This window comes from Carcharodon carcharias, chromosome 6 (assembly GCF_017639515.1).
Source record: "Carcharodon carcharias isolate sCarCar2 chromosome 6, sCarCar2.pri, whole genome shotgun sequence".
Taxonomy (NCBI): Eukaryota; Metazoa; Chordata; class Chondrichthyes; order Lamniformes; family Lamnidae; genus Carcharodon; species Carcharodon carcharias.
The window spans coordinates 34,579,583-34,707,208 of NC_054472.1; the positions used below are offsets into that span (position 1 = coordinate 34,579,583).

A 127,626-nucleotide genomic window follows, 5' to 3' on the forward strand; every position below is an offset into this window, starting at 1 on the left:
TGGGGACCAGGGCTATGCTGGGTTTAAGAGAGATGATGAGCCACTGGAGTCATCAATTAGGCAGCAAATGCAAGATATCCAGCGGGATGTGTGGGACAATCTGGTGGAGATCCATGAGCGCCTGTGTGCCATGGTCTCCGTTGTGGAGGAGTCCATGTGGAGCATGAGTACTGAATTGACCCTCATGGCTGAGCGCATTGCCTCCCCCATTGTGAGAATGGTGACTCTCATGGAGAGGCAGCTCCAGGGACAGAATCAGGGGTTCCCTGGGTTGGGCTCGAACCTGCAAGCCCTCACACAGGCACTGAGATCAGGTGGTCAGTGTCTGTGTGGGAGATGGATGAGGCACCCAGTATCCCAGCTAGGTGCCCATCCATCAATGGCGAGCAGGGAGGTCCAGAGTGACCTCACATTGGCACACGAACTGCTTGCCATCTCTACGAGCTCCTCTCAGGGTGTTCCGGATGGCAGCAGCAGCTCCTCTGCCCTTCCGCCAGTTTCCGCAGCATCTGATGAGGCTGCGGTGACTGGGACGATGCCAGCCGTGGTACTGGCCACTCCCTCCCAAGCAGGACCAGCACAGGTTTCATTAGTCAGAGGACAACTGCTAAGGTCATCAAGGCCAACAAGACAGCAGACTCAGCAGGCTGCGCTCAATGCCAGCAAGAGAGGAACACCAAGATGTAGCACTCTCAAACGTAAGTTTAATGCATCATGAACGCTAGAGGGGCTGTTCACAGGTGATCTTCTGTTCAATTATGTTTGATTTATATTTCTGATGATGTGGGCATCAACACCAGTGATGTTCATGTCAATGTGATTTCAATGTGACAATAACATTAAATTTGCTTTGTTTTGATGGCCTGATTATAATTCACCTTTTATTTTTGGTGCATGGTATGCCAGTATGTAATGAATAGCTCTAAACTTCATTGCACAGGCACTGAGTGGACTTTAGGTTCACATGACAGGAGCATCTGATATCGTGGATGGAGATGGCAGCCCTGTCATGAGGTGGGAGTGGTTATTTGGCAGCCTAGCTACAGGAGCATTGGATCAAGGTGTCCCTGGTGTCCCTGCCTCCCTGAAGGATACAGAAGTCTGCCACTACACCCTCAGCATTCTCCTCACCATGCTCCTCTTCTGACACACTACTGGATTCATCCTCTGTGGCCTGTGGAGCTGTGTCAAGATCCTCTTCCTGCAGTGAGTGCCCCCTTGCCAGTGCCAGATTGTGGAGAGTGCAACATGCAACACTCTTGGTGGGGTATTGTACTGCTGCCCCTGAACAGTCCAGGCATCAGAAGCTCATCTTCAGGAGACCTATTGTTCTCTCTACCACTACCTTTCTGGAAGCATGACTCGCAATGTAATGCTGCTCTGCCTCTTTTCTTGGGTGGTAGAGAGGCAACATAAGCAACCTCTTCAAGGGATAGCCCTCGTCACCCAGCAGCCATCCATCCAGTCGGGCTGGAATGCTGAAGAGCCTCAGCGCCTGGGAGTGTCTCAGAACGTAAGTGTCATGCGAACAGCCAGGATACCTTGCACAGCAGACTCAGCAGGCTGCCTCCAATGCCATTGCCAGCGAATCCCTTTCTGTTTACGAAGGCACCCAGCTGACCCGCTGGTACCTTGATGGCCACATGTGTGCTGACCCGCTGGTACCTTGATGGCACCCTAGATGCGGGTGAACCCAGCAATTGCAGCAAAGCCTCTGGTTCACTCAACCAGCCTGGCCTCGTCGGTACGGAAATTAATAAATGTCATTACCCACCTGAACAGAACTTCTGTCACCAGCTTGATGCAACTATGGACAGCTGATTGGGAGACTCATAGAGTCATAGAGTTATATAACACAGAAACAGGCCCTTCGGCCCATTGTGTGCATGTTGGCCATCAAGCACCTATCCATTCTAACTCCATTTTCCAGCACTTGGCCTGTAGCCCTGTATGCTATGGCGTTTCAAATGCTCATCTAAATGCTTCTTAAATGTTGTGAGGGTTCCTGCCTCTACCACCAGATTTCAACCACTTTCTGTGTTAAAAGATTTCCCTCAAATCCCCTCTAACCTTCCTGCTCCTTACCTTAAATCTATGCCCCCTGGTTATTGACACCTCCGCTAAGGGGAAAAGTTTCTTCCTATCTACCCTATCTATGCCCCTCATAATTTTTGTATACATCTATCAGGTCCCCCCTCAGCCTTCTCTGCTCCAAGGAAAACAACCCTAGCCTACCTAGTCTCTCTCTTCATAACTGAAATACTCCAGCCCAGGCAACACCCTGGTGAACCTCCTCTGCACCCTCTCCCGTTCAATCCCATCCTTCCTATGGGGTGGCAACCAGAACTGCACACAGTTCTCCAGCTGTGGCCTAACCAGCATTTTATACAGCTCCAACCTAACTTCCCTGCTCTTATATCCTGCACCTTGGCTAATAAAGGCAAGTATCCCATATGCCTTCTTAATCACCTTATCTACCTGTGCTGCTGCCTTCAGGGATCCATGGACATGTACATCAAGGTCCCTCTAATCCTCTGTACTTCCTAGGGTCCTACCATTCATTGTGTATTCCCTTGCCATGTTAGTCCTTCCAAAATGCATCACCTCACACTTCTCAGGATTAAATACCATTTGCCATTGCTCTGCCCATCTTACCAGCCCATCTATAACGTCCTGTAATCTAATGCTTTCCTCCTCATTATTTACGGTACCACCAATTTTCATGTCATCTGAAAACTTACTGATCATACCACCTATATACACATTTAAATCATTAATGTGTACCACAAACAGCAAGGGTCCCAGCACTGAGCCCTGCGGTACACCATTCGTCACAGGCTTCCAATCGCAAAAACAATCTTTGACCATCTCCCTCTGCCTCCTGCCACTAAGCCAATTTTGAATCCAATTTGCCAAATCGCCCGGGATCCCAATGGCTCTTACCTTCTTGACCATTCTCTCATGCGGGACCTTGTCAAAAGCCTCATTGAAGTCCATGTAGACTATATCAACTGCACTACCCTCATCTACACAACTAGTGACCTCCTCAAAAAATGCAGTCAAATTTGTTAGACATTATCTCCACCTGACAAAGCCATGCTGACCATCCCTGATTAATCCCTGCCTCTGCAAGTGGAAATTAATCCTATTGTTCAGAATCTTTTCCACTAGTTTCCCTACCACTGATGTTAGACTCACTGGCCTGTAATTTTCTGGTTATCCCTACTACTTTTCTTGAATAATGGTACCACATTCTCTGTCCTCCAGTCCTCTGGCACTTCTCCTGTGACCAGAGAGGATTTGAAAATTAGTGTCAGAGCCCCTGCAATCACCTCTATTGCCTCACACAGCAGCCTGGGATACATCTCATCTGGGCCTGGAGATTAATCCACTTTTAAGCCTGCTAAAAACAGTAATACCTCCTCCCTTTCAATGCTAATTTGTTCAAGTATATCAGAGTTCCCGTCCCTGATTTCTGCACCTACATCATCCTTCTCCATAGTGAATACAGCTGCAAAGTAATCATTTAAAACCCCATCCATATCCTCCGGCTCCACGCACAGATTGCCACTTTGGTCCCTAATGGGCCCGACTCTTTTCCTGGTTATCCTCTTGGCCTTAATATATTTATAAAATGCCTTGGGGTTTTCCTTTATCTTGCCTGCCAGTGTGTTTTCATGCCCTCTCTTTGCTCTCCTCATTACTTTTTTAAGTGCTCCCCTACACCTTCTATACTCCGCTGGGACTCCTGCTGTTTTCAGCCCTCTGTGTCTGCCATAAGCCTCCTTTATTTTCCTTATCCAATCCTCTATATCCCTTGACATCCAGGGTTCCCAGGATTTGTTGGTCCTACCTTTACGGGAACATGTTAGCCCTGAAGTCTCACTATTTCCTTTTTGAATTGTTTTGGATTGGGGAGAGTGGATTTTAGTAAAATAAGGCAGGATCTGGACAAGGTAGATTGGGAACAGCTACTTGTGGGGAAATCTTCAGAGGAGCAATGGGGAGGAAAAAAGAAAATGGGGAGGGTAAAGGCTCAACATGTTCCCTCTAGGGTGATAGGAAGGAGTAACAAGCCCAGAGAACCATGGATGACTAGAGATATTCAGGATACGATGAGAAGGAAAAGAGAGGCTTTTAGCAGATACAAGGGGAGCAAATCAGCAGAGGCATTAGTGGAGTACAGAAAGTTCAGGGTGGAACTTAAGAAAGCAATTAGGAGAGCAAAGAGGAGATATGAGAAAGCTCTGGCTGGTAAAAGTAGGGAAAATCCCAAAATATTCTATAAGAGTATCAATGGGAAGAGGATAACCAGGGAAGGAGTAGGGCCCATAAGGGACCAAGGGGGTAATCTATGGGTGGAGTCAGAGAACATCGCCAGAGTGTTGAATGAATACTTTGCATCCGTCTTCACCCAAGAGAATGAGGATGAAGGTATTGAACTCGGGGAGAGAGACTGCGAGGTTCTTAAGCAAATTGATATAGGGAGTGACAAGGTATTGGAGGTGTTGGCAGGCTTAAAAGTGGACAAATCTCCAGGTCCAGATGATTTGTGTCCCAAACTGCTGAGGGAGGCAAGGAAGGAGATCGCAGGGACTCTGACCCAAATTTTTAATTCCTCTCTGGCCATGGGGGAGGTGCCAGAGGACTGGAGAACAGCTAATGCGGTTCCGCTATTTAAGAAGGGTTGTAGAAATAAACCAGGGAACTAGTGAGTCTCACGTCAGTGGTAGGGAAACCATTGGAGAAAATTCTGAAGGAGAGAATCTTTCTCCACTTGGAGAGGCAAGGTTTGATCAGGGATAGTCAGCATGGCTTTGTCAGAGGGAGGTCATGCCTAACAAATTTGATTGAATTTTTTGAGGAGGTGACCAGGTGTGTAGATGAGGGTAGTGTAGTTGATGTAGTTTATATGGATTTCAGCAAAGCCTTTGACATGGTCCCACATGGGAGACTTATAAAGAAGGCAAATGCACATGGGCTACATGGCAATTTAATAAGGTGGATTCAAAATTGGCTTAGTTGTAGGAGACAGAGGCTGATGACAGAAGGATGCTTTAGCGTCTGGAAGCCAGTGTACAGTGGCGTACCACAAGGATCTGTGCTGGGTCCCCTATTATTCGTCGTTTATATAAACGACATAAATGACTATGTGGGGAGTATGATTAGTAAGTTTGTGGATGACGCAAAGTTTGGCCGGGTGGTTAACAGTGAGATTGAGTCTCTTGGGCTACAGGAAGATATAAACGGGATGGTCAAATGGACAGATAAGTGACAGATGGAATTTAATGCTGAAAAGTGTGAGGTGATACACTTTGGAAGGAGTAATTTGACAAGGAAGTATTCAATGAACGGCATGACAGTAGGAAGTTCTGAAGAACAAAGAGTCTTGGCGTGTGTGCCCATAGATCTCTGAAGGCGGAGGGGCATGTTAGTGGGATGGTGAAAAAGGTATATGGGACACTTGCCTTTATCAATCGAGGCATAGATTACAAAAGTAGGGAGATCATGTTGGAGTTGTATAGAACCTTGGTAAGGCCACAACTAGAGTACTGTGTGCAGTTCTGATCGACACATTATAGGAAGGATGTGATTGCACTGGAGGGGGTGCAGAGGAGAGTCACCAGGATATAGCCTGGGATGAAACATTTAAGTCATGAAGAGAGGTTGGATAGAATTGGGTTGTTTTCGTTGGAGCAGCGAAGACTGAGGGGCAAACTGATTGAGGTGTACAAGATTATGAGGGGCATGGACAGGGTGGATAGGGAGCAGCTGTTCCCCTTATTTGAAGGATCAGTCACGAGGGGAACATAAGTTCAAGGTGAGGTGCAGGAGGTTTAGGGGTTTTGTGAGGAAACACCTTTTTCTACCCAGAGTGTGGTGATGGTCTGGAATGCACTGCCTGGGAGGGTGGTGGAGGCAGGTTGCCTCACATCCTTTAAAAAGTACCTGGATGAGCACATCATAAAATTCAAGCCTATGGGCCAAGTGCTGGTAAATGGGATTTGGTGGGACAGGTGTTTCTCATGTGTAGGTGCAGACTCGATAGGCCGAAGGGCCTCTTCTGCACTCTGTGATTCTGTGAATGACTCCCACTGGTTTGATGAAGACTTTCCTACAAGTCACTGCTCCCAGTCCACTTTGGCCAGATTCTGTCTTGTCATATTGAAATCAGCCTTCCCCCAATTCGGGACCTTTACTTCCGGTCCATCTGTCCTTTTTCATAACTAACTTAAATCTTACAGAGTCATGGTCACTATCCCTGAAATGCTCCCCCACTGACACTTCTATCACGTGCCTGGCTTCATTCCCTAAGATTAGGTCCAGTACCACCTCTTCTCTTGTAGAACTTTCTACATGCTGGCTCAAAAACTCTCCTGGATGCTCTTTAAGAATTCCACCGCCTCTAAACCTTTCACAATAAGACTAACCCAGTTCATATTGGGGAAATCGCCTTCTATTATTACCCTATTATTTTTAAACTTCTCTGAGATTTGCCAACATGTCTGCTCTTCTATCTCCCCCTGACTGGTTGGAGGCCTATAGTACACCGAGCAAAGTGATTGCCCCCTTTATTGTTTTTAAGTACTACCCATATTGCCTCATTTGAGGAACCTGCTAAGATACCATCACTCCTTACTGCAGTAATTGACTCCTTGATCAATAGTGCAATGCCACCTCCTCTTTTACACAAACCCCTCCGTCACACTTGAAGATTCTACGTCCTAGAATATTGAGCTGCTAGTCCTGCCCTTCCCTCAACCTTGTCTCTGTGATAGCAACAATATCATATTCCCATGTGTTTATCAATGGCCTCAATTCATCTGCCTCACTTGTAAGACTCCTAGCAAACCTCTCCACAAGAACGTTGGTCCCATTCTGGTTCAGGTGCAACCCGCCCGACTTGTATAGGCCTCACCTTCACCAGAAGCAGACCCAGTGACCCAGGAAACTAAAGTCTCCCTCCTGCACCATCTCTTCAGCCAGACATTCATCCTCTCTATCCCCCTATTCCTGTATGTACAAGCACGTGGCACAGGGAGTAACCCAGAGATTACAAACTTTGAGGTCCTGCTTTTTAATCTGCTAATTAGCTCCCTAAATTCTTGTTGCAGGACCTCATCCCTCTTATGTCGTTGGTATCAATGTGAACCATGACCTCTGACTGTTCACCCTTCCCCTTCAGAATGCTCTGCAGCCATTCTATGGCATCCTTGACCCTGGCACCAGGGAGGCAACACACCATCCTGGAGTCACATCTATGGCTGCAGGAGCGCCTGTCTACACCCCTCACTATTCTGTCTCCTACCACTATTGCTCTGCACTCTTACTCTTCCAACTTGTGCAGCTGAGCCACCCACAGTGCCGTGAACTTGGGTCTGGCTGCAGTCTCCAGAGGAACCTTCACCCTCACTGTTTTCTAAAACAGAAAAATGGTTCTTGAGTGAGATGCACTCTGGAGCTTTCCTGACTACCTGCCTGCCTTCCTTCTGATTGGTGGTCACCCAATCCCTCTTTGGCTGCACTTCCTTAAGCTGCAGAGTGACCACATCCAAAAACATGCTATCCATGTAACCCTCAGCCTTGCAGATGCACCTCTGTGTCTCCAACTAAAGCTCAAGCTCTGGAACATGTTGCTCAAACTGGTCAAGCCAGTGGCACTTCCTGCACATGTGGTCATCCAGACTGCAAGGAGTGTCTAAGAATTCCCACATGCTGTAGGCCGTACAACACACGGGACTGAGCTCCCTTGCCATACTTTTTGTTTGTTTTTAATTAAAAGAATATTCCTTAAATTTCCATAAAACTCCACACAGGTCCCCCACTGACCCCTGCAAAGAGCCAGAGACATAGAGGTTGAGGGCCACTGTGACTTTCAGAGCCACTGGCAAGGGGTGTCCACCCACACAGTCGGAAATAATCTCAGGCCCAATCATCTGACAAATGGAGGTCACTATCTCCCTTGAGAGGCAAAGCCTTCTTCAGCATTGCACCTTGGACATATTGAGGTAACAGCATCACCTCTTGTAAACCCTGGCAGCAGGATAGTGACATCTTCTGTGGCCCCTAATGCCTTGGACTATCTACTAGCCCCGTGCTCTATGTACCTGCACCTCTCCTCCCACAGGTTGCTCCTCTGGAATCTGCATTGGGACACCTGGCCTCCTCTCCCTTCTGCCCCTCTTTTCCTCCTCAGAGGAAGGGCCACTAAGGTCACAGAAGGCTGCCTGATACCTCGAAGGGTCCACATGGTCTGAATCCTCCGGGCCCCTTGGAGACACCAATTAGTCCTGCAATGAAGCCCCTAACAGAGATGAAGCTGCCAAGTACCAATAAGCAACCAGCAGCAAACTATCTCCAAAACTCCTCACTACTCACACTGGCAAAGTTGCTGATCCTTTTTAATCCCACCCTTGGATGAGGTTTTTCAAATTGTCGGCTACTCGCCTGCCTGTTTTGCCTGTGCGATGAGTGCAAAATTGCACGGGCAACGTGAAATCTTGGTTGATTGCCTTTTTAATTGCCTTAACTAGCCCCTTAATTGATGGCAGGCACGGCTCAGACACCCATGTGCACCCACCGACTGAAATATTGCACAAGCCCGGGATGATCTCCGCCCAGTCAGCGAAAACGTCTGCCCCATGTCTGGGAACCCCTCCCTCAGTCAGATTCCAATTGTCCAAGTGGTTATGTCTAATGGTTTATCTCCACCCAGTTGAGTACCCAGATGAAATCCTTCCAACACATGCCAATAGCAGGTGAAAGAGCAGGCAAGGTTCCTGCTCAGGCATGTGATAGAGGGAACTTTGGAGCCTCCACCATCACTATCTATAGCTCCAATTACAATATGCATGTAAAAGTGCATGTTGACACAACAACTCAGACTCCCTGAGTGAACTGTAACATGTCATCACACAGTACTACTGGATGGAAATACAAGACAGTGCTCGGGGAAATCTGGTGCTGGGGAAACAAAAAAATTCATGAGCTGGAACTTGAAGAAAGGATGAAAAAAAATCTCAAATAGCTGAACTGCCAGGGCAATCTGGCAGTGATACTGTGAGAAAAAATGACTGAAAGCAAGATTGCTGGAGTTGTCACCAGTGTTGCAGAGGAGCCAGATAAAGCAAGAAACAACAGGCATGGGAAGCAATGGCTTGAGCTGGCTGAGTCTTCGGTTGTCAACTTCCGTACTGTTAATGGAGGGTGAGAAAAAGAATGGAATGATAAGTAGCTCTCACCATGACAACTCAAGAGGCTTAACAGACATCACACAATTTCTGCCCATTGGTGACATCCAAGGCATGGCTTCCTGGCAGAGTTGTGAAATTGGGAATTAAGTAGTTTCAGGTGTTCCACCCACTGATCAACAGATTCGAGCCTTTGGCAACTGAGTGGCCCCACTGTACAGCTTTAACACACCATCTAACAGCACAGCAGCTCTCTGTATACAAACCACAATGAAAAAGGCAAAGGGTAAATAAGATTAGAGAGTGCATTGATGTGGGCAGAACTGGTTTTGATTCTTGGGGCACTTGACACCAGTACTGGGGACAGTAGGAGCTATACCGTTGGGATGGTCTTCACCTGAACTATGCTGGGACCAGTGTTCTGACAAGTTGCATAACTTGGGCTGTAGAGAGAGCTTTAAACTAAACAATGGTGGTGAGGGATCAGGCAAGGAAAGATTTGATTAATTAAAGGGAAAGGACAAGGCAATAGAGCAAGATAACAAGAGAGTAATGATAATAAGAGCATGACAAGAAGGGACAAAGTTAAGAGTGTGTCAGCAGATGAGGCTAGAGTTTGCAAAAATAGTAAAAATACAGAACTAAAGGCTCTGTACCTGAATGTATGTAACATTCATAACAAAATAGGTCAATCATCAGCACAAATAGAAATAAGCATGTATGACATGATAGCCATTACAAAGAAGTGGCTGCAAGGTTACCAAGGCTGGGATCTGAACATTGTCATGCCGACGGAAAATTGTGACTGAGTTCTCAACCAACAATTTCACCAGCTAACCAAAAACATACCGAACTGTTTAAAAGATACAATTTTTTTAAAGGCAAGGGAAAAAAAGCACTGAGTAAAGATGGCTGCCACAAATCACCTGACTTTTGGAATTGCAAGTTGGCTTTTTCTGGAAGGTTGCTATATGGATTGTACAGCAAACATGACAAGACGTGTTGCTTATGGAATTTCACATCTGGAGGTGTCAAGGTCTACTTCAAAAAGGGCTATTGAAAGGAATGGACATGTCATTTGCATCTTTGTGACCTTACCACTCCAGCAGAGACTGAGAGTCCACCAAGACAATGGGGAATGGACAGCCAACCAGAGGTTCCAACCAATAGACACTCAAACACTTCTATGGAAGACAAAAGAACCCTGTCTCCTGTTGGTTTCCACTGTCTTGAAATGTGTCAAAGGTTTCTGAAATGAAATATTGAAATCTGATTACTTGGTTCTATAATAATGACTATAGCAGACACAGTAATCGAATTCCTTTGCAATATACAGCGAGCAGGACTTTAAGAATTCAATTTGTCAAGCAGAGGCAGAGGAATCTGGAGAAGCTGCTAACAGAGCAGTAATGAATCTCTCTCTCTCTTTCTTAAGTAAATCCATATCCCCACAGTTTAAAAATATAGCACAAGAAAGAGTGAATGTCCATTAGAAAAAACCTCAGAAGAAACTCATCTATTTCTGGAAGATGGATTACTAAAGAAAAAGGAAATTTTCTCCAGCAAATGCAATTACATGGACTTCAATTCAACATTGGGATTTTAAAGGAGTGCCTAACTTGAAACGGCCACAATGTTCAACAATCTACACCTCAAAGATAAGCAAAGGGCTTCCAATCGTACATTCTTTAAACTTTTATTTGGACTCTAACTTTTCTTAATTCTGATTCCTGTGTGTGTGTAATTATTTTTTTTCCCCTTGCGTTTAGTAGCTAACAAATTTGTTCTTTCTTAGACTCCTTGTGATTGGTTCCTTATTCGCTGCATACATTGTAAAAAATACACTTGGGATTTAGAAAAGGCATCCATGGGGAAAATAAATTTAAAAACCTTTGTTGCAACCAACCATGAAGGCTGAATGGAGGAGAGCCAGTTCAGTCCTCCTCACCTGGTTGTAACGATATTCAAGGGTACTTGACATTTTTGAAGGACAGGAAGCTAGGAAAAGGTGGTGGGGTAGTTCTGTTGATTAAGGATGACATTAGTATAATAGTGAGAGATGACTTTAGTTCTAAGGATCAAGATGTAGAATTAGTTTAGGTAGAGGTAAGAAATAGCAATGGTAAGGAGTCACTTGTGGGACTAGTTTATAGCTCCCCTAACAGGAGCTACACTGTAGGACAGAGTATGCAGGAAGAAATAATGGGGGCTTGTGAGAAAGGTACTGCAATAATAATGGATGATTATAATCTACATTTAGATTGGACAAATCAGATTGGCAAAGGTAGCTTGGAAGAAGAGTTCATTAAGTACAATCAGAACAATTTCTCAGGGAAACCAGAGAGCAAGCTATTCTAGACCTGATAATGTGCAAGGATTAATGAAATGACCTCACAATAAAGGACCATCAAGGTAGTATTGAATGTAACATGACCAAATTTCGCATTGTGTTTGAGGGTGAGAAATGTGGATCTAAGACTGGTGTTATAAATAAATAAAGACCATGTTACAACTGCTGAGGACTTGCCCCTTCTTTCCCTCTCCTTGATTGATCATAACAGGGTTTGATGTAATTTAGGTCTTAATTCAATATCTGTGCTTAATCATTTACATAATGTTGCAAAGTCTGACAGGCTTTCTTGAAATTAAAACACAAAGGGGTTAGTTTTTATTGAGCTAAAAAAACCCAGGTAAAAATATTTAAAAGGTTCCAACATTCACAAGGCACACACATACATACATACACACACACACACATACACATACAGCATGCAAAATAACAAGTCATACAGTAGGAGATTACTTTTTAGCCAAATTGATTTAAAAAAATACAGATTTCACTGTTTATGAATCCTTCGCTAGTATTTGTGGTGGAGGCAGAATTTTTCCATGTAGTCTTGAAATTCCAGTGGAGTTGAAGCCGATATAAACTGCAATTTCTGAAGACAGTCTCTTTTTTTTAAACATAATCCATAATTTCCAAAAGTCAATGCTTTTTGCACCTGATGTTCCTTTCATTTGAAAATTCCCAATCTCTGTAATAGACTTCAAACTTAGGGTCATGAGCTTAAGAGAAGGGAGAGTGAAAGCTGATGTTATGGCTTCCTTGGCAGATATCTTCCAGGGTCACGTTTTAGTAGTTTGGATGTTGTACTAAAAGACATTTCAAAAATTATTTTGGTCACATGACCTCTCTCCCCATAGTGGATTCAGAAGGTAATTGATTCGGTTACATCTGGACGGACCTTGGTTATCGTTATGGCTTAGGTGATTAGTTTATTTAATGTCCCAGCCATTAACTCCTGAATGATCCATCCTCCATTTTGATATAATAGGAAGAGCATATTCTATATATCCATTGTCCTGGTAGATTGTGTCTCCGCTTGAAAGGTAGCTTTACAGAAATACAAAAGGTGAGATGCTGTACAGTTTCAATTCATCTTTTTAAGTAGTTCCTGACATCAGTAGGTGTGAATCACACAATCACAGAATTGTTACGGTGCAGAAGGAGGCCATTCAGCCCATCATGTCTGCACTGGCTCTCCGAATGAGCATTATGACCTAGTGCCATTATCCTGCCTTTCTCTCATAATCTGCACATTGTTTCTATTTAAGTAATCATCTAACGTCCTCTTGAATGCCTTGATTGAACCTGCCTCCACCACACTCCCAGGCAGTGTATTCCAGTCCTGAACCACTCGCTGTGTGAAAATGTTTTTTTCTCACATCACATTTGTTCCTTTTGCAAATCACTTTAAATCTGTGCCCTCTGATCCTCGATCATTTTACAAGTGGGAATGGTTTCTCCCTATCCACTCTCTCCAGCCCCCTCATGATTTTGAACATCTCTATCAAATCTCCTCTTAGCCTTCTCCTCTCCAAGGAGAAGAGTCCCAACCTCTCCAATCTATTTTCATAACTGAAGTTTCCCCTCCCTGGAACCATTTTTGTAAAGTTCTTCTGCATTCTCTCTAATGCGTTCACTTCTTAAGTGTGGCACCCAGAACTGTACACAATACTCCAGCTGAGGTCTAACTAGTGTCCTATACAAGTTCAGCTCTTGTTCTGCCTTGCTTTTGTACTCTGTGTCCCTATTAATAAATCCTAGGATACTGTATGCTTTACTAACTGCTCTCTCCACCCATCCTGCCACCTTTAATGACTTATGCACATTTACACCCAGATCTCTCTGCTCCTGCACACCCTTTAGAGTTGTCCCCCTTATTTTATATTATCTCTCCATGTTCTTCCTACCAAAATGAATTATCTCACACTTCCCTATATTGAACTTCATCTTCCACATATCTGCCCACTCCTCCAACTTGTCTGTGTTCTTTTGAAGACCAACACTGTCCTCCTCAGAGTTTACAATGCTTCCAAGTTTTGTATCATCTGCAAACTTTGAAATTGTCCCCTGCACACCAGGATCTAGATTATTAATAAGCAAGGGCCCAAATATTGACCCCTGGAGAACTCCACTACTAACATTCCACCAGCCTGAAATATATCCATTCACTATTACTCACTATTTCCTATTACTCAGCCAATTTTGTATTCACGTTGCTACTGTCCCTTTTATTCCATGACCTATATATTTTTTGAACGTCTGTTATACGGCACCTCATCAATAGTATTACCCTCATAAACCCTCTCTGTTATCTTTTCAAAAAACTCCACCAAGTTAGTTAATCACAATTTTTTGTTAAGAAATCCATGATGGCTCTTCTTAATCAATCCACATTTTCCCATGTTACTATTAATTCCATCCTGAGTAATTGTTTCTGGAAGCTTCCCCACCGCTAAAGTTAAACTGACTGGTCTATAATTGCTGGGTTTATCCTTACAACATTTTTTGAACAAGGGAGTAATGGTTGCAATTCTCCAGTCCTCTAGCATCTCCCCTGAGTCTAGGGAAGACTGAAAGATTATGGCCAGTGCCCCTGCAATTTCCACTTTCACCTCCTTCAATATCCTTCAATGCATCTCAAACAGTCCCAGTGGCTTGTCAACTTTAAGTGCCAACAGTTTATCCAACACTTCCTCCTTATCAGTTTTGAACCCTTCTAATGACAGAGTTTCTTCTCTGTCACCGTAGCTTAGGTAGCATCTGCTTCCTTAGGAAAGACAGGTGCAAAGTATTCATTTAGCACCTCAGCCATGCCTCTTGCCTCTATGGGTAAATCCCCTTTTTGGTTCCTCATCAGCCTTACTCCTTCTTTTGCCACCCTTTTACTATTTATATGTCTATAGAAGACTTTGGGATTCCTCTTTATGTTGGCTGCTAGTCTTTTCTCGTAATCCCTAGATGACTAGGTCACCAGTAGTGTCCCCGACTTCTCACATATTACAGGACACAAATTCCACTCAAATGAGCTGCCCTGCCATGTCATAACTTCACTTTCCTTACATTAACTTTATTTTATTTTGGTTTAGTTATATTACTTAATGTCAGTGGCCCGGCCTCCCCTTATTCCTGGTGTTTCTTACTCAAATCCAAGTAGCTGCTTCTCTAAAAATAATACACTTTTCTAATTTACAGCTATTTAAAGATACTCCCTGACAGCAATTTCTTACCAACCAATGAACTTATTGTTTTACTGTGGTATCTCTGTTTAATTTTTTTCAAAATCAGCTCCAAAGTTAAGGTTTACACCCAGGTCCATTCCTGCCCTGCTGCTCCCATTCATGACTTAGAATAATTCCTATGTAAATAGTAATTTGGTAGTACAGAGCTTGAGTACTGCTGAAAAAAGACAAATGTCTAAGCTTTTCCCTCTGTATACCACACCTCTTTCCCCTGTGCACCAAATTCCTAGGTGAGCTAATTCGCTATTCACTCAGTCTCCGTCTCACTCCAGCATAGTTGCCTGTCTGCTCGTAAGCCCTTTACTGACTGTACGGTTTGAAAAGCCTGTCTCTTCTCTAGACCCTCTGATGAGTCACTAATTAGTTTAGCTTCCTGCTACGGTAATTAACACCACTTGAACCAATTGCTCTCAGGTGATTGACAGATAACTGCCACTCCAGGTGAATCTCTAATTAGCAAGCTAACCTAAATAACTCATGTCAGATCTTGATTCTTAATCTATAGTTAATCTAATAGTTAAACCTAAAAATGATTTACCAGATTTTACCACGAGCCTAATTTGCTATTCACTCAGTCTCCATTTCCATCTCATCCCGACATAGCCTCCTGTCTCCTTGTGTGCCCCTTACAGACTGTGCAGTTTGAACAGCCTGTCTCTTTTATAGACTCTCTGATGAGTCACTAGCTAGTTTAGCTTCTTGCTGCAGTAATTAACACCAATTGAACCAACTGCATTCAGGTGACTGACAGGTCACAATATCACAGTATCTTTACAATGCAGAATGAGTCCATCTGGCCCATGGAGTCTGCACTGGCTCTCTGAAAGAGCATTCCACCTCGTCCCACTCCCCTGTCTTATCCATGTATTGTTGCACATTCTCTCTTTTCAGGTAGCAATCCAATTTCTTTTTGAATACCTTGATTGAACCTACCTCCACCACTCTTTCAGAAAATTTGTTTCAGACTCCAAACATCTGGCTGAAAAAAAATTCCTCACATCACATTTACTCCTTTTGTCAATTATTTCGAATCTGTGTCCTCTAATTCTTGATATTCTCTTGAGTGGGAGCAGTTTCTTATTATTTGCCCTCTCCATACCTCTCAGGATCTTGAATACCTCTATCAATCCTCCTCTTAGCCCTCTTTTCTCCAGCGAATAGAGTCTTAAGCTCTCCAATCTACCCCGATAGCAACAGTTCTTTATCAGTGGAATCATTCTTGTGAATCTCCTCTGTACTCTCTCCAATGCCTTCACATCCTTCCTCAGGCATGGTGCTCAGAATTGGATGTTGCTGAGGCCTAACTAGTGTCTTAATGGATGCATACTTGATAGGAGAAATTTGCAGGGCTATGGGTAAAAAGCTGAGTAGCTAACTGGATGAGCTCTTTCAAAGTGCTGACACAGGCAAAGAAGGCCGAATGGCCTCCATCTGTGTTCTATGATTCAATGATACCTTGTAAGAAACAATTTATTCTTCTGGCGACTTGTTTCAGCAACATCAGGAATGTGGAATAGAGAAAGATTATTCAGCCCACTGGATCAGCTTTTTCTAATGAATCATGTGGAATTTGCATTCTCCAGGCTTCTCACTAAGACATTTAATCTCCTGAGGGAAGCAAATAACCATAAGTAAACCTTTCCAGAAGAGTAAACTCTGAGCATTTTCTTTGACACCCACCTTAAGGCAATCAAGTAAAATCTCCGTGGTATCAACCAAATATTCTATTATGTATTAGTCAATGCTGACATTTCCACAGTCTCAATAGGCCTGCAATCATAATGTTCCACAAACTATTTGATCACCTATGTTTATCCCTATAACCTTCAATCACTTTCAGAAGCAAACATGGTATCCTTGCATTTTTAAAGCCAAAGTAATTGAAACTGTTCTGCTGAGTTCGAATGAAGTGGCCCATCCATAATAGTAACCTGTCTTTCTCTTTCAAGTGCTCACTGATGTGGTGTGCAATACCAGTATCTCTTATTTTTGTTTTCAACTTTTCTGAAATTGATACTGATGCCACTTTGGTCAGGTAAAGGCAACAATGAGCATTGTTCATCATTCTATTAAGATTGGAGAGCACTTGGATGATCTTTATTAAAACACTCATATTAACTTATTCCAATTCATTTGTAGCAATATCATAAACTGAAATAGGAAATGCTTGAGGACCAGAACCTTGGATGGTCATTTTCTTTAGTAGTTCTTCTTAATGGCTAGAGTTTTATGCAAGGCAGAGGGTTGACATCGGTAGAAGCAGAATGCTCAGTGCGCTCACCCAATTCATTGGTCCTGCCGCAAGGAAGCACTAGCCAGCCAATTAGTGGTCAACTAGCGGGACTGTTGGCAGATCAATGGCCCAGGGTGGGTAGTCAGGCAGCCATGGGGATAGGTAGTATGGAGCAGCTCCGTCAGGCAGGTTAAAGGGCCAAGGGCAGTGTACATCAGGGCAACAGAGGGATTGTATCAGGAAGACAGTGTGTAGTGCAGTGCAGGGGAAGTCAGTAAAAACCTGCTGCAGGCAGAGAGTCTACAGCCATCCTTGACAGCCCCAGTCCTTCTGAGGCACTCACCATGAACGTTGACTGTTTCCAGATCTTCACCCACTGGTAATAATTTGTAATTAGCCATAGTCCACAAAGACATTAGGCATCTCCCTCGAGGGAGACAACACCACTGAACAAGCAAGGTGAGGCGTAGGCCCTCCATGAGCTACCACCGCTGTATGGGGATTGAACCCGTGTTGTTGGCATCATTCTACATCATATTCTAGCCAACTGCCTAAACCAGCACCCTCCCCCATACTGTTTGAGAAAAAGCAATATGACCGCCTACCTTGCGCAATGGCAACAGTAGGATCTCGGGTGTCCCCATGGTTTGATGCTTACATGCTTTGTGCCCTCCTCCAGGCGAGGACAGAACAGTGAGAGGCTCTCCTCCTATGGGAGGGGAAGAGGTGACATCCCTGCCTGACCAAGCAAGCCTGGCTGGAGCTGGCAGAGGATATCAGTAGCTAGAATATGGTCCATAGGACCTGGCTACAGCTTGGCAAAAGAGTAAATGACCTTCTCCGAGCTGCAGGGGTTGACCGAGGATCCGAACTCTCGATGCAGGCAAACATCCATGGAGGGTAAAATGTGTTGTGTAGGGAGGTGTTAACCAGGAGTATGAATGAATGAACTCCACGTGCCCAGAATGCCAACTCAAGGAGCCTCACCGCCTTGCCAGGCTTTCAGGGGCTAAGATGTAAGGGTGAGAAAGGTTAAATGGCATGGAAGGAGTGCCATAGCATGGAGGAGAGAAGCACTAAAGTATGTGGGAACCACCCTGAAGGCTTAATCCTTCCAAATATGGAACTCATCATTACCCTATGGTCTCCTCAGGAGAAGAGGGCCCAAAATGCAACGGAGAGGAAAAGGACAAGTAAGGGAGTGCCTACAATTTTTGGATTAGTTTTACAAAAAGGATAAGTTATTGGAAGCATATGAAGCTTGGACGATCTTTGATAGATTTAGGAAATCAGATGATCAGCCCATGAAAGAATATCAAATAGATTTTGATAAATGGTACAGGAGACTGCAGAGGTTTGAACTTGAAATTCTGGAATCGGTATTGGCATTTAAGTTATTGGACTGTGCTCGCATTTCCCACATTGATAGTCTTTTAGTACTAACGGGGTTCAATTCCAGTGGAAAAATCTCTCCTAGAGCAAATGGCTGCTGCCCTAAAAAAAATTCTGGGGAAACAGTCATTCCCTGCCACTTTCATAGCAAATATGAACAATTACACCGTGAAACAAAGGATGGAGGATCCTATAGTGGCCGAATTTCGAGGTCGGCGAAATAATAGACAAAGATTTCAATACAAAGACGGGCTTAATGACAAGAAGCCTGAAAACGTGCGTAACCTTAGCCAATTTGAGAGTCTGGACAAAATACACATCTGGGATAGTGACCTTAAGCGTTTGAATCCAAAAAATGCATGGGGAATGGTTAATCGGTGTTTTCGGTGTGATTCCCAGTATCATTATGTGATGAACTGCCCACAGCAAAAGAATCGCATTTTGAAATTACACATGAGACGGATTTTTCTGAGACTGAAAATGATGATGGTGACTGCCATGATGGAATTATATTGGTCATTTAAAGTTTGAATTCAGTGATGAGGATCATGTGGTCGATTCCTTCAACTGTGCTGTTCTGGACAGTGGTCGCAATTCTACTGTGTGTGGCATGGACTGGCTTAACTGCTATCTGAGGTCTCTTGAAGAGGTAGACCAGTGTGGAAGGTCAAAGAGTATGAAAGCTCTACCTGTTTCAGGTTCGGAGATGACAATACATTAACATCCTCCAAAAGGGTGGTTTTCCTTTGTAAGGTGACAGGGATCAGCCTGTTCATCAGTCATTGATGTGCTTTCCAGCAAGATACCACTATCATTAAATTAATCTGCAATGAAAAAGGCTCAGATGACGCTAGACATGAAGAATGATACAGCGGTCGTGTTCAGAAAAAATGTGGGTCTCCATTTTACTCGGTCAGGTCATTACTGCCCGCCACCAAGGAAGCCAGAGATTTTTCATCAAAAAGTTCATGACGTTTTGTTAGCTGCTGGGAATAAGATTTTGGTGGACAAAAAGAAGATCATTTAGAAATTACACAAACAGTTTGCACATCCGGTGCCACAGAAACTGAAGACTCTACTTCAAGATATGGGAGTGGTCAATAAAGGATATGATGACCTTACTGAGCAAATCACTGCTCAGTGTGAAATTTGCCTTAAATATAAAGCAAAATACCTCCGCATCCTGCTGTGAACTTGCAACTAGCCAGGGAGTTTAACAATACAGTAGCAATGGACTCAAATGTTTGGGACAAGGATAGGGGTATTTTTTTCACGACATTTCATAGATACAGCAACCAGATTTAGCCTATCTACTTTAATATATAGTGAAGGCACAAGGACCATTGTCGATAAGGTTATGGAGAAATGAGTGGGAACAGGATTAAGAACATCATTGAAGTTCCTGACAGATAATGGTGGGGAATTCGCTGATGAGGAATTTCGAGACATGCGAAAATTTGAACATCATGCTTACGCACACTGCAGCTGAGAGCCCATTTAGCGATGGTCTTTGTGAAAGAAACCACGTGGTAATGGATGACATGTTACATAAAATATTGGGTGATCAACCAGATTGCAAATTGCAAATGGCACAAGCATGGGCAGTGTATGCAAAGAACTCTTTGCAAATCATTGTGGGGGCGGGGGTGGGGAGGGAGGGGTACATTCCATACCAGTTGATCTACAGAAGAAATCCAAAGTTGCCTTCAGTGTTATCAGGTGCTCCCCCTGCCCTAGAAGAGTGGAGGGGACTTGGCAAGTTAATAGGGAGTGATGAAAAGTAGTAAATGTGCAACACAGCAATCAAACTGTTAGGGTAAATTCTTTGTGGTTAATTGGTACTGACTATCTTTTACAGGTTCTGAACAGGACATAGAAAGTAATGATGCACCATGCACTTCATATACACACATTGGGCAGTAATGAGGAGCAGACTATGGCAGACACAGGGTTGACTGACGATGAACAAAATAACGCTGAGTTACAAGGTAAGGCTATTCGTCTGAAAGGGCAACTACCCAAAGTAAGAACAAAAGTAACATACATGCCTGAAGAGGCCAGTGTGTGGAGGGGTGCCACCATCATAGGGAGAGCAGGAAAGGCCACTAGTAAATACAAACATTGGCTAAATGTGCAAGATGACGGACAGGAAACAAGACCTGTGGATTAGCAAACCGAGGTAAAGATGTGGAAACCCAGAAAGTGCAGTATGAGTTCAGAAAGTGGTCGTGACTCCAGAAAAAAATCATAGACTTACGAATGGGGTTCTACTCGCATGGGGGAAAGATCATATAGAAGTAGTCCAGAAATGGAGAGGAATGTGAGTAGACGCCATAGCTTAACAAGAATGAGGTCTAGAGAGCAAGCTAAGAATGTCTATAGAAGTGGAAATCCTTATGACTGAGAGATTTTAGTAGCTGCTAATAAATTGGAAAATAGGCTAATAAAGGAAGCCAAACAGAAAGAGTTGGAAAGTTGGAAGGAATTTGGGGTATATACTGAAACGCCTGATGGGGACAGCCAGCTTTACCTCACAGATGGATCTGTACAGAAAAGGTGCTCCCAGACGGCACGTATAAGGCTAAAGTGAGATTAGTAATCTGAGGCTTTGAAGAGAGACTAGGAGATCAGGATGTCAGAGTGGACTCACCTACTGCAGGGAAAGTGAGTTTGAAGATTTTTTTTTTTACCTATTTTGGCATCCTATTCCTGGGAGTGTAAATTGATTGGCAGAAAGGCTGTGTTTTTACAGGGGGAGGAGTTTCAAAGGGAAGCTTTTTTGAAACTGCCCAAAGAAGCTGGTGATGTAGAAGGGAAACTGTGGAAATTGAACAAGTGTGTTTATGGATTGATGATGCGTCAAGAGTATGGTACTTTGTTGTGAGGCCTGTCCTGTTGAAAACAGGTTGCAGCTAGTTAAAGGTAGCCCTTGCAATGTTCTACCGGTATCATAAGGAGAAACTAGCTGGAATCTTTATCATGCATATTGATGATGTCCTGTGGGGAGGCTCTGTAGAATTTCAGCAATGGGTAATCGAGAAAATAACGAAGGAATTCCAGATCGGAAGTCAGGCTTTGAAAGCGTAAGTTTAGACATTAAGCAGAGCAAGTCAGGAGTGACACTGAATCAACAATATTATCTAGAAAATGTTAATCATATCCTAATAAGTCAGGTTAGAACCTCACAAAAAGAGAATTCTGCTTCCAAGGAAGAAACAGAACAATTGTGATGTTTGATTGGGCAGTTGAACTGGTTGTGCACTTAGACTAAACCTATGCTAGTTAAGATGTGTTGGAGCTGATTACTATGATGAAACATGCTACAGTCGAGGAAGAATTGAGAGCAAATAAAACATTAAAGAAATTAAATTCAGAAAGATGCACACTCAAGTTTCCAGTCTTGGGTGGACCAGAAAACATGAGGTTGGCCATTTTTTGTGATGCTTAACATGCTAATCTTCCAGATGGGTACTAGCACTGCAGGGTTTATCATATTCTTGGTAGGGAAGAATGATAAATGTTGCCCACTGGCTTGGGAGGCCAAGAAAATAAAAAAGGGAGTGAAAAGCACCTTAACAGCTTAAACGCTAGCATTAGTATAAGCAATAGATATGTGGGTGCACCTATCCAATATATTGACAGAAATATTATATAAGGGACGATGTGAGAAAAGTTCGCTCTTAGAATGTTATGTTGACAACCAGTCTCTTTGGGATAATGTTGATTCGACGAAAAGTGTTACTGAAAAAAGATAAGAATAGACCTAGCCAGCATGAAAGAAATGTTAGAGAGAAGAGAGATCTCTAGGGTACAATGGGTTGACACAAGTCACCAACTATCAGACTGTCTTACTAAAAGAAGTGCCTACTCTAAGAAATTATTAAAGGTATTGGAAGAGTCTTATGTTACAATGATGAAATGAAAAAAAATATTTTTTTTGCTTTATAATTGCTTATATATAAATTTGGTATAGGAAATGTGGGATCTATAAATGTGAAAATATGTGACTTTATTTCCTTCTGTTTGTTTCGAAAGAAGGATCTTTAATTTTTCAAAAGCTTTAATTAAAAAAGATGAGGTGAATCTGTCAATGTATCAGTAATCACACTGAGTAGCAAGTATTTTGTTAAAAACAATTGCTAGCTAAAAGAGGTGATGGGTATTGGTTCTCCCATCTACACAGTATAAATAGATACAGCTGGAACACTCTGGATGGAAGCTACTCAGACGTCTGTAGCACTGAGGAGCTGTATCGAGAATAAACCAGCTTGATGCAAAATAGAACAGTTTTGGATCCATTCTTCCACCACAAACACTTATTGTGAGTAACAAGAGGAGGGGAACTCCAAGGGTGCACCATCACATCCTCGCTCTGTTCCTTCCACCAGCTCAGATACTTGCACCTCGGTGGGTATGAACCTGTTGGCTGAAAGGTGGCACCAATGGGTTTGAGCACCGCACAAGTGCCAGACCAGCTGCTGGAGATGGTGATGGTCCAGGCCTCTGACTCTTGGAGGAATGTGAAAGACCAGGAAGATGTGGAGGCCTGGGCAAATGACAAACCTCTGGGGTTTGAGATGGCAGATGTTGGATGTGCAGCAGGAGGTGGTTGAAGATCTAGCAGAGATTGTAGAGGGAATGCATGCCCTAGCAAGGACAATGGAGGACTCCATCCAAGGCATGAGTTCTGCAGTCTCCCTCTTGCCTACATGTGGGACTTCCTTCATTGAGAGGTTGGCAACTCTCAAAGAGAGCCAGCATTGGCAGCACATTCAGGATATATGGGTATATGTGTAGATCTGCAAGCCATCGCATTGGCACTGAGCTCAAGGAGATGGTGCCAATGAGAGAGAGGAGGGATGAGATACTAGGAATCCTTGCCCCTCTCAAGTAAGCAGAGAGGACCAATTAGATCTCACAATGGCAGATAAGCAACAGCTGTCTGCATCTGGGGACCACTCTTAGTTTGCTTCTGATGGTGAAAGCTGCTCTTCTGCCCCTCTGCCAGTTACACCAGTGTTAAAGAGTGTCACGCTGACAAAGGCGAGTTCTGCAACAAGACAGGACTCTCTGCTGGGACCTTCATGGCCTCAGGTGACTAAAGGACACAAACCAATGTCATTCAAACCAGTGGGGCATGGAGGTTAGCAACATACCTCCAGCACAGCTGCCAGTGAAGGGGGAGCACCATGGCATAGCACACGCAAACAAATAAAGAAATCAGTTTAGGTGTACATGGGTCATCAAGGGTGTTTGTCCAATGTGTTCAGCTGGGTGTAATGTTATTGTGATACACTTTATTAAATGATTCTGTCATCTTTTTGTGGGGTCTCAAGGCTGCATGATAGTGATAAAGGCAGCAAGCCCATGACCAATTCCAATGGACCTCGGAGACTCACTCAAAGAGGGATATGATGATACCAGTCTTTGATATGTTTTGAGTATCTTGTCAATTGCAGTTGACAGATGGAAGATAGTGATTCATCATTGCTGGTGGGGATAGACTTGCAGATCTTTAAGTGAATCTCATCATTATCAGGTTCTCAACATCTCCCTGGCACTGATCCTCTGCTGACTCTCATGGTGTGGCATACTGGTTTGGATCCTGATATTCCTCATCTGTGTTATTATTTGATTCCTCATCTGAGGATACTGGCCAATCTACAATGTCCTCATCTGCCAGTTCTTCTCCCACCCGCCACCCTCTGCAGGGCTGTAGAGCCAAGTTGTGCAGTGTGCAGCAAACAAGAATTACAAGAAAGACCCAAGCTGGAACATAATGCAGGCACCAGCAGATCGATCCAGGCATTGGAATCTCACTTTAGAAGGTCAGTGGTCCTCTCAATCGTCACCCTGGTGGAAGCATGGCTCACATTGTATCAGTCCTCTACTTCAGAATGTAGACGTCTGAACAGCCTCATGAGCCACCTTTTTAATGGGTAGCCCTGGTTTCCGAGTATCCAGCCGTCCAGTTGCACAGGTGGCATAAAGAGATGTGGGACCTGGGAGTGCCTGAGGATGTAAGCTTCATGTCTGCTAGCAGGCGCCTTGACAGGATCCTCAGGCAGTGGTCTCATAGAAACTGCTTATTAAGGGAGTGGAATCCGTTTTGGTTGACAAATGCCTCTGGTTGTCCTGCGGGTGCCTGAATGGCCACATGCATGCAATCGATTGCCCATTTGCACTTTAGGGAATCCTATAATTGCCCCAAAAGCCTCTTGCTCCCTCGGCCTGCCTGTCCTCAGCAGTGATGAACTTGACGAAGTTATCCACCCTCTTGAGCAATGCACCAGTAACAAGCCCGATGCAATGATGCGCTGTGGATTGTGATATGCTACAGAGATCTCCTGCTGATCCTTGAAAGGATCCATTGGATAGAAATTGAATGCAACCGTCATCTTCAGTGCCCCAGGCATCGGGCGGCCATCCCCACAATTGGAGTTTATTTCCCCAGCAAACAAGTTACACACAGATGTGACGACCTCCCTGGAGAGACACAGCCCCCTAAGGTACTGGCTCTCAGACTTGTGGAGGTAATCTGTGCACTGCCTGTACATTCTTCCTTCAGGGTAAGCTCTGTATTTTGTGCGGAGCTGCCCATGGTCCTCTCTGCCTCTTTCTGCATAACCATTCCCTGCAAGTGGCTGGCCAGCAGGTTGCTACTGCCTCTGGCCAGCTGCCTTCATCTCCCTGCTTCTCGTCGCTTGAGGAGCCTTCACTGAAGTGAACTATTCCCATGCCCACTATTACCTGTGATTACTTTGTGCTCTTGTTGTAGGGTGGCTGAGTTATACTGTTAATGATAGAATTGATCTACAGACACTTCGTGGGTGGAAATATTATGTTTATTTACAATGTACTCAGTAGTAACCACAGGTGTGCTTTCAACGCCAACTGTAACTCTACACTGCCTGATGAGGTAGCTCATTCTACACTCCTATTGCTTACTACAGATCATGTGATCTTCCTTAACAAGTATTATTCTTAAAGATACATTACATTCTAAATAAAACCATAATTACTACAGTTCTCCTTCTCTGTAAGGATCCCTCCATTGCTGCAGCTCCTCTTCAAGCTTACTCCTTTCCAGATGAAACCTTCAGTGGCTCTCCTTCAAAAGTATACACAAAGTGACCTGAGAAAAATTCCCTCACCTCTCATGAGGTTTTATCCACAGCCCCCAACTATTCACTGTCCTCTTCTCATCGGCCCTTATATCGTGCCTTTGTGCTGCTGAGTTTCTACTGTAAAGAGTTAATGGAGTAGATATGCTAATAAGTGAATAGACTATGATGCACCTGTGACATCAGCAGCCATGTGCAAGAGACTCTGTACAGCGGATGGGCAACTCTTAGATGAGGTGTGCCTTCTCAGTAATCCATATTGTGCAGATTGTACAAAGTGTAAATGCACTAATCTTAAGTAAATACCCAAGTCTGGCTACAGTTCCTCTTCACAAGACATCAGGCCCAGCACATTCCTCAGGGTTGATCCTGCTGTGATTCCCTACCCCCACCATGCAGCCCATGTGACCAGTGTAAAATAGCACAGGTTGTGAAAAATCAAAGACAAGTGGCAACTTAATTGCCTCAAATATCTCTTAATTGATCTTTACAGGAAGACAGGTCAGTTTCTGACTGTCGATAAAAGCAAAATAGTGCGGATGCTGGAAATCTGAAAAAAAAATAAAAAATAGCTGGAAAAACTCAGCAGGTCTGACAGCATCTGCGGAAAGGAATACAGTTAATGTTTCGAGTCTGTATGACTCTTCATCAGAACTGAGGGAATATAGAAATGAGGTGGAATATAAGCTGGTGGAGGGGGGGTCGTACAGGTAGCGCTGGGTAGAGGGCCAGTGATAGGTGGAGGCAAAGGAAAGATTGCCAAAGATGTCATAGACAAAAGGACAAAGGAGTGTTAAAGGTGGTGATATTAGCTAAGAAATGTGCTAATAGGTGACATTAAGGGTGGAAACCAGGACGAGCAAGTATCAGATAGCCCTAGTGGGGGTGGGGTGGGGGGAAGGGATCGAAATAGGCTAAAAGGTAGAGATAAAACAATGGATGGAAATACATTTAAAAATAATGGAAATAGGTGGGAAAAGAAAAATATAAAATATAAAAAAAAAATCCTGCTTTCTACCCTTAATGTCACCATTAGCACATTCCTTGGCTAATATCACCACTGTCAACACCCCTTTGTCCTTTTGTCTATGACATCTTTGGCAATCTCTCCTTTGCCTCCACCTTTCACTGGCCCTCTACCCAGCACTACCTGTACCACCCCCCCTCAACCAGCTTATATTCCACCTCATTTCTATATTCCCTCAGTTCTGATGAAGAGCCATACAGACTCGAAATGTTAACTGTATTCCTCTCCGCAGATGCTGTCAGACCTGCTGTTTTTCCAGCTATTTTTATTTTTGTTTCGGTTACCGACTGTGCCTCGCTTGCCTTCTGTATTACTGCAGTCAGGTAATGACGCCAGGGGCTGGACCTGATGTTATGACGCCCAATTTTACAGATGAGCAGGAGGGAGAGCCATCCAAAGGGCAAATGTGAAATTCTGCCCAACAACGCTTTGCACTTTTAAAATTGGATTGGCTCACCCAGTGAAAAGTGACTTACTTTTGAAATCACTTATCCTTTGTTAAGCTCTTAATGGGAACCATTGTTTACTTATTGTTGGTGACTCAACTAACAGCTTAGATAGCGAGGCATGATGATTCAGTATATATTATGATGTTGTCTTTATATTAGTATAAGTTATGATGTGAATTTTATTTTTATAGAATTCCCCTGACATGGAAATGATCTCTAAGTACTGTATATTACTTACCGTCAAGCACCACTAACAGGTCTGCAGCGATATTGGCATTATTGGCTTGCATCATTATTGTAATATATTTTCTGATGGAATGAAGGGCAGGATACATGGATAAGGCTATCTTACTGAACGGAATCCAGCAACAAGACGAGAAATTTTTCTGCAGACATTGAAACAATCCTTCAAAACTCCATCACTGGGCAGACTTATTCTTTGCGCAACATTGAAACTGTAGAAAACAATGCCACCTTCCTTAAGAAGCCTGACACTTATATCAACTTTTCTTGTTATCTTTATAGCTGGTGAGATTAGCAAACCAAGAAAGAAAATGGATGAAGACGGTCTAACCCAGATGTGCTACTGAAGAAAGTGTGACACCCTGAGCTTGATCAAACCATATGACAGTCACTATCTGCAACAAGAAGAATAGATAGTATCACATGCTGACTATCTGTAGTAATTAGTCAGTCACTGTTTGAATTTTAGATCAGTTGTTAAGCATTCTGTACTTTGATATTAGCAACAATATTAGCATCACTTTTGACAGCATTTAATAACCAACAGGTTTGTGAAAGGCAGACAATAACCAACTTATTTATTTGAGAACAGAATATCTTTTTGATGACATAACAAAATAGGTAATATTCCACTCTTTTCTGGCACCCCTCACATTAGAACACTCAGAGCAAGTGAGGTGAGAAACATTAAGGAGGGAATTAATTTTGTGTTTGAACACATTTTTAGCAGTTATAAAGGGAGAGAGATTGTAAGGGAATAGTTTGAGAATTGGCAGAGCATGATAAGAGAGTCACGGCAAGGGGTGGAAATTTAGGCTGGGTCTAAAACAGCTGAATGGAGGCATCTAGAGTTGGAAAAGTGTTGTGCAAATACAGTTGGAGGAGGTTGTAAAGATAAACTGATATGAGAGAAAATTAATGTGAATTTAATACTTTTGTAAACAGTGAGCTATCTTCATAATTACTTACACTTCCAGGTGCAGATTTGAACATATGCGAGCACACCGGTGAACAAATTTTCCCTCCATGTGATTTCCAGTCCACTTGGAGACCAGGCCTCATTGAGATAGGGCTGGCTGGTTGCAGACAGGAAAAGGGTGATCTAGGGTGAACAGCCATCATAATGACAGATGGTCTGGTCAGCCTGTGAGTTTGGAAAAGATAATCCCAGAGTGGAAGGGCAGTCCTTTCTCAAGACCCAGTCCATTCTCAGAACTCAGGCCAGGAGGGGAAGGACAGTCCATTCTTGGAACACAGTTCTGGAGGGGGAAGTGTAATCAATCCTCAAGACCAGTTTGAGAGGGGAAAATATGTCTATTCTCGGAACACATGATTCCAGGATGGAAGGGTGGTCCATTCTTGGAAGCTAGTCCCAGAGGAACTTCTCAGGATCCAGTTCCAGAGTGTAAGGATAGTGCACTTTTGGGAGGCAGATCTGGAGAGGAAGAACGGTCTGTTCTCGGTGTAGTTTTTGATGGTTTAATAGATCTGTGTTTGATTATGTTAGTCTGTTCACTGATCTATTTTCACTGAGCTTTGAGAGTTTATCAACTGACGTCACACAGAAACTTGCAGAAAGAACTAGGCTCAGGGCTGAGACCATGTGTGTAGAAATCTTGTAATTGTACAAATATTTTAAAAGTACTGTAAATAAACCTGTTGTAGACTTAGAACTAGTGTAATTTCTGCATTGCTCTGGGATAAGTCAGATAGATAAGATATACAGCAAACTGGCAAATACATAACACTCAGAATCAACTTAGGGAGTTGCTGCCCAGGATGAAGTTATGAAGTCCAGAGGAACATTTCAGTTGCTTTAGGCCCCTTAAACATAAATTAAAACATAACTTTTGAGCTCCCCTTCACACACGTTGCCCAAATAAGTCATAAATCTCAGTTGTGGTCCTCTGTACATCATACTTCCACATTTAAATAGCCAACATCCTAATTTGGACAGGTACAAAAGCAAAATATTGCAGATGCTCAGTATCAGAAATAAAAAAAAACAGAAGTGCTTGTAATACTCAGCAGGTTAGGTCACATTTATGGGCAGAGAAATAGAGTTAATTTTCCAGGTCAAGTACTTTGCATCATCTGTTGTCAGGCTTGCTAGGTATTTCTGGCATATAACTTAGGAGGTGCTCCGGCTTCCCATTTGTAGGCCCTTCAGAAGACCACAGTGGCTACATTATCAGCAGGAATGGGTTAGTCACTCCTTACCATTTTCAGGATAATATTGCCTTATTTCTGCCCAATGGGGCCATTTCCACATTTCCATTCCAGCAGTCAGCTGTAGCTTCCTTCCAGCCTGTGCAGCTCCCATTTAAGAGGGGTATGATGCCTTTAAAAGCTTGAGGCTTGCTACAACATATGCTAGCCTTGCACGTTGTTAGGCCCCCTGTTGAGCTTTCAGTCAGCAACACTTGGCTGAATGCTACAATCAGGCAAACGAGAAGGCAGCACAAAGGTTATGTGCTGCCTGACTCAATGGGACTGGGGTGCAGGTAGAACGTGCACCATGAGCCCCACATCCGAAAACAAATGCAGATTAATTTTTGGACCTTATCACAAACATAACATTCGAAGGTGCTGTCGAAGGAGCCTTTGCAAGTTGCTGCAATGCATCTTGTATATAGTATACACTGCTGCCATTGTGTATTGGTGGCAGATGGATTGAATGTTTAAGTTGGTGGATGAGGTGATCAAGCAGACTGCTTTGTCCAGAATTGTCCAGTATTCCATCACATTCCTGACGTGCAAATGGTGAACACGCTTTGGGGAGTCAGGAGGCGAGTTACGCGCCGCAGAATTCCCAGCCTCTGTCCTGCTCTTGCATCAACAGTAATTATATGGCTGATCCCTTTAACTTTCTGGAAAATGGGAACCGCCAAGATGTTAATGGTGAGAGATTCTGCAATAGCAATGCCTTTGATTGTCATGGGGAGATGGTCGGATTCTCTCTTGTCGGAGGTGGTCATTGTCTGACACTTGTATGGCATAAATATTATTTGCCCCTTATCAGTCCAAGCCTGAATTTCATCCAGGTTTTGCTGCAGCCAAGCACAAACTGCTTCAGTACGTGAGGAGTTGCAAATAGTACTGAACACAGTGCAAACGTCAGCGAACATCCCCTCTTCTGACTTTATGATGGAAGGAAGATCATTGATGAAGCAGCTGAAGATGGTTGGGCCGAGGACACCACTGCAAGGAACACCTGGGGGAATAATGTCCTGGGGCTGAGATGCTTAATCTCCAACAACCACAGCCATCCTAATATAAAAGCAAAATACTGCGGATGCTGGAAATCTGAAACAAAAATGGGAAATGCTGGAAAACCTCAGCAGGTCGAACAGCATCTGTGGAGAGAGAAACAGAGGGCTGAATCTTCCGGTCGGCATGCAGGGGCGGGTCCAACACAACCATGTGTAAAATGACACACGATGACATCAGGCATGTGTCCCGACGTCATCTCGATATTTTGTTCGGCGGGCACGTGCCAGAAGCGGCTGCACGCCCACTGAAATGTCAACAGCCTATTAAGGCCATTAAAAAAGTAATTAAAATAGTTACGAACTCTGCCCGTCCAACCTTAAGGTTGGCGGGCAGGCGAAGAGGCCAAGCGGCCTTCACAGTCTTCAGGGAACCTCATCCATGGGCGGGATGAGGTTTCCTGAGCTTTTATAAAATAAATAAATAAATTTTTCAAGGTTCACAAACATGTCCCAGCCCATGTGACACTGTAAGATGAGGGGAGATGATTAAATAAATTTTTACTTTATTTATCAAAAGGTTTTATAATCCACTCAATCTCTCTGAGGCATGCTCTTCTGCGCACATGCGCAATAGCGCGCAGGCCCCGACTCTCCCTCCTCCCCTTGCCCACACAGGTAGCGCTGAGCACCACGGGCCACGCATCACGTTGGGCAGGCCTTAATTGGCCCACCCGCATAAAATGGCAGCTGATCGCAGGCATCAATCAGCCTCACTCCCGCCCAGCCTGCCCGCCATAGGAAAAATTCTCCCCAGAGTTAACGTTTTGAGTCTGTATGACTCTTCTTCAGTTTTGAAGAGCCATACGGATTCGAAATATTAACTCTGTTTTTCTCTCCACAGATCCTGTTAGACCTGCTGAGTTTTTCCAGAATTTTCTGTTTTTGTTACCACAACCATCTTCCTTTGTACTAGGTATGACTCCAACCAGTGGTGAGTTTTCCTCCTGATTCCCATTGACTTAAATTTAGGTAGGGATTCTTGATGCCACAGTCAAATGCTGCCAGGCTGTCAAGGGCACTTTCACCTCACCTTTGAATTCAGCTCTTTTGTCCATGTTTTGACCAAGGCTATAATGGGGTCTGGAGCTGAGTGCCCCTTAAGGAACCCAAACTGAATGACAGTGAGCAAGCTATTGCTATGTAAGCTTGATAGCACTGTTGACAACACCTTCCATCATTTTGCTGATCAAAAGTAGATTGATGGGCAGTAGTTGGCCGAATTGGACTTGTCCTGCTTTTGGGAATGGGACATATGTGAGCAATTATTCACGTTGTTGGGTAGCTGCCAGTGTTGTAGCTGTACTGAAACAGCTTGGCTAGGGGGCATGGCTAGTTCTGGAACACAAGTCTTCACTACTACTAGCGGGTTATTGTTATTGGTTAGTGTCCACAGCCTTTGTAGCATCCAGTACCTTCAGTCGTTTCTTGATTTCAAGTGGAGCAAATCAGATTGGCTGAAGACTGACATCTGTGATGCTGGGGACCTCATCCACTCAGCACTTCCACCTGAAGATTATAACAAATGCTTCAGCCTTTTCTTTTGTACTGATGTGCTGGGCTGCCTCATCATCAAGTGTGGGGATATTTCTGGAGCCTCCTCCTCTGGTTAGTTGTTTAATTTTCCACCACCATTCATGAATGGGTGTGGTAGGATTGCAGAGCTTTGATCTGATCCATTTGTTGTGGATTGCTTAGCTTTGTCTATTTCTTGCTACCTTCGTTGTTTAACATGCAAGTAGCCCTGTGTTGTAGCTTCACCGGGTTGGCACCTCATTTTTAGGTATGCCTGGTGTTGCTGCTGGCATGTCCTCCTGCACTCTTCATTGAATCAGGGTTGATCCCCCAGTTTGATGGTAAAGGTAGAGTGGGGGATACGCCAGGCCATGAGGTCAAAGATTGTGGTTGTACACAATTCTGCTGCTGCTGATGGCCCACAAAATGGATGCCCAGTTTTAAGTTGTTAGATCTGTTCAAAGTCTATCCCATTTAGCACTGTGGTAGTGCCACACAACACAAAGGAGGGTTATCCTCAATCTGAGGACTGTACAATGGTCACTCCTACCAATACAGTCACAAACAGGTGCAACTGCGACAGGTAGATTTGTGAGGATGAGATCAAGTATGTTTTTCCCTCTTGTTGGTTCCCTCACCACCTGCTGCAGGCCCAGTCTAGCAGCTATGTCCTTTAGGACTCCACCAGCTTGGTCAGTAGTGGTGCTACTGAGCCACTCCTGATGATGGACATTGAAGTCCCCCACCCAGAGAACATTCTGCACCCTTGCTGCCCTCAGTGCTTCTTCCAAGTGGTGTTCAAAATGGAGGATCATTGCTTCATCAGCTGAGGGAGGGTGGTAGCTGGTAATCAGTAAATTTCCTTGCCTGTGTTTGACAATGCCTGCCATCTCCCTCCTGACTGTGTACCATTGTGCCACTACCTCTAGAGGGTCTGTCCTTCTGGTGGGACAGGACAAAGCCAGGGATGGTGATGGATGAGTCTGGGACATTGGCTATAAGTTATGATTTGGCAAGTGTGACTATGTCAGGATCTTACTTGCTTAGTCTGTGGGACACCTCTCCCAATTTCGGCACAACTCCCTATATGTTAGCGAGGAGAACTTTGTGGGGTCGACTGGGCAGATGTGTCTTTGTTCTGCCTAGTTAATGATGGGTTGTCCATCTGGTTATGTTTCTTTTTGATCTTTATGAAGCAGTTTGGTGCAACTGAATGACTTGCTCGGCCATTTTAGAGGGCAGTTAGGAATCAACCATATTTCTGAGGGTCTGGAGACCAGATGAGGATGGTAGGTTTCATTCCATGAAGAACATTAGTGAACCAGATGGGTTTTTAATGACTATCCGATAATTTAATTGTCAACATTACTGAGATTCTTTCTTAATTCCAGATTTTTTAATTAATTGAATTTAAATTCCATCAGTGGCTGTGATGGGACCTGAACTCTTATCCCTAGCGTATCAGTCCAGCAACATTATCACGACAATATAGCCCCCTTGATATAAAAAATGTTTGATATAAAGATATTGGTGCACTTTGAATTTCTAAACTAGTTCAAATAACATTCATGGCTAATTAGTATATTACCTACTGAAGGCAATGCATTGTTGCTGTTGTTACGATGGCCTAGAGACTGATAACTTTTAAAAAAAGATATAAAATTCCCATTGGCCGACGGAAAATACCCACAGACTAAGCAAGTAAGAACCAGACTTTTACTGTAACAAACAAGTTAAAATCAACCTCAACTAATCATTGGGCTGTAACTTCTTCGGAGAGGCAATCAGCATCGGAGTGCCAGTCCGTGCCCAATAACTTGTGTGATTTTTCTTCTGATCCACACTCGCCTGACCTTCCGGCTCAGGCCAGGCAAGATCCAAGCCGTGCAGCTTGTTCCCAAGGCACAGTGTCAAAGGTCAACTCCGCTGAAGTGAAGGAGGACATGCCCTCCTAAGTGTCTGAGGTAAGTGAATAGGATTTGGGGGAATGGGGGGAAACAGAGGTGGGGAGTTCAGGGATCAGAGCTTGGGTGGGGGTGAGGCCGCGGGTGGGGTGGGAGTGGAGATAGAGGTATCGGAGCTCAGGGGGTGGGTGGTTTGGGCCTCAGGCAAGTGTGAGGGTGAGAATCAGGCCCAGGGTGGAGTGGTGGTGGTGGTGGTGGGTGGTGGTGGGTGGTGGTGGGGGGGGGCGGTGGGTAGAGGTGGAGGGGGGTAATCCCATGGGAAGGTCGGTCTGGATCTTTACAATAGTTACCCAGAAGTTAGAAGAAGTTTTAATTCTTCTTTTTCTGGGTAACTATTGGTGTAACCCTGCCAGAACCATCTGAAGTTTGCAATTTAAATCGCATTTTCAGATGGTTCCCAGTGCAGGGCAATTGCCCAGAGCAAGTTTGTACTTCTGAGCAATTGATGTGCAAACCTCACCTGTGAACCTCCAAAGGGGAATCCCCAGCGCATTTTTGGGGTATCCCCCCAATCCGATGCTGGGGACCTAAAAAGTTACAGCCCATTACTTAATAGGCAAATAATACACTAAACTACAGAAATAGTACTTTCACCATTAATTAATTAACACACCCAAAAACCTAATGCCACATTTATTTGTTATGGCACTCTCAGTGGATATGTAAAGTCCCAAACTCCTACCAGCATTTTAACAGAATCCCTTCCCTCTGCCACACCAGGGTGAATCTTCTCAGTATCCCTTTAAAAGTCCCTTCACTCAATCCCTTGAGTACCATTGAACAGACTTCCAACAGCACGACACCCTCTGGCAACTCCTTGGCCTTTAAATCTCTACAGGTCTCATCTTTTCAAGCCGGGAATCCATTCTCAGCAGCTTGGTGGTTAACACAAAAACGGTCTTTCCCTCTGCTTGGTGCAGCAGCGGTTTTAATCTTCTCCAGGTCTCTCTCTCTCTCTCTCTCTATGTCTGGGTCTGAGAGCCTAAGTCCAGTAAGATCAGCAGCCTGTCTTTTGTGTCAAGCCGTAAAACCTGGCATTTGAGTTTCTATGAGTTTCACCTGGGTCTCTGCCCCCATGACAACCAAATCATTTAGGCCTGTCTCTGGCCAGAGGCAAGATGACCACCATGCCCCATTCCAGGACATTGTTTTACCTTAAAAGAGACAGTTTGAAACATAACCATTTTATAAAGTCACATATTCATAACATATATTTTTCAGAATGACCTTTCAGATAAGATTCCTTGCAGCTTAGACTAGCTTTTCAACATAATCTTCAAGAGGAACAAACTGTTCGATAAAAGATAGGCGTAAAGGCAAATTTAATGAAAGTGAAGCAATATTCAATATGAATATTTGCCTAGCTGCATGGACCGAAGGAATTTCAATTTTGAAAAGCTAAGGCTAATTATGATCAAGGTACCCGTTGATCTCCTGCTGTCTCTAATGGCAACTGCACAATATCAGTTGGAATAAACATAGATCTGACTGAAGAGAAAACCAAGGCAACCAAACCAGTGATTTAAAACAAGAATGATGCATCAGGTTTTGGAACCAATTATTTTTTCTCAAAAACAATTTTTAATTGCCCTTTTGCAGAATAAAAATACTGTATCAAATCTCTCAGCCTATTATCACATAAAATCATATCACTCTAGGAATATGGGAATATTCAGTGTTCAGCACTGCAGCATACCACTTACCCTTTCCTAATGCCAACAGATAGCTTCTGCACTCTTAATGAAACTACCGTGCCCTTGACAGTTGTGTGACTGCCCATTAGTGGATAAGGAAATTGCAGGGGCTATGGGGGGTGGTGGAGGGATTGGGGAGTAAAGAGATTGTTCGAGGACCAAGTGGGAGATGCCACAATCAACAAAGATTACAAGTGAGGAGGATAAATCCAAGCAGCAGTATAAGACTTTAGGTTGGGGCAGCCTGCAAAGCAGCCATTCTCTGGTCAAACTGAGGAAGGGTGGTTTATGAAAAAATATCAGCAATGTTAAATCAGAAGTGAGGTAATTTTTTTATACTCCAATAAATTATCTTCATTGTCTAGGAAAAGCACACTGGCCAACCAGGCATCTGAGAATAAAGTTTGATAAATAACGATAATAGAAAGAAAACAGCTGAGAATTATACTGTGAAAAATGTGTCAATACAAAGAGAGATGACCATTAGTCCAAAATACTGTGGTAATCGGTGATTCTTTAAAAAATATTACATTCCACATAACTTCAGTAATGCAGCACAAGAAGCCAGGAAAATATGAATGGTGCCATTTCTTTTAAGACTTTTTCAAACAAGGTTGAGCATGTCCCTAATGTCTCCCAGGTTATATACCTGCTGCCATATTCAATTTTTTGGAAGCATATTCTCAAGGTCTATAAGGAAATATGCAAACTGAGTCCTTTGAGGTTTACCATAAACTTCAAAATTCGTGACCTCATACAAATTTCCTTAGGTTAGGGAGCATTTTTTGATTAGATATTAAGCTGAACACACATTCTCAAAAGTTCATTCAAAATGTGTGTATTTTTGGACGACATTTCTCGCTGCAATTACTGAATCAGAGAGTCAGTCTTGACATTTTCATTTAACTCCCTACATTAGTTTCTTCCGTAGAAAACACTTTTTCTGTATATTAATATTGATTGTTTAGCGCACTTTTGTAGAGTACTGGGGCAAGCTGCTGCATCTACAACAATGCACAATACACTTCTCTCTCCAACCAATCATATTCACCCTTCTAGGTCATAGCGGCCTACCACCAGATTAAATATAAACACTCACCACTGATATAGTCAACCTTCTCTGGCTAATAGAAAATCTTTTAAAATCAATGGTCTCTCACTCAAGAAAGTATCCCCTCAGAAATAAGCTATTGTAATGATAAACATATATTATTATAATTAAGTCTACGCTACGCTTCTCCAATAGCTATCATAAATGCTCCACACATGTTTCTCTTTGTCCGTGTCTCAGTTTGAAATGCTTTCTGAAGTAAACAAAAATGTATGGCTGTTATTTAGGTTTTTTTTGAAAACCTATTGAAATTCATTGTATCCAAGTCATTTGGAAAGAATGCAAATATTATTACACAATTGACCTATCTCAGAGGATAAAATAAACACAAAAATAAGACCTGCCAGAAGAGTATAATCAGTAATATCCTTTTCACTTTTGAAGTGGGTATTTGATTTTTTTCCCCTTCTCTCTCTCTCTCTGACATACAGGCTTTTTAAAATTTAAATTGTGATATAAAGTTTACTTGAAACAAATCTTTTAAAATGTTCTGTGCAGATTTTTTCCACAGGTTTTCTCCGCAACAACCAGATACTGTTAGAAGTAGAGAAAGGCATTGTTCCCCTCGAACTGGCAAAATGTTCCTGAAACATCCAGAGGAAAAGCACACACTGCACATACTCAGACTTCAGACTCGGCCTGTGTCAAGACTCTAGGCAAAAATATTCTCAACAGGTGGGATTTTGAGAATCATTGAGGCCTTCAAGTAAAAGTATTAATGAAGATGCCTAAAATGTGTACATTTGAAATGTTTTTATTGTGCTCAAAACCCCATCTTGAACTGACAAAATTGATGGATGACATTTTTTCCATTTGGATATTTAGTTCATTCACTTTCTCCCTTCATTTTATTAGTAAGTTCTTGACAGGTCATTCATCAATAGCAACTTGCATTTATATGGCAATTTTAACACAGGGAAACATCCTGAGGAATTTCACACAAGCATGAAACAAAATGCCAAAGAGGGAGAGGTTAGGAGGGAGACCAAAGGTTTGGTCACAAAGATGGGTTTCAAGGATAGTCTTAAAGGAGGAGGGGCTGGAGAGATGGGGTCCTGAACATCCAGAACTGATAACTAGAGCATTGATTGATGAGCAAGAGTCCAAAGAGCAAAAAATTCAAAGTGAGGGCAGGGTGACTGCAAACAGCTATGTAGCAGCAGACCAGTGAGGGCACAGGGTCAGTGATGCCAGATAAGAAGAGGGAGCAGCATCAGTACAGGACAGGTGAGGGGACGTATTAACAGATTGGGTCTGGGAGTGACTTGGCAGAGTGGTCGAGTGGTGGGAGGTGGGGAGAAAGAGAGGGATTTGTGACAGTGAAAAGGAGCTTGAAAATCAGGTAGCCACAGCAATGACTGCAACACAATGAAGTTAATTTTTAAGGTTTTTAAAATTAATATTTAAGAAATTACTCGATATACAAACTCCATTTACTAAAACTGCTTTCCTGCCTCTGAAAGATTTGCTCCATACTGCCACCCAGTGGCTGCAGCTTGCAACTATAGGAGATTTTTTTTTTAAATTTGTAACATTACAGTCACATTAATGGGAAAATCCTATTACAAACTTGATTGGGTTGGCAGTTGTAGGTGTGGAGATAATTTACAAGGAAAAGGCCACAGGGGTTTGTGAAGTCGGACTTAAATGGAAAGATGAAAGGAAATGTCATTTTTAATAATATTCAGATTCAAATGATGGTAACTCTGAAATGGAGGTATTTATTTTTCTAAGCACACAATGGAGGACTCGAGATAGGCTGCATGAATATGTAGATTCTTCTGATCAAGAATTAGTTAAGATATAATCTTTGTTTGATCCAGAATGATGAGAAAAGTTATGTATAAATGCACATTTGTGGATTAAGGCATCAGCAGCTGAGCAGACACTGGCCTGGAAATGGGCTCACGCAATGCTGGAGCTGGATAAAATCATTCCACCATGAATATTACTGGCCGGCTGCAGGCACTAGTTAGGACCCTAGAGCCAGCTCAGTCTTTTGTAACAGTAAATTCTATTGGCTGGAATGTCAGTGCAGATCCTAAGTTGATTTCGAGAGCGGCAACCTGAAACTGCCGACCAGTGGCCTGGTGTTTCCAACTTGGAGCAGCAGGCGCACTCCTGTGTCGCCTGGCTCCACATTCAATCAAGTTAAAAAAACAATATGCCTACCTTTTGAATGGCAGCACCCAATGTTGCTGCAAGGACCACTGGTTTGTTTTCTCTGCACCACAAGAAAACAAACCAAAATATGGGCTGCTACCAATCGCAAATGAGTTTCAAGAAAGGGTTTGAATCACGTGTTAGGCTGCCAAGCTGCATGACCCTGTATCAGGCAAGCGCCCTGAATGACTACAGAGTATCCTAACCGTCCAGCAGTGCCCATATACCACCCGAAAAGCAAATGTTGCACAATCGAAAAGTCTACCGTAAATTAGATCGAAAGGTTTTCTTCAAACACCCAGAGTAATTGGTCCTTATATCTCAATTTCATTGCATGTGCCTGCATTTTTTTCATAGAGCAAAAAAGGGTTGTTCATTTTGCTATTCAATTTATTGGACCTGACAGGCATTTTCACATTCAAAAGCTCACCAGTTCAGCAATTACTTTTCTCATTCATAAGGAGCAACTCTTTAAATAAGGCTATATTCCATACATTTTCACAAAAAGTGGCACTGCACTTAATTGCATTGTTTGTGTTAGGTAGTATAGCAAATTCTGTGAGGAAGGAAAGCTGTTTAAGCAGACAAATGCTTTAATGGAGCCTGTATATTGTATGAATAATAACATTTTCTTGTGCTTACAGCATTGCCTACTTAAAAATTCAATGCATTTAACTTAGGTCTAAATATATAATGCAGCTATTTTATCCTGTGAAGGTCACGTTCTGATCTGTTGTTTCCATATTTGAATTGATACCAGATGTAGTGAAAGTAGTTTACAATGTTGCTGCAAAATAGCATAATCGTTGAAGATGGACAGCATAAAATAACAGTTTTCCAGTGCTGACACAGTATGACCAGAACCACACAACCTTTCCAATTGCCTGAATTCAATGTTCCAGGGCAACCTGATAGATGGAGTTGTGTGCACAAGAAAGTCAGCTAATTCTACTTTTATTGCTGCAATATGACAAGCTTTCACAAACCTTTTCACTGCTTACCATGCATAGCGGTATTCCAACAGAGCACAAACTGAGCTGTTAGAACTCCCAGTAATACTCAGCAGAAGTCACTTCTCTTCCTGCAGGACCCAGAAGGAACATTAAGATTAGGTTCTAGAGCACACATCTCATGCACTATCAACCAAGGGGAATTACTGCTTATACACTCATTACTTGCAGGTTATTAAATTTGTGTCTGCTTTGTCGGAACAAAGATCAGTGTTTTCTTCTGATACTGCAGCACAAGAACTTTGATCAAAGAGTGAGTATGCAAGACAGTGCAAATAATGTTAGAGCACAATATTGGTGAAAATATATTTGGCCAATGTGAACAACACTGTGAAGCAGGTGACTCAGTAACTCAAAGTGTAGTGCTTGTCTCAACAAACCTGCTACATGATCCTTGTTGACTGCAAAGTTAATGTCATAGAAATATCTTCAGGATCAGTAAGGCTTCTGACTGCAGGTGGGGGTTACCTCTTCTCCACAGATTTCAGGTTTTTTTCATTCTTTTGTGGGATGTGAGCATCACTGGCTAAGCCAGCATTTGTTGTCCATCCCTAAATGCCCTTGAGAAGGTGGGGGTGAGCTGCCTTCTTGAACTGCTGCAGTCCATGTGGTGTAGGTACACCCACAGTGCTGTTAGGAAGGGAGTTCCAGGATTTTGACCTAGCAACAGTGAAGGAATGGCGATATATTTCAAAGTCAGGGTGCTATGTGACTTGGAGGGGAACTTGCAGGTGGTGGTGTTCCCATGCACCTGCTGCCCTTGTCCTTCTAAGTGGTAGAGGTCGCAAGTTTGGAAGGTGTTGTCGAAGGAGGTTTGGCAGGTTACTGCAGTGTATCTTGTAGATGGTACAGGCTGCTGCTACTATGCACAGTGGTGGAGGGAGTGAATGTTTAAGGTGGTGGATGGGATGATTTGTACCTGTGAGTTACTCACTGCAGAATTCCCAGTGTCAGACCAACTCTTGTAGCCACAGTATTTATACTGTTGGCCCAGTTCTGTTTGTGGAAAATAGTAACCCCCACGTCCCACCCCAAGCTATTGATATTGAGGTATTTAGCAATGTTAATGTCATTCGACATAAAGTGGAGATGGTTAGATTCTCTCATGTCAGGAAAAGACCTTCTGCAACTTGTGTAGCCTGAAACAAAAACAGAAAATGCTGGTAAAACTCAGCAGGTCTAACAGGAGAGAAGGCAGAGTTAATGTTTTGAGTCCGTATGACTCTTCTTCAGGGCTGAATGTTAGCCTGAATGTTACTTGCCACTTATCAGCTCAAACCTAAATGTTGTCCAGGTCTTGCTGCATATGGACATGGACTGAAGGCGCCGCGAATGGTACTGAATATTGATGACCGCGCAGTGAACATCCCCACTTCTGACCTTATGATGGAGGGAAGGTTATTGATGAAGCAACTGAAGATAGTTGGGCCTAGGACTCTATCCTGAGGAAATCCTGCAATGTCCTGGGAGAGAGATGATTGATCTCCAACAACCACAAACATCTTCCTTTGTGCTGGGTATGACTCCAATCAGTGAAGAATTTTCCCCCGATTCCTATTGAACTTCAGTTTTGTTAGGGCTCCTTGATGCCACACTTGGTCAAATGCTGCCTTGATGTCAAGGGCAATCACTCTCACTTCACCTCTTGTGTTCAGCTCTTTTGTCTATATTTTGGACCAAGGCTGTGATGAGGTCAGGGGCTGAGTGGCCCTGGTAGAACCCAAACTGAGCATCAATGAGCAGATTATTGATGAGTAAGTGACGCTGGATAGCACTGTCAATGACACTTTCCATCACTTTACTGATGATCAAAAGTAGACAGATGGGGCGGTAACTGGCCGGGTTAGATTTGTGGACAGGATGTACCTGGGCAATTTTCCATATTGTCAGGTAGATTTCTATTAATTCTTTTGTAGGGTGTAGGTGTCGTTACCAAAGCCAGCATTTGTTGCCCATCCCTAATTGTCCTTGAACTGAATGGCTTGTTAGGCTACTCAGAGCACAATTAAAAGTCAACCACATTTGATCTGGAGTCACATGTAGGCCAGACCAGATAAGAATGGCAGATTTCCTTCCCTAAAGGACATTAGTAAACCAGTTACCAGGGCCTGAATTTTACGGCCCTGTGGTGGTAGGGATGGGACTGTAAAATGCGGCATGGCATTCTAAACTCCATTGACTTCGACGGGAATGTAAAATCCCAGAGCCATAAAATTTCGCCCCGGGTGTTGTAGCTGTACTGGAATAGCTTGGCTAGGGGCATGGCTAGTTCTGGAGCATGAGTCTTCAGTGCTACTGCCAGAATGTTGAGAGGGCCATAGCCTTTGTGGCATTCAGTGTGTTAAGTCATTTGTTATGTTTATCAGCATGCAAAAGACAATGATAAACTTGGAAGACTCTACAGAGTTGCAGTGCAACAAACCACTTAGTCTAAGCATTTGAAGTGTTTCTTTGAGATGCTCAATAATGATTCTGTGCCCAATAAATGACTTGTACTTTCACTCAGTTGCTTATGGCAGTTATCACAATCGCATCACGAGTCTGGGTTTTAGAGGGCATCTCCTTGGAGCCACCTTTCCCCTCTGCTTTCTTTCAATAGCGTTGACACAGAGGCTAGTCTCAAATTGAAGGAATAATAACATTCACTGTTGCCGTTCATCATTGCCAAGCTATATTTGATATGACAAAAACATGGTAGTTTTGTGAGCTCCTTGGAAGGCCATGTGTGGACCATCAGCAACATACTTCAATTAGGAAAACTTATAGAACTCTCACATTCTGGTGTTGGTTCTCTGTGGGGGAAATTACGAAGGCATTTCCCTGACTGAATTACTTGATGCTTGTGTACACTGATGTTGTCAACAACTCTCGGGGTATAAGACTTTGAGGGCAGAGGTGACCTTGGCTACCGCTGGGTAAATGCTGCCTGCAGCACACTTAGCTCTATCCCCACCTCCCTGCTAAAGCAGATGGTGAGGAAACAGTTTTCCTCTGACATTCCCAGATAGGTATACAACACTACAAGGATAAAGGCAGTGTACTTTGGGTCTTAAAATGCATCCGCTTTGCAAGTGTCCTTTCATCCTCCTCCAAAAAAAGTGGAATGCTCAAATAAGTTCCCCTCTCCAGATTCTTAAATCCAAACTTGCTACAAAAGATAACAAATTTAAATAGAACAGCAGCAACAAAAAGAAAAATAACCTCACAAAAAAGTTGAAATTACACTATATAAACAGCAGACCTCACTTTAAGAAGACATGATAAAAGCCAACATTAGTTGTAGTGGTAAAAACAAAAAATTGTGGATGCTGGAAATCCAAAACAAAAACAGAATTACCTGGAAAAACTCAGCAGGTCTGGCATCATCGGCAGAGAAGAAAAGAGTTGACGTTTCGAATCTTCATGACCCTTCCACAGAACTGGGTGAATATTAGGAGAGGGGTGAAATATAAGCTGGTTTAAGGTGGGGGGGGGGGTGGGGGGGGGCGGTGGGTGGGGGGAAGAGAAGTGGGGGGGGGTGTGGTTGTAGGGACAAGCAAGCAGTGATAGGAACAGATAATCAAAAGATGTCACAGACAAAAGAACAAAGAGGTGTTGAACGTGGTGATGTTATCTAAACGAATGTGCTAATTAAGAATGGATGGCAGGACACACAAGGTACAGCTCTAGTGGAGGTGGGGTGGAATAAGACTAACAGTGCATAAAAGGTATAGATTTAAAAATAATGGAAATAGGTGGGAAAAGAAAAATCTATATAAATTATTGGAAAAAACAAAAAGGAGGGGGAAGAAATGGAAATGGTGGGGATGGAGGAGGGAGTTCAAGATCTAAAGTTGTTGAATTCAATATTCAGGTCGGAAGGCTGTAAAGTGCCTAGTCGGAAGAGGAGGTGCTGTTCCTCCAGTTTGCGTTGAGCTTCACTGGAACAATGCAGTAAGCCAAGGACAGACATGTGGGCAAGAGTGCAGAGTGGAGTGTTAAAATGGCAAGCGACAGGGAAGTTTGGGTCATTCTTGCGGACAGATCGCAGGTGTTCTGCAAAGTGATCGCCCAGTTTGCGTTTGGTCTCTCCAATGTAGAGGAGACTGCATTGGGAGCAATGAATGCAGTAGACTAAGTTGGGGGAAATGCAAGTGAAATGCTGCTTCACTTGAAAGGAGTGTTTGGGTCCTTGGACGGTGAGGAGAGAGGAAGTAAAGGGGCAGGTGTTGCATCTTTTGCGTATGCATGTGGAGGTGCCGTAAGTGGGGGTTGAGGAGTAGCGGGGTGATGGAGGAGTGGACCAGGGTGTCCCGGAGGGAACGATCCCTACGGAATGCTGACAGGGGGGGTGAGGGGAAGATGTGTTTGGTGGTGGCATCATGCTGGAGTTGGCGGAAATGGCGGAGGATGATCCTTTGAATGCGGAGGCTGGTGGGGTGATAAGTGAGGACAAGGGGGACCCTTTCATGTTTTTGGGAGGGAGGAGAAGGCATGAGGGCCGATGCGCGGGAGATGGTCCGGACACGGTTGAGGGCCCTGTCAACGATCGCGGGTGGAAAACCTCGATTAAGGAAGAAGGAGGACATGTCAGAGGAACTGTTTTTGAAGGTAGCGTCATCAGAACAGATGCGACGGAGTTGAAGGAACTGAGAGAATGGGATGGAGTCCTTACAGGAAGCGGGGTGTGAAGAGCTGTAGTCGAGGTAGCTGTGGGAGGCAGTAGGCTTGTAATAGATATTGGTGGACAGTCTATCACCAGAAGTTGAGACAGAGAGATCAAGGAAGGGAAGGGAAGTGTCAGAGATGGACCATGTGAAAATGGTGGAGATTGGAAGCAAAATTAATAAATTTTTCCAGGTCCCGACGAGAGCATGAAGCAGCACCGAAGTAATCATCGATGTACTGGAGATAGAGTTGTGGGAGGGGGCCGGAGTAGGACTGGAACAAGGAATGTTCCACATCCACATAAAGAGATAGGCATAGCTGGGGCCCATGCAGGTACCCATAGCCACACCTTTTATTTGGAGGAAGTGAGAGGAGTTAAAGGAGAAATTGTTCAGTTTGAGAACAAGTTCAGCCAGACGGAGGAGAGTAGTAGTGGATGGGGATTGTTCGGGCCTCTGTTCGAGGAAGAAGCTAAGGGCCCTCAGACCATCCTGGTGGGATTGGAGGTATAGAGGGATTGGACATCCATGGTGAAGAGGAAGCGGTTGGGGCAGTGGAACTAGAAACTGTTGATGTGACGTAAGGTGTCAGAGGAATCATGGATATAGGTAGGAAGGGACTGGACAAAGGGAGAGAGAAGGGAGTCAAGATAATGAGAAATGAGTTCCGTGGGGCAGGAGCAGGCTGACACGATCGGTCTACCGGGAGAGTGCTGTTTGTGGATTTTGGGTAGGAGGTAGAAGCAGACCATCCGAGGTTGGGCGACTATCAGGCTGGAAGCTGTGGAAGGAAGATCTCCAGAGGAGATGAAGTCAGTGACAGTCCTGGAAACAATGGCTTGATGTTCAGTGGTGGGGTCATGGTCCAGGGAGAGGTAGGAGGAAGTGTCTGTGAGTTGATGCTCAGCCTCAGCAAGGTAGAGGTCAGTGCACCAGACAACAACAGCACCACCCTTGTCATTGGGTTTGATGACAATGTTGGGGTTGGACCTGAGAGAATGGAGTGCAGTAAGTTCAGAGAGAGACAGATTAGAATGGGTGAGAGGAGCAGAGAAATTGAGACCACTAATGTCACGCCGACAGTTCTCAATGAAAATATCAAGAGAAGGTAAGAATCCAGAGGGAGGGGTCCAAGTGGAGGGAGAATATTGGAGGTGGGTAAAAGGATCCATTGTACAGGGAGAGGACTCCTGCCCAAAGAAGTGAGCACGGAGACGAAGGCGGCGGAAGAAGAGTTCAGCATCGTGCCAAGCCTGAAATTCATTAAGGTGAGGGCATAAGGTTTGAAACTAAGTTCTTTGCTGAGCACTGAACATTCAGCATCTGAGAGGGGAAGGTCAGGGGGTATAGTGAATACACGGCCGGGGCTGGGATTGGAAGATAGGGTGGGGACGGAGGGACAGGCAGGGGTAGAGGGTCCTAGATGGGTGTTGGTGTCGATGAGTTGTTGGAGCTTGTGTTCCTTAGCACTTGAGAGAAAGAGAAAAAGTTTCTTGTTGAGGCGACGGATGAGACGAAGAATAAAGTGAAACTGGGGGCACGCGCAGCTTTGAAAAAGGGTGCGGCAGTGCTGCTGGAGGGAGAGGTCGAGTGTGTTCATATGGCGACGCATGGCACTGAGTGTGGATCTCAGAATGCGACGGGAACAGCAGTCCGAGAAACATTTTATGTCCCGGAGATATCTGTAATCCTGGGTGGGTTCGAAACATGAGGGATGGAATTTCAGTTGAAATCCACGTGGGGTAAGTTGGAGACGGAGACAGTCACTGAGAAAGGAGATATGGCTGTGAAAGCGAGTTTTAGTAAACACCTTGTCAGACACCAGGAGAGAAATGGAAAGCAATGAAGATGAACAAGGCAAAAGAGAGATACGGAAATTCTGTCGGAGAGAGGAGCAGTACTTCTTCTAGTTAGGCATTTCTTGAAGAGAAGTGGCAGTCAATTAAACACAGAGATAAAAACAAAAAACTGCAGACACTGGAAATCCAAAACAAAAACAGAATTACCTGGAAAAGCTCAGCAGGTCTGGCAGCATTGGCGGAGAAGAAAAAAGTTGACGTTTCAAGTCCTCATGACCCTTCCACAGAACTGGGTGAATATTAGGAGAGGGGTGAAATATAAGCTGGTTTAAGGTGGGGGGTGGTGAGGGGAGAGAGGTGGGGGGGGGGTCATTGTAGGGACAAGCAAGCAGTGATAGGAGCAGATAATCAAAAGATGTCACAGACAAAAGAACAAAGAGGTGTTGAAGTTGGTGATATTATCTAAACGAATGTGCTAATTAAGAATGGATGGCAGGACACACAAGGTACAGCTCTAGTGGGGGTGGGGTGGAAAGACTAGCAGGGCATAAAAGTTGTAGTTGAACGCTTTAAGAATATCAGGTGGACACTTCACACTATTACGCATTAACATTTGGTTTCTATTGATTTTAGCATTCATATGCACATTTTGTGGAAGGATATCGTAGGCTATTCTATAAAATAATTTTGAATGAAGATAATGTCCATACCCAACTTCCCAAGTCCTAGTCAAACATCCTGTTGGGAATATTCCCTATCCTTGCTCTCAAGAATTGTCTTCTATAGCCAATAAAAGAGAAAGTGGTAAAAAGCATAAACTGTAACAATGGTTATGTTTTCTTTACTAGACAGCATCATTTACTCAAAATCTTTTTCCTGTTATTTTAGTAGAACAATTAGCTCATTTATTTTCCTTAAATGGAATACCACTGTAGCAGAAAAACATATTAATGGCCTAATTTCAAAGTTGCAGTAATAAAAGCCAATGTTTTTCATCCATTATTTGGTCTTTAACCCAAAATGTTATATATAACTGTCCATTCTGTATAAATTAATATTTCCCTTCACAATTTGGTGATGGAAAGGGTGATTATACTAAATTCTCCTGAGCAGAATGCTTGTTTCTATAATCTGTCCCTGGGCTCAGGTCTTTTCATTGGGCCTTAACTTCCAACTAGCATCAGAAAGAGATGGCCTGCAGGAATTAGAAGAAATGAATACCTACTTACCTGCCCTTGGAAATTATGCTCACCCTTCTCTTAGCAGGAGCTGCTTGGGGCCTGCATTGAAAGGCTCCTCGCACGCCCCAGTGAACTGCAGCTCCAGCAGATTCAAGGAGGCCCCCCAACCCCCTTTGTATGGCACTAGCTGCTGTAAAGCAGGTAAGTTGAAAGGGCCAGTGAAACTGACAGGCCAGGGAGAAGGTGTGTCTAAGGTAAGTCGATAGGATTTGAGGACTGGGGGGGTTTGGAATCAGAGGACGGGGGGGTTTGAGTGGTAGGAAAGGTGGGGGTATCGAAGTTCCGGGGGGTGGGGAGGGTCGGAGTTCCAGGGGGTGGGAGGGGTCAGAGGTCTGGAGGGGGTGGGTGGGGGGAAAATGAGGGGTTAGGATGGGTGACCATAATTTGGTCAAAGACATGGGTTTTGATATGTTTAATTGGAGGGGCAAATGGAGAAGCAAAAGAGCTCAGGGAGGAATTCGAAGTTATAGGATCCAAGTAACAGAAGACCGTACTGCTCATGAGAGGTAATCTTATTGAAATGTAGGATTCTGGAGGGAGCTTGACAGGGTAGATGCCGAAAAAATGATTTCCCTCGTGGAGGAATCTAGAACTTGAGGGTACAGTGTAAAAACAAGTGAAGACGGCATTCCATAGAGCTCCGCCACACTGTGTTAATTCAACATTATTACAATTACACAGCTCTTCCTTGAGGCTTTTCCCAGTCTAGTTGATGCTCTGTAACTATAAAGCAGGAAGAAAATTATGAGCTTCATCTCACTGAGGAGGCTTCAGCCTAATCCAACAACCTGTTGTGAAATCTCTGCTCACATTTTGACAACTGCAAAAAGTCCACCACAACAGCTGAGACAATCAACAACATTCTAAATCAAACTACCCAAAACATTCTTAAAAGAAAAATGTCAATTCACCCTATCTCCCAATGTTGACAAATGGATCCTTAAAAAAATTCCAATATCTGGATCTAAATCTTCACCAAAAACTGATCAGTCCTCCTTGAACCATACCCTATCTGTGTACCAAGTTTCGTTGAAATCTGTCAATTAGTTTTTGAGATGTAGAGCGGGATTTTTTGGTCCTGCCAGCAGCAGGCGTCATGAGGGATGGTATAGGAAAATTTGGCGGTCACCCAAAAATTAATTTCCTGCCGGCATAAAAATAGATCACAATTGTCCACTTCCAACTTTCATGGCAGGTCGAGTGGGCCACTGCGCCATATTGGGATTGAATTTACATGTGTTAACATGTCATTAAAAAGCCAGCTTGCCAGAATCATGCCCCCACTGCAGATCAAAAGGCCACACTGGCGTCTAATTAGACTGCATGATTCACAACCAGATATAAGTGACGTACACCTGGCGACCTGCACTTCACTCATGACTTCAGGGTACGTTCGCTCACCTTTCTAAGTGTTGCTCTTGCACCAGCCCCGTGCCAGGTTGCGCAGGCACGTCCAGTGGGAGCTTAAGGGGAATTCAGAGCCAAGACTCTCCATTCTAGTCCAGCCATAAGGTGGCAGGGTAGGGGCTGAAAGGCAAAGGCTTCACTTGGGGGATGTTGAGTGAGACAGGAGAGAGGCAATGGGAAATGGCAGAGGAGTTGAATAAATACTTTGCATCAGTCTTCATGGTAGAAAACACTAACAGCATTCCAATAAAACTAAATAATCACGGGGCAAAAAGGGGGGAGGAAATAAGTACAATAACTATCACTAGAGAAAAAGTACTAGGGAAACTAATGGAGCTAAAGGCCAATAAGTCACCTGGACCTGATGGGTTGCATCCTAAGATACTAAAGGGAATAGCTGCAGAGATAATGGATGCATTGGTAGTAATCTTCTAAGAGTCCTTAAATTCTGGAAAAGTCCCAGAGGATTGGAAAACTGCCAATGTAACACACTTATTCAAAAAGGGATGGAGACAAAAAGAAAATAGGTAACTATAGGCCAGTTAGTTTAACATCTGACATTGGGAAAATGTTGGCGTCAATTATAAAGGATGTAATCGCAGAGTATTTAGAAATACATAATATAATTAACCTGAGTCAGCATGAAGGGGAAATCATGCCTGACAAATTTATTAGAATTCTTTGAGGGGGTAACAAGCAGGATTGATAAAGGGGAACCAGTAGATGTAATATATTTGGATTTCCAAAAGGCCTTCAAGTAAGGTACCACACACAAGGCTACTTAATAAGATAAGAGTCCATGGTGTTGAGGGTAGTATATTAACATGAATAGAGGATTGGCTAACCAATAGACGAAAGAAAGTTGGGATGCTGGGAGGCATTTTCAAGATGGCAACCTATAGCTAGTGTAGTGCCACAGGGATCAGTGCAGGGGCCACAATTATTTGCAATATATATTGACTTGGATGAGGGAAATGAATGTACTATCACCAAGTTTGCAGATGACACAAAAATAGGTGGGAAGGCAAGTGGTGAGGATAACACAAAGAGTCTACAGAGGGATATAGGCAAGTTAAGTGAGTGGGCCAAAATGTGGCAGATGGAATATAATGTGGGAAAGTGTGAACTTATGCATTTTGGCTGGAAGAATAGAGGCGCTGAATATTATTTAAATGGAGAAAAACTAACGAAAGCTGCAACACAGAGGGATTTGGGGGTCCTCGTGCATGAATCCCAAAAAGCTAGCATACAAGTTCCGCAGGTAATAGGTAAAGCAAATAGAATGTTGGCCTTTACTTCAAAGGGAATGAAGTATAAAAATTTGTAAGTCTTGCTAAAACTATACAAGGCAGTAGTTAGACCACACCTAGAATAATATGAAGAGTTTTGGTCCCCTTATCTAAGGAATGATATACTGGCATTGGAGGCAGTCCAGAGAAGGTTCACTAGGTTGATCCCGGGGATGGAGGGATTTTCTTATGAGGAGAGGTTGAGTAGGTTGGGCCTGTTTAGAAGTTCAGATGAATGAGAGGTGACCTTATTGAAAGATATAAAATTCTTAGTGGGCTTGACAGGGTAGGTGTTGAGAGGTTGTTTCCCCTTGTGGGAGAGTCTAGGACCAGAGGGCATAATCTCAGAGTAAGGGGGTGCCCATTTAAGATGGAGATGAGGAGAAATTTCTTCTCTCAGAGGGTCGTCAATCTGTGGAATTCTTTACCGCTGAGGGTTGTAGAGGCTGGGTCATTAAGTATACTCAAGGCTGAGATAGACAGATTTTTAATCAGTATGGAGATCAAGGGTTATGGGGAAAAGGCAGGAAAGTGAAGTTGAGGATTATCAGATCAGCCATGATCTTGTTGAATGGCAGAGCAGACTCGATGGGCCGAATGGCCTATTTCTGCTCCTATGTCATATGGTCTTAAGGGGAGTTGCTGGAGGGCAAATGCTTCACTGGGGCAGGGGTGTGACAAAGACAGAGGCACATGAAGGGGCTGGAAGGCAAAGGCCTCACTGGGGAGGGAATGTGACACAAAACAGAGGCAAGGGAAGGAGCTGGTGGGTAAAGGCTTGACTGGGGAAGAAGGGGCAGAGACTTGGGAAGGGTGCCACAAGCACATGAATGGGGTGGGGGGCAATGGAATTATTTGGGGTTCATTAACCAGAGACAGTCCTGGGTCAGAGCACAAGAGGTAGCTGGGGCCACAATGCATAAAAAGTGCTATGGATCAGCACCACAATTTAGAAGCTGTGCTCGGAATGACTGTCCTTGTCCCAGACCAGGGACGGGGGGGGGAGCTTGTCAGCCTATATCAGTCCTGCCCAGCATGGTGCATGCAGGGCATGCTCAGTCATTCACACACATTGATCCTGATGGTTTCCAGCTTCATACTGGGCCACAGGTCGCACAGTCTGCAGCCTGTAGATGGGAAAGAGGTAGTGTAGGAGCAGGCATTCGATGGTCTCATGGCAGGGGGTGGGGGGCTCTCTGCAGGTCATAGGGCAATAGGCCTCAGATGGGGAGGGGCCAGGACTACATGGGGCATCGGGACCAACATCAAAGCATTCAGCAGGTAAGATAGGGCTATCCACGACTATCACAATTGGATCAAGGATTAGAGAAGGAGGAAGGAGCACGATTGGAGTGAGGGAAACCTGAACATGATACTCCTCCAGCACGATGGGAGGGGTTTCCATAGTCACAGGGGAAGGGTTGAAGCTGGTCTGGTAGTAGAACCTCAGCATCACCATTTTCCAAGCTGAATCAATGATGCAGTTGCCAGGGGAGGGCTCTTAGGGCTTGTGGGAGGAGTCCACCACTGCACTTATGGGCCAGCTGAAGGGGCACCCTGATGAATTCTGATTTTCGTAATAGAGAGGGAGGCAAAGCTGAGACGTGAGGAGCAGTCAAATGCCAAATTAGGGAATTTGGCACCTTAACTCTTATAGCTCATTCATGCAAGAGCATAATACCAATTGGGGCCATTGGTACGATTGCCTTGCAAAGACCCTTTATCCCACACATGGGAAATCCAAGTATCAGAAGGAGCCAATAGAAAAAGACCCACAGGTCAAAATGCAAATGCCTATTTGCCATAAGATCCCCAAGCCCTGAAGTTGCATGTTCACATATGGGAACTCCCATCCTCCCCCCTCCAGCAAACTCTCATTACATCACTGCAATTGGAGCTGCTGTGTAAACTAAAGGGTACTGTCTGAAAATGTCCTGCCTGAGGCTTCTAGTGCCTGGAAGAACTCTTTCAGATCCAAGTCCCTGTGTCAAAGCACTATCATCGGAGTTGCGATTGCTGGGAGTTGGGGGGCGGTTTGGTGTGGTAGTTGCACTTCAGGTGATCCTGAAGTTTGGTATAGCTGCAAAGGGACCAAGTGGGGATATAGTGGCTGGGATGAAAGTAACCCAGCGGCTCTACAGTCACTTCTGAGTAAGCGACAGGAAGATGACCTTTGCAGGTTTATCTCAATCATGTTTCTGTTCAATGTTCCTGCAGAGATGAGCATAAGGGAAACGTGGATGAAGCAGCCAACATTGCATTCATCCTGGCAATCAGGCAACTAAAAAGGAGAAGGGCCCATTGCCACAAGGTTGGGCAAAGGGAAGAGCCTCACCCTGATGAACAAGGGGCTGTGGGCCCCCTCAAATCCCAGAACCTAAGGCTGACAGAGCAATTGAGTGGGGGCATCTGGCAAAACCAAGGGTGTACGGAAGAAAACTCTCATACCTCCAGATGAGCAAGAGACAGTGCCGTTGATGTCTTTGCATGTCTAGGGATGTGGTGGCTCACACCTGCCATGTTCTCCAAGAGTTGAAGTTGCAGGGACCGGGAGGCCATCCATTGCCAATGGCTCTCAAAGTCACCACCACTCTGAACATTTTCACGAGTGGCTCGTCCCAGGGCTCCACTAGAGACCTCTGTGGGATTTACTCACAAATGCATACGGAAGGTCACAGATACCCTCTTTAGCAAGGCTCACGATTACCTGTAGTTTTCTTTAGATGAGGCCAGCCAGGCTGCCAGAGCACTGGGCTTTGCTGCTATGTCCGGATTCCCACAGTGCAGGGTGCCATCGATTGCACTCACATGGCTTTAAGAGCTCCCTGCAACAGCCACTTCAATTCATCAACAGGAAAGAGTTTCACTCTCTCAATCTGCAGCTAGTCTGCAATCACCAGAAGCAGATAATGCAGATATGTGCAAGATACCCTGGAAGGTCCTGCGACTCGCACATCTTGAGTCACTTGCGGGTGCCACAGATCTTCGAGGGTCCTCAGCTCATGCAGGGTTGGCTCCTCAGTGACAAAAGCTACCCATAAAAGACATGGCTGATGACACCCATTCGGTGGCAAGAAAGTGCCTCAGGGGAGAGGTATAATGCTGTTTATGCCACAACATGCTCATTGATAGAGCAGACCACTGGCATCTTGAATATGCATTTTAGATGTCTGAACAGGTCAGGCAGTGCTCTTCAGAACACTTCCCAGAAGGTCTCACGCATCATCATAGCTTGTTGTACCCTACACAACCTGACGGTCCAGAGGGGGGATGTCTTGTCAGATGCCAAGATGGAAGACATATGTGTATCCTCCGATGATGAGGACAACGAGGGTGAGGAAGCTGAGGGTTCACAGGAGGAGGCCACAGCACAGGTCAGATGAGGCAGGTGTGCATGTGAGAAGCTAATAGCCACCAAGTTCCAGAAGGAAGATGATGCCTTGCTATGGCGATCCTCTTTCACCAGTGCCCGCCAGGCTGGATCCACCTTACCACCTATTTTGCTATCCTCCTCATCTCAATGCACCACTTCAATCTCTGAATGAGTGGTCACACTCTAGCATCATGATGCCCTCACCCTTGGAAAGTAAGGTAGCCTTGGGGGAATTTGGCCTTTCTGTAATGTGATAATAACTGGGATGTGGTGTTTTGTGACCACAGGTGAGATGATGTAGCCTCTTCAAGCATCTCGCCAACACTCCACTGCCTATGGCAGCCTACAAGAGGCTGGAGCAGCACCACAAACCCCAGTGCACTCATGGCAGTATGCTTGCATTGTGACAAGGCATCTTACGGAGGTCAATCTTCATCCACTGGATTTCGCTGTCATGTGTGAGGTAGATTCTGATACCGCATTTTTTTTTCCACACAATCATTCATGCAAGACAAGTGTGGATGTCTCTTCACAATACTCAGTCCTCAGCATCACATACATCCTCAGGACACAGTGGCCTGTAATTCTCAGTGAAGGTTGCGAGGCTGCAGTTCAGCTTACCTTTCAACGGGCCCTGAAAACTTCACGAGCAGTATATTCTGAAATCTGCCTGCCACTCATGAACTTGCCTCCGTTTGGAGTCTCCCAATTTCCCCTGATGCCTAGCCGTGGAATTTGTGCTTCCAAAAGTACTGACTCTCCATCTAGCCCTTAAGGACCCAAATCATTAATAATAAAGAGCAAACTTCAGACATATTGCAGCCTCGCCTTGGTCCCATTTCAGGACTAAAGCTTTTCATCCCAAAAATCTGACGTATGCAAACAGAAACCAGGAATACCAATGCCATTGTTAGTTGCACAGAACCATTTCAAGTGACCATCTGAGAGCTGGCAGAGGGTTAATGTCAGGAGATGCTAGCCAGACCTTGTGGCCCAGCGCAACATCCTCCCATGTCCAAGTCAACCAAATAGGGCCTCTGCACACAACTCCTAGGTTGTACATTTTTAACCATCTAGCAGGAAATGCAAGGACCAACATGTGTCAGTGAGCTCAAAAGCTTGAAAACATGGAGGTGGGCACTAATCTCGGAATAATGTACATACAGATATGAGAGAACACTGCTGGTAGACAGCAAGTGCATAAGAACTCAAAGTTTGGGATCAAGGGTAAAACACACTCAAGGCTGATGAAAAATGCATGCAGGACAATGAAAGATGCCCCATCTCCAAATGCTTCCACATTTCATCATCGCGGACACACATTGAGCACTCTACAATGCAAAAGCACTGGGCGACTAAAGCAGCCTCCAGGTTCCACACTCATGACACAACATCAGATGAAGCTCTGATTGCTCAGAGATGCCTTGGCCAACCACAAAGCTCTTTGAGGCTGATGTTTCACCCATGTCAGTACTGAGCACAGAATGGACAGAGACTGTCGTGAGATGGTTCTACATGGCATAGAGTTGGGACAACTGCGAGGGGTACGGGGGTAAAAATCTGTGACACAAATGACTATAAGGAATATCGTCAGATAGAAGATGCATACATTACATAAGAAGTGGAATGAGTAGAAATCTATTTATCTTTGTGCAAAATCCATACAGATTGTGAACACCCATGCAACCTTTGTGCTCCTAGTATTTCTTAATTTTTCTAACCCCACCGCTACATCTTGGTGTATGCCCAACATCCACAGCAGAGGTGGAGGCAACCTGCGAATGGCTATGCCCTGTTGTTTGTGATGACTTTGGTAGGTGTCCTCTGAAAGGCCGAGACCTGGATGGCCCCAGCTTGCTTTGGGCCTCCTCCTGTGGAGCAACTGCACCCTCCTCGGCCTGTGGAGATGCTGCTGATGGTGTCATAGGCATAGGGGATTGAGATCAGCTGGACACTTCTGGGGTCACCTGGGTGGATGGCCCTGGGGTGTCCAGCTGCTGGTCCTCATCACTATGGGTGACCAAGGGTCCCAGGCTGACTCCTTGAGGAGAAGGTGCATGTGGAGAGAGATCAAGGTGCCCTGTTGCCCCTCTTTTTTGACCACTGATGGATCCCGCCTCTGCCTACAGCCAGAATGCATTTTCTTTTTTTTTATTCATTCACGGGATGTGGGCTTCACTGGCTGGGCCAGCATTTATTGCCCATCCCTCGTTGCCCTTGAGAAGGTGGTGGTGAGCTGCCTTCTAGAACCACTGCATTACATGTGGTACAGGTACACCCACAGTGCTATTAGGAAGGGAGTTCCAGGATTTTCACCCAGTGACAGTGAAGGAATGGCAATATATTTCCTAGTCAGGATGGTGAGTGACTTGGAGGGGAACCTATAGGTGGTGGTTTTCCCATCTATCTGCTGCCCTTGTCCTTCTAGATGTAGTAGTCGTGGGTCTGGAAGGTGCTGTCGTAGGAACCTTGCTGAATTCCTGCAGTGCATCTAGTAGATGGTACACATGGCTGGTGCACATCAGGCCCTATGTCCTGGACCAAGGTTTCCATGGCAGTTGCCATCCTACCAATGTTGACCTTTGTGCACTGGCATGTCAGTGTTATGACCTCAGACTGAATGCAGATGGACTTCTCCATCATCCGTTGCAATCTGTTGACCGCATCTGACAACCCTGCCTGATAGTCCTGTGTCTGTAATTGCTGCTCCAACATCTGTGTTATAGCCCAGGGGTTGGTCATCTGACTAGGACTCAGCAGAATCTTGGCATCCAGCAGTCCTCTGAATGCCAGTGATTTTGGATGTCTCTGCTTCCACCTGCTGTGTACTAGAATCTGTGCTGTGCTCACCAGATTGTGACCCCAAGCCTGCTCTAGAACTAGGTCTCACCAACGTGTGTCTCTCTGTGCTGGTTGAGAGTATGAGTGAACACTGCGATAGCTCCACATCTAGTGGGTCCTTGGGATCCTCATCTGAAGCGATCTGGGGATTGGAGCTGAGGGGCTGGCTGCCAGTGGGCTTCATCTGTTTCCCATTGTTGCCCATCAGAGAGAAGAGATCATTAGTGATTTCCTGCTGAGTAACCAACATTACAAAGCACTCACGGTTTCATTGGGTGAACAATGAACTGATGATGGGTCCTTACTTGCTTTGGAGACACCAGTCTCACCCTCAGCACAGGCTTGGTCCTGGTCCTCGACGGCCAGACCTACCACAAGCTCTTCAAACTGAGTGAGGGGCCTGACCTCAGGCAACCCCCACTCCAGTCCGGGATCTCTTCCTTTGTTGTGGGCGAGATTCTCCTGCATGAAGACAGATGGACAGGCTGTGAGCAGGACAGATGCCAAGACAGATGATAAGGATACCTGCCTTCTGTGTGTGCAGAACGGACCTGTGTAAGAGCTGAGGACGCAAGCTGCACAGGATGTGGGAAGAGATGATGTCAAAGTGTGAGAGAGAGTCAGTGGTGAGGTCCCTTGTGCTGGAAGTGTGCAAAATCCCTGTGGAATGTGAGCCTGTGAATGTCTGATGGGCTTGTGAGTGAAAGTTGAGTGAGGAGAAGGTTGATTTATCCTGGCTGGCAAATGAAGTCATCCATCCTTCTACAATGGATGGTGGACATCTTATGAGCTAAGTTGGCACTGACCATGCTGGCCACCTCCTCCCAAGTCAGGGTAGTGAGGCTGGTGGGCTGCCTTCTTCTATCGCTGGAGTGTGCCTCCACCACATCCAGCAGTTGCATCAGCGCATTGTCACTGAACTTGGAACCACTCTGCTTCTTCCCTTTGGGCCCGTCACTCTCTTTAACCAGTCCTGGGCTACAGACAGTGAATGATGTGTGCGGGTATGGTTTAAACATGGCACCTGGAAAGATGTTCCAATGAGGTCACAACAGGGTGGGACGAATCCCTGCCGACCCGCCACGAGATCAGATATGCTTCTAGCACACGTATATTTAGTAAGCTGAAAATCGGACAATCCGGCCTGGAAAGCTGCCATTCCAGCCGACGGGAAACAATGCTTTTGCCACCCGCCACCGCACTTAGTCTCCTGGAGCAGAAAATGCTACCTATATTGTTTATAAACAGAATAACAGGGGCCAAAGCATTACCTTCGCATTCCTTCAGTGGTGGAAGTAATAAGGAGTCTCTCATTGAATATGGAAACGTGGGGGAATATCTTCTCTCAGGAGGGTCATTAGTGTTTGGAATTCTCTTTCACAGAGAGCAATGGAGTCATTGAATATATTTGAGGCTGAGTTAGACAGATTCTTGACCTACAAGGGAGTCAAGGATTAGGAGGGCAGGAAAGTGAAGTTAAGGCCACAATCAGTTTGGCCATGATCTTATTGAATGGCGGAGCAGGTTCAACAGGCCTAATGGCATACTCCTACTCCTATTTCTTATGATCTAATGGTGAGGTGAGTGGATTGACAGAGTTGGGTGGGGAAACAGGGAGATGAAGAGAGGAGGAAAGAAAAGGGAAGTTCTCTTCGTCTCTGTACTTGTTTAAAACCTATTTCATTTCTAACTTCTAAGCTCTGATGAAAAGCCTTTGCCCTGAATGTTAACTCTGTTTCCCCCTACACAGATGCTACCTGACTTGCTGAGCAGTTCTAGCATTTTCTTCTTTTATGTCAGATTTCCTGCATAAGCAATATTTAGCTTCAGTAAAAATCATGTGTCTTTTTACAGACTATGCCATCACAAATACCAAACACAAGTTTCACCGAGGAAAATGATCAAATCTATAATAATAATGCAAAAGGCTCGAAAATGAGAAACTAGATTTCAACTATACCTTAATAGAATAAAATGTCTATTGCCAGGTAAACAGCCGTCTTTGATTGGCAGAGAAGGCGAAGAGCTGGAGAAATAATTTCATTGCCCTGCCAACTCATTCTGCCATTAGGGTCAGCTTGGTTCAGCCGGTCACTCTTGATTTCAGTCAGAAGATTGTGGGATTTGAGGATGTAATCTGACACTTTAGTGCAGCCCTAACGGAGTGCTACGTTGGGCTGTAACTTCCCACCACTGTCAGAACAAGTTTGATTGACAGAATTGAAAGAAATAAATGCACACCTACCTGCACCAGAAATTTGCCCTTATCCTTCCAATCCCAGGAAGTCCCTGGGCCTGCATTGAAGGAATCCACGCAGGCCCCAGCGAGGTGTAAGGTTGTCAAAGCTATGCCACTGCAGCCCCTCCCCAACACATGACATAAATGGGCCTGTGGCTGCCCATGTGGGTGCCTACGCCACATGTACTGCAGCGGTTCAAGAAGGCAGCTCACCACCACCTTCTCAAGGCTAATTAGGGATGGGCAATAAATGCTGGCCTAGGCAGCAATGCTCACATGATAGAATTTTTAAAGAATTGTTAATCAAAGTGAATTTAGTTTTTACGTATTTCAAATCTGTAATGTCATTAAATGACTAAGTGTGGCATGCTGAAAAGTACTCATATTTTTGCATGTAGAAGATGGCAACAAGGGAGATTGTGGTGAAGAAAAGAAGTCAAAACTTCTCAGTTGAGGAGTCGAATATCCTCCAAAATGTCTACCACCTCCTTTCACTGCTGTTGGACCAAGAGTGAAAAGGTGTACAGAACACCATGTAAATACTTTTGTAATTTAAGGGCATCCAGTCGATGTTTGCACTGACATATCTAAATTGATGCCCTTTAAAATATCATTCACAGCTGGACAGTGCAAAATCTCGGTTAGGAAGTTTGAATGTAGTGTGAATTTATCACGCATGTGCATTCGTTGGTTCTTCCACAGTGCTATCCCCCAGGAGACTTATGATTGAGGCCCCATCTACTTGTTTAGGTGAATGTTTAAAGATCTACTTGCACCAAAGAGCCCTCCAAGGCAAAAATTACTTCTCAAGCATAAAAAAAACTGTTTATTTGTCTTATTTGTATCAAAACAACTGTTACTGAACTGGAAAGTAATTCATTGTATGAAGCATTTGGGATGTGATAAGATGCTACATAAATGCAAATCTTTGCAATAAAAATCTCAAAAATAAGAAAAAAGATCTGAAAACAAATTGCAAATATCAACATAATGAGTATTTTTCTTGTTTATCTTTCAAAGCTCAGGTAATTTTAGTAATTGTAAGGTTTTACTATTAGCAATAAGGTTTATTAACAGTAGTAAAGCTTATTAGATTGGCTGGTGAGTATTTCCTATTTATCTTAACCAGGGAATTTCAATTGTGTTAAGTAGACCATTCATTGAAATAATAAGAATATAAACACAGACAGGACAAGAGACACTAACTACTTAATTATTTTACTGATTAAGTTTTAAGTAAACGCTATAAAGATGGCAGGGCGGGTGAGTGTGGCAGCTACAGAATGTGGGAGCTCATGGGCACCAGAATATCCATGGCAAACACATCTGCAGTAAGTGTCTGCAACTGAAGGAATTCTAGCTCAGAGTAATTGAGCTAGAGGCCGAGCTGCAGACGCTGTGACACATCAGGGAGAGGAAGCGTTGCCTGACGCTTTGTTCTAGGAGGAAATCATGTGCCACAGGTTAGAGTCATCTGATTTGTTCCATGATCATGGACAGGAGAACGTGTCTGTGAGTGATAAAAGCAAAAGAACTGCGGATGCTGGAAATCCAAAACAAAAAACAAAAACAGAAATACCTGGAAAAACTCAGCAGGTCAGGCAGCATCAGTGCAGAAGAGCACAATTGATGTTTTGAGTCCTCATGACCCTTCAACAGAACTAAGTAAAAATAGGAAAGGGGTGAAATATAAGCTGGTTTAAGGGGGATGGGGGGTGTTGGGACAAGAAGAGTTAGGTAAAGGGCCAGTGATAGGTGGAGATAACCGAAAGGTGTCACAGCCAAAAGGACAAAGAGATGTTGAAGGTGGTGATATTTTCTAAAGGAATGTGCTAATTAAGGGTAGAAAGCAGGACAAACAAGGTACATATAGCTCTAGTGTGGGTAGGGTGAGGTGAAGGAATACTAAAAAGGCTGAAAGGTAGAGATAAAACAATGGGTGGAAATACATTTAAAAATAATGGAAATAGGTGGGAAAAGAAAAATCTATATAAATTATTGGAAAAAAACAAAGAGGGGGAAAACAGAAAGGGGGTGGGGATGGAGGAGAGAGCTCATGATCTAAAATTGTTGAATTCAATATTCAGCCCGGACGGCTGGAAAGTGCCTAGTCGGAAGATGAGGTGCTGTTCCTCCAGTTTGCGTTGAGCTTCACTGGAACAATGCAACAAGCCAAGGACGGACATGTGGGCATGAGAGCAGGGTCGAGTGTTGAAATGGCAAGCGACAGGGAGGTCTGGGTCATGCTTGTGGACAGACCGAAGGTGTTCTGCAAAGCGGTCGCCCAGTCTGCGTTTGGTCTCTCCAATGTAGAGGAAACCGCATCGGGAGCAACGAATACAGTAGACTAAGTTGAGGGAAGTGCAAGTGAAATGCTGCTTCACTTGAAAGGAGTGTTTGGGCCCTTGGACAGTGAGGAGTTGGGAAGTGAAGGGGCAGGTGTAGCATCTTTTGCGGTTGCATGGGAAGGTGCCGTTGGAGGGGGTTGAGGAGTAGGGGGTGATGGAGGAGTGGACCAGGGTGTCACAGAGGGAATGATCCCTACGGAATGCCACTGGGGGGGTGAAGGGAAGATGTGTTTGTTGGTGGCATCATGCTGGAGTTGGCGGAAATGGCGGAGAATGATCCTTTGAATGCGGAGGCTGGTGGGGTGATAAGTGAGGACAAGGGGGACCCTATCATGTTTCTGGGTGGGAGGAGAAGGTGTGAGGGTGGATGCACGGGAGATGGGCCGGACACGTTTGAAAGCCCTGTCAACAACCGTGGATGGAAAACCTCGGTTAAGGAAGAAGGAGGACATGTCAGAGGAACTGTTTTTGAAAGTGGCATCATCAAAACAGATGCGATGGAGGTGAAGGAAATGAGAGAATGGGATGGAGGCCTTACAGGAAGCAGGGTGTGTGGAGCTGTAGTCGAGGTAGCTGTGGGAGTCGGTAGGCTTGTAATGGATATTGGTGGACAGTCTATCGCCAGAAATTGAGACAGAGAGGTCAAGGAAGGGAAGGGAAGTGTCAGAGATGGACCATGTGAAAATGATGGAGGGGTGGAAATTGGAAGCATGAAGCAGCACAGAAGTAATCATTGATGTACCGGAGAAAGAGTTGTGGGAGGGGTCCGGAGTAGGACTGGAACAAGGAATGTTCCACATGCCCCATAAAGAGACAGGCAAAGCTAGGGCCCATGCGGGTACCCATAGCCACACCTTTTATTTGGAGGAAGTGAGAGGAGTTAAAGGAGAAATTGTTTAGTGTGAGAACAAGTTCAGCCAGACAGAGGAGAGTAGTGGTGGATGGGGATTGTTCTGGCCTCTGTTCGAGGAAGAAGCGGAGAGCCACCAGACCAGCCTGGTGGGGGATGGAGGTGTAGAGGGATTGGATGTCCATGGTGAAGAAGAAGCAGTTGGGGCCAGGATATCACTGTTAATAAAGGATGAGATCAGTACATTAGTGAGAAAGGGTCTTAGATCAGAAGATCAAGATATAGAATCAGTTTGGGTGGTGCCAAGAAACCAGGGGCAACGAACATTGGTAGTAGCAATTCGTAGGCCACCAAAAGTAGTGGTAATGTAGGACATGGTATAAGTCAGGAAATTAGAGGTGCATGTAACAAGGGTAATACAATCATCATGGAGGCTTCAAGCTACATATAGACTGGGTAAACCTAATTAGCACTAATATTGAAGATGAATTCCTAGAATGTACACCAGGTGTTTTTATAGAAAAGTATGTTGAGAAACCAACTAGAAAATGGACTATTTTAGATCTAGTATTGCAATAATGAAGGGCTAATTTATAATCTCATTGTAAATGAGCCTCTAGGGAAGAGTGACCATAATATGATAGAATTTCCCACTAAAAGTAGTGTAGTTCAATCCAAAACAAGGGTCTTTAATTTAAACAAAGGAACCTATGAAGGTATGAGGTGAAAATTGACTGTTGTGGTTTGGGAAGCTATGCTAAAAGTTATGGCGGTAGAATTAATACATGGTTTACAACAAATTTATGTTGCTTTGAGGCACAAAAACCCAGCAAGAAAGATGAGCCAACCGAGGCTAACAAGCGAAATTAGGATTGAAATAGATCAAAGGAATAGGCTTATACAGTTGTCAAAAAGTAGTAAGCCTGAGGATTGGGAGCATTTTAGAATTCAGCAGAGGGCCAAGAAACTGATAAAGAAAGAGAAAATAGAATATGAAAGTAAACTAGCGGGAAATATAAAAATAGACTGCAAAAGCTTCTATAGGTGTGAAAAGATTAACAAAGACAAATGTGGGCCCACTATGAGCAGAAACAGGAGAATTTATAATGGGGAGTAAGGAAATAGCAGAGAAACTAAACAAATACTTTGGGTCTGTCTTCATAGGGGAAGATACAAAACCCTCTCAGGAACACCAGAGAATTAAGTGATTTGCAAGAATGAGGAACTGAAAGAAATTGCTATTAGTTTTTTAAAAAAGTACTAGTGAAAGTAATGAGAGTGAAAGTTGACAAATCCCCTGGACCTGATGATTTACAGCTGAAGAATGTTGAAACAAGTGGCTGTAAAGATACTGGATGTGTTGGTGGGCTCTTCCAAAATCCTATGGATTCTGGAATGGTGCCTGCAGATTGGAAGGTAGTAAATGTAAACCCACTATTGAAGAAAGGAGGGAAGGGAGAAAATGGGGAACTACTGACCTGTTAGCCTGACATCAGTAGTAGGGAAAATGCTAAAATCTATTATAAAGGATGTGATAACTGGATATTTAGAAAATAATGGCAGGATTGGGCAGAGTCAATATGGATTTATGAAAAGGGAAATCAGGCTTGACAAACTTTTTAGTGTTTTTTGAGGAGCTAACTAGCAGAATAGATAAGGGAGAACCAATAGATGTGGTGCATTTGGATTTTCAGAAGGTTTTCAATAAGATCCACACGGGTAAGTAAGCAAAATGAGAGCACATGGGATTGGGTGTAATGTACTGGCATAGATTAAGAATTGGTTAACAGACAGAAAGCAGAGTAGAACTAAATGGGTCATTGTCAGGTCAGCAGCATGTGACCAGTGGGTTACCACAGGGATCAGCGCTTGGGCGCCAGCTATTCACAATCTATATCAATGATTTGTATGTAGGGACCAAATTTAATATTTCCATGTTTGCTGATGACACAGAAGTAGATGGGAACGTATGCTGCAAGGAGGATGCAAAGAGGCTTCAAGGGGATTTAGATAGGCTAACAAGGGATTGGGAAGCCAAAGACCAACAGAGGATGACTAAAAAAGAAATAAGGAGGGAGAAGATTAAATATGAGGGTAAACTAGCCAGTAATATAAAAGAATATTGCAAGAGTTTTTTTAGATATATAAAGGGTAAGAGAGATGCAAAAGTGGACATTGGGCTGCTGGAAAATGACGCTGGAGAAGTAGTAGTGGGGAACAAAGAAATGGCAGAGGAACTGAATAAGTACTTTAGTCAGTCTTCACAGTGGAAGACACGAGTGACATCAACAAAGTTCAAGAGAGATGGGGGGCAGAGGTAAGTATGGTAGCCATTACCAAGGAGAAGGTGCTAGGCAAACTGAACGGTCTGAAGGTGGATAAATCACCTGGACCAGATGGATTACACCCTAGAGTTCTGAAAGAGATAGCTGAAGAGATAGTGGAGGCGTTAGTGATGATCTTTCAGGAATCACTGGAGTCAGGGAGGGTCCCAGAGGACTGGAAAACGCCCTGTTTAAGAAGGGAGTGAGACAAAAGACGGGAAATTACAGGCCAATTAGCCTGACCTCGGTCGTTGGTAAGATTTTAGAGTCCATTATTAAGGATGAGATTTCAGAATACTTGGAAGTACATGGTAAATCAGGGTAAAGTCAGCATGGTTTCATCAAGGGGAGGTCAAGCATAACAAATCTGTTAGAATTCTTTGAGGAGGGTAACGAGTAGGTTAGACAAAGGAGAGCCAATGGATGTGATCTACTTGGACTTCCAGAAGGCCTTTGAAAAGGTGCCGCACAGGAGGCTGCTCAGTAAGATAAGAGCCCATGGTGTTAGAGGCAAGGTACTAGCATGGATAGAAGATTGGCTGTCTGGCAGGAGGCAGAGAGTGGGGATAAGGGGGTCCTTCTCAGGATGGCAGCCGGTGACTAGTGGAGTTCCGCAGGGGTCAGTGTTGGACCACAACTTTTCACTTTATACATTAATGATCTAGATGAAGGAACTGAGGGCATTCTGGCTAAGTTTGCAGATGATACAAAGATAGGTGGAGGGACAGGTAGTATTGAGGAGGTGGGGAGGCTGCAGAAGGATTTGGACAGGTTAGGAGAATGGGCAAAGAAGTGGCAGATGGAATACAATGTCGCTAAGTGTGAGGTCATGCACTTTGGTAGGAAGAATAGAGGCATAGACTATTTTCTAAATGGGGAGAGAATTCAGAAGTCTGGAGTGCAAAGGGACTTGGGAGTCCTAGTCCAGGATTCTCTTAAGGTTAACTTGCAGGTTGACGCGGTAGTTAGGAAGACGAATGCACTGTTGGCATTTATTTCGAGAGGCCTAGAATATAAAAGCAGGGATGTGCTGCTGAGGCTTTATAAGGCTCTGGTCAGACCACAGTTAGAATATTATGAGCAATTTTAGGCCCCGTATCTCAGGAAGGATATGCTGGCCCTGGAGAGGGTCCAGAGGAGGTTCACGAGAATGATCCCAGGAATGAAAGGCTTAACATATGAGAAATATTTGAGGACTCTGGGTCTATACTCAATGGAGTTTAGAAGGATGAAACTTACAGAATACTGAAAGGCCTGGATAGAATGGATGTGGGGAAGATGTTTCCATTAGTAGGAGAGACTAGGACCTGAGGGCACAGCCTCAGAGTAAAGGGAAGACCTTTTAGAACAGAGATGAGGAGAAACTTCTTTAGCCAGAAAGTGGTGAATCTATGGAATTCATTGCCCCAGAAGGCTGTGGAGGCCAGGTCATTGAGTGTTTTTAAGACGGAGAGAGACACGTTCTTGATTGGTAAGGGGATCAAAGGTTATGGGGAGAAGGTGGGAGAATGGGGTTGAGAAACTTATCAGCCATGATTGAATGGTGGAGCAGACTCGATGGGCCGAATGGCCTAATTTCTGCTCCTAAGCCTTATGGTCTTATGAGGGGGCAAGAAAATGACAGATGGAATATAATGTGGAAAATTATAAAATTATCCACTTTGGTAGGAAAAACTGAAATGCTGAGTATTTCTTAAAAGGGGAGAGATTGGGAAGTGTTGATGTCCAAAGGGACCTGGGTGTCTTTGTTCATAAGTCACTGAAATTTAATATGCAAGTGCAGCAAGCAATTAGGAAGATGAATTGGTATGTCAGCCTTTATTGCAAGATGATTTGAATACAGGAGTAAAGAAGTCTTGCTGAAATTGTATAGGGCCTTGGTGAACACAACTTGGAGTATTGTGTACAGTTTTGATTTCCTTACCCAAGGAAGGATGTGTGTACCATAGAGGAGGTGCAGCAAAGGTTCACCAGACTGATCTCTCGGATGGCAGAACTGTCCTATGAGAAGAGATTGAGAGTGGGCCTATATTCTCTAGAACTTAGAGGAATGAGACGTGATCTCATTGTAGTATAAAAAATTCTTAAAGGGCTCGACAGGATAGATGGAGGAAGGATATTTCCCCTGGCTAGAGGGTCAAGAATCAGGGCACTATCTCAGAAAAAGAGGTAGTCCATTTAGAACCGAAATGAGGAGGAAGTTCTTCACTCAGGGGGTGGTAAATCTTTGGAATTCTCTGACCTAAAGGGCTATGCATGGCTCAGTCGTTGACACAGAGATCGATAGATTTCTAGGTATCAATGATATCAAGGGATATTGGGGTAGTGTGCGAAAATGGCACTGAGGTAGAAGATCAACCATGATCTACTTGAATGGTGGATCAGACTCAAGGGACCAAATGGCCTACTCCTGCTCCTATTTCCTATGTTCAACTGACATCAATACTTAGACTGTAGGAGAAATTGGTCTGATATACAGCTATACCATAATGATGTTAAAATAAACCTGAACTCCAGTTTTAATTTTAAGTTCCAATCATTTTTATTTGTTTTATATGCAAAGGAACAAAGTCTGAAATCTTCAAGTTACATTCACATATAAACCTCAAATGCCTTTCCCTGCATATGTCCAAGTGTAAACAAAATGCAAGATTTCTTGCATGATTCAACACAAACAGGATTATAACAGAATGATATTGAAGATTAATAATTAATTATCCCAATAACTATAAAAATACAAACATAACTAGTGTTCAGATTGCATAACAAAGTAATCATTCCATGTAATTACCTTGAATATTACTGTTGTGAACTAAGCAGACTAGATTGAAAATCCAGTTTTTCCAGACAACTCTACAGCAGTTCACCAAAGGACTTTAAAGTAGGTATGTGCCTTAGGTCAAGGATTCTGTGGAGCATTTAAAATGGTGGAGCCGCCTCATGCTTCAAGCCCAATGACACAGGAAGGAGCTGGGACAGGGACTCCTCCTGGTTGGAGCTCCCAAATTCCCAGCCAGGAGGATCAGCAACAACTCAAACCAAGAGGCCAGTCCAGCAAGTGGCCAAAGTGTGGTCTACCTGTGGTCCCAGGCTACAACTCAACTCTGGATTTGAAAAAGAGTAGCCAGAATTTTTGACTTTTTTCCTCTTTACAAAGGAGCCCTCACGAGCACTTATCATAAATGGCTGGGTGGAAAGGGAAAGAAATGATCCAGCACACACTCAAACCACTTTACTGTTGTTGGTGATTTATTTTGGTGGGTTGATTCCCACCATCAGCATTAGAGGACAGAAACTCTCCTCGAATCCAGAAATTGCCCAAGTGGTCAGTGCCTGAGTTTTACGACAGGCAAACGTTTGTTATGTCAGGATAACAATTGTGCTACAGTGGAATCTTTCTTACCAATGATGAACAGTTACCATTTGAAGATTTTCTGAGGAAGAAACATACTTTTATTAAAAACTAACTTCTTTCTCCTCATATCAACATAATTACGGACTCTCCACTTCTTCCTAATATTGTTTTCGGTTTGTTTGATTAAACTCCAGTAATAAACTAAATGGTTGCGGTTAGAAAACTGCCCATAGTTCACCACAGCTGTTTCTTTTAAATTTTGAAAAGAATAAGGTGAGACAATATTACACAACAGACAAGAATATAGTTTTTCTTAGGACATCTTTCATGCCTTATTGTGCATAATGGAATGTGTTTTTGAGATACGTGAAATAGCGCAAAAATCCAGCATGCTTCACGCAGATTTTAATATAATCTGCAAACCTGGGATATGACTTGGATTCAAACTTCTATGATAGCCAAGAGGCCTAAAGTAACTCTCAGCTTTTCATAATTCTTTTTAGCCAAGAGAAGTATCCTATAACGAGTCACTATAAGTAAAGCAAGTTTAGTAGATTCTGAAATTGGGAAGATTCAATATTAAAACTTTGTCACATAAACAAGTTGATTTCTTGTTAATCAACACCAAATGTTTGCCATTAAACAAAAGTGTAATTACATTAGGACATGGCTGACTCAGGCCTCATTAGTGGATAGAATATACTTTTAAATGCATTCTCACTGTTCCATTCATTTTCCTTTGGTGAAACTTTACAAGACTTTTTTCAGCATAAGTGATTGCAAGATCATAACCATCAGCCTGGTTTCAGAAAAGCAAAGTGGGCTGCCCACATTTTCTGACATTAACTACATTGACAAATGCGCAAAATAATTTTGCAGATCCTAACCTTCTAAATAACTTTTGCCATCTCTGCCCAAATTCTGCAGTTAAAACAGACAGGGCAGCAACTTCGCTATAAAAAAAGACAGAACACAATAGGACATGAAAAATAAATTGTAATTCCAAAAAGGATTTAACATGAACTTCAACTTTTTCTCAATTGTCCTCTTCTTTCAAGCATCCATGCATACAAACATTTACAAGGGACTGGATTGAAGCTGGTTTTTAAATATTGAACCACTTTAGACAGCTAAAATGAATGGTATTTAAAATGGCAATCATAGCCAGTTAATTAGATGACTGTGCAATGGTCTCTGAAATATTACTGCACTTTTTCCACTTAAAACCTTCTAGCTTTATATTGCCAAAGTACATTGAAAAAACCTACTTCAATTTAACAAACAGTATGATAATTCAAAGGTACTACTACACAGTTAATTAATTGGTTATAATTACTTTTTTAAAACACTACATAAAATAGCTGTCAAAAATGTTCCTACACCATTTAAAAATCAGCTGTATTACTGGGATCCAAAAACCTCACATCAGCTACTTTAACATTCCCCAACAGCCACCTTAGGCTTAATTAGAAACAATGCCATTACCTAGCTTTTCAACTGCTGGAGCTGCTTGAGGTCTCTTGAAAGAAAGCAGAAGAAAGTGCTCCACATTTCTATCAAATTACATGCATACACATTTCAGCTGCTGAAAGAACACAACCATTGGTAACACAGGTCCAACTCAAGGAAATGCAGTAAGGATTACACCCTACTACACAAGCCAGAAAATAAATGTTAGATACAGATTTAATGCTTCAGATTCGCTGCACTTCTATTTTTGGGCATCTGATGCCAGTTTACAAGTCACTCACTCATTCCTCCAAGGCATCTTTCCTTTCATTTCTCTTTCTCCAAATCTGTTGCTTTTTGTGAGAGATCTTCAGAATCTCCAAACCCCACATTCACAGAGTCAGACTTCTTAAAAAGGTAATGGAATTAACCAAAGGTGCAAGAAAATATAGCAGCCCAGTGTTAAGACAAGACGTTACTACAGGTCTTTCAAATGAGAACCAATTTATTGTGAATACAACAAATGTTAACAGGATAGACAGCAATCCCTGACACTTAAGACTGTTTGAAAACATGATTGTTGCCTAGTGCAAGCAGGCAAATAACCTTAGCAAACTCGAAACAAACATTTTAAGATGGAAGAAACCATTATCAGAAAGGAAGGTGTTTGAGGCTGTAATCCAATCTCTAGGATCATGACCAGGTCAGATTTTTTTTTCAAAAGAAACAATCAATTTTGAATATTGGAAGTCCTCAGAGAATCCAGCCTCATGACTCAACTCAGGTTGCTACCTCAGTTTATGTAAATGGAACAGCTATTTGCTAAAGTCAGCCATATAGGGGTTAATATAAACAATTAGTAATTTGTTGCAAACCAGGCATTTATTTTTTTAATATTGAAATAAAGGACAAGGTTGACAATATAATATTGCTTTTCTTCTTCCAACCACATTAGCTCCATATGAACTTTTCCTTCAGGATCCTTATAATCAACTGCCTGCCTCTTGCCCAGGTAGCTATATCTTATGTCAGGTGTACAGACTGAATGCATAGCTACTGGTGAACTTACACACCAAAACGGTTTTTCTGCTTCATCCAGAACAGTCACGTCCATTAAGCAACAGTGCTGAAATGAAATTTAAATTCAAGACAATGTTTTGAAAATAATGTTAAAAAGTACGCCAACTTAAATCCAATTGCTAAGAACAATTTAGTAATACTTTTCCAAAACTGTAGTGAAAATGTACTGTACCAGCTTGCATTTTGTAGTACTATGGGAAAGCTGCATGACAATAAATTTTACAGTTCAGCATAATTCATGGCTCCAAGTAAAGATGCTAGTCTGAAATCTGTAAATAACACCCCACTCCATTTTCCCTTCTCTGCTCCATGAAGCGATAGTCAATGTTGGTGTATAGTTTCAGCCCTCTGGTAATCATCCAAGTGCCATTCCTCAGGTTGAGGATCAACGGACTATTCAATGATAACAAAGCCTGATTAGCTGTCAGCCTTAGCTCAGCAAGTAGTCCTGTCACCTGAGTCAGAAGCTCATGAACTCAAGTTCCCATTCAGAGAGTCAAGCACATAATCTACACCATAGACATTGCAGTGCAGTATTGAGACAACACAACACTGTCAAAAGTGGTGTCTTTTGGATGAGGCATTAAACTGAGGCCTTGCCTGCTCTCTCGAGTGAATTGCATGACATTATTCAAAGATGATCAAGGGAATTGTCCTAGGGTCTGGCTAATACTTCTCCCTCAACCAACCTCACCAAGATAGAATATCTGAGCATGTATCTTGCTGTGTTCTAATTTGCTATGTTTCCCTAAAATACAACAGTAACTGCACTTTATTAATTATTCCACTGGCTGCAAAGCATGTCAGGAGATCCTGAAGTAATGAAAGAATCTATATGAATGCAAGTTCTTTACTTTCCTTTTACTGTCTCCATCCAAAATCTACAAAGAAATCACTGAATAGCAGTCAATAGTAGGGTCTCAGACAACTGCCCATCACTTTAAAAGTGAGGGATATTTTTGCAGCTACCTTAAGGCAAATTATCCTAAAGTTGAGCAGCAAACCAATTATGGCACGATAAACAGGGCATTAGTTTATTTTGAACAAAGTTGAGATGAATCGTAATCATGTAACATTTCCAACTTGCATTAGCAATTAATCTTATAACATCTATGTGTGCTACAGTGGCCCTAGTAAGGGAAAATATTGACAAAAGAATTGAGACCTTGTTTATGTTATGTCCAGGTGCCTCTAAACCATCATGGAGTGGAAGTACCATGGAGTGGAAGAATACAATTCAAGACTTTCCTGATTTTTCTGCCTCAGCCAAGCTCATTCGAAAGATATTAAGTGGAAGCCAAACACTCTTCCATGGTATGGTAAGAAGATAAAAAGAAGTTCCAGACTACTGTTTCATGATATGAAGTTGCTACAAAGAAGCTACATGGATGGAAGTAGGTCTCCTCCCATTTAGATCACAGATGATGTGTGGTCCAATGATGGGTATAGTATGGGAAAAGATATTGAAATCAAAGGATTTATAAACAACCAGAAAAAAAAGCCATTTTCAGGACAAAAACACTAATTCTCACACCTGAATATTTCCTTTAAGGAATTCTGTATTCCAAGGGAAGTAGAGATTTCCACTGATGGTGCTGTGTTGTGATTCTTTCTTTGAACTTATGACCGTTATTTGCAAGAAGCCATCCAGGATGTTTTCTGAAATTGGGAAAGAACATTAAGTTCGCAACACCAGAACCCAGTGATCAAGTAGTTAGAACTAAAATGCTCATTAGAGTACGTAGAAAATAGTGACACAAACATCATGCCCTCTAAGGAAACCAGACTTTTGATATGAGCAAGTTTTTTGTTCAGAAAAAAAAGTTAGTTTGGCCTCAACAATGATGGCCTGACCCAACTCCCTCGAATAAAATTGTATTGAATTTTATTTTGTTATTTTGGGGTTGATTTTGATAAATGACTGACTGACTTCACTCAGCTTTACTCACCTGCTTCCAGATCTCCTGCTGCTCCAGGTGTTGCTCCCAGACCCTCCAGCAAATCTCCTGCTGCTATTCCCAGACCTTCCAATAGGTCTCCTGCTGAACCAGGTGCTGCACAAACTTAGTTTGAAAGCAGTTTGGCTCCCCAGCTCCAGTCTGCCTCTCTGATTGCACTTCATTAACATGCAAATGACCAGCACAAGGAAGGCGATTGGTACAGGCAGTGCTTTCTTTTACCAACAAGCACTGGGTTTATATAGTTCAAATTCACTTTAAAGTCAAAGTCATTATGGATTCATCACCATTTCTGAAAGGGGAATGCTTTTGCTGACAGCCTACATTAAAAATCTCCTAACCTCTTCTTAGTTATTTAACATTTATATCCTCCAGATACCGATTTACAGCTCAATGCAAATATTTTTCCTCCCCACCCCCCACTCCCAATTCATTCATAATTTCAAATACCTCATTTCAAAATTCTCTTAACTTTCCCTGCACTAATCTAAACAACCCAAGTTTCTCTACTCTCTGCTCTTAAACTCACCATAGTTTCAACTTCTTCCCAAACTAGAAAATGCAAAATCTAATATGGGGGAAGTGGCCACGAGGAGAGGTCATAAAGGGCAGGGGGAGTTGTCTCTCTAAAGCAGGGAAAAATCAGAAAAATTATAAATCTGAAAATGTGATGTCAGAGAACGGGTAGATCCCAAGGAACTACAGCTACTTTATAACTAACTACTGTACAATTTATTGTTTAATTAATCAATCAAATCTAGGGGAATACAAAAATTAACTAAACAGAATATAAACATTAAAGTGCTTCATCTGACATAAATAAATAAAATGAAGGAGCCAACAAACAAAAATAAAGAGTAGTGTAAAACAGTAAGAACCAGAGCAGCTTAAACAAGATCCCCCAAATTCTAATTTAATATTAATTTAATAATTTAATAAGTAAAACAAGATTGCATAGGAATCCCACCAAAAGTGGTATGCCACAACTGCCACATGTGGGAGTTTGCAGGATATATCAGAATCCTGGCCAACCACACCTGCAGTTAAGCGCCTGCACCTTGATGAACTTGATCAACTCAGGGTTGTTAAATTGATGTCCAGGGTGCAGGCATTGCAGGGCATTAGGGAGGGGGAAGAGGTACCCGATCAAGGAGACAGTTACACCCTTCAGGTTAGGTAGGGTATAGGTCTGGTTAACAGTTAGGGTCAGGAGAGTTTGGCTGCCACTCAGTGCTGGAGGAGCCTCAGCCTCTGCCCTTATCCAAGTCCTTGCTGCCAGTGCGGATGAGGGCAAAGCCTGCAGTATGCATGAGCAAACTGATCACAACATTGTGGTACAGGAGGCCATTCAAGCAGGGGAGTGAAGATGTGGTAGTGATAGGTATGGTCAGGGAGATGGATACTGTTCCCTGGAGCCACAACCAGGAGTTCTGAAGTTTGCACTGCCTGCCCAATGCTAGGGTCAAGGACATCTCGCAGCTAGATACGAATTTGGAGTGAGAAAGGGAGGAACCAATTGTCGTGGTCCACGTAGGAACCAATGGCATAGACAGAGCTAGGAACGATTTTCCACTGGGAGAGAGTTTGAGGAGCTAGGGTCTAAAATACAACGCAAAACCTCACAGGTAACAACCTCTGGACTGTTACCTGATCCATACTCGAACTGGAATAGGGATAAACAGATTAGAAGATTGAATGTGTGGCTGAAGGACAATTGTGGGAGGCAGAGGATTCATTTCATGGGCCACTGGCACTTAGTACTGGGGAAAGAGGGAGCTATACCATTGAGACAAGCTCCACTTAAACTGACCTGAGACCAGTGTCTAGGCAAATTGAAAAACTAGCAGAGAAGACAGGTTTTTCAAACTAATGGAGGAGGGTGGGAGCATTCAGGAATGGGCAGAGAAATGTCAAGGCTGTAGGGCAAAGTAGCGATTTGGGTAAAAATAGGCAAAGTGGGTCAGGAAGGAACAAAGAGCTTAACAAAGGAAATAAAGCACTATTGACTAAGGTGACATCGCAAAAATAAAGTTAAAGCAAAAGGCACTACATCTGAATGCATGGAAGTATTCTCGTGAAAACTTAAATGAATAGTACAGGTGAACTTGATCTAACAGCCATTACAGAGATGTGGTTGCAGAGTAACAAGGTCGGGAACCAAATATGCCAGGATACTTAACTTTTAGAAGAGATAGGGAAAATGGAGAAGGAGGCAAGGGGGTGGGGGCGGGAGGAACGAATGTAAAGGGGGTGGTAGTAGCCCTGATAATAAAAGGATGATATTATGGCAGTACAGAAAAAGGATCTTAGCCTGGTTAATCAAGATGTAGAATCAGTTTGGATGGAACTAAAACAACAAAGGGCAGAAAACACTGGTGGGAGTGGTTTACAGGCCTCCCCAATGGTAGTTGTATAGTTAGGCAAAGTATAAAGGACAAAATTAGAGATACATAGCACAAGGGTGACACAGTAACCATAGGGGTAGTTTGATAGAAATTTACAGAAGTAGGTCATTCAGGCCATCGTGCTCATGCCAACTGACAAGTAGCCACCCAGCTTATTCACACTTTCCAATTCTTGGTCCACAGCATTTTAGATTATGGCACTAGCAAGTGCATACCAAGAACTTCTCTGATCTTTGAGGGTTTCTGTCACTACCACCCTTTCAAGCAGTGAGTTCCAGGTGCCCATCACCCTCAAATTCCCTCAACCTTCTAACTGACAAAGGGCAAGAATTGTGCCTTCAACTTAGAGCAAGAGGACTGGCAGATTTTGGGGACAAACATGTTGAGATTTACAACTAAAACGGGCAGTGAATGCAAAGATGTACATTTTATGTTCCACTCCTCCAGTTTGCGTGGCAATAATTAAGGTAAAAGCAAAACACTGCAGATGCTGGAAATCTGAAACAAAAACAAAAATTGCTGGAAAAACTCAGCAGGTCTGATAGCATCTGTGGAGAGAAAGACAGAGTTAACATTTCAAGTCCATAATAATTATGATTTCAATAATAAAGATCAACTGTGTCAATCACAGCTGTGGGTTCGATGGGTCAGAGCAAAAAGGGAAGACCAGGGAAATCTTGCCTGCTGTGTGTCAGGGAAAAGTAAGCAAGGTGCAACCACTAGAACTGCAAATATCTTCCATACCAATAAAACAGCATTACAAATTAAAATAGAAGCCTTCTTACCTTTTTTACAGAACAGATTATGAAAACTACCAGACATGTAGGAGCTTTTTCCATTATGTAAGGTAATATGGCAATGGTAGCCATGCAGCCCATATTCTGGGTCAATGTCATCCAATACTGGCTCATGAGGCGCTGGTGAATATTGACTTTTATTTTCAAACCATAAAACAGAGAGAAGGCAAATAAATTACACAAATCATGATGTCTGAAGGTCACAGAACTTCTAATACATACTATGTAACACAATAACAACATATTAATGAAGAAAGCCCTAATAGACAGAAAAGGGTGGGCATTAAAAATGTCCAACTCATGTGCTGAATTATCATCTTTGATATAGAAATGTAGAAAGATTTAAGCACAAAAGGAAGCTATTTGGTCCATCTTATCCATGCTAGCCAAAAAAGAGTTGACCGGTCTAATTCCACTATACTGCCCCAGTCCACAACCGTGTAGTTTCCTGCACCTCAAGTGCATATTTAAATGTTTAAAATCTGATTAAGGTTCCTGCCACTGAAACCTTTTCAGGCAGTGAATTCAAGATTCCCATCACCCTCTGGGTGAAAAAATTCCACAATTCCCCTCTAATCCTTCCACCAATTATTAAAATCTATTCCCTCTGGTTATTGACTTCTCTACAAATGGAAACAGGTCTTTCCTCTCCACTCTATTTGGACCCCTCAATTTTATACGCCCCAATTAAATCTCCCCTTAGCCTCCACTGTTCTACAGAAGGCGATAGGAAGTCTTGCATTTACATAGTGCTTTTTACAACCACAGGATGTCTCAAAGTGCTTCACAGCCAATGAAGTGCTTTTGAAGTTTAATCACTTGTAATGTAGAAAACACGGCACAAAGCAAACTTCCACAAACAGCAATCTGATAATATCCAGATAATCTGCTTTTGTCATGTTGATTGAGGGATAAATATTGGCCAGGATATTGGAGATAATTCCCCTGCTCTTCTTCAAAATATGTTGAAGGATCTTTTGCAAGCACCCAAGGGTGCAGACAGGTCCTCAATTCAACATTTTATCTAAAAAACAGCACCACTGACAGTGCAACATTCCCTCAATATGGCTATGGAGATTGCTTTGGTTTCTGTATTTAAATCCTGGAGTGGGACTTGAACTCAGAACCTCGTGACACAGAGGCGAGTAAGCTACCAACTGAGCCAGGGCTGACACATGACACTGCCACAGAAAACAAGTCCAGCCTATCCAATCTTTCCATATAGCTAACATTTTCCATTCCTGGCAGCATCTTCATAAATCTCTTCTGTACCCTCTCATGCAATCACATCCTTCATGTAATATGGTGACCACAACTGTATGCAGTGCTCTGGTTGCAGTATAACCAGTGTTGCCATACAGTTCCAGCATAACCTCCCCACTCCTGGCCCTGGCCAAGAAAGAAAGGTATCTCGTATGCCTTCTTGACCACATTATCTACTTATCCTGCTACGTTCAGGGTAAACATACACTCCAAGGTCCCTCTGTCTTTCCACAATTCTCAGAAGCCTACTATTTGTTGTATATTTCCTTGCCTTGTCTCAGCTCCGCAAATGCATTACCTCACACTTCTCTAAACTGAAATCCATTTGCTATTTTTCTGCCCACCTGACCAGGTTATAAACAAATATAATTGTTTAATTTAAAAAATCTTAATTTTCTGTAAACCCAATGCAATTTAGTTTCAGTTACCAAGGACTGAATTTTCACACCAAGTTGAGAGCATGGAGTCAAGAAAATTCACAACTCCACAAACCCAACTCGGGAGAAAATTTCCTGGGTCATTTGGGTGTGGGGGGGCGCGGTATGGTAACACCCACAGAAGTTGGGCCCTCCACCCCGGAAATAGTGCGGAAACAGCCACAGGGGCTAGCAGGTGCTGAGGTGGGCTGCTTGAAAACCCTGCCTCAGTGCCCTGGGACTTTATTCCAGTTACAATATAAACAAAGAAAAACCGTCTACCTTTCATCTCTCACACACTCTCCCTGCCCATCCATGCCAACTCATGCTACCCCCCATGCTTCCTCAAACCCTCCATGTCAACTTATGCCCCTCTAATCAACTCCCATGACCACTCACAGTCCTTATGCCAACTTAATGCCAACTCATGGCCCCCCCTACCCACCACCCTTTCATCCTCCATGCCAGCTCACCCAGTATAAACCATGGGCAAATGGTGGCGTAGTGGTATTGTCACTGGACCAGTAATCTGGACACCAAGGCCAAGGCTCATGCTCTCAGCTAATTAAGGCGATTGAGAAAACTGCCCGTCCAAACTTAAGGCAGACGAAGAGCCCAGGCGGCCTTCGCATTTTTCATAGAACCTCATCCACAGACGGGATGAGGTTTCATGAAGGGTTTATTAATGAAAAAATGTATTTGATTTAAGTTCATTGACATGTTCCAGCTCATGTGACACTGTCACATGAGGGGACATGTCTTAAATGTTTTTTTACTTTATTAAAATTATTAAAAATTTATCAAAATTTTTAAAACTTATTGTGCACGCGCACGAAAGAACACACACCTGACTCAGGGAACAACCCCACCCAGCCCGAACAGGGAGCACACAGCGCTTCCGGGAACTGTGGAAATTTTTCACCCAGAGGGTGATGGGAGTCTTGAATTCACTGCCTGAAAGGGTTTCAGTGGCAGAAACCTTAATCAGATTTTAAACATTTAAATATGCACTTGAGGTGCAGGAAACTACATGGTTATGGACTGGGGCAGTATAGTGGAATTAGACTTAATTGGCCCACCCGCGTAAAATGGCGGAACTGACCCGATTAAGGGCACTGATTGGGTCCACATCCACCCGTGCCTGCCCCCGCACAACCTCCCCGCAATGGTGGGGGGGGGGGGGGGAATTCTCTTCAAAGTGTCTATTACAGACTTCACTTTTTAAAAAAATCATTCAATACGTTTAAAATAATTCAAGTACTTAATCCCTTATGAAGGCAAACATTTGTATTCATAGTCCCACATTAAAGACTTATAACCACTTAGAGCTATCAAACTGTGAACCTACAACCATCACCACCCCCTCCTTCTCCACCCCCAACCCACTGCTACAGTGTGATGATAGGTTGTGGAGTCAGTCATGCTGCACTACCGCTATGATAACCCTTTTTTATTCATTCATGGGATGTGGGCATCGCTGGCTAGGCCAGCATTTATTGCCCATCCCTAATTGCCCTTGAGAAGATGGTGGTAAACTAACTTCTTAAACCACTGCAGTCCACATGCTGTTTGGGTTGTCCAGTTTCATCCTTTTTTTTAGGCTTTATAGCGGTTTGATACAACCGAATGGCTTGCTGGGCCATTTCAGGGGGCATTTAAGAGTCAACCACAATGCTGTGGGCACATAGACCAGACCAGGTAAGGGCAGCAGATTTCCTTTCCTAAAGGATATTAATGAACCTGATGTTTTTTTTTAAAAGCAACAATCAACAATGGTTTCATGGTCACCATTACGGAGGATAGCTTCTAATTCCAATTGCCGTGGTGGGATTTGAACCAGTGTCCCTACAGCATTAGCCTGGACCTCCGGGTTACTAGTCAAGTGCCTCCCCTTATGTTAACAGATTGAAATTGCAAGCAGAGTCATTTTAGGCTGTTTATTTTTAAAATTTAATAATTTAAAAGGCAGATGATTTAAATGATTTGAGAGTTCCACTGAGCTTATCTACTTTTTATGCACACTCATGTTGACTCTTAACAATCCCAAAGGGTATCTGATCTCTCCCAAAAGTGTGCCCTACCTCTCCAAATAAGTCCAGCAGCTTTGGACCTTTTCCTCAAATGTCTAAAGCCCACAAGTCGTGTTTTGCACATCTGAGTAACAAAAGTTGGATCTGTTTGAAAGCAGCTGCACTTTTACATGTGCAGCTGCCTTTGTGAACCATGAATGTGCAAAGTACAACCCGCCTCCGTGCCACCCCTTAAGAAAATGGTAAGTGCGGGGGCAGCACTTCCAGATTCAGGGCTCTGGTGCCATTTTGGCTAAGAGCCCTTCCAGCTTTGCGAAAATTCAGGCCCAAATGTTTAAACATTTAAATTATAACTAATTTTATATATTGAGAGAGTGCAATTCTGCTTACCAGGTGACTGATCCTAAAGTGCTCTTCTCAATGAGCTGATGGAAATGAAGGTTTGCAATGATAACAGCCAATTCTCCATCTTCCTAAATAGTATAATGAGAAGTGTTGGTAATGAGGGAGAACACAATGCTTCATCTTTAGACATGCATAGGGAAAATAATTCTGGTGCCACTGTCATTGGATAAGTGTAAAGCAAAAAAAAACACAACCACTTTGCTGCTTGACAATTACTATGAAGATAAAGCATCTGGTTATCATTTTTATGCTAGCGGTCATAACAGACAAGGATCTGCAGATCTATTTCCTGTTGATATAATGCTTTAATCATAGTTTCAATATTAAAACTTTGAGGAATGCGGATAAACTCCCGTACTGAGCATCTTTGAGATACTTTAGACCACAGAAAGTCAAGGTTTATTTGTGGAAATGCAGCCATTATGCAAGTATTTCTTTCACCCCAGTGATGTAAATACAAGTGAACTGAACTTATTAAAAAGGTGTTCTTATGAAAGCAATCAGCAAAAAGGTTACGTGTTTAAAAAGAGAGACACCCTTCTAATTTTTCATATTACAATTTAATTTACTCTTAATTGAATTAAGAGAAACACTTGCTGTCCCTTTTAATGTACAGAAAATAATCAATTTAAAAACAACCTGAATCCCATTATACTCAAATTCTAACAATCTGAAAACTGAATCATTCTCCAAATTCATCTTCAAACATTTTGTGTTATTTTTAGATAATATTTTCTTAAATCTAATACTGCTCACCATTCTTTTTAGTTCACAAATTTCTTTGTCTGGACTCTTATATCAGCAGGTGTCACAACTAGTGATATAGTAATAATTGAGACACCACATGACCTACCCACACACAGCCCCACTTCAATAATTTGGTATCTCAAATAATTTCCTAATGTTTTTCAAGTGGCTTCCTTCTGCATTGTACATGTTCTATACTACTTGCAATTGATATCGATAATGAAAAGCATTTCTTCCCATATTCACATATACCAATATATTCAGCCCATTTTATTTATTTGTAGGCAATCTTTTTGCTACTTTATACTAAATGTAGGTGTGGCAACATCCATGTAACTGATTCTTCGCCAGGTAATTGTTACAATTATGAGGTTTATAAGGTTACCACAATGAGACTGTGACTTTAAGGCAAAATAAAAAGATCATGTGACCTTCGCTGAGATCTGCCTGATAGCAAGCCTGACTAATTTGATTGTTATCGATTAAAAGAGACAGGTTGTTTTATTGGGAAGAAGGCGCAAGGTATTTACACAGAGGCAATGGCAGCAGCCCCTATGTTAACACTGGACATAGACTGAGAGTCTCTGAAGTCCAAGAAAAATGTTGAGAATGCAGAGTTGTAAACAGTTGTGTTTTAAATTGTGTGTTTACTTCCAAGATACAAGAGAGTTTGTTCTCAAAGATAGCTAATCAGCATTTCTACCTGGATACCAGGCCCATGTGATTCAGGTTGCTATGGAGACTGGCTTTGAAGGGAGTCTGAAAACTCTCAGACACGGGAAGTCTGCCAGGATCCAGGAGAGGGAGAGCAGCTGAAGGTAGCTAGACGATTTAGCTCATCGTGCAAGACTATGGTTGGGAGCTAATGCTAGGATTAGAAAGACCAAATTAGCGAAGAGTTGAAACAAGTCTGAAAGATTTGCCTAGCTTTAGCTAGAGGGAGAAGTCTCTGGGAAAACGCGCACTATAAAAGACAGTTCTGGAGTTAAAAGTTAGGCTTGGAAAAGAAAAGATCGGAGGTAAACCCTCAGGAGCCAAGAACCATTTTGGATTGGTTCTGGGAGAACTGAGTGTCTACTTAAAGGACAATTGTAATGTTAACCTGATAATGATTTTTTTCAGTTGCATTAACAGTTATGTTCTATAGTTTAAAGTATAAGCTGTCAACAAAAATATTGTTCAGTCACAATTACTTTTAGTCTGTTATAGTGAAAGTCTTAAAATGTGAAATTTTGTCATGTCATCTGTTCAGCTATTAACTGGAAGCTTGAATTTCTTTTTCTAAAAAGTTATTGTTCTCAATGGGGATTGTAACAGTAATCAATAATTGCTATTATGTACTTATATTTCTATTAATACAAGAATCTGTTCCTTTTTTATAACATTGACTTTTGTCTTAGTTTTAAGATGCTGTACATTCATTTAAATAGTCCATTCATCTTGAGTACAGAAAATGTTAACACGCATGAAAATTTTCAATAGTGGTCTGATATATGTCTCAATTAATTAAGATTAAAACAATTTCATAGGATTACTTTATGTTTATTTGTACAAAGTACAACTCAATGGCAAAATGCAATTAGGTACAAACGAGCTAGACATTTTAAAAAATTGGATTATTTTTAAAATAATTGTGTGAAGTGATTTGATTACTGTTTTTAAAATGACTCAGGATGAAAAGGTAAATCAATGAATAATAAATCAATACAATTAAAGTTTTATTTATTGATTTAAGTGAATGTTCTGAAAATAAATTATCCCTTATATAATTTAAAATAGTGCAACATGTCCAGAATTACACAAGTACTAGGAAACTCTTATTCCAAGCCAACTTACTAGCATTCAGATGCTAATCACCTAAAACCAGCTCTGCTGGGCAGAGCACGTCATTCGTATGTCTGACACCGTACTCCCTAAGCAGCTGCTCTACTCGGAACACGGGCATGGCATGAAACTCCCAGGGAGAAAACAGAAATGCTTTAGGGATATCCTCAAAGCATCCTTGAAGGGATCAAACATATCTGCCAACTCATGGGAGACCCTGGCTTGTGACCAAACAAAATGGAGAAGACTCATTTGAGAAGGCACATTGAGACACGTCATCAGAAACGTCCAGAGGCGAAGTTCCGGCCTCGGGAACACAGAAACCTCTAAACAACCCATTGATACAACCGTTCAAGTACCACCTGCCTCACACGTGGCAGGATCTGCAGATGATGCATTGGACTTATCAGCCATCTCACAACCCATCCATTCGGAGTGGAAACAAGTCATCATCAGTCCTGAGGGACTGCTTAAGAGGAGAATCTCTCATTGATCGAGTATTTCTCTATTTTTTAACATTTTGGTTAATTAATACAGACACACAAGCTTCGATTTTAAACCCACCCCACTCACCTCCTCCAATAGGCAGCAGATGGGCAATCCCAACTCAAAAAACATTCCCACTCATTTGAAATTTAACAAAAATAAGGCCATCAGCAAGGTTCCCACATAAGGCAGGAAATGGCTTAATTAATATTTAAAAGTCACACACTGATGACATCGTTGGTGGCGCAACTCAGTAGCAAGTAGGCCCACGTTGTGGGACTCCCGACAGCAGATTTGGAGTATTAAATGCTAAAGATCTGCTCCTTTCAGCAATCCTTGTGGGCCAAGAGAAGCAGGAGTGCTTCCCCGGGCATCAAGGAAGCCTTCAGCCATCCCAACCCTGATCATGGCCCCAGTGTTCTCACTGGCCCTACCATAACCCACCAAGCCCTAATGACCAAGCTGCGGCCCGTTGTTCTCTTCATTCCACTCTCCCATGTTGATCTGAAACCTCCACCATGTGCTGACTGCCAGGTACCATCCCACAGATTCCCACCAGTGGCCTTCTGTCATATGTTTGCTCAAGCTCCCTCCCACCAACCTGGCAGTCAATTTGGCATGTTGTGCAAGGCAGGGGTTTACAGCTGTTTTTTTTAAAATGAAGTCATGCTGTGAACATTTAAAGGGCGTCCACATCCCTGGCCATGCAAGAGTTTCCCCTATCTACCACACTTCCCACTAGTATTGGGGTCTTAGTTTCAGACCACACAAGCTAACTTTGCCTCTCAATTTCATAAAAGTTGCTTGTGTGTAGCTTACCCATTCTAGGACTTAATGTATAACTATGTACAGTAGCCTAGAGCTTATGGAATTGGACTAGGAACGGTGTTAGGATTAAATCCCATCATGGGAAGTTGTGAAAGAGTTTATCTGGTCATTTACTTAATTTCTGTTTGTGGGATCTTCCTGTGTCAATCAGCTGTTGTGTTTCCTATATTACAACAGTAACTATACTTCAACATTTTGGGAAGTTGCAAGGCTGTGAAAGGCACTTAAATAAATGCCTGTTTTTTTTCCCTTTGTTAGAGATGAGGATGCAAAGTAAGTTAAAACCTACTTGTTAACTCACTTGCCAGCAGCCCAGCAACACGCCAGGGTATAAGCACTGTAGCCTGACGAGCTTATCACCACCAATATACGTACTTGATTCTTCCAAATTTGTTAGATTATACTCTGCAAGTAGAGATCGCCAGCGAGGCCTAAAAGAAAATCTGAAATTAGTCACAAGACATGCACCAGTTTGAGTGATTGCTCTAAGTAATTTCTTATAGAAAATAAAGGTTACTTTCAATTTTCTGAAGGAACCAAAGTTTAAGCAGCAGATTCTCACGGTACTACAGAAAACTCCAATTTCAAGTTAAAATGATGCAGGGTAGGGAGGAAAACGTGGGAGAATTTTACATGTTTAAAGTTGAACACTGATGCAAGGTAGTCAGAAAAGAAGAGAGAAAACAATAAAAAGTTTGCTCCTAATCTTCCCCTAGCTCCCAAGTACAATTGTTTAAAGTATGGATGCAGTAGTGTAGTAATTACGAGTGGAATTTTACACCACAGTGACAGGGGTGGGACCACATACCCACATACACTGTAATTTTATCAACAGTAGGGAGGCGATAAGCCTGCCCTTGGGCCAACTGATGCCCTTAAGTATTGTTTCAGTGATGGGTGGTTGGTTCCCTCCTATTCAAGCATCTTGTGCCTAACAGGGGGCCCCCCCTCCATGCGCTACCCATGCACACCTTCAAATGGCCCCAGCAAAACCCCCATTTGCCTTCTAATTTGACACCAGTGATGATCTTCGTTGGGGACTGCTGCAGTCCCAGGAGTGGCCACTGCTCCCAGTGGCACAGCTGGGATTAGAGAAAGGTATTTAGCCATAGTCCACAAAGGACCAAAGACATCTGTCTCCATTAGGGAGAGACAATTGGTTATCTATAGTTTGACGGGCACCAATCCATTAGCGTGGGACAAGGCAAAGAGGCAGCATTCCATGAACTACTACAGCCAATATGAGGATTGTGCCTACAGACTTTCTACCTGAACCAACCTGACAAGGTGGCTGCTTAAGGACAAGATATTCCCTTCAGCTATGGCACATAATACCTTTGAGGAATCCCTCCATTCAACCAAAGGAGAGGTTCAACACCAAACACATCACCATTCAATGCAATGATAAAGGTTCAGGTATTTTGACAGATCTGGAGATTCGCTGCAGTATTTGCCAGCCAGTGTGTTATGGATCACTGATGTTGCATTTTACACAACATAGCACCTTATAAAGAAGTCTTGAATGACTCAGATGAGGAGAATGATAAAGACAGGAACTCAGATGCTCGGCCACCAGGACATACTTCTGCCTGTGATGCAAGTAATGCTTCAATAGCAACTAGGTCATTATTGACCAACAAACTATACATACCTTGCAGAGTCTTGTAATCCTCAGGCACATACAACATATCCACAATGTGGGATTTAAAATCACTTCCCTACTGTGAATTCTGCATTCAGTAATGAGAGACAGTGGAATGATGTGTGATAAGTTCCTTCAACAGTGGTCAAATTAATTGGTTAACAAAAAAAATGTGACATCCCTGTGTTAATCCTCTATATATTCTCTCCCTTCCTATGCCCAAGTTCTGTATAACACTGCCCCTGTAGATTCAGAGATGATGGAATGCTGCTACACACATTTCTCATTGCCTCAAGTTGTTTTGGATGTTGGGGCCCATGAAGGCCCTGCTGCAGTGTAGGGACAGCGTGGGCCAGCTGGAATGGAGGCATCATGTTATGTCCTGGTTGAGGGGAGGCAAATGGATAGAGACCTGCTGAGAAACATCAATTCCCATATCCATTCCACAATCCTCCTTCTCTGGGGCAGCATCAGTCCTTCTGCAGAAGAGCAGAATGGAGATCAGTGATACCTTAGAAGTCCCAACATAGTCTCTTTATATGCTTATCAAAACCAGTCGACAAGCTCACTGCCAGAATATGTGCATTTAATGGGTGCACTGCAAGTGGTAAAGAATCAGGCACATGCATAAGGAGTGAGTGTATTGGGCGTGCCTTTGAGTATTGTGCGAATGAGGATGAGCAAAGAGGGGATAGGACAAAGCTCTAGCTGGTAAAAGTAGGGAAAATCCCAAGATATTCTACAAGTATTTCAATAGGAAGAGGATAACCATGGAAAGAGTAGGGCCCATTAAGGACCAAGGAGGAAATCTATGGGTGGAGCCAGAGGACATCGATAGAATGTTGAATGTACACTTCACATCTGTCTTCACCCAAGAGAATGAGGATGAAGGTATCAAACTCAGGGAGCAAGACTGCGAGGTTCTTAAGCAAATTGATATAGGGAGTGACAAGGTATTGGAGGTATTGGCAGGCTTAAAAGTGGACAAATCTCCAGGTCCGGATGATTTGTGTCCCAAACTGCCGAGGGAGGCAAGAGAGGAGATCATGGGCTCTGACCCAAATTTTTAATTCCTCTCTGGCCACGAGGGAGATGCCAGAACTGCATTGAATCCGTGACCTAGGGTGCCATTCATTGGCCTCCTCCAGACAGACACTCTTGGTGGTGACAAGTTTTTTTCCTGAAAAATCACTCACGTGGAGCACCTCTCCCTATTCCTTACCAGCTCTCCAGCAGCACATTCAAATGACTGAGAACCTTGTCACAGTTTTTCTTCATCAGTTATAAGCGAATTCTTATGAATTTTCAAATCAGACACTCCCAGCTTTCTCTTCCATTTATTTCTTAACTGGCCCTTAGTGAGGTGAAATGGTGTCTGTGGGCCCATGTCACACCTGTTCACTGTAGTGGAGATATAAAACTCAGGAATATAACGAAAACAAAGCATTCAATGGCATTACTGTCTCTGAATCCACCACTATCAACACCCTGGGGATTACGATTGACCAGAAACTGAACTGGACTAGCCATATAAATATTGTGGCTATAAGAGCAGGCCAGGGGCTAGGAATCCTGTGGCGAGTAACCCACCTCCTGAATCTCCAAAGCTTATCCACCATCAACAAGGCACAGGTCAGGAGTGTGGTAGAATACTCTCCACTTGTCTGGATTAGTGCAGCTCCAACATCACTCAAGAAGCTGGCCACTTGATTGGCACCACTTCCACAAACATTCACTCCCTCCAACACCGATGAACAATGGTACAAACTGCTGCCATCTACAAGATGCACTGCAGAAACTCACGAAGGCTATTTAGGCAGCACCTTCCAAGCCCATGACCACTACCATCTAGAAGGGCAAGGGCTGCAGATAAATGGGAACACCACCACCTGTAACTTCCCTTCCAAGTCACTCACCATCCTGACTTGGAAATATATCATCGTTCCTTCACTGTCACTGGCTCAAAGTTCTGGAACTCCCTCCCTAACATCACTGTGGTACCTAAAACACAGGGACTGTCGTGTTTAAGAAAACAGTCACCTCCACCTTCTCAAGGGCAATTATGGATGGGCAATAAATGCTGGCCTAGCCAGCGAAGCCCACATCCCATAAATGAATTTTTTTTTTTTAAAATGATCCCAATGAAATCAGATGTTCCTGCGCATCCCATGATGTTGTGCGTGCGTTGCCTGCTATCACTCCACCCTCCTCATTGAGGCCCATTTAGTCCACTAAAGCATTGCAAGAATTTGAATTTTTTTTAAAAAAAAAATCAAAATTTTGGCAATTTAAAAAAAAAGTACCAGCAAATGAGCCCATGAAGCTGTCAGCTGTTGTAAAAACCCCAGTGGTGTTCTGAAGTACTTTAGAGGAAAAAAGGAAACCCATGTGACTCCTGCAACAGAATGGTTGATTCTTAATTGCCCTCTGAGTTGGCCTAGCAACCCAGTCAATTGTAACAAACCACTACCAACTGTTCAAGAAGGCCACCACCTTCTCAACAGTAACAAGTGATAAATACTACCTACATCTCATGAATTAACTGACCCCCCCCCCCCCTCCCGCCACCCCCCCCGCACCCCACCACCAAAATAAACCTTACAGTGACCAGGATAAGAAGTGGTCAGTGGGTGAATTCTGGCTGAGCCCAAGACAGGCCAGAGTGGATTAACTCCTAACCTTTATTTTCTCAGCAGTGGGTGTCCTAGTCTGTCCTCTTCCAGAGCGCAATTTTCAGCAAATTATCCAAAGGGACATTTAAATGGGGAAATTCCTCTTAAAAGCAAAGCCGCATTCCTTTTTGCAAGATTTTGTTGTTGGAACAGTACAGCAGGAAAATGTGGCAGCATGAAGCACAGGCTACCTAGTGCTCAGAATTTCAGAGGTCTTCCTAATGGTTGCATTGGAGCAAGTCAGGGTGAAGAGGGATGTTCTCTTCATAGTCACTGCCAGGAAGGTCCTCAAAAACCAAATCCACTACAACAACAAATATTTATATATCACCTTTAACATAAAACATCCCAAGGCATTTCACAGAGGCATTATAAAACAAAATATGGCAGAGCCACATAAGCTAATTTTGAGGCAGGCGACCAAAAGTTTGATCACAGATGTAGGTTTTAAAGAATGTCTCTAGGAGGAAAGTGAAGTAGAGAAACAGAGATTTATGAGGGAATTCCAGAGCTTAGGGGCCTAGGCAGCTGAAGGCAGAGCCACCAACAGTGGGGATGCTCAAAAGGCCAGAATTAGAGGAGTGCATATATCTCAGACAGTTGCAGAACTGAAGATTATGAACTCAGAATTAGAATCAATGTTCACGGGGGTTGCCAGTTTAATGGAATTTCAAACAGCTGCCATGCAGACTCTGGGCTCAAATCTGTGCTCATGCTTGAATCAGATGACCACCTTGGACTGACTGAAGAAAATAGGTTCAAGGTGACACTCGTTTTCTGTAGTCTATTCTCTTCCAGATAAGTAAAAGCAATGAGCTCCCACTCCATGAAAGTGACAGTATTGCAGCAGGAGCAGCTCTCTCAGGAATCTACAGCCAGTCCCTGAAGTTTGAATGCTCAAAATTCATCAGCCATAAAAAGTGTCTTTAAGAGGAATAGCAGCTTTCCACCAGCTCTGTTAACTTCACTGGAGGTGCACAAAATAAAGTTGGTAAGCCTTGCAAGAAAAGCCCATGGGCTGATTAATTGAGTGACAAAGAATTCATTACAATAAAATACGTGGAATTAAAATAAACACCAAAATTGCAATAAAAACAGTAAATGCTGGAAATACTCACCAGGTCAGCATTTTCTGTTTTTATTTCGAGAATTCCAACATGTGCAGTATCCTGCTTTTCGATTAGGTCCTATAATCTCTTTTAAATAAAACAAACTGTCAATAGAGCTAATAAATGGGGGTGACAGTCCCTGGTTTGCAATGTTGGTTTATAGTTTATTAGAGCTTCTTAGTCTGCATTTGCATAGAAATTGACTAAATGGTTTTAATGTGCTTCAATACAGTGGTGAAAGAGTAACAATAACCATTAATGTTGAGGAAATTACTTTGATTTCTCATGTATCGCTTAAGATTCTGCTCTATCGACTGCTCCCTGGCCTCTATAGCTACATGTTCTGTAAACTCTCCCTCTGATGGATTGCCATCACCATCATTCAGTTCTCTCTCATCAGGTGATGCCTCTTCTTATTGCTGTGCCTCGTTCAACTCCAATCCGCTTTGTATTACTAGGATGTGTAGAATACAGCAAGCTATAATGATGCACCTCACTTTGTTCAAATTTTAGTCCAAGGCACTCAGATCTGTGTCAAAATGCTATTGGCATACTCTATGATGTCCCTTTGGCCCCATGGCTCTCAATGTACCCACTTGCTCAGGTGTTGTAAGGTTGCAGCGCAGTGTCATCAGGCACGTACATTGGTGATGATGTTATGATCTCGGTAGAGATCAGTAATTTTTTTCTAAAAAAGTCGATGAAATTTAAAACCCGAGTTATTCATCAAAAGAATAAAGCCACAAGATTCCACAGGTTAGAACAGAAGAATACTTATTATCCAAGAGTCAACAAAGCAAAGGCTAAATACTATCTATCCTATACTCAAACAGCCAGAATTAACAAGTGAAACATGAATCAACAGGCAAATTATGGTCGAATGTAAACTATAAATTGCACCTTAAATGGTAGATACAACTAAGACAGATCTCACAAATTGGCTTAGTAGTCCACTTAGATTTTAGTAATCGTACTCAAAGTCCTTCAAACTCCATCTTCCTCACGAGGAATTTCAGCTCTTCGACTTCTAGGAGTTAGACAGCAGCAGCACACAACCAGAGTTCCACAGACAGTTTTCACCAAAAACAGTACAGGCCTTCACAACCTGCTCAACTTGTCCTAATGGGGTAGACCCACCAATATTATCTTCAAGTAACAGAAACAGCTGCAGCAACTTATCCTCACCTTCTGGATCTGGACTGTCCTCTTCAGCATGCTTGTACTGTAGTATGAAATGCTACTTCCCAGCTTGGACTGATCAGAATCCTTTTATATCTTTTAAACAGGCTCAGTATGCCAGAAGTTTTGGTTTCCATACTTCAGTTTGTTTTTGTTTCCTTAGAAACTGGGAGGGTCATCTTCCTTTCTATGTTTACCTGCTCTGTTCCTGTTTTAGTTAGGGTCTGTTTCAAAATTTAAAGACAGATTCCCACAATATCCCTCATCTTCTAGCAGCCATCCTCTGACATTCCTAAATGGGCACAAATTGGGAGGATGGAAGAGTGATACAGAAAAAAAGTACTGGGCAGGTACAGATTTATATTATCCTTCTGTGGCAATCACACACCAGTTCAATATTGATGGAGTGGAAGCCCTTCCTGTTCAGATAAGTTTCTGGCTCATCTTTCTGTGCCCCTTTACCTACATAAGTGCAGTCCATTGTGACCTGGATATAGGGAAAGTAAGCCATATTTGTAAATCCTAGAGTTCTCTTATTGTGAAGGTAATGTATTAGTCATTAATAATAGGCTAATGTCAGGCAGGGAAGGCATTGGTGATTATTTGACTCAGAGATGTCCCCAGCTTGGAAGGAATCTATGCCCAAAAGATTGGGGTTTGCTGAGCTTGACACCCACTGGCAATGGGTGGATCCCTGCTTCAGCAGACAAGAGGGCCTATTAAAATAGGCTGCATAAGTCAGCAATAGCCTGCATAGCAAAACATGGAAACCTTCTGCATTGCTCTTCAGAAATATCCAAGAAAATAACTCACCCAAGAGGGGAGGCAGTGGTGTAGTGGTATTGGCACTGGAATGGTAATCCAGAGATCCAGGGTAATGCTCTGGGGACCCAGATTTGAATCCCACCACAGCAGATGGTGGAATTTGAATTCAATGGGCATAATTTTACGATAGCAGGATTTTACGTTCCTGCTGAAGACAATGGGATATATAACGGCTCGCCGCATTTTACGGCCCCGGGCCCTGTCCCCGCCGAAACGAGGCCGTAAAATTCTGGCCAATAAGTTTAATGATGACCATGAAGCCATTGTCGATTGTCATAAAGACCCATCTAGTTCACTAATGTCCTTTAGGGAAGGAAACCTGTCATCCTTACCTGGTCTGGCCTACATGTGACTCCAGGTGTGGTTGATTTTTAAATACCCCCTGAACAAGGGCAATTAGGGATAGGAAATAAATGCCTAGCCTAGCCAGTGACGCCCACATCCCATGAACGAATACAAAAAAAACCTGTGGGCTTGGTAAGTCCTTTTAGAAGCACAATCCTATTCCCGCCATTTCAGCCTTCTAACCGGCTCAGATAACTAACTCTCCTGCTTCTTCATGCTAATGTTATTGCTCCTCTTCCTCAAACTCAATCAAAAGGAGTGAAGCAAAAACACTCATAATAAACATTGAGTGTTTAATGAAGCTAGGCAAAAATCAAGACAACACTCAAAAGCATTTCCAAGGCAATGACACCAAGATCATAATGACCCAAGTGCCTATAAGTGAATTGAAGCTGCATTTAAAAGTCAGGTCAGTTTGTGGAAACAATGCTACTAAGGTTTTATTCGTCAGTCTAGTCATTGGATGACTTCTAACTTGCCCAAATAAAATCATGCCAGCATTCTGTTGACAATATTTGAAGTTATTCCTGAGACAACTGCTTCTTTTTGGCAGGAGCCTTTCCACCAGTCAAACAGAATTCAAAAAATCTGTTCAGCAAACTTCCAGTGGGAACAGATTGATTTGTCAATTTTAAGCCATTTACCAATTGGGTTCACCTCATACTGGATGGAGAACATCCAACACGCTGCAATACAGAATGCTGGGACAGATTAATACACCTGGCATCCTTCTGGGAGGAAGCAATTTGGATATTAATTACACAAATCTCAAGTCATTGTTATGCACTAGATCAAAAGCAGAAAAAAAAAAGAGGGATGAGCATGCGTGTTTATTTAGTGGTTGGATAGGGAAGGAGGAAGGATATTTAAAACAATCATTTAAAATGATTTTATTTTCCTTTCAGTCAAAACTGTTTAATATGACACTGCTAATTTAAATAAAATCAATGATATTATTAGCTACCTAAAAAGGGCAAAACATTGGTGCTAACATACAACCAGCCCCTCTCCTCAACCCAATCAATTTGATAAAATACAGAAAACAAACAGGTGGTTTTCTGGACCAAAGTAATGCATTCTCATGAACTTTATGTTCTTATCCAAGCTAAAGTGACTGGATATTACAAAGAGAAAGCATATATAACCATGGTTTTCAATTTTCCAGAGTGACAGATAAGCAAGTGATTGCACAATTTGGCACAAGAACTGCAACATTAGTTCATAATACCTAAGGGTTTAAGTCAATGCAGAGTCTGATTAAGCATGGAGATGTTTCTCTTTATTGCAGGTGGCATTATACAGGTCTCTGGTCAGGAGGGGAGAGAGAAGTACTCCTATTCTGTAGTAAGGAACCGGTTGGTAGTGACTAAGAGACCAAAGTAAACAATTTCAGCAACTGCCTGGAAGGCTTCTGGTGGTTTCCTCCTCGTCTATTCCAAATATATCACAATTGCAAAAGAATATTAGGGGTCACACAGTATCAAACACTGCCACCATCATCAACAGCATTCTGCAACGAGGTTAGAAGCAGCAATTTTTTTTTTTGTGGTTTAAAAAACAATTATGATTCTTTTTGGGAGTAATATCCAAACCCTCAAGATATTTAGCAGCAATACTGGGGAAATGGGATCTGTAACACCATCTCTTTCTGCAAGCAGTTTGTTCTTAACTACACCTGGTGCTATGTGACACAGGTGCAGTTTAAAGAAGGGTTCCACAGAGCCTGTGCCCAGGAAGCTCAGGCAAATAGGCGGGCTGGTTGAAACTTAATATAAATCAGAACAACTGTATACAATAGCTGGATCAGTTTCACTTAAATGTACTGTAGCATGATAAAATTAGCTTTATTATTCATGTGTAAACATTCTACGGTTCTCTCCATTTTTAAAAAATGCAAATTAATGGATATTGCTGGTTGTCTCACTATGGAGGACTTCCAAATGTTCTTGGTGCCCAGTGCCACAAGATGTCTTATTAAAAGAAATAGGAGCGCAGAGATCATAAATTCATTTGCACGAAATTTACTTTGGCACACCACTTCAGGTACCCACACTAGAAAAGCCAGAGTAATCACAATGTTATTTAGAATCAAAATGGGAGCAAAAGGATCAAAACCCATTTTTCCTCTGCATTAAAAAGAGCTTTGTAACACGGTTTGGAAGCAGGAAAGAGGCCCAAAAAACAAAAAAAAAAAAATCAGCTTTAACATCCGCACTCATTTAACAATAAAGTACAAATAAACATTACAAGCTATTAACATGGTTATATTCTACTGTATGTTCTCTTGGAATCTCACCCATTCGCTGCAGGAGTTTTACTTGGACGGAACAATGGCGTGACTCCATACACACAGAGTGCTTTCAGGCTAGAAAGAGGAGGCCAAACTGCACTATTCCAACACAAAGTTGCAGATGTGTCACTGAAGTAAGCCTTACTTTGCTCCTTGACATGTTCTTTCCCATTTCTTTCTTGAAGAACAACCATCCAAGTAACCCCAAGAGCTCTGTATACAGGAGAAATTTTTAAGGCAGTTAATTATAACTTATCACTGTGGTCAACTTGATTACAATCCTTAGAATCAGGCAAACCCAGAAAGTTTGATTAAGTTTAAAATCAAACTTTTTCAGTGCACTGTTATAGAATACTGCACCAATTAACTTATTTATTTTAGCACCACTAGTTCTTCATCTCTCCTTTAAATGATGGGGAAATGGCTGCAACAGTAAATGATTATTTTAAGTCAGATCACTGAAAACAAAATGTTAAAATATCTTGAAAATCTTCAGTTTCCCATCTGTCCAGATGGAGTATAATGTGAAGAACAAAGGAAGAGTTATATATTTTTTTTTAAATTGAGAAAGCAAGATGATAAACCACAGTTCAAAACATTGGAATGATTGAAAAATTAAAATCCAAACTAAACAATTCGTTAAAGGGCTGTTATGACCAGGTGAGGAGGAGTGAACTGGCTTCGATCTATTCGGCTTCCTTGGCTGGTCACAACAAAGGCTTAAAGTTTCTTGCCATGGGATATGCCTTTTTAAAATCAGATTCCATTAACTATTTATGCAGTGGGTGATAAGGGACCAATCAAGCAAGGTTCTTGAGTTAAAGGAAGAGCAAATTTATTAACCATGAAACCCAAGAAAAAGATAATAAAAATGCAACGTCTCACACACACGCATCAGAAATAGGGGAAGTTAGAGTCCAATAAAAAAATGTTAAAAGGATATACAGTTAAGCGTCCTTTGATTTTCCTGGAGACACAGATTTTAAATATTGTGGCCGGTTTAGGTTAGCTGGCTTCTTGGTGAGGTCAGATGTAGAAGATGTTACAATTATTACAAGATAGAGAGGGAGAGAGCACAACTTTTCAGCCTGTCCCATATGAACAAGGAGCAGTAGGCCATTCTGTCCCTCGAGCTTGCTCCGCCATTTAATAAGATCGTGACTGATCTGAATGTAACCTCAAATCTGCAACCCACCTACCCCCGATAACCTATCACCCCATTGCTTACTCCCTTCCTTACCAAGAATCTATCCAGCTCTGCCTTCAAAACATTCAAAGACTCTGCTTCCACCACCTTTTCATGAAGAGAGTTCCAAAGATTCACGACCCTTAAAGATTTCTCCTCATCTCTGTTTTAAATGGGCGACCCCTTATTTTTAAACAGTGAGCCCTAGTTCCAGATCCTCCCAAAAGAGGAAACATCCCCTCCACATCCACCCTGTCAAGTCCCCTCAGGATCTTGTAAGTTTCAATCAGGTCACCTCTTACTCTTCTAAAATCCAGCGGATACAAACCAAGTCTGTCCAACCTTTCCTCATAAGACAACCTGCCCATTCCAGGTGCTAGTTGGGTAAACCTTCCCTGAACTGTTTCCAAAGCATTTACATTCTTCCTTAAAGAAGGTGCCCAATACTGTACACAGTACTCCAGATGTAGTTTCATTAGTGCCCTGTATAACTGAAGCATAACTGAAGGCACCAGATCCCTCTGCACATCAGAGCTCTGCAATCGCCCACCATTTAGAGAATATGCCCCTCTTTTATTCTTCGTGCAAAAACAGACAATTTCAGATTTTCTCACATTATACTCCATTTCAGATCTTTGCCCACTCACATAACCTATCCATATCTTTTTGTCACCTCCTTTTATCCTCTTCACAAGTTACTTTCCTACCTGTCTTTGTGTCATCAGCAAACTTGGCAACCTTCCCATCTATCCCTTCATCCAAGTCATTTATAGAAATTGTAAACAGTTGAGGTCCCAGCACTGATCCCTGTTGCACACATTTGTTACATCCCACCAACCTGAAAAAGGCCCATTTATGCCTTCTCTCTGCTTCCTGTTAGCTAGTCAATCATCTAGCCATGCCAATATGTTATCCCCTATACCATGAGCTTTTATTTTTTGCAATAACTTTTGATGTGCACTTTATCCTCTGCTGGAAACTTTCCTCTCACTATGTCACTTGCAATCTTTCTTCAGTGGTTGGCATTCTGGCTGTCATACTTCACCCATTGTGTATTTCCATGGGGTTTTGGGTTGGTCTGTCTGTGGCAGCCAATGTTTCAATATCCAGCGTTTTGCATTTTAATGTCTGTTCCTTAGACAGTAACGCATTTTGATGGATCTTTAAATTGTAGCAAATGTTCCTATCTTAACAACCCCGAGGGTGTCTTGTTTGCTCTTTCACCTCCACCTTGGAAGGTGGCCTGCATTTTTAAGTAGTTTGTTCCAGTCAGTTTGAAGTTGGAAGTCATATTTTCAAAAATAGCCTCCTGACAGGACTGACAATGGAAGTGAAAGGGACGTGTATAACGGTTAGTCCTACAAAACAATGCATTACATAGGGGACTGGCAATGACTTAAGAATGAAAATATTCAGGTCTGGTAGTATCTGTGATCTTTCCTTGAAACATTAAATCTGCCTCTCCCCACAGATGCTACCAGACCTGCTCATTAAAGCAGAAAATGCTGAAAATTATTTCAGATTTCCAGCATCTGCAATATTTTGCTTTTGGCCTTGCAATTACACTTGGTTTTAACATGAAGGGGAGGTAGAATGCAGCTTAAGAAACACAAATTTAAAGCTCAGAAGATCATCAAGAGTGAACAAGAGAGATTACAACCCAAGATAAGGGGAATTACCTCACAGGGAACCAGCTTTCTCCTCATATCTTCTCCAATAGCAAAAAACATGCTGGAGAGCCTAATCAGAATTAGGAGCAGTATACTAAGTATTAGAGGTGTAGGCTGTGTAGAAAGCCAAGAGATTAAGCGAGGGGTAAAAGCGATTGCCATGAAAAAAAAAGCTGCATCAAAACTAAAATAGTGAGGCCAAGAATGTTAACAAAATTGGAGGCATCAATAAGCAAAATCTTTTGATTACAATTTAAAAATCCATGGAAAAAAGGATGTCTTTGGAGAACTGAACAGAACTTTTATTGAGCCATCAAACATCAGAGATAAAATGTTAATTTAGCCATATGTCCAAAAAAGTTTTAAAAAAAACTCACATGTTGACTTGGTTCCTTTGTTTTTGTTCACTCGAGTCAAAGGCTGTGGAATCAAGTCCCAAATAAAAGGAAATGTCCAGGTTCAAGTCCCACTCCTGGACTAGCTTGCTATGAAAGAACCTAGCCACTGGTGGATGCCAGGCAGCATGTATCAGGGTTCCTCCCCTACCCAGCTAAATGGGGAGGGTTAGCTGGAGGAAGAACAATCCAGCTGTAAAAAAGAACAGCTGCCAAATCCAAAAATTAGGTTGATATAAAGGTAAGCAACCAGCTTTGTGGTGACCCCATAGAACATGGAAAAAAACCCAAAAGAGGAACCATTCTATGTAATATGTTTTGAGACAAAAGGGGATAGATGTGTGTGTAATTGCAAGCTGAACTTGCAGCCCACATAATGGGAAGTGATCAGCCGCCACACAATGAAGCAGGTCACCAGTCATAGGCAGCTGTAAATCTAGAAGCTATACTTCTGAGCCCACTCTGTCCAGTGAAGCTGGAGAGGGTTTGGGTAGGTTCATCCCAACAAATTTTTATTTCCTTTCACTGATTTGTCTGAAGACATCCCCTCAAGGAAAGTCTGCCCGCCCAATTGCAAGATATGTGGGGCTCTGATTTGCAGGCAGTTAGAAGGCATTGCCTCTTATTGGGCATCTGGACGGCCTATTTCAAGGTCTCAACCAAAATACCAGTAACCTGAAAAATCAGAGAGGAAATATAACATTGTTATTTTACTTGTATTACTGTTTCATTCCCACCACAGGGAATAAAAACAAGCCCAGACAATTATTCCTTCTTCTTGCTACAGCAGTTAGCGTTACAGCTAAATTTTGTGACAACGGCCAGGGAAGGAAATGCAATAAGTTGCTAGAAAATAGAGCTTGTGGCAAGGGCTGAAGCAACAGCTTTGGCTTCCTAATGCTTAATTGTAGGAAATTTCAGCTAATCCACGGTTGAAAGTCAGACAATAGAGTCAGTGGCAGTGTTGAGAGAGCTGGGTATCAGCATATATGTGGAACCTGACGTTAAGTCTTCAGATTGAGTAAAAACAGAAAATGCTGGAAATAGTGCCAGGTCAGCTGAGTATCTGATTGGAAAGAGAACCTCATGAAAGGTCAATGACATGAAACGTTAACACTGTTTCAAGCTAAAAGCAAAATACTGCGGATGCTGGAAATCTAGAACAAAAACAAAATTACCTGGAAAAACTCAGCAGGTCTGACAGCATCTGCGGAGAGGAATACAGTTAATGTTTCGAGTCCACATGACTCTTCATTAGAACAGTTCTGATGAAGAGTCATACGGACTTGAAACGTTAACTGTATTCCTCTCCGCAGATGCTGTCAGACCTGCTGAGTTTTTCCAGGTAATTTTGTTTTTGTTAACACTGTTTCTCTCTCCACAGATGCTGAGTATTTTCAATTTTCATTTCAGGTTTCCAGAATCTGCAGCATTTTGTATTTATATGATAGGAGGCCATTTGGCCCATCGTGTCTGTATTGGCTCTCCAAATGAGCAATTCAATTAGTGCCATTCCCCTTCTCCCTGTCCCCTGCACATTCTTCCTTTTCAGGTAACAGTCCGATTCCCTTTTAAACTCTTCAATTGAAACTGCCTCCACCACACTCAGGCAATGCATTCCAGATCTTAACCACTTGCTGCATGGAAAAGTTTTTTCCTCATGCCGCTTTTGCTTCTTTTACCAATTATTTTACCTTGCTCAGTTGCTAAAGAGGGGAAAGCATGCAGATAAGAAATACAGCCACTTAAGCTTTCATTTTTGGTCATTAGTGCAGCCAGCAAGGTTATAGTACACATGTGGCAGAATCAGTGGTACTTAAAAATCATGTCCTGGATGGCAGAAAAAAACCAAAACAAAAAACACAAAAAACAGACATCAACGGTTGAAAATCGTCAAATGTTAAGAACCATTGAAAGAAATCTTAACCTTTATCCATTATGTTCTCAGGATGTGGAAAACATATTGAATAGATAGGCACAGCAATGAGCAGCATTAGAGCTTCTCCCCTTCCCCAAATGAAAGAAAAGTTTTTCAAAATTAAATGATTTCAAACAAGTCTCACAAAAATGTGATGTCTTCCATAGTACCAGTTAAGAAAAATATCTAAAGTTACTCTGGAATTCTACCATTTTTATAAATAAAACACAAAAAACTTCCACAAATCGAAATCTCCAGCATCAGGAAACCTGCAGTGGCCAAAAGTGCTACAAGAATTTTAGAGACTGTAGATCTAGTCCAGTAATCATTGCTACAGCTCCAAATCACATTTTGAAAAGAAAATCTAAAAGGTTGCCCATTGAGAGGCACCAGCTGGTTTATAATCTGGTATTAATGTTTAAATGTCCCCAATGACTCTGCAAACTTGGCCATGAGGAAATGAGCCATACAAACCAGAGAAATCACTGATCTGTGTTCAATTAAGAAGAGAATAATGTAATGCTCTGCACCTGCTCTTAGCCTGGGTTAGAGGGGATACTTTTAAAGAAACATCCCTCTGAGTTGTAATAGCTATTAACAATCAGCTATGGTTACATTAGATCCAAGAGAAACTACTGACCCAACTTCAGAAGATGCACAGTGATTCTCAGAACATGCTCTTTGATGAGAGAATGACATGACATATGTATTTCAATTGTCCTCATCAACTTGTGCTGTCCATCCAGTAACACTTCACTCCCTTTAAACAGGTTCTCAAGGACGTTTAGGGATGGGCAATAAATGCTGGCTTATCCAGCGACGTTCACATCTCGTGAACGAAGTTTTAAAATCCTGAGAGAAACAGAAATCTGGTACAATCATCTGTAATCATTATGTTATGTAAAATGACACAGTCAAACTGAAGATATGCTAAGTTTCCAAGCCACAGGATGAGTGCAATTGTCTCAACATCTGCAGAAAGAGGTAGACATTTGATCATGAATTAGAGACTTGGTTTAGTCGAGGTGGTAACTAGACAGTATAATTTAGGTTTCTATGAGTTAGTGTTCTTGTATGTGTCGAGCTACTTGGATGCCAGACACATATCACAACAGTTCACAAGAGGGCATCAAAATTGAATTTGATAAATATGAAGTTTTATTTTATGCTGCTGGGAAGGAACCCAGATCAACAAGTAGCTGCTGTAATTATCCACTAACACTGTTTGTTGTTAACGCTTGCGTCTTTGCCACCAGAGCAAAGTTGGTTGCCTTCATGCACCCTATTTTGTGGGTCAAAAATAAACCTATTTTCTCAACACCCGGCAGGAATCTAGAGCAAAAAGGTAAAATACAGCAGATGCTGAAGTATAAACAAAAATGCTGGAAATAGTCAGCAGGCCACAGATGCTGCCGAACTGGAGTATTTCCAGAACTTTCTGTTTATATTTATGAAGGTAAAGCTGTAGCCCTCAATTCTTCCAGAGCCATCAGCAAGTTATAGCTTTCTGGGATCAGAGAAATTGGCTGATTAGCTGGGCTAATTAGCCCATTAGCTGCACAATGTGTGAAGACCATCAACAATTTTATGTTGCAGAAAGATGGACCCATGATATTATCCACCATCCTATGCAGTAGCAAAGTCATCAGTTATAAAGATTTATTTACTGGGTTGATAATCATAGCTGATCCACTAGGGCAAAAGAAACGAATGAAAGGTTTTAATAAAAAGTGAGAACTATCAAGAAAGCTCTGTGCTATGTATTACTGTTGCTTAGTGAATGAGAATGTGTTGACAGTCAATAGTAAAGAAAATGTCAGGTTGCTTAATTGGCCATAAAACAGAACTGGAGCCACTGCTCATTTGTGTTGTGTTACACAAGAACTGTTGAATCTGCAGTAAACATTTGTGAGCTATTCAAATTACAAACAAGTTCAATACATTGGTTCTTCTACCTGTGTAGTATCACCATCCATACTATCCGTTACAAAGTTACGTATAAAAGTTTAAATGCAGCAGTCAGCTATTATTTGCTGAATGAGGATAGCTGCAGTGTGAAGTCAAGCAGTGGAAATATTGGTGGTTTGCCTGTTGGCAAGCTGATAAATATTTTTCAAATTCTTTGGCCCACAGTTTATGGGAAGAGCACAACGGAGGCCGAAACAAATGGATGAAAAACATGAGAAGGCCAGGGATATAGGCATCCTATTGAAATTAATGGCAGGACCAAAATAATTTTTGTCTTCTGTTTGCCGCCAAGCAACTGGCCCGAGTGTCACATTGAGGGTCCTTTAGGGACAATCAGGCGTGGAAGAGACTGCGATGTGGAGGTGATGGAGAGGATTATAGCTATAATGTGCAGTTGGAGGTGGGGGACCAGGATCCATAATCCTCCTGGCCCACAAGGAATGCTGATAAAGAAACTTGGTTAGTGAAGCTAGTAACGCGTACTTCTGGCAACTTCTACTGAAAGTTTTCCCGGCCCCCGAGAAACTCATGTAGCAGCAGTGGAGTTTAAATTAGGATCTCGATTGCAGTGTAACTCTTTCGAGTACAAACATGTTTCCATCTGTTCCTATTCAGATGAAGTTACATTGTTTCATAGTTTACCATTGTGAGATTTGAACTCTTGATTTTTTTTTTATATATAGGCCTCAACTGTAACTCTTTTGAGTACAAACCTGTTTCCATCTGTTTCAGAGGAAGTTACATTGTTTCATAATTTGCCATTGTGAGATTTGAACTCTTGATTTCGTAACTTTTTCGAGTACAAACCCGTTCCCATCTGTTTCAGATGAAGTTACATTGTTTCCCATTGTGAGATTTGAACTCTTGATACTCTTTTGAGTAAACCTGTTTCCATCTGTTTCAGATGAAGTTACATTGTTTCATAGTTTGCCATTGTGAGATTTGAACTCTTGATACTCTTTTGAGTAAACCTGTTTCCATCTGTTTCAGATGAAGTTACATTGTTTCATAGTTTGCCATTGTGAGATTTGAACTCTTGATAGTTTTGCCATTGTGAGATTTGAACTCTTGATCTTAGGGTTACAAACCCAGTACCATAACCACTTGGCTATTTAGGCCAAGCAAAATGTAACTCTTTCGAGTACAAACACGTTTCCATCTGTTTCAGATGAAGTTACATTGTTTCATAGTTTGCCATTGTGAGATTTGAACTCTTGATCTTGGGGTTACAAACCCAGTACCATAACCACTTGGCTATTTAGGCCAAGCCCTAAAGAGCATGGGGATAGGGATGTGTAATTAAGCCATGCCTGTGGACTGTGATGCAGGCAGCACAGCAACTTCATTTCTTTTAGCCATTGTGAGATTTGAACTCTTGATCTTGGGGTTACAAACCCAGTACCATAACCACTTGGCTATTTAGGCCATGCACTCGATTGCAGTGTAGAAGCACCAGTTAAATATGGTAATTAAGTACCATAACTCTCCACATTGGAACATTAACACCCTGGTATTGTCTGCCATTAAAAAGTCACCAGGCACTTGTCCAACATGATGGAATGTGCCCCCTGTATTTTTGTGTTAGGTACTTATGTAATGTAGGCAAAGTAGCAGTCAGTTGGTGCACAGCAAGGAGCCACAAACAGCACTGAGATGACAAGCCATATTATTTTTAGTAATGCTGGTTGAAAGATAAATATTTCTCAGGACACCAAGAGAACACTCCTGGCACTTTGCTTTATAAAAATAAAATGATTTCATAGTACAAATTCCATTTTATGTAGGTGCTATGCTGCTAGCCATGGGGACAGGAGAGGGAGAAGGGAAGTGGTTGAAAAGAGAACAAAAAAGAGAAAATAGCATATCAACCATCTAAAGTTACACGGTGACAGAAATAAACTCCAGCTGCATTCTGGTAGCAGCAAATCTAGTGAAATAAGATGTCACAATATGGTTCTTGTTTGGAGAGTTTCTGCAGTAAGAATGGCATTAGTGAATTCAAACTCTATTCAAAATACAGTAAAGCAGCAATGTCTGTCTGGGAGGTCCACGTATTGAGAGACGTTTCTTTAATGACTGTTATACTTAGAATATTAATACAGACCTAACTGACATTACATTTTTGCCACAACTACTTTTTGTTCAAAATAATCTGCAAAAAATCATTTGAGGAAATGATAATCAATAAGCTCCACATTTCCAATGTCAAATGTTCTTGAATTATTTGTATTACAATTTTCCTCATTGCATCTACTTTAATTCTAGCACCAAATTGCACTGAAAATTCATTCTTACTTCACAGCTTCTTTGAACTTTGATGGCAATCCTGTGTAACGGTTAATGGGTTTCAACAACTGTCCCACTCCTCTTGTGCCCAAGCCTGCACATTTGCGTATGTACTCTCTTTTCCAAAATCCTGCTGGACTGTCCTGTATTGAAACTTTACTCAGCTTCTCAGTAGCTATGTCTACAGCCTTGGGCTTCCAGGCCTTTCTTTTGCATGCAAAATACTTGCAATAGATTCTGTGCCAAATTAAACTAGAAAAAAAGATATAGACAACATAAAATAGTCGTTTTGTAGTACAGAACTTGAGTAATGCTGAAAAAAGACAGACATTCTGTCGAAACTTTTTGTCTTGCGCTCATCAGGATAATTGCAAGAATACCAATGTCGCTCTTCTCATCTTCTCATATAAAGTTGTTGCTTCCCCCAACATTGGTATTCTTGCAACTGGCCTGATGAGTGCAAGATGAAAAGCTTCGCAAAAATATTTTTTTTTCAGCAATACATATGTAAAATTTTTAACATTTTACAGGCAGGTTGTTGTACACCAATATCATAAATGTTAATTTAATTTCACTAATATTTGAAAATAAATATGGCAAAATGAGATGTCATTTTGAGGCTATGGCAGAGATACTCACACACAAAAGTTTGAAAGGTTTTGCAGAAATTCTTTTCTCTGCCACGTCAAAGACATTAGTTCAATTAAGTAGCAAAAAGAATTTCTGATGAAAACATTAAGTTGAGTACCTAATGGCATAACTTCAAGCCTCAAGTGACTATAATAATGGGTACAATCTAAAATGATACAAAACAAAAATATGCCACACATTTAAATGCAATAGCAAAAGAAAGCAAGAGCACAGCTCATTTTATAATATAAACATGTATCAGAAATTAAAACAGAAGGAAGATTGCAACATTACATGCAATACCTGCTGCGACATAGGCAGCACTATGATAGCAATATTGTTAGACTTAATATTTGCAATACCACAATGCTAATTTATAAGAATCAACCTTGAGAAATCTCTGCCTGATCAGAAATCAAGAAATCTTAATAAACAGGCATATTCTTTTAAAAAAAAATCAGAACATCTTAAATGTTTGAAAAGTTAAGACTTTTTTGACCCATGTAGTTTTTAAAAATATCATAATACTCAGAGGTACTTTTCCCAATGCCTGAGGTAGTTTCCCCTCACCCTTACTCTAGCCTCCTTCCCTTTCTATTATATTCTCTGGCCCCAATTCCAGTTGTCCCTCCACCCACTAACCTTGCTTGGTGTAAAGACAGCACCCTCATCTTGACTCTCTGTTTACAATGTCAGAAGGGATCAAGGTGCAAGTATGGCTCTTGATTTCCCCTTGAACAACTTAACAGAAATAACTATGCTAATCAAAATAAATGGTTACTCATTTCAAGGCTTAAAGCAAAATCCAGAACTTCAGTACTTCACAGATTTGTTAAAATTTGCCATGTATAATTTGGGATTTATGGTACAGGATGATTGAAGCAACCTTTGCATGTGAGGCAATCAGCTTAAATGGTACCCATAGAACCTTAATCAGCAGCAAATCTGTCCACTTAGTTCACTTACTTGTCATTAGACACCAGGTAGAAGGACTTGCTGACACAGCCTGCACACAACAAGGATGATATATCTAAGTAGGAAAAGATTTGCTGTAGAACTTCCCATGGTAAGCTAGAAATAATTTTCAGAAGGTTATGTTGTAGCATGAAATCTAAGATTTAGCACCAACCAACATATTCATTTAGGTGACCTGAAAATATACTCAGTCATAAAGGCAAAGTAAAACAAAAGCACTCAATTACTTTTAATAGTAAAGAGGCACATGTCACATTTCTAAAGTGAAATTTGGGGGAGATGGACAAAAATGACAGATATTCACAAAATTACTTTATTAGCACTCTGGGGACAGCCTTTAAAATGTTTTAGTTTTCTTTAAACAAAAGATATTCACTGTATTTTCATATCTGTAAGACGCTCCCAGAAAAGATTGTTTCATAGCTAAAAATAGATAAGGCTCCTGCAACCCACACCCTAGCATACAATAAGATAATGGCTGAACTTTTGCATCAATTCCCACTTTCTCAACCAATCCCCATATCCCATAATAACCTTATTGCCCAAAAATCTATCAATCTCAGTCATGCATTTACTTCATATGTAAGCACCTTCAGCTTTCTGGGGTAGAGAAATCCAAAGGTTCACAGTCCTCTCAATAAAATTTCTCATCCCCAAAAAGGGATCAGGCAGGAAAGGAGTTGAGGTTATTAAAAAAAAATCAGCATGATCAGACTAAATAACAAAGCAGGTGTGAGAGGCCAGATGGCCTACTCCTGCTTCCACTTCGTATGTTCTCAAATAGCTGACCCCTTATCCTTGAATTAAGACTCAGTTCTAGTCACTTCAGCCAGGGAAAAAGGCTCTCAGCATCTCCCTTATTAAACACCCTAAGAACTTTATACATTTCAATGAGATCACCACTCATTCTTCTGAACTCCAGAGAATAAAGGGCCATTCTATTTAATCAGTCCTTATATCACAGCCATCGCAACCCAGGAATCAATCCAGTTGAAACTTTATTGCAGTCCCTCTAAGGCAAGTATATTCTTCCTTAGTTAAGGAGACCAAAATGGTGCACAGCGCTCCAGGTGGTCTCACCAAATCCCGATATAAATGGAGCAAGGTTTCCTTACTCTAACACCAAACCCCTTGGAATAAGGATGGATATACCATTTACCTTCTTAATTGCTGGCTGTACTTGAACAGAGGACATTTGCCAGCTCCCAATCCACAGAGACTGTTCTAGAAATTTGAAAATTCTGGAAGATCAAAACAAATGCCTCCACTATCTGTACAACCGCCTCTTAAAACCAGAGGATATGGGCCATCAGTTCCAGGGATGTTAGCTTTCAGTCCTCTTAAATTTCTCCAGTTCTTTTTCTTCACTAATATGAATTACTTGAAGGCCCTCGCTCTCACGCAACCCTTGGTTCCTCACTTTCCAATATATTTTGCCTTTTCTACAATGAAGACAGACAAAATATTTGTTTAACACCTCTACCATTTTCTTATTCCCCATTATAATTTCTCCTGTCTCTGCCTCCAAAGGATCCACATTTATGTCACTCTTTTCCTTTTTACTTACATGTGAAAGCTCGCACAATCTATTTTCATATTTATTACTAGTTTACTCTTATTTTTAAAAAAAATCTCCTTTGGTAACTTTCCCAATTTTTAAACCCCTCCAAATCCTCAAGCTTATTACATTTTCTGGCAACATTACAAGCTTCTTCTTTTAATTTAATATTCCTTAGCTTTTCTAGCTAGTCAATTGTACATTTTCTAGTGGACTTTTTAATCCTTGAAAGTAATGTAAATTCAGTGAGAATTATAAATTTTTCTTTAAAATGTTTTCACATTTCTTATCCACCATCATGTCTTTTCATCTAATTTCACATTCTAACTCAGCCAACTCACCTCATATTTGGATTTGTTTAAATTTAAGACCCTAGTTTTAAACTTAATCGTGTCACTTTCAAACTTAATGAAATTCTATCATATTATGATTACTACTCCCCAGAGGATCCTTTGCTATAAGATTAATTAACTCCATCACATTACATAATACCAGATCTAAAATAGCCTCTTCCGTAGTTAGTTCCTGACCATAGCCTTCTAGAAGACGGCATTCGATGAACTTATCCTCCTAGGTACTTTTGCCAAATTTGGTTTGCCCAGCCCAGTCTCCCATGATTATTGCATTACCCTTGTGACATAAACTCTTCTAATTTGCTACTGTATCCTCTGTCCAATACCATCAGGTCCAACAAGCAATTAGGGCACCTATATACTACTCCCACCAGTGTTTTCTGCCTTTCATCACTTCTTAGCTCCACGCATACTGATTTTCTGGGCTAAGATCCTCTTTCACAACTGTTTTTCTTCCTTTATCAGCAGGGTTATCCTATCTCCTTTTCCATTTTGCCTTTTCTTTCTAAAAGTCCAGAAGCCTGAAATAATTAATTCCCAACTTTGGTCACCTTACAATCATTATTGGATCAAAGCCATTTACCTCTATTTTTGTCAATAATTCATCTGCTTTGTCACAAACGCTTTATGCACCCATATCTATCGCACCTTTAATTTTAATTTTTCAACATTTTTCCATGATGTGACATTAGTCAGTAATGTTGCAACATTGTTAAACTCTCTGCCTCTTCCTGATAAAATCTGCTCGAATTACATAACTAGGAATGATGCTCTGCTGAGAGAGTTTGAGGAGTTCAGGTCCAAATTAAAATGGAGAACCTCACTGGTAATAATCTTTCGATTGTTACCAGATCTACATACAAATTGGCATAGGAACATATACATTAGAATGTGTATCTTAAAGTATAGTGCGGGGGACAGGACTTGTAATTCATGGGACTCGGGCACCACTACTCAAAAAAGGGAGCTGTTCCATTCCCTTGGAGTGTGCTCCACTTAAACCAGCACGGCTGTCCTCGTGGATCAAATCACTCAAGAAGTAGATACAGTTCTAAGATAATGAAGGGAAGACAGCAAAGGATGCTGGTGAGGTGAAAGGATTCAAGTAAGGCTAACCTCAAAAAAGTAAGAGAAATATCTAAGCTGTAGAGAAGAGTATCAATTTGGGCAAAAATAAGCAGAATGGGTCAGGAAAGCACAGAACTTAGGTCATTGGAGACTAGGGTGACATAAACGAAGAATGGAAAAGAATTAAAGCAAAATGCACTATACTTGAATGTGTGAAGCATTCGCAATAAAATAGAGTATTCGAGTCATTTGTGGCACAGAAGGAGGTCATTCAGCCTATCGAGTCTATGCCAGCTCTCCGCGGAGAATCCAGACAGCCCCATTCCCTCATTCTATCCCTGTAGCCCTGCAAGTTTATTTCTTTTGTAACCATCCAGTTTTCTTTTGATATCATTCATCGTCTATACTTTCACTACATTCATGGGCCGCAGGTTTCAGGTCATAGCAATTGCCACGTAGGAAAGTTCTTCCTCACATTTCCCCTGCACCTCTTGCCCAAAACCTTAAATCTGTATCTCCTAGTCCTCTTACCATCAGCTAATGGGAACAGTTATTCCTCATCTACCTTATTCAAACCTGCCATAGTCTTGTCACCTCTATCAAATCTCCCCTTCACTCCAAAGAGAATAACTCAGTTTCTCCAACCTAACCTTGTAGCTAAAATCCCCCATCCCTGGAGTTTTTCCAGTAAATCTCCTCTGCACCCTCTCAAGGGCCCTCACTTCCTTCCTAAAATTGTAGTGACCAGGAATGTGCGCAATACTCTAGCTGTGGCCTAACCAGGGCTATATACAAATTCAGCATAACTTCTGTTTTTGTACTCAGTACCTCTGTTTATGAAGGCCAAGATCACATAAGCTTTGCTAATCACTCTCAGCATGCTCTACCACCTTCAAGATCTATGCACCCCCAGGTCTCTGTTCCTGCACACTCTGTAGAATGGTGCCAAGAAATCTATGTTGTTTCACCCTATCCCTTCTGCCAAATGCTTCTCGGTGTTAAATTTCATCTCATCTGTCCATTTGTGCTAGCTTATGGCCTGTCGTAGTCGATTAGTATTATCCTGTTTGCCACACCTCCAGGTTTGTTATCATGGGCAAATGTTGAAATTTTACTCTGTAATTACAATATCCAAATCATTTATATATGAAAATAAGGCAGTGGTCCTAACTTTGATCCTTGGGGAACACTACAGTCAACCAACCTCTAGTCTGAAAAATAACCATTTTCCACACCCCACTGTTTTCTGTCCTTAAGCCAATTTTTTTTATCCAACTTGACCGTCCTATTCTACGAGCCACATTTTTTTAAGCAACATTTTATGTGGTACTGTAAGAATTCTATAATATTCCAAAAAGTATAATTTATGAAGTTAGCAGACACAGTACAAGGCCATCTGGCAGAAGACCATTTCTTTTCTCTCTCTGGAAAAAAGACAAACACTCCCAAGAAATGTCAAGGTCTCCCAGTTCAGGCTTCCGTGTTAACATCCTAAGTCAACAGGACAGTGTCTTATACCCTCTTACCTATATGAGTGTATAAGTGTCTAGTAAAGACTAACAAATGGCTTCGGGCATGAGGTAAGCTAACTGAATGGCTCTGAGCATGAGCGAAACTAAAAGTTGATCTCAAGTTGAAGTGGTGGACAAGGGGGAGGTGACACGACCCCCCCCCACCCACCCCCGCCCCACACCTGCCCTGTGGTCAAGAGCTATTCAAACAAGTGTTTGACATTGGGCTGGTTGTTCACCCTGAGAATTAAGTACATTAACAGGTGCTCAGAAGCAGGGGACAGTCCTCATCAGGCTGTTGCCTTCCTCAGGAAGACCCAGGGGAAGAGCTTCCTAACATTTTGGCTACTGAGCAGAATGCTATTGTCACAAGCTAGAGATCAACATACTCCATGCCATCCATCCATTCATTCATCCTCTGGGATCAGTAAACTACTCTCACCTATCACAGGTCCTATGTTTTTCCTATCTATTTAGTTGATGCATCATTCCTGAACTGTGGCTTCTTAATAAACTACCTTAAAAGGTCTGGAGTTCTCAGCCACCTATTTTGAGTAAGCTGTGGCTCACGACCTTAAAACTTACAATACTTTGTCAAACACTTTAAAATCCATTTGGACATTATACATTGCATTCCTTTCATCAATCTTCTGCATTTCAAGCAATTTTACAAATCCATGCGAGCTATCCTTAATTAACTCAAACCTCTAAATGCCTGTTGATTTTTTTTCCTTGATTAATGTTTCTTTACTCACCAATGATGTTAAACTAACCAGCCTGTAGTTGCCAGGACTATCCTTACACTCTTCCTCAAATAAGGGTGTCACATTTGCCACTCTACAATCCTCTGGCACCTCCCCTGTATTTTTGAAAGATTATGGTAACCCCTTCCACTATCTCCAACCCCACTTCCTTTAGCAACCTAGGAAGCAAGCCATCTGGAACATGTGAATTGTACAAAGTAGGCACAGCCTTTCCAGTACATCCTTCCTCTCAAGTTTCACAACATTCATTACCTCCATCATCTTCACTTCTACCGATATTTTGCCAGATTCCTTTTGCCCTGCGTCTCTAAACATATATCACCTCTTTGTCCTTAATAGGACCAATTGCAACTCCAACTACCAGCTTTAAATAAGATGCAAGTAGAAGATTTTTGGGTTTCCTTTTATGTTGATTGCCATTCTGTTGTCATATTCTCTCTGCCGGTCTTATTTTCCTCTTCACTTCCCCTCTCAATCTTATTGTATTTGACCTGACTTACATGAAGAATTCACCAACAAGAGTCATATACCCACTACTTTTGTTTCAAAATGAGTGAATTAATAGCACAGATATAAATTAATGGGCTTGATCTAATAACCATTACGGACATGTGGCTGCAGTGTGACCAAGGTTGGGAATTAAATATTTTAGGATACTGTAGCTTTACAAGAAATCAGCAAAGTGGAAATTGAGGAGGAGTTGCACCAATAATAAAGGCTAGGATAATAGGCAGGAAGGAGCTAGCTTGGAAAATCAAGATATAGAATCAGTTAGGTAGAGCCAGGAAACAAGAGCAGAAAATAATAGTGGAAGTAGTTAATAGGCCCTGAATAGTAGTTGTAGAGTCAGGTAGGGTATAAATCAGGAAATTAGTGGTGCATGCAACAAGGGTAATACGGTAATCATTTGGGTCTTCATTTTTCATAGACTGTGCAAACCAAATTTGCAGTGTGGGACAAGTTCATGGAATACACTCGAGATAGTTTTCTAGATCAGTATGTCAAAGAGCCAAACAGGAAGCAGGCTATTTTAGATCTAGCTTTATGTCAAGAGACAAGGTTAATTAATAGCCTTGTAATATAGGAGCTTCTGGTGAAGAGTAACAGTAATGATATGATTTTCCATTGAGTTTGACTGTGATTTAGTAAAGCCTGAAACTAAAGGTCTTAAATCTAAACAAAAACTACATTTTAATTTATTCTTTCATGGAATGTGGTTGTTGCTGGCAAAGCCAGCATTTGCTGACCACCCCTAATTGCCCTTGAACTGAGTGTCTTACAGGGCATTTCAGAGGGCAGTTAGGAGTTGACCACATTATTGAGCTCTGGAGTCACATGAAGGTTAGAACAGGTAAGGATGATAGGTTTTCTTCCCTAGAGGGCATTAGTGAACCAGATGAGTTTTACGACAATCAATCGATGATAGTTTCATGGTCACCATGACTCAGACTTGCTTTCAATTCCAGATTTTATTAATTGAATTTAAATTCCACTGGCTGCCATGGTGGGATATGAACCACTGTCCCCAAAGCATTAGCCTGGGTCTCTGAATTACTAGTCATATGAATTATCATAAGAACAAGGAGGAGTAGGCCATTCGGCCCTTGAGCCCGCTTGCCATTTAATAAGATCATGACTGATCTGATAGTAAACTCGAATCTACCCCCGATAATATATCACCCCTTTGCTTAACAAGAATCCATCCATCACTGCCTTAAGAGCATACAAAGATTGCACCGCCTTTTCATGAAGGGAGCTCCAAAGACTCACAACCCTCAGAAAAAAATTTCGCCTCACCTCCATTTTAAATGGCTGACCTCTTATTTTTAACCATGACCCCTTCTTCTAGATTCTCCCACAAGAGGAAACATCCTCTCCACATCCATCCTGTCAAGACCCCTCAGGATCTTAGATATTTCAATCAAGTCACCTCTTACTCTTCTGAACTCCAGCGGATACAAGCCTAACCTGTCCAAACTTGCCTCATAAGACAACCCGTCCGTTCCATGTATTAGGCTGGTAAACCTTCTCTGAACTGCTTCCAATGCATTTATATCCTTCCTTAAATAAGGTGACCAATACTGTACACAGTACTACAGATGTGGTCTCGCTGTGCTGTGTAACTGAAGCATAACCTCCCTACTTTTGTATTCAATTCCCCTTGCAATAAATGTTAACATTCTATTAGCTTTCCTAATTACTTGTTGTACCTGCATACTAGCCTTTTGCAATTCATGCACTAAGACACCAGATCCCTCTACACCTCAGAGCTCTGCAATCTTCCACCATTTAGATAATATGCCTTTTATTCTTCATGCCAAAATGAACAATTTCATATTTTCCCACACTAAACTCCATTTGTCAGATCTTTGCCCACTCACTTAACCTATCTATATCTTTTTGTAGCCTCCTTATATCCTCTTCACAAATTACTTTCCTATCTATATTTGTGTCATCAGCAAATTTGGCAACCATCGCATCTATCCCTTCATCCAAGTCATTTATGGAAACTGTAAACAGTTCAGGTCCCAGCATTGATCCCTGTGGTACACCATTTGTTACATCTCGCAAACCTGAAAAAGACCTATATATGCCTACTCTCTGCTTCCTGTTAGCCAGCAAATCTTCTATCTATGCCAATATGTTACTTCCATACCATGAGCTTTTATTTTCCACAATAACCTCTGATGTGGCACTTTCTCAAAGTCCAATGACATTACCACAATCACAGAGCAATGAGAGGTGAGCTGGCTATGGTAGATAGGAAAATAGGATAAAAGAGATGATGGTAAACAAGCAATACAAATTATTTCTTTAAATAATTGCTAATTTGCAACAATCATATATTCCATTAAGGAATTAAACCCACAAACAGGAAAACTGGTCCCACCATAGCTGACAAGAGAAGTTAAGAATATTATTAGATTAAAGCAAAAAGCTTATAATGTTCTCAATAAGCTCCTGGATTAAGAGTATTTTAAAATTCAGCAAAGGATGGCAAAGAAACTAGAAGCAGGATAAGAGAATAAATTAGCCAAAGACCTAAAAAGATCAAAGTAGAAATTGTACTGGAGAGATTGATAGGTTTGGAAGCAGACAAATCCACTGGACTCACGGGCTGCTGTTACAAGTGAGGTTGTATGCTTATATGTTTTGGTTTATAAGGTTATCAGGGTTTTGAACTGTAGCTTTAAGTATAGGTTAAATGAAGAGTCATGTGACCTGAGCTGGAGTCTGCCTGACAGTAAACGTGGATGGTTTAGTTGTTAGGTCAAAAGGAGAGTCATTTTGTGTTATTGAAAGGGAGGCCCCAAATTTTAACACCTTGGGAGAAATGACAGTTTCTAAGTCCACAATCAAGAGAACTCGAGTCTCCTAAAACCCAGAAAGGTGTTATTGGTTTCAAGTCAGAAATATTTGTGCTAGAACCTGTCCCTTTGATTCCAAGCTGAAATGCAGTGGCAATTAGAGATAGCTCATTAACATTTCTACTTGGATACAGGGCTGGTGTGTTTCCCATTGCCATGGAGAGGAGAGGAAACAATTTTGAGTTAAGGTTACAGGCTTCCCTATAAACCCAGAGATATCACAGACAGAATGGCAGTTGCAGTATCAGTCTTGGGGGATCTGCAGCTGAGTAAGGGGGGGAGGAGTGCAAGGAGATAGGGAGCAGGCTGGGCCAATCTCTAAGTAGAGAAAATGCTGACTCTGTTGTTCACCCCGTGAATGCAAGTGGGAACTTGTGTCCAGTTTAAAAACCGAGTTCGTGAGGAGTTAAAACATGGCTGGAGGGTTTGTCTAGCTGAAGCTAAGAGAATCCCCAGGGGAAACTCTCATAGTGGAAGATAGTAGTTAGAAAGGCAAAAAAACGAAGTAAACCCTTGGAAGCTGACAAACACTTTGGATTGGTTCCAGGAGAAGTGATTGTCTACTTAAGAGACCAAGTAACGTAATAAAATTAGGGTTTTCAGTTGTCAATGAAAGTGGAAAGGAGCAAATTCTGTTTGGTTATTTAAAGTAAAAGCTCACCTTGAAAAGAAAATAATGTTCAATTAATAGTGTCCTGTCTATAGTCACTTATACAGTAAAAGTTATTTTAAAATGTGAAATCTTCACATGCCATCCTTTCAGCCAATAACTAGAAGTTTGAATTTCTCTTTTAACTGTTATCTACAGAGCTCTTAACACTACACACTAGAGTTTTAAAAGAGGTGGCTACATAGATTGTGGGTGCATTGATTTTGATCTTCCAGAATTCCTTAGATTCTAGAACAGTTATGTGAACATATGAAATTGGAGTAGGCCATTTGGACCCTCGAGCTTGCTCCACCATTCAATAAGATCATGACTGATCTGACTGTGTTCTTAACACCCCTTGCTGCCAGTCCCCCCAGCCCTTGACTCCTTTATAGATTAAAAACATGTCCAATTCAGCCTTGAGTATATTCAATAACCCAGTGCTCTCTAGGGTAGAGAATTCGAAAGATTAACAACCCTCAAGGATGAAATTCTCCTTATCTTAAATTATTTATTTATTTAGTGAATGTAAATCCCCGAAGCCAAGCGATAGCCTCCTCGTTTGCTTCGTTTAAGGTGACTAGTCCCATACTCCTCTTAAGAAACTCTGTGTTGAATGGGAGACCCCTTATTCTGAAACTCTACCCCACCTGGTTCTCAGTTCCCTACGAGGGGAAATATCCTCTTGGCATCTACCTTGTCAAGCCCCATCAGAATCTTGTGTGTTTCAATAAGATCACCTCTCATCTTCCTAAACTCCAATGAGAATAGGTTCTCGTTGAAGGGAAATTAGCAAATGCGATCCTATTATTCAAGAAAGGTTAGAGAGCGAAAACACAGAAACTTAGGCTGATTAACTTGAAATTCATAAGGAAAATACTATAATGTGTTATTATGGAAGGAAAATCATAACTTAATTGGGCAGAGTCAACAAGGAGTTACGAAAGGGAAGTCATGATTAACAAATCTGTTAGTTTAATTTAGAGGGTGTAACAAGTAGAGCGGATAAAGTGAAAACCAGTGGATGTAGTGCATTTAAATTTTCAAAAAGCATTTGATAAGATGTCACAGCAAGAGGTTACTGCATAAAATTAGGGTTTATGATATGGAGGTATTTTTAGCATGGATGGAGGATTGGATAACATACAGAAAACAGAGTAAGGATAGACATTTTCTGATTGACAGGCTGTAAATAGTTGGCTACTGCATGGATCTGTGCTTGGGCCTGAGCTATTTACAAACAATGATTTCGATGAAGGGACGCAGGTTAATGTGTATCCAAACTTGCTGACAATACAAAGTGGGAAATTGGGCTTGGTGAGAAAGCAAAGAGGCTACAAAATCATAAAATGGTTTCATCATGGAAGACTATTCAGCCCCTTGAGTCCATGTGAGAGAGCGCAATTTAGCTAGTCCCATTCCCTGGCCGTTTCCCTGAGGCCCTGCAATTTTTTTTCCCCTTGAGTTGCCTATCCAACTTCCTTTGAAAACCACAATTGAATCTGCCATCACCACCCATTCCAGATTGTAACCATTTGCTGCGTTAAAAAAAATGTTCTTTCTCACATTGCCTTTGGTATTTTTGGCAACTATTTTAAGTCTATGTTCTCTGGTTCTCAATACTTCTGCCAATGGGAACAGTTGTTCTATATCTACCCCGTCTACACCCTTCATGGTTTTGAACAGCTTTATCAAAGCTCTTCTCAACCTTCTCTTCTCCAAAAGAGAACAACCCCAGCTTCTCCAAATAGTTATGTGGATAGAAGTCCCTTTTCCCCTGGGCCTGTTCTCGTAAATCCTTCACATTCTTCCTAAATGAATTAGCCATTATTGGACACAATACTTCAGTTGAGGCCGAACCAGTATTTTATAAAGGTTCATTATAACTTCCTTGCTTTTGTACTCTATTTCTATAGCTATAAAATCCAGGGCCACAAGGGCCTATTTAACCATTTTATCAACCTGCCTTTCCACTATAACGATTTGTGCCACAACATATACCCCAGATCTCTCTGCTCTTGCACCCGCTTTAAAATTTTAATCTTTTATCTTATGTTGCCTCTCCTCATTCTTCCTAACAAAATGCAACACTTCTCTGCGCTAAATTGCAGCTGCCACATACCCACCCATTCTATCAGTGTGTCTTATACCTTCTTCAAGTCTATCACTATCCTGCTCACAGTTCACAATATTGCTAAGTTTTGTATCATCTGCAAATTTTGAAATTGTGGCCTGTATACCCAAGTCTAGGTCATTAACATATCAAGAAATTGGGGCCCTAGTATCAGCCCCTGGAGAATACCATCATATACCTCCTGTAGTCCAAAAATAAACTCAGCATTACTCTGTTTCCTGTCACTCAGCAAACTTTGTATCGATACTTTAATGTCCCTTTTATTCCGTAGCTTTCAATTTTGCTGATAAGCCCATTATGTGGCAATTTATTGAATGTCTTTTGGAAGTCTATATGGATCAAATCAGCCACGTTACCCTCATCAAAAATCTCCATCAAGTTAGTTAAACACAATTCGCCTTTAACAAATCTGTGCTGGCTTTCTTTAATTAATACACACTTGTCCAAGTGACTGTTAATTTTGTCCCTGATTATTATTTATAAATCTTTCCCACCACCAAGGTTAAATTGACAGGCCTGTAGTTGTTAGGTTTATCTTTTACACCCTTCTCTGAACAAAAGAATGTAACATCATGTTCAATTGTCCTGTCCATTGGCACCACTCCCATATCTAATGAGGAATGGAAGATTGTGGCCAGTACCTTCGCAATTTCCACCTTGATGTCCCTCAGCATCCTCAGGTGCGCCCCATTCAGTCCTAGTGATTTATCAACTTTTACATGTAGCCAGATTTTCTAGTATTTCCACTTTTCATCCATCTATTATCTCAACTAATTTCTCTTTCACTATCGACAAGAAGAGTCCCAGCAAACCAAGCAGGAAGGTCTCAGTCCTAACTCCTAAGTCATCTCAAGATTGACCACCCAAGAGGTGACTGTATGATTTAATTGAAACTGTTTTGTTTAAAATTCTCAATAAATGGTGTTGGATTTAATATGAGATTGTGTCAGTAGTATTTCTTGGTTTCTGAACTCAGAGGTAAAATCACCTACAGTGCTCACTTAGTACCTCAGCCAAGCCTACTGCTTTCCCGTGAGGGTCTCCATTTTCGTCCCGAATCAGACTCATCCTCTCCTCTTATAATCCTTCTACTATTTATATACCTATAGAAGAAAAGTATTTAGGCAGGTTAAATCCATGGCCAAGAATGTGATGGATGGAATATAATGTGAAGAAGTATAATGTTTTCTACTTTTCCCACCAGAGTGGAAAAGCAGAATATTTTTTAAATAATGGAACACTGGGAAATGTTGGTATTCAGGGAGAATTGGGTGTCCTTGTATGCAAATCACAAACAATAAGCAATTAGGGAAGGAAATGATATGTTAGCCTTTACAAAAGGATTTGATTGTAAGAGTTAATAGTTTTATTGCAATCATATAAGGCCTTGGGGAAATCATACCCAAGTACTGTTTACAGTTTGGTCTCCTTGCCGAAGGAAGGATATCCTTGCCTTAGTAAGAGTGCTACAAAGGCTCATTAGACTGGGTCTTAGAATGAGTGGATAATCATCTGAGTGAACAAGACATATATTCCCTACAATTTAAAAGAATGAGGGGGGATCTCATTGGAACACATAAAATTCTGAATGGGTTTGACAGGGTAAATGCTGGGAGGATGTTTCCCCTGACTGGCAAGTCTAGAACTAGTGGCCTCAGAATAAGGAGTCAGTTGTTTAGGATCAAGATGAGGAGAAATTTCTTCACTCAGAGGGTTGTGAAGCTTTGGAATACTCTACTGCCGCAATCTGTTGATGCCCAGTCGTTGAGTATGTTCGAGTCATGTGAGTGATACATTTTTGGAATACAAAGTGAATTAAAGGATATGGGGATACGAGGACAGGTGTAACTGAGGTATATCAGCCATCATATTACTGAACAGTTGCATAGGCTCAGGAAACAAATGGCTTACTCCTGCTCCTATTTCTCATGTTCTTATCCCGTCTATACTTGGTGGCAGGAAAGAAATACAAGGTGTTATTATATAAATGGATCTCAACTTTTAAGTAATAGTTCCCAATACGCAAAATTGACAAAGCAAGCCTATCAAAACAACAAAAGAATGGAAGACAACCATTGGACTGTTGGAATGGGAACCCTGGAATATTTCCGCCTTAAATTTGTAATTATTGTTTTGTACACCTTTTTTTAAAAATGGTAATTTTTAAAAGTGTTGTGTAAACTACTGATGCATTTATAATCTTAAACAGATAAGTTCTGTAAAACTCTTGATACCATGGATAACGATGGATAAGGAGTGCAATCTACAATTTTTATTGTATAAAACGTTCTACATGAAAGAGCTTGACGGAAAATTCCCAGTCTCCTTCTCGCCAGCAGTATTACAATAGAAAATGTTAACAAGGGAGATACTTCAGATCTCCTTATAATAATTATAAATGGAACTATGGGGATGTGAAACAACCCCCTTCACATTATTCTAACTCATAAGTGTTTAGCTAAGGTGATGTGTGCTTCTTAAAAGTTTTTAAAGGTGCTTAGAAATATGCACTTTAAATAGACCAATTGCTGTGATAGTTTTATTGTACCAAATGCAATTACTTTGCATGGTTGATCCCCAAAAATATTATGCTAGACCACAAACAATTGTATCAAACTGAATAAGTGACCCGTTGCACAGCTTCTACTCAGCACTTCTCTATACAGCAGTGCAGCTAATTTCAGCTAAGGGGCTGACAGTGAGCAAAATCAATGCATATTGGAACTCTTAACACACTGGAGGGAAAAGAGAATATATCAATATGACTAACTAGTCTTCATCCCTTTTACCAACCTCTCAATGGTGATCAGACTTGCAGATCTCAATTTACCACCTTTTGTTCCACCTGACTGGAAGGACCTCAAAGGCATACTCGGATTCCATTTTTGTCTGAAGCTAAAACATTACAGCATTTAGTAACTGAACAAAACTTGAAGTACTATTGTTTCCTTATTGAAAAAAACCTTCATTATAGTTTGAGCATACAGTACCTCTTATGTCAAGCAAATGCAATCAAAGAATATGCATGCTATTTAGCCCACTTTCCATAATTTTTGAAGTTTCTAGTGTTATTAAAATAAATCAAAAATGGGTTTAGTATCTTTGCATCACAACTAGTTATTGCTTTCAAAAACACTTCAGTGAATAGCTGAGAAACTAAATAACATTGAGCATTTGCAAGTGATCACAGCCTGAAAACCCAAGGTGAGATGATGAGAAGGAACCACTACCAATGCAATCCAGGAGGAAAAAGTTCCGACCAGTATTATTTCCCAGTTTTTACTGTTTTTTTTTTCCTTCTGGGAAATCAACAGCAAACGTTGGAAATGCACAGTGGCCTCTGAAAAGTGGAAAGGTAGGTTAACGCCTTTGATGGGGGATTTTAACACTAATTTTTCCTCCTATGCGAAAATCGTGGATGATATTGGATGGGTAATATCAGAGCCAACACAGTGCAAAACTCACCAATTGGTGCATGTGAGGCAGGGCTGGGCAGTACCATCTGAGGCCCTGACTGTGCAGCCTGTGCTGGGCTGGGCAGCACCATCTGAGCCCCTGACTGTGCAGCCTGTGCTGGGCTGGGCAGTACCATCTGAGCCCCTGACTCTGCAGCCTGTGCTGGGCTGGGCAGTACCATCTGAGCCCCTGACTGTGCAGCCTGTGCTGGGCTGGGCAGCACCATCTGAGCCCCTGACTGTGCAGCCTGTGCTGGGCTGGGAAGCACCACCTGAGTCCCTGGCTGTGTAGCCTGTGCTGGGCTGGGAAGCACCACCTGAGTCCCTGGCTGTGTAGCCTGTGCTGGGCTGGGCAGCACCACCTGAGTCCCTGGCTGTGTAGCCTGTGCTGGGCTGGGCAGCACCACCTGAGTCCCTGGCTGTGTAGCCTGTGCTGGGCTAGGCTGCACCACCTAAGTCCCTGGCTGTGTAGCCTGTGCTGGGCTAGGCTGCACCACCTGAGTCCCTGGCTGTGTAGCCTGTGCTGGGCTAGGCTGCACCACCTGAGTCCCTGGCTGTGTAGCCTGTGCTGGGCTGGGCAGCACCACCTGAGTCCCTGGCTGTGTAGCCTGTGCTGGGCTGGGCAGCACCACCTGAGTCCCTGGCTGTGTAGCCTGTGCTGGGCTAGGCTGCACCATCTGAGTCCCTGGCTGTGTAGCCTGTGCTGGGCAGGGTTGGCGCCCACCTGTTGAGTGACACCTGCCACACACACGAACCCACCCCTGCCCCTTACCTGGCGGCATCCAGCTGCCCGGGCCAGCCACCTGGCGCCGCCGCCCTCTTACCCGGTACCACCCAACCACCACCTGTTGCCATCGAAACCGGCAGACGCGCGGAGCCGGAAGGGGAGGGGCGAATTTAAATCGCAAACGGCCCGGCAGTTACTTCCAGTCGATTGTGGGCTTGAACTAGTGGAGGAGGAGGAGGAGGAGGAGGAGGAGGAGTGCCCACCCGCCCGCACTTTACAGAGGAGGGGTGGATGGGGAGGGAACCTACTTCACAACCGTCACCGCCACTACCAACCCCAATAAAGGGGGGCGGGGTCAAACTGGACTGACGTTTCGGATCCACCAATGGGAATTCAACATCAACGCGGAAACAAATCAGAACGAAGGGACGGGATTTTAGTCTGTGACGTTTGTGAGGCGGGGCCAGGGCGCTTGTTTAATACCTTCATTCATAACTTGAAAGTAAAAGTTTGCTCCAGGGAGGCCAAACATGTTATCAGTGAATTTATGGAGGGCCATGTTTGGATAATGAGACTTTTTAAACTCACTTATTTGGGGCACTGCCTACTTGAAACCTCATGCCCCCAAATCTGCGCCGACTTTGATTGGAGGCAATTCACATAATGCTCTGGCATCTGCAACCACGTGGCTCCTGAGCACCTGACTTTTACCTTGGGTTCCCTTGCAATTGGGTACCTCTGTTCCTGGTTTCAGGTCAGTAACTGTATCACTGAGAAGTGCAAGGTGCAACTAAATACAGAAAATGCTGGGGAATAAAATCAGATCTGGCAACATCTGGTGAGAGAGAAATAGAGTTAATTTTTCGAGTCTTCAGATTTCCAGCATCTGCAGTATTTTGCTTTCATCTAAATACAAGGAGCTCTTGGGCTTATTCATCACTAAGATTGAGACCACCTGTTCATCTGTGCCTACCACTTTTGTCCATTCCTGTGTCCTATCAGACCAAATTTCCTCAAAGGATTGCATCACACTTGCATTTTTCTGATTTCTCTCATATCTCCCCCACGCCCTCTCCAAGCTCATGTTGTCTCACCTCCTGATCCTTAACTTCCCCACCAAACTGCTCATCACTGAACTTCCCTTCCTAATCCAATATCGTTAATGGTTCCCTCTCCTCAGGTGCTGTTCCCTTCAAACCTGCCACCATCGCCCCACTCAAACTTTGCACCCTTGACCCCTCTACCCTTGCAAACTATCGTCCCATCCAACCTTGTTTTCTTCTCGCTTGAACATGTTGTTGCTCCCCAAATCCATGCACATCTTTCCCAGAACTCCATGTTTGAATCCCTCCAATTAGGTTTTTGGCCCTGCCATGGTATCAAAATATCCTTGATCAAAGTCAACTAGGTGATTGTGACAAAAGTAAACTACCTTCCTTGTCCTTTTCTACCTGTCTGCAGCTTTGGTTACAGTTGACCACACCAATACTCTACTCCCTAGTCCAGTTTGGTAGGATTGTACTGATTTATCCAGTCATAGACAGAGAATCACTTGCATTGGTTTCTTTTCTGACTCCTGGACCATTACCTCTAGAACCCCCAAGGATGTATCCATAGCCCTATCCTATTTCTCATCTATATGTTGCTCTTCGGTTGGACTCTAAGGGAATTAAAGAAAATGGGGATCAATCAGGAAAGTGGAGTTAAGGTCGAGTGTCAGCCATAATCTTATTAAATGGCAGAGCAAACTCAAGGCCATTTGACCTACATTGCTCCTATTTTCTTATGATCCAAAAACATGTCAGACTTCACATGATGTTCTGTTGTCCTTTAGTACCACCTCTCTTGATCCCTCCGCTGTCTCTAATTTATCACATTGATTGTCTGACATCCGGTATTGAAGAGCAGAAAGTTGTTCTCCAACTCAATATTGGCAAGACCAAAGCCATTGTCTTTGATCCCTGCCATAAATTCCATTCCCTATCCACTAACTCCATCTCATTCACTGATATCCATCTGTGACTAAACTAGGCCATTCAAAAACTTGGTGCGGATCTTTGACCCTAAGGTGAGTTCCAGCCTACATATACACTTCAACACAAGGATTGCTGACCTCCACCTCCATACTCCATCCCTGCATCAGCTCATCAGCTGTTGAAACCCTCATTCATGCCTGTGTTACCTCCAATGCTCTCCTGGCTGGCTCCCATCTTCCACCCTCCATAAACATGAGCTCATCCAAAATTCTGCGACCCATGCCCTAACTCGCACAAAAGCCCGTTCACCCATCACCCTGTGCTCATTCACCTACTTTGACTTCTGGTTAAGCAACGTGATGACTTTATAATTCACATCCATTTTTCAAATTCCTCAGTGCTCTTGGCACCCCACCCCTCCCCGCCTCCCCCCTCTGCCCCCCCTCCCCCCTCTGCCCCCCCCTCTCCCCCCTCTGCGATCTTACAATTCCTTTCACATCCCCAATTTTAAACACTTCATCATTAGTGGCTGTGCCTTCAGCTACCTAGGACTGAAGCTCAGTAATTCCATCCCTAAACCTCTCCATCTCACTTTCTTCCTTTAAGATGTTCCTTTAACCTACCTCTTTGTTGAAGCTTTAGTCATCTGCCCTAATGTCTCCTCATGTGACTCAATGTCAAATTTTGTTTGATAATGCTCCTGTGAAGTGCCTGGGGCAGTTTGCTATGTTGAAGGCACCATAGAGATGCAAATTATTGTTGTTGTAAGAAGCTGTTGTTAGGAGGCCACTCAGAGGCAGGTGTAGAAAAGGGGAAACCGAGGGTGCAGGGTGAGAGTAGAAAAGGGGAAACCAAAGGTGCAGGGGGAGTGGAAAAGGGGAAACCAGGGGTGCACGGGGGAGTGGAAATGGTTGCCAAGAGAAAACCAGAGGTAGGACGAACTGTGATTCCTCCAGTAACTTAGCTAAACAAAATAAGTGACGGCCATTTGCTGGCTCATTCCTCAGGCCAATGCCTTCACCAATCAGGGTCAGGCTGCCTGGTTTAAATTTCAAACAATGCTTGGCAGTTAACTGTCAGTCACTTCAATTGGTGCATTTTCCATGGCAATACCTCTACCGATCAGAATCCACTTGCCAACCAATTGGCACTCTCTTCTCATATGGTATAAATTGTTGTTCTCTCCTTATATTGGTATTCTTGATAAGTGTCCTGATGACGTCTCTTTTTTCAGCAATACTCAAGTTCTGTGCTACCAAATGAATAATATAATAACTCATTGATAATCGTAATAGGTGTGACGTCCTGGGTAGTAATCCTATAGTCCATTGATATTCAACCTGAAAATATATTCAGAAATTCTGTGCACTACACAAGCTGTAGTTTGGCTCCCAAGGCCAAGGAGAGAAATCATGGGCCGTGGTGCTTCCCCTGTTCCTGGGCCCCTTATCCCCTCCCCGCCTTTTAAGCTTTACCCTCAATCATGCATGCTATTTTTTCCCCTTTCAAGATTCACCAAACAATTCACTAAATAATCACAGAAATGTCCTAATAAAATGATAAATCCCATTGTTGGCATCTGATTACAAATATCGTCTAATATATATATGTAGCATGGATCATTAATATTAAAGAGCAGCAAAGGTATAATGCAGTGTTAGTTTGTATGCACCCTATAGGTGATCCCGATGTGACCATTAAACTAAAATTTGTACTCTCTGGTTTAACAGCATCATGCAATATTGTTAATTTGACAGGTAATTATCCAATAGTTATTTATAACACTGCAGACGATAAACCTGATTTCGGTGACTGTCTCATTAACATGTTCTGCACATTGCACCATATGCACATGGTGACAGTGAATTCAAATTTAGTAGAAAGATTCAATACCTGCAACCCAGATTGCAAGAAAACCGTTCAGGTTTTGTTTTATATATTTCGATTACTTGCTCTGTATAGAAAGGAAAGACAATTTCCTTGCTGCATCACACATTGTTTCATTGTTCAAGAGTTGAAAAAGGAGGAAGTGAGGGGATGAAGAGGAGAGGGGACTGTCCCATTCACTTGCTGCTGCCTAAGCTCCCTCCCCCTTCCTCGGACACACTGATGCAGCACTCAGTGACCTGGTTCAAGATAACTCAGTTTCACTAGAAGCAAAGTCCCAGTTCCCTGGGAGTATCTCGTGCAGGGTCCGGGCTGGCATGAAGCTGAGTGACAGTTCTCCCTAGCCTGCTATGGCCTCGTTACCGGCAGATACTCCCTCCTGTTCTTTCGTGTTCTGCTTCTTCTCCTTGACCTCCAGAAGAAGTTGTCACAAATCGTTCAATGCATCTAAAAGACTTCTGCATGGTAGCCAGCAGGAATGGTCAGAATAACTTCTCCAGCTCCTCCAATCAGAGGTTCCCTCTCTCCCACCCTTGCTGCTCCTCCAATCATAGATTCTGTTTCTGGAACAGCAGCAAGATTGGGAGAGAGGGAACGTGTGATTGGAGAAGCTGGAGCAATGACTAACTTGCGCACTGCACATTCTTGTCTTGTCTCATCGGGTTCCCCAATAGATTGCATTCAACAGGTCTCCGCAACTTCAAGGGAAGATAATATGAGAGCTTCGAAAGAAAGCCCTCAGCAGTACAATCACACCTGCAGATCTGGTCATACATTATAACTTGTTTACACCCACAGCTTTTTAAACTGGTGCTCGAATCATCCCTCCTTTAAAGCAAGCATCTTCTGCTTGGAAGCAGGGGAGAGAAGGCCACGAAGCAGCAGAGGTGAAATAAAAACAAAGTACTGGAAAAAAATCAGCAGGTCTGACAGCATATGTGGAGAGAGAAACAGTTAATGGTTTGAGTCCAAAATGACTCTTCCTCGGAACTGCGAGTTTTTCCAACATTTTCTGTTTTATGGCAGTATGTCTGGGTTTCCTATAGATGCAAAGGTTCTAAGAAACAAGCATATCCTTTGTTCAAGACTGCTAGAAATGACTTGTCAGAAAATGCAAAAGGATTAAAAATACAACAATTAAAAGCATTGGTGCTTTCTAATGAATACCATTATTAATACAGCAACATTCTGTTTGCTGTTGCAGCGTGCATTATTTTAACTTACCAAAAGAAATTAACATTCTAATATCATAGAGCAGAAACTTTTGTAAATGATAGGAGCTGCAAAAATGGCCAGATTAAAATTCTACAACTTAAAAAGGAGGCCATTAGAAATGACAGAGTTGTTAAATTTAGTATATGTGTTGTGTGCAGGTCAACAGTGCCTCTGTTTTGTTACATAAATCTTAGCTAAAAAGAGCAAAATGAAATCTAACCATTTAAACCTGTGAATTTGATGCTGCTGAAAACCCTAATGATTTATAATAGGTTCTATGGATCTCCCCTGGCACTGGGCCCTCATGAGCATCAGATTTAGTTTAATGTATTTTTAAGCACAAAAATTCAATTAATATCCAATTCCCTGTTTCCGTTGAAACATTAAACAGACAAGTTTCAATTCCAGCTGTTTTAACCACTCTCCCCCAAAGGATACCTGCACAATCTGAGAGCCTAAGGGGCTGCTTTGCCCCTCATCCCTGTAGACATTTCCATATTAACCTTCATCTACGTCTAGCTCACCATGGCCAATGTAATTATAGACATAGGCTTTATTCCCAAGCTTCATTCTCTCTCTGTCTCTCTCTCCCTCTCTCTCTCTCCACCCAAACCCCCCTCTCCACTGGTCTTACCATCTCTAAAGGCACATCCTCCTTCTCTAATCAGTCTTTTTTTTTCCATGAGTTGTATGTATAAATCCCAGAGTAATTGAATTAGAAAAAAAATCTATATTCACTGAAAGTTATCCGAAGAGTCTTGGAGGCCAATGGGAGAAGCAAGATCTGTCATTGGAGAAGCAGCTCTGTCTTTCCCATGCCAGATGCTACTCCAACTACTGCTCTGTTTTCAGTTTGACCTTCAGGCAGCTATATAGCTTAAAAAAAAATCGCAACTGTAAAAATGCCCAAAGTTCAGAAGCAGCAGCTCAGCAACTCAGTGAAACTGACCTGAAAGACTAGCCTTAAAAAAAAAATTGGAACTGTCATGCCTGACAGTCCCGATTTTTTACTTTTTAAAGCCGGTCTTTCAGGTCTGAAGCTTTGGTTGCACGGTGTGGACGATGAGGACCTCCATTTACAAGACCAAGCCTTGGTCCCGATGCTTTGTGCCGGGTGCATCGCCCTCTATCGGCCACTTTTAAAACGCCCCATCTCTCTCGCACAACACAAAAACTAAAATATTGTCAATGTTTTAAATATGAAATTAAGACATAAAATGATAGAAATAGTCAGCAGGTCAAGCAGCATCTGTGGAGTGTGAAGGAAGGAAAGTTAACATTTAAGGTGACTGGTTTTTTTGTCAAAATTTTCACTCCTTATCTTCCTGGTCTCTGGTCTGGACTCCTATTTAGTGTGAAATTTCATTTTGGAGCCTTCTTGATTTTTTTAAAAATCAAAATGATGCACTCTATTCCCATATGACTCTAGCAAAAACACAATTGCCTTGAACTTTTTATGGGCAGCATCATAGGAACAGAGGTAGATCATTCAGTTCCTTGAACCTGTTCCACCATTCAATTAGATTATGGCTGATTTGTATCTAAATCCATTTACCCATCTTGGCTCTGTAACCCTTGATATCCTTTCCTAACAAAGATTTATCAATTTCAGGTTTGATATTTTCAATTTACCTATGCTCAACAATCTTCTGGAGGAAAAGAAGTTCCGATTTTCACTAAGGGGCACCACTCATCATTCGGCTAATTTGAGTACATAGCCAGTATCCCTACCCTCTATCGCATGGCTATGGATTCAATGTGCTCTCATTTTCATTAGATCTCTTATGTGGAGCCTTACCAAGGGCCTTCTGGAAGTCCATATCCATAATATCCATAAGCACACCATGTTTGTTCATCAACATTCAACTAGCCGAGTCAATGCCAGATGTGCTCATAATTGAATTATTTTAGCTCTGGTATTATTCTGATTAATCTATGCTGCATCCCCTCCAAGGCCAATATATTCTTTCTGTGATGCAGTAGCCAGAACTGAATGCAGTAAACCAGTTGGCGTCCAACCAGAGCTTTCCACAGGTGTAACATATCTTCCACTCCTTTGTATTCTAGCCCTCTTAAGATAAAGACCAACATTCCACTGGACTTTTAAATTGGACTTTTTGTGATTTCTGGACTTGGAATCTTAAATATCTCTGCTCACGCACAATTCCTAACTTCATACAATTTTTAAAAAAAATTATCTTTCTCAGACTCAAAGGGGATGACCTCACACTTTCTCGTGTTGAACTCCATTTGCCAATTTTGCACACTCACTAAATCAATGAATCTTCACAACTTTCTGCACCCATCTACACTATTTACTATGCCACCTCTCTATTCCTTCATTAAAGTCATCCTTCATTTCCAGTTTTGCCTGCTGGGAAATATCCACAGCTAGACTTACACCATGTTGCATATTGCTGGTCAGCTAAGGTTGGGGCCCCCAGTTGAGGGATGAGAGTGTGGAGTCCTTGCCTGTTTCATCAGAGATCTGGCATGGAGA

At 42.3% G+C, this 127,626-nt stretch overlaps 1 protein-coding gene across 2 annotated transcripts; it reads right to left on the minus strand.

Annotated features, from left to right (window-relative positions):
- Nucleotides 1-69,672: 69,672 nt before the first annotated feature.
- fbxo15 (F-box protein 15) lies at nucleotides 69,673-120,176 on the minus strand. 2 transcript variants are annotated; one of them, XM_041190132.1, is made up of 10 exons: nucleotides 120,094-120,176; nucleotides 118,660-118,761; nucleotides 104,453-104,557; nucleotides 102,866-103,108; nucleotides 93,440-93,646; nucleotides 83,673-83,802; nucleotides 79,472-79,554; nucleotides 75,361-75,506; nucleotides 71,747-71,871; nucleotides 69,673-70,258 (listed from the first exon to the last, which is right to left on the minus strand). In XM_041190132.1, the coding sequence occupies exons 1-10, from the start codon at nucleotides 120,174-120,176 to the stop codon at nucleotides 69,989-69,991; spliced, it is 1,494 nt and encodes a 497-aa protein (XP_041046066.1). In that variant the 3' UTR covers nucleotides 69,673-69,988. The 2 variants fall into 2 exon arrangements, with proteins under 2 accessions (XP_041046066.1, XP_041046067.1); XM_041190133.1 differs by lacking the exon at nucleotides 93,440-93,646.
- Between the last annotated feature and the right edge of the window lie 7,450 nt (nucleotides 120,177-127,626).

What these genes read in the sequence shown, in the direction of transcription:
- fbxo15 (XM_041190132.1), bottom strand. Translation starts at nt 120,176, where the DNA reads ATGGCAACAGGTGGTGGTTGGGTGGTACCGGGTAAGAGGGCGGCGGCG. An exon ending in AAGTTCAAAGAAGCTGTGAA is followed by an intron (nt 93,647 to 102,865) that starts GTAAGAATGAAT and finishes TCCTGTATACAG; the next exon opens with AGCTCTTGGGGTTACTTGGA. An exon ending in ACTTTAGGATCAGTCACCTG is followed by an intron (nt 75,507 to 79,471) that starts GTAAGCAGAATT and finishes TGAAAATAAAAG; the next exon opens with TCAATATTCACCAGCGCCTC.